Here is a 144179-nt window from a genome sequence, read left to right on the forward strand (position 1 = left end):
TGGTAAACCCAAGTATAAGTCATCGGAGTAGTCCAGTCTGGATAGAATGGAAAACTGGACTACAGTTTTCCTAGCTTCCCAAGGAAGAAAGGTTAAGACTTTTTTAGTGCCTTCAAATTCCAGAAGCAATGTTTCACAACAGAAAGAATTTGAGACCTAAATGAGAGTTGCTCATCAATAATTACTCCATGATTTCTTGCTGCTACGGTGGGTGGAGGGAGGTTGGGGAGGGGATTTGAACTGGGCCATCATTTGGCCAGCATCTGGTCCAGCCTAAGACTGGACTAGGACCACAAAGAAGAATTTCTGTCTTATCAGGATTGCATTGTAAGTGTTTTTTTAAGTCAGCCCAAGACAGCCTTCAAACAGGCAAAGGGTGTTTCCTTAGCAGTATCTAAGACACCATAGTATGAAAACGGTAAGTGAGTATCATCAGCATATGAGGTAATATTGAGGCTGAATGATTTTACCAGGGAGGCGAGCGGGGACATATAAATGTTAACCAGCATGGGGCTCAGTGACGATCCTTGGGGCACTCCACATTTAAGGGTTTCTGAGTTAGAGAAGTGAGGCTTCATTCACACCAACTGCTCTCTAGCCGTTAAGAATTAACTAAGTCAATTCACAGCCAATCCACCCAGCCAGATATCTGACAAACATTGAAGCAGAATATCGTGAGAGAGGGTATTAAATGCTTCCAAGAGATCTAATAGGATAAGGGTGGTGTTTTGACCCTGATCCAAAGTCATCTTGATGGAATGCGTAAGGCAGTTTTAGTGTTGTGATGTGCATGGACACCAGATTGGGATGGACAGATAAGATTGTGAGTTTCAACAAACTGGAAGAGTTGACTATTAACAGCAGAATTCAAGATTTTTGAGTGGGCAGGAAGAAGAGAGTTTGGTCTTAAGTTACACAGGAGTTTACTATCAGCTTTAGGCTTTTTATGTGAGGAATGACGTTGGCCTTTTTCCATGTGTCATGGACAACGGCTGTCTGCAGGAGAGAGCTAAACAAGTTGAGATATACTGGACCAATAGTGTCTACAATTTACCTCAGGATCTGTGTTTTTATGTGAAAAATATAAAATTTATATTTTATGCAGTTCTTGCTACAGCATATTTTAGCATACATTGCCTTATCAGTTAGCTCAGTGCTAACACATTTTAACAGTACACGCTCTAACTTGACTTCCAGGTATATGTCTTTCCACTAAAAACACAGTTCTCTAGGAAATTGACTGTTTCAGATTTTCACACTAAAACTGATATGTTCTCAAGGCTGTAAGGTAGATTGTACGTCCTCAAGATAGGAACTCTCTTGTCTGTGTGCTCTCTCTTTTAGCCTGGTATTAATCCTAATTCAACAGAGTGGATAGAATGAGAAATTATCTGGTCTGAAGTTGTATTCAGGCTGCAGAGATGACGGGAACAATCCCTAGCATGCAAGACAACAGGTGAGCTGAGGCTTCAGAAATCTAACTTGAAGTCCATGGGTCTATCATTTTCTCCCCCAGGGAATAGCACGTTCTGTGAGGGCAAAGGAACTGAGCCAGTAAGCAGTTCTTGCTCTTCTTCTGCTCTCCTCGTACTGCCCAAAGAGCATCCTAGATGCTCTGTATCACTCCCTGATTGTAGCCAATTCTGGCAGAAGTTCTAACTATTTTGAAAGAGGCACGTAAACATATGGCATTATTGTTACCTCTACTGTGTCTTGTGTCGAGTCCTAAGAACAGTAGCAGAAAACTTCATACTGGTCTATCACTATATATGCACACTGCTATGCTCATCTATAGACATATTAAGGGCATCAGCCACTGTTCCAACTACACACAGTTCTGAGCCTACACCTCTTGTAAATTTGGTGGTGGACATCAGGGCCACCCCGTCCTTCATTTCCAGCGCACAACGGCCAGCCAGGTGCATCAGAAGACAGCATCTTTTGATCCGTGCCCACCCAGAAGTCCCAGTCCTCTTCAGAGATTGTAAGGGGAATCTTTTAGACATACCAGCTTCAACCTAGGTTGGGAGTGTGAAGCATACTCTTGTAAACTTGACTAAAGGAACAGTAAGGAAGCCTTATGTGGGCTCTTCAGCCTGACCTAGAAGTACAGCAGAAACTACAAGAAACTAATGTGGTCCTCGACTCCCTTGATGTCGGTGCTTTTCGACCTAACCAACCCTGATACTCAAAAAACACAAAAAATAAATGCAGGCGTCAGGAGGCTTTGAATACCTAATGTCCCAAAAGAGGCTGAGACACTTCTCAAAGACTAGGTGTGCAGGTTTTTGATACAGTGTGAAATTCTGTTTTGAGTAATCCACACCACTGTATTTTGGAAGACTACAGGGATAAATGCTTACAAAACGCCCTTCGCTTTTGGCAGGCCCTTGGAAATAGTTGTGTTCAGGGAAACCTGTTTCCTGGCTAGTTCCAACAGTGCACTTACAGTAATCTTTCTTCCAGAGAAATCCACTTTCCTCAGGTTTTCAACCCCCTCTCGAGTTGTTTAGAACACCGCAAATTACCAGCTCACCATAAAAATGGCACCACATCAGGTACTGGAACTTAAGGATCTTCACTTTCTGATATCTGCAACTTGCTGGCCTCTCTGACTGCTTCACAGACACGCCTCAGTGGAGTGAGTTGAAGATTTGATCTCAAGTGGAGCATACAATTTTTACGGGGGTATATCCCACACCTTTGAACTTTTCTGACATAGATCTCTGCCGACTCAAGAGACCTTCCCTGCTGTGTTATCCCCAGATGTGCCATACCTTGTACTATACTCCTCCACCACACCCCTCACAAAGAACCGTTGGAAGAATATATGCACCAGGAGGAGGGTCAAAGGAATATCAATAGGGTGCACCCACCAAGAAAATACTTAAAAGGGCTCTTCAAAGTCAGACACTCGTTCTTTCTTCTGAAATTGGTTATTCATTCCACCAATCACCCGACTGGACCACAACTCAGGCACCAGTTTTTTAACCCAGATTTTTAAAGGGGCTTGACTGCCTCAACAGATCAGCAATTAATGAACCGGCCTTCGACACAGGCAATCACCCCAACCAGTCTTTGATGGCTACAACAGATTTATTATAGGACAAATGCCTCTCTTCCTCCAGCAAGAAATCTCTGTTAATTCAACAATACTTTCCGAACTAGCAACCCTGCCCTAAGACAGGTGAATGCCAATACAACAGTTGGGCATAGTTTTTTTCATATGTGCAGCAGTATTCTACAAGAGTTCCGTGAAGGGGAATGAAGTAGGTGAGCAGAAACTTCCATTTCTACAGCTCTCGTTGCTATGACAGGTCATCCTAGGACAATCAAAGATTTAGTGTGCCTCAGGCTCACATCAAGAGGATCTGGAAAAAGTTAAGGATTTATATGTTGTAGGTAAAAAAGAGTTTGCTTCATTGCTAGTTAAGAGGTAACCATCAGTGTAGTTTGGCATTGTGATTCCCCAAAATATGGGTATTATTGACCTAAAGCATCACTGCACATCTCTAAATAACAAAATTTCAGCTGTTCCTCATCGTTCCTTAGAACCAGTTTTGGGACAGTAAAAACATGATTCTTCACATCTCTTCGTAATTGCACTATCTTCTTAAGTGGTGGACCCACCCTTTTGACCCAGGCAGTGGCCTGTTGGGCCTCATTGCTAACAGACTTGTCAGTGTCTTGCTAGGGGAAACACTAATGCAGCCTTTCTAACAATGGGAAGAACACAACGTGAAACTCCAGATTAAAGCCCCCAAGCTCAATAGCATATTCCTAGCATTGGCTGCATTCCTCCCCACCCCTAGCGATGCAGGGGAAGGTATTCACGATTCACAAGGATAAAATGAAAGTCTTATTTTCCTTTGTAGAGGCATTGTGGTGCCTATGCGCAATTTTTTTCTGCTAGCAACTGGGAGAGGCCCTTTTCAGAGAACATCTTTATGACCCCAGTTTACAATTGCAAAACAAGGAGCAGTGGAGTGGTCCACACATGTAACCCTCAAATGGAAATGATGGTAATCGGTTGCCCTCGCCTCCATGTTCCAGAGGTTCTTTATTTTGATCAGTCCTTGAAAGGCAGATCCAACTGGCATTGCATCACATGTTGCATGGGTAGGATGATGGACTCTCTAGGTGATGCCTGTTAAATTAAATAGTCTGAAGGTTTCTTCTACGGCTTTTCTTCAACTCTACTACTTTTGCTAGATCTCTGAAAATATATAGCCTGAGTTGTGGTCTAATAATGAAGCAATCACCATAGTCAAGTTGATATTGGGTCTTATGGTGAAGTTAGGACTCTTTTGTTGCATCTCGAGCTGTCTGCCTGAAAGGAGACCAGACTTTTTCCACTCTACCCTTCCTTGTTTCAAACTGACGTTTTAGTAATTTAAGATCTGACCTTCATGCATCTGGATAGGTGTAGGGCAAATATCAGGCTCCTGGGAATACTAGGAAGAATGCGTTGATAACTCACTACAATAAATAATAACTGTGTTTCTTTTGTTGAGTCTTTGTAGTGTTCAGTCATGGTGATACCTTACTGGACATGTGGTTGACAAAGCAGTCAGGTAGAAACTAGTAAGATGTACCTGGCTACCACTGATGTGGAGATTAACAGACTATACAGAAACTCCTTTACATTTGATTCGTAAGATAGAGGAGGATCTTCATGGATCCTCTTAAACATGGAACTATGTATCTGTGTTCTTTCTAGCCTGTGATGCTTCTTCAGCTGAAGAGGCATTACACATTAGGCATATTCTGTGGCGTGCGTCTCACTGTAAATACAATTGTGTTTCATATACACTATAAGAAAAATTTGAACCTCATTTAAAGTAGCGAAGCTGGGTACTTATTCTCCCCAGATGGATTGTTTATTCAATTCGGTGGTGCTATGCAATACACACTTCCAAATCATCGCTCCCCAGCTCCAGGCCGTCATCAACAGTTCCTTCGAGACCGCAACCTTCCGAGATATTTGGAAACACGCCAAAGTCAATGCTCTTCTCAAAAAACCAAAAGCAGACCCTGAAGACCTCACAAACTACAACCCATTTCTCTTCTCCCCTTCCCCACAAGTGTCATGGAGAAGATAGTAAACATACAACTGTCTCGTTTCCTAGAAGACAACAACATACTCAACGTCTCCCAGTCTGGATTCCGCAAAAACCACAGCACCAAGACCGCCCTCATCGCCTGTACAGACGACATCAGGACCAGACTGGACAAGGGCGAAACCATTGCCCTCATCCTCATAGACCTCTCTGCAGCTTTTGACACTGTATGCCACCAAACCCTCCGCACACGCCTCTTCGATGCCGGAATTCACCACAAAGCCCTGGAATGGCTCACCTCCTTCCTTTCCGAAAGAACCCAAAGAGTTGACCTCCCTCCTTTCTGGTCTACAGCCACAAAGACCATCTGTGGGGTCCCCCAAGGATCCTTCCTCAGCCCCACCCTTTTCAATGTCTACATGGGTCCTCTTACCAACATCATATGCCCCCACATCCTCACCATCATTTCTGACGCTGACGACACCCTGCTCATCATCTCCCTCACGAGGAACCCAGGTACCGCCAAGAATAACCTACACACCGGACTCGTCGCCATCGCTAACTGGATGACAGCAAGCCACCTCAAATTGAACTCAGAAAAAACAAAGATCATCATCTCCGGTCCCAACAAGACAGCATGGAATGACTCTTGGTGGCCCACCACCCTTGGACCACCCCCAACACCCACCATACTGGACTCATCCCTCTCCATGACTCAGCAAATCAACACCATATCATCCTCCTGCTTCAACACCCCTTGCATGCTACGCAAGACTTTCAAATGGATTCTTTTAGCAACAAGAAGAACACTCACCCACGCACTCATAAGCAGCAGACAGGACTACGGCAACGCCCTCTACACAGGGACCACACCCAAGCTTCAGAGAAAACTCCAGCAAATCCAGAACGCAGCCGTACGCCTCATCCTCAACCTCCCTCGCCACAAACGCATCTCCGCCCACCTCAGATCCCTACACTGGCTGCCCATCAACAAAAGGATCATTTTCAAAATCCTTGTCCATGCTCACAAAGCTCTCCATGACACCGGACTGGCCTACCTCAACAAATGAATCAACTTCCACAAACCAACCCAACAGCTCCGCTGACCTTGCCCTCGCTATAGTCCCCCGCATCCAACGCACCACCTCCAGCAGCAGATTCTTCTCCCACCTCGCCCCAATACCTGGAACTCCCTCCTCACCAACCTACCCAAGACCCAGGACCTCATAACCTTCAGAAAGCACCTCAAAACATGGCTTTTCGAGCAGTAAGCTCTTCCCTCCCCCAGCACCTTGAGAACCTACCGGGTGAGTAGTGCGCTTAAGAAATTTGTTTGATTGATTGATTGATTTACTTCCTTGCTCCAGAGAGAATGTGAGTGCATCTGTATTATTCTCCAGACATTTGCCAACCAAAAAGAGCAGCAGAGTAGGGCAAGGTGTCCTTTGAAATATATGTTGCTCTAGCATTTAGGCCTCCTTTGAAATATATGTTGTTCTAGCATTTAGGCTGGCCGATGTGACCTACTTCTTCTCTTTTGTTCCTTATGTTTTGTAGACTGCACCAGTGTCTGGGGGTATGAGAGTCTTAGGTATGGATTAGAGAATGTACCTCTTACTCATCTTCTCCCCTTTGAACATCACCATCTGCATCCCCTTATCATCGGCGGACTGGTTCCTTTGTTGAGACCAGTAAAAAAGGGGGCACAATTTCTGAGGGCTGGGGTTGTGTGGCCCAATGGGTCATGCATAAACTGGGCCTTGGTGTTCAAAGCCTTGATTAGCTGCTTTAGGAATATGTTTCTACGCTTGCCACAAAGAGGCCACCCTTCAAGTGAATGTTGCTAGGCAGTGCTTTCAATGTAAATATAGAAGTGCAGGTACTCACTATTTAGAATGCCTGCTTACTCCTGAGAAGTGTTGATACTATTCTATTAAATGTACTGCAGGAGTGCTAAGAAGTGCAGGTACTGTCCCTTTCAAATTAAAGAAGTGCAGGTACTCCATACTGGACAGCCTCTACCCATTTAAAGCACTGATGATAGGAGCAAGATTACGAGATAACTCCAGGTCACCAACAGTGTTGAAATAAATGGGGAACCAGTCGGATCCTCCACCTGCGGGCTATTATTCAGCTGGATGGGGGGGATATGTCTGGCCCCAGTAAAATATTCGAACTGGTCCTGGTGTAATTTGCCAACACGCGGAAATAGTTCAGTAACGCCGACATGTTGTCTGCTCGGAGCAGTAATGTGAAGACCGATGAGGGTACTTGTAATTTTCTCATCCAATATGGGCCCAAAACAAAGTGCAAATTAAAGGGCAAGCAGCAATCTTTTGTTGGAGTAGAATCTTCGCTAGGAGCTATCTGCAGCCTTACACCTAGATGCCAATGCAATGGAGAAACAGAGGCACACCGCTTGTTGTCACTTCACAAGTATTTAGCAGAAACATAAGTACTTAAGAGATTTGGACGCAGGTTTTGGACTTCCTGCAGCCCATATATTTAAGAGATATTGTTAGAAATGGGGTCTTTGGTTGGCAGTCAGGGTGTCCCCTGTTCAAGCAAGGGCCCTCACTCTAGTCAAGGCAAAGGAGGAACATACTCGGTTAACCCCCACTCACCCCCCTTGGTAGCTTGGCACGAGCAGAAAGGCGTAACCCAGAGACAATGTGTTAAGTATTTGTATCAACACACACAGTAATACAGTGAAAATCTACATAATGACTAAACGCCAGGTTAGAAAATAGCCAATATTTATCTAAGCAAAACAAGACCAAAATGACAAAAATCCAACATACACAAGCGGTGTTATGAATTTTTAAGAGATCAAACTTCAAAATAACGCTTAGAAACACAAATGCTTTGATTAGGTGATATGATGGCATTGTGATGGAGTCGTTCCCAACAATCCGACTCCAATGGCACCAGTCACGGAGTCACACGGACCCCGTGCAAATGCAGAAACAAGCCGGTGCATGGAGTCGGTGATCGCGGCGTCAATTCCAGTGCTGCGGAGCGAAGGAGCGGAGGCGTCACGAGGCATCACGAAGAGGTGTCGGGTCATCACTGCAGAGCGGTGGAGGTGAGGCGGCGACTGTGCGAGGCGTTGGATCCGCGCACTTCCGGAGGAGTCAGTATCCAATGGTCACGACGTGGTGCGGCGACTTCCATGGAGTCATGGACTTCAGCGAGGCTGCAGCGGCATCGGGCCTGCGGGGTCATCGCACTCCAGCGAGGACCACGGCATCGGTTCCAGGCGTCGTCATGGGATTCGGCAGCAGTGTCGGTCCGGAGTCGTCTGAATTTTCCATCAGCTTCTCATTTCAAAGGCCCAGGGACTGCATTAGGCACCACTTGGCAGGACAAGAGTCTCAGCAGAGAGTCCAGGTACTGGCAGAGGAAGTCTTTGATAGGCCTGAGACTTCAGAAAAGGGGACAGGCTCAGTCCAAGCCCTTGGTGAATCTTCTGAAGCAGGAATATACCATAAAGTCCAGTCTTTGTCCCCTTTCACAGGCGGAAGCAGCAACTGTAGGATAGCCCAACAAAGCAGAGTCACAGGCAGGGGGAGCACTTCTCCTTAGCTCTACGGCTCCTCTCCTTGGCAGAGGTTTCTCTTGGTTCCAGAAGCAAATCTTGAAGAAATCTAAAATCTGCAGTTTTTGGTCCACTACTTATACCCGTTTCTGCCTTTGATGTTACCCAACTTCAAAGAAAAGTCTCTGTTGTTTACAGGATCCTGCCTTGCCCAGGCCAGGCCCCAGACACACACCAGTGGGTTGGCGGCTGCATTGTGTGAGGGCAGGCACATCCTATTCAGGTGTAAGTGACCACTCCTCCATCCACTCTAGCCCAGATGGCTCATCATGATATGCAGGCAACACCCCAGCTCCTTGTGTGTCACTGTCTAGAGGAGATTCACAAACAGCCCAACTGTCAGTCTGACCCAGACAGGGAATCCACAAACAGGCAGAGTCACAGAATGGTTAAAGCACGAAAATGCCTACTTTCTAAAAGTGGCATTTTCAACCTAACAATCTAAAAACCAACTTCACAAAAAGATGTGTATTTAAATTGTGAGTTCAGAGACCCCAAACTCCATATTTCCATCTGTGTCTTCTCTCAAAGGGAAACAGCACTTTAAGAATATTTAAAGGCAGCCCCCATGTTAACCTATGAGAGAAACAGGCTTTGTTACAGTAAAAACCAAATTTGGCAGTATTTCACTGTTAGGACATGTAAAACACACCAGTACATGTCCCCCTTTAACATACACTGCACCCTGCCAATGGGGCTGCCTAGGGCCTACCTTAGGGGTGCCTTACATGTATATTAAGGGAATGTTTGGGCCTGAAAAGTGGGTACACTTGCCAGGCTGAATTGGCACTTTAAAACTGCATGTACATTCCCTACAGAGGCAGGTGTGAGCCACGTTTACAAGGCTACTTATGTGGGTGGCACAATCAGTACTGCTGGCCCACTAGTGCACTTTACTAGGAACTTACTAGTAAATCAAATATCCAATTAAGGAAAAACCAATTGCACTTAGGGAGTACTTGCATTTTAGCACTGGTCAGCAGAGTTAATGTATCCAGAGTAGCAAAAAGAGTCCAGCACACAGCAACAACCAGGGAAGTAGAGACAAAGATTTAGGGGAGACCACGCCAAGGATGCCAGGTCCAAGGATGCTAGGTCTAACAGAGATGCATTCACTGTAAGAAAGTTGGTTATATCAGTTATGTATGAGTATTAACACAATTAACAATTTAAATAACATTTGCTATTTCTTTAGGTAATACTTTTTTTGTCGCTACTCATCCCACTGTAGGGCGTCAGAGTGATTACATTGCATACACACATTATACATTAACATTAAGGGGGTCATTATGACCCCGGCGGTTGGCGGTAATATGGAGGAAAGTACTGCAAACAGGCTGGCGGTACTTCCCTCCATATTATGACACTGGCAGTTTGGCTGGAGCCAAACCACCAATGTACCACACCGACTGCCACAGCAGTAATGGCCGTCGGGCTGGAGACATCAATCTCCAACCCAGCGGCCGTCACTTGCCCGTCTGTGGGATTATGACCCCGCCTACCGCCATGGTTTTCGTGGCTTCCTTAGTGCCACAAAAACAATGGCTGTAGGCACTATCAGTGACAGGGAATCCCTTCCCTGTAACCAATTGGGGTCTCCCCCACCCCCACCTCCACATGTTCCCCCCCCTTCCTCTCCAGACCCCCCTTCGTGCACGCCCTTCCTTTTGCACACGCACACACACATACACACACCCATTCTCACATTAATCCACGCATGCATACATCCATTCACACACATACTTTCAGACATGCATTCTCATAACTCAACATACAAGCACTCACACCCCCAAACATGCACACACATACAACACGCAACACACACCCTGATACATGCACACACAGACATACACACCCACACACACACAACACCCCACACCCCCTTCCCCTGTCGGAGCACTCACTTACCTGTGTCCAGGGGGTCCTCCGGCAGGAGACAGTACGGGGAACTGTTGCCAGCAGCAGCGTCCGCCAGCAGAACACCACCAGGCTGTATTAATTCTCATAATACAGCCGGCGGCGGACTACTGGCATGGTGCTCCTGCTGGCAGCAGCGCCACCTTACCGCCATCCACCGGCATGGCCACAGCCAGATTTCTGCCATCCTTCTGACGGAAATCCGGCTGTGGTCATAATTTGGCGGATGGCTGGTAGCCGCGGCGACGGTCTTTTGGCGGCCGTCGCCACGGTGGTAGGTGGTTTTTACCTCCATCGTTATATTGAGGGCCTAATTCATAGAACTGCGTAGTGTAAATCAATGTACAGGATATTACAATAGACAAAGAGGGTTTGAAGGTGTAGGAGTTACACATCGTCTATTGTTATGGATTATAGGATAAGTTTGTATGGCTGGGAAAAACACTTAGGGGGTCATTCCGACCCTGGCGGTCAAAGACCGCCAGGGCCGCGAATGACGGAAGCACCGCCAACAGGCTGGCGGTGCTTCCCTGCCCATTCTGACCACGGCGGTAAAGCCGCGGTCAGAAAACCGGGTCCGGCGGTTTCCCGCCGGATATCCCCCGGCTGGGCGAATCCGCCAGGGCAGCGCTGCAAGCAGCGCTGCCCAGGGGATTCTGACCCCCTTCCCGCCAGCCTGTTTCTGGCGGTAACACCGCCAGGAAGAGGCTGGCGGGAACGGGTGTCCTGGGGCCCCTGCACTGCCCATGCCACTGGCATGGGCAGTGCAGGGGCCCCCTAACAGGGCCCCAGCCTGCTTTTCACTGTCTGCCTAGCAGACAGTGAAAAGCGCGATGGGTGCAACTGCACCCGTCGCACACCTGCAACACCGCCGGCTCCATTCGGAGCCGGCTTCAATGTTGCAGGCCCCCTTCCTGCTGGGCCGGCGGGCGCTAACATTGTTAGCGCCCGCTGGCCCAGCGGGAAGGTCGGAATGGCCCCAGCGGCCAAATGGCGGTTCCCGCCTGGCGGTGACCCCCTTAGTCAGGATTTAAAACGTAACGTGTTTGGTGTTATCCTTTATTACTACCCAAAGAACCCTTCTTAGCAGCCTAGAACAGATAGAAAAAAATCGAACGGTTTTTGACCCATATCTTGTAGTTGCATGCTTGTCCTTGATACCAGTTCATAGCTCACTGTGCCATAGTAGGATTGCAATGTACGGACTGCAAGTAATAAAAGGATCTATCAAAGGCAGTGACCCATTTAGCTATCTAGATAGCATAATAATCTGTCATCTGCATGTTACATGATGTGCTTTGCAGAAGACACATTAACCCACTATGCTACTTTGAGTCAAACTTGTGCCTGAACAAAAATAGATCAATCCAGCAAGTGCTTTAACCACCAGAGTAATCTTACTATTAATATTCCCTGGGATTTACCTAGCAGCCAATGCTCTCTGCACATGTGCTTTAACCCCATAAAATATTTTAAAATGCAGCTTTAATGAGGTTAAAATATATATATATATATATATATATATATATATATATATATATATATATATATATATATATTTCTGCTTTTTATGACTTCGCTCCTTGTGACTCCACCCCCTTTGTTTGTTGCCCACTTTGAACTCCAATTTACGGGTTCCCCGAGTAAAGTAGTTCTAATTGCAGCACTGTTCACCAGTGAAACAATCTATGAGCGAGTAGTCCTGTGCTTTCCTTTAAAGGACTTGGAGTCTGCTAGTTTAATCCAATTGCTTTCTTTGATGGGAATTGTTGCTACAAGTACTAGAATGCATCAGGATGTAAGTAAAAGCTCGGGATGGATCACTACTTCTTTGGTGACACCGAGTAATTTCAGAAAGGAGAGCATCAAACCTAGTCATCAAAAGTGCATTTTTTTTTATAACTTCCTCAGTGTTGTTTCCCTCTCTTTCCCTTCGCATAGAGGATACTTCTTTTTTGTTTTTCTCCTCCCTTCCCTGTTCAGTTACAGTCTCTTCTTTCATCTTGCATTCTCACTTCTCTGCAGTTCCTTCGTGCTACGATTCCCCTCACAACAGTTCGTCCATGTTTCTCCTGTGTTTCGCTGTCCTCTGGACGTTCTTCCGCTCTGCTGCTCTGTTTACCTATTTCACTCGCTCCCTTCCCTGTTGTTATTCTCCTATTTCACTCCGCCCCTTTTTATCTTCTACAATTATTCCTCGTTCCTCTCCTATTTCCCTCTCACCCCTCCAGTTCATACTGTCTTCTCAAATTTCTCCACTTTCCTCTGCAGCCCTTCCTCTTTCCTCGGACTTCTGTTTCTCTCTCCCACTTTCCCTTTCGTGCGCTTCACGTTTCTCCACCTCCACCTCCCCCCGTGGTATTCACCCCTCCCATCCCGTGCAGTAGTGTACCTTGCTCTCTTCCTCTCCCCCCCCTCCTGCCCCTGCGGCAGGTTGGTCCACTCACCCTGTGTTACCTTTCCTCTCCTTGCACTGCCCTTGCCCTTGCCCTACATTGCCACCAATGCAGAGGAGGGGGTGTGCTTTCCATTCGACCCTGGTGTGGCTCTTCTTGGCCCGCTTCGTGCCGTGGACCGGAGCCCCCAGTGTAGGGGGGAGGCCGCCGGTGCGGACAGGTGAGTTATTAACCGTGCGTGCTAAACCTGCGGGAGCAGTGCAGGCAGGCCTAGCAGTACCCAGGAAGTACACTCGGCTCTGGCGTTGTGCGCGCGCGCCTGTGCGTTTCCTACCGCGGGAGCTCTTCCCATCAAGAGTCACAGAAGAGCCAAGCGCTGGACTATGTCTCAAGCGTACACGTATGTGCGTGCACGCCTCGGGGCTTCCAGTCAGGAAGCGCAGAGAAGCAGCGCAACTGACTAGTACACCAGTGTGTGTGAATCGACAGCTGAGTCCAGCGGCCGGTTCGTTAGTAAATGTACGAGTGCGGTCTGCGTTATAGAAGTACCGACAGGCGCACTACTGACAGGGAGGAGAGCGCGCAGTGGAGTAGCGTGTGATCTAGCGCACGTGTTGTTTGCATGTGTGCATCTATCGGAGGAAAGTTTATTTAAAAAAAGTACTGAACAGTCGCACCAGTTTACGTGGCAGTCTTTGCTTGTACCCAAAAGAGAGGAGTTACGAACAGGAAGAACAAAAGTCCACTTTACTGGCCTAGTCTGCCTTTGTGAGTATGTTTAAACCTGAGATTATATGTATAACTACAGGAGGGGGTACATACAACCGTACAACGCACAGGTAGCTGGCAGTAGATTAGTACACCTCAGTTTCATAACTAAAAATGATGTCACCCTGCCAACTGTGATGTGGGGCCCTTGAATCTCCCATATCTCGCAGATATTCATTGGCCTTGGAGCTGAAGGATTCGTGGTCCCTTGAAAGGTTGGGGGAGAGGGGCCTACCCCGCGTTACGTCCCTCGTACAGATTTGTCTCTGTGTAGCGACAGGACTATTATAGCTTTGTGTATCAGTATCAATGGGACCTATGGAATTCAAATTCCCGTGTTTAAGTCCAGCCCTGGCTGCGAGTAGGTCTCAGAGGGAGGCCTCCCAATATACTGTTAACACACCTCATTTCTGATAAAGGATCACACTGTGGATACCTTGTGTTCCACGACTCCCAGCAACCCAAAGCACCAACCAGTTAAGCAGACAATCTCATATGAAATACTATAAAGGGACTTGCAGAGCTGTTCAAAACTACCAGTTTACTGAAAACCATAACACTGGGCATCATCCAATACACTGCTAGATGCTGCATACCATTACACGATAACTGCATCTAGTGGCAATCACACGTCAAACTACCTACCATATCTGGCAAAAACACAAACATCATCCTTCCAGCCACAAAACCATGTATGGTGTAGCATGCTACTCATGAAGGCAAGTGCTTCAGTGTCCCATATAGGGGTAGTAAGCACTATATAAATGCTGCAGTACAATACGATGATGGCAATTATGTGTTTGCCTGCACCCTTAAAAGGGGTAACTGAACATAACTGCCATGTCCTAACTCTTAAATATATTTAGAGCTGCTCTTTGACCTAGTCTTGGGACACACGCTATTACTTGTTGGCACTTCTAGGTTTGCACTTGACATTGTATGAGTGCCCACAAAATTTCATGCATGCAAGATCAATTTTAGTTAGCTAGCCAGGACTTGTTAGATGTATTGTACATGACATGTCAGCAGTTGCCAGCTAGATATAATCATTTCTCAAAGTAAAGGGCATGTATGAACATCAATATTTTTTCACAATGTCTTTGATGCTTTTTAATGCATCTTACTAAATTTGGCTCATTTGTTATAATGTTTTTTTTTGTTTCACACGTGGGATTTCTTATAAGAAACAATTAAGATTTGAGATTGTTTTTTTACAGTTATTTTATTAAGCTGCTTTTCCCTGCAGATCTATTTTGACTTGCTTGCTCTAGATATAGTTAGTGTGATAAACTAGAAAGCAACACCAGTGCAAATCTGATTTCTTTATGCTAATTAAAGGGCGTGCCCTCAAGCACCACTAATATTCTTTAGTTTCCTAGCAATATTTATCATTTTATAGACTAACTGTGAGAAAAACTGTTTGTTAATTTGGGAGGTCCGATTATTTCTGTTTGCTCGAGGACTGGCTCTGAATTTAAAGGTTTGAAGAACATTTCTCTTGACAGTCCTTGTTACTAGTAATCCAATTGTCCATAACCACAGAAGCCAGATACTAATCGAGCTCACTGAATTCTCAAGTATTCAGTTGTCAGTTACTAGGGTAATCTTCAACATTGCCTCTTGAAGCACACATATCACTAGCCACAAAAAATACATTGTCCAGGCTGTGTCCTTAATTTATAAAATAATAAAAGAGACAAGAAACTTTGCTTGCATTAACAGCCTGAGAGTAAGTTACTACAGACACTCTGTATCTGACCCCTGTGTGCATGTACAGTTGGGATACATTCCTACTTAGGGGTTTAATAAAAGCACAACATGCGGTTCGAATAGGATCATAAACACTTGCATGTCTGATGTTACTTTGTTTCGTAGATGTGTGAGGAATACACATGGATCATTTGGAGGTTGCAGGCCGGACCATGCTGTTCGGGCACCAGCTGTGCCAAGCAGCAGTGTCTTGCCCTGCTGGCAGACAGGTGGTTCACTCCTTTAGTGTTCGGTTAGTTCTGAGAGACATAGACTCTCGCAATTGAAGTTGTGCATGTTGAAATGGTGAACTGCATGAAGGAACTGGTAGTTCAGAACACTCCCATTTCTCGGGGGCCAGACTCTAGATATGAGCCACACCAACCGAGGTTTGGGAAGGCACCTGTAGGTGTGAAATCTCAGATTTAAAGTTGCTCCCAAAGTACTGGAGAAAGCCAGTCATTTAAAACTGCATCTTCTGGTAAGTGTGCAACCATCTTCTACTGGAGCACTATCGCTCTTAGGTAGAGCAGTCATTGCTAATGTTCAATATATGGTTTCTGCAGGAATGAGGGAAAGGAGAAGACCGCTTGTAGATAGGGCAGGGGATGGGAGACAAAAGCTCTGACTCGTACTAAACCTTATGCAGCACCTTATAACTTCTACAGACATAAAGGGGAACCATTTGTGAACTATTCAGAAACCTTTTACAGTCGAGTGTAACCAGGAGGGATCGGCATTTCACAGTAGTTTGTACAGATTTACACAAGGAGAGTCGACAGGCCGCTTCCACACAAGCATGTAGCTAAAAAGGCCTCACCCCACAACTTGTGATTATTGATCAGGAGCTGTCTCCCCACAGAAGTGGAGTTAAAAGGCCTGTGTCCCACAATTATCAGTCAGCTGTCAGGAACTGTTAGTTGTGGCATGGCCCGGTCAAGAGCAGGGACAGCTCCTCCATAGAGGGCATTAAGGCATCGACCCACCACCTCACTCTGCCGCTGATTGCTTTAACTTTTATTGCTTTTACATGAAAACAAACAACCTCATGATTCATTTATTTCCATGTAAGCGTTGTAGGGCACGTTGGCAGTAGAAGAGTGCTCCACTGGCTGTATTGCACTTGTTCTAGGCACTGGCTGTTACAACCCGGCCTGATACAGAGCAGCACATATCTGACTTGCTGCATGGTGGTCACGCAGTGCAGCGGGTCAAATAATGGAGCTTCAGGGCTCGTCAATCATACTCCTCCTTCCCCTATCAGCAGTCGGAATAGACAAAAAGGGTCTACCTCCAACTCTATCCCAACTTATGATTGGGGGAATTGTGATAAATGCAGTTTTTAGAGCATGCCAGCTCCTATTGAAGGGGACCGACCGGGTAGTTTTATTTTCAGCATTCTCCAACAGTGTGTGTGTTTGTCTGCATGCTGATAATTGTGTGTATCAGCCATACCAAGTTTCCCAGGTCCATGCCTTATGTTCTACTCCAGTCCAGGTTTTTCTGTGAATTCAGAGACTTGTAGCATTGTTTTTCCCCATTATAAAACAGGACTACCAGCCCCAGAATAAAAAATAAAAAATCCTGGACTGGAGCAGCACATCACACGTAGACAAGGGGAAACTTCACAGCTATGGCATATACGTCTTTGTATGCTTGCTTGGGACTGTGTGTGTAAGTAGGTTTGTATGCGTGAGAGCGTGTTTAGTGTATGCTTGTCCTAGAGTCTGCAGCTTGATTTCCTTCTCGGAGCTAGCCGCTACCCGTTCTGGTCTAATTGGTCCCAGATACCACGATTCGTTCCGAAGTTCTTTTTGCCTTTGATCCCATGCCCACTTTTATCATAACATTTCTTTAATATAGTTTCTTTTTACTAGAGTTTTTAAATAATAAAGCTTGTTTGTGTTTGAATACATTTTGTTAGTTTCTTTAACATGTTCAACTTAAGTTTACATTAACTGAATCCATTCATCTCATTATCAGTTCTATGCATTTCGTGGATTTGCTCGCTTTCAGGAGTTTGCCAGTAATAATTCTACGTCTCTTTATTGCATATTATAAAGTCAAGTAAAAAACAATGTACATTTGAGTATGGTAGTTTATATTATCTGTGCAAAACCCCAAATCAGACATTCAGCATTTCATACTACAAACCCAAACCGATGTATTTACTTTTTCAGGTTCCGTATGGTTATGGGGGGCATGTCTGCATTCCTTTTGGGGTAAGAGCAGCAAGAGCCATAGTTAAGCAGGACACAGACACCGGTTCCTTGTCTGGGAACTTATGATTTTTCAAAAGTTCTCTCAGTACTTGATAACAGGTCGCATTTGGCAATTGTTGGTTTCACTCCCTTCCTGTTCAGCTGTACCTTGGTTGCATACTGACATTGGCTACTTCCTAGCCTCCTCAATTTCCTTCTCAGATGTCTGGTAGTCGGATGAAGGCAGCTTTTCCCAGTTGTTTGGGGGTTGGATCCAGGGGTTTGTGTAGTACCTGTGTGTGGTTTTCTAGTAAGTGTGCTGACAACCATTCCCTATCACCTCAGTTTGTTCACCTGTGTATTAGCTACAAGTGCCACTTGTGTACTTTCACACCTCCTCTTTGGACTCGGCTTGCTTGCTGTGTTAGCTAGCGTGTTGTCCTCAAGTCGAGCCATTTGGCCCCACCACTTTAAAATCCACCAGCCAGCCACCACTGTTGAGGAGGACAGTAGTTGGCCATATTAAAAGGAGTATCGCTTTAGCTGAGCCTGTGTTGCCCCACACAGTGCAGTATTCTGTTAAGCAACAGTCAAAAACTTGTACAGCACCTGTCACAAGACTCATCACTTGAGTCTCCGGCACAGGAAAACATGCTGTGTTGGTTAGAAAGAGAAAATGAGAAGCAGGATGGCACATGACTACTGCAAAAGCCTATTTTGTTTATGTTAAACTATAGGAACAGGATTCCAAATCAGGCAGCATGTAAGTTCAGCATCGGATTAGTACACGCACCTAAGCCCACAGGAGTAGTTCTTACCATAAGGGAGTGGTAGAGATTCCCACGTTGAACTGTGTGTGTCCTTACTCATGACTGCGAATACCCACAGGAGTCGTGTGTATGTGCGCCCACACATCCACCAACAGGAGCAAGGCTTACCGTGCTGAAGTAGAGGACAGACCAGCACTGAGATCATACACCCGTCTTTGACTGTCACCATGTATATATGAGAGTTTACATCAGGACTACAGGAGAGTAGTGAACTGAACTAGCACATCTGTGTGGTTGTCCGTCTTTGTGACTGTTTGTCTGAATGGGTAGGTTCAGAAACATGCCTTAGTGCCAAGAAGTACATCAGAGCCCAGCGCTGATCCTCTGTTCATGTGTGTACGTACGTATACGACGTATACGATTAGGACTTACATTTAACAAAGGCACAGAAAAGGCTATCGCCTTTGCATATCAGTGTGTGTGTGTCTATATACATGCATATATATATATATATATATATATATATATATAGATAGATAGATAGATAGATAGATAGATAGATAGATAGACACACACACGTGTGTTCAGCTACGAGAACTGTCGAAATCAGGAAGCACAGAAGCGCCACACATCAGACTTGAACATCTCTGTGTGACTGTGCGTGCATGTGGTTTGTGTGTGTCTCTATCTAGCTATAAGGTTTATTGCAGACTTTTCCAACTTAGAACTTCCTTCTCGTCAATGCAAGCAAATCATAAAATTGAATTTCTCATTTTTTTCCACGGATCTCTCGTATGTGTTCCCAAATGTTGGCACCTACGAGCCAGGGCGCATTTGCTTACAGGAAAAGTGCTAATAGTCAGGAAGCCCAACACAAGACTGGTAACACTGTCTGTATGTGACGGTGCACCTCTAGGGGCATGATTTTCAGGAAGCACTAGCAGTGGTCTAGTGAGTCTAGGTTGAAGGGTGCGCAAGGCTTGCAGCCAGGAAGCTTGGGAGCTGCCTTCACTAGATAAATGCACCTGTATGCTTTAGGTCGGTGCAACCAGTGCAGACGCACCTGGTGCTGAGGGTGGGGGGCAGTGAGTAGAAAACACTCATGGGTTTAAGAGCGCTTGCTGTGGAGTTCTTTGTGTGTCAAGCAGTTTTTAGGCAACAATAAAAATGCCAAGATAGCTCTGGGTATTAATGTTCCGGCCGGAGAGAGATCTTTTGAACAGTGGAAGTTTTGTCTCATCATAAATTAGTGCAGAGGGTTACTATGCCTGCTGCAAAGATCGTGTAACGCGCAGATCGTAGAACTGTATTTAATGTGGTTTGTTCACTGGGTTTGCGCTTTTGTCACAGTGAACCTTTTGCGCCTTGCTCTTCATAAATTACAATTCTAATCTAGCACAGTGACCTATGAACTGCCATCAAAGAGTCGCATGCAGACTGCATGGTATAGGTTTGAAGGTTATGTTTTTCCCAGCTTTTCATAATCACAACGTTGCTAAAAAGGGTTGGTTTGGGTAAAAATAAATTCTTATTATTAAAACCAGCTCCACCCACTGTGGTATGTTTCATATCCTGGGTTTATTCTTCTCCAGACCAAACACTCTTAAAATATACTGCCTATTAGTTTGGATGACGTGGTTTTACACCTTGTAATCCTCTTTGTTTTACGTGACATTTCCAAAAGGCTAATTTACATACTTATGATTCATTGTCTCTGTATAGTGTGTGTGTTATGTAAAGTGCTGTGGCACTCTACACTGGTATTCATCATAGCTGTAGGAAATAGGATTACTGGCTGAGTGGGGTGAAACTTTACTAAAGCAGCAAACACAATTATTTTCAGGGTGAAACACAATCAGACCCCAAATTAACCTGTGCTCAACCCTCTGGTAGCTTGGACCAGAAGCACTCTGGCTTTACTTAGAGGCAATGTGTAAAGTATTTATGCAGCACAAAAACAGAAATAAAGTGAAAACACAGCACAGGAAAAATCCCACACCAATTATAAAAATAGAATAGAATGTAATACATTATTTGACCCAAAATGACAACAAACCCAATTAGTAAAATCTGAGAGGAGCAATTTTAAATGTTTAGGTAAAAATAGTGCTTAAAGGCACAAAGCACCAACTGCGGTTATCTGAAGTCCCAAATTCAAGCTGACTATGATGGAGAGTGTGATAAACATGGGTAGGGGTCCAGCTTCCTGTAAAAACTGCCAGTTCACTAGTAAGGTTAGATAAACGTGGGAGCTTGAAACCGGGGGAAATGGACCCTAATCCCCCATTATAAAGTGAACTTAATTATAAATGGTAAGTTCCCACTTAATTTTCCTGTGATTTGTGGGGCATCCAATTGCGAATTGTACAATAATGTTCCTTAAAAAATTGGAAGGGTTCTCCGAGACATTTAGTCAAACTTGTAGTTTATTAAGCAGTTGTAATTATCTTCATATCGTACAACAGGTAAGTGAAACGTAGAGCATAGAGAGTACTCAGCCAACATGTGTTTCGCCCTATGAGGTGCGTTCACCAGGGCTTTCTCAAGGCCGTTTGATAACTACTATAATAGCAGAACAGAGAAGTTTAATCAGTTGCGTCTCTATGCTCTACGCTCAGACACTAATTTCCTATAGATAAAGGAGATGGTTTTGTTCGTCAGAGGTTCCAACAACAGGCGGTCCTCCAGTGGAGCCGCCAGAGGCAGCTGCTCCCCCTTCACAATGTGGCACCTCAGCACGTGTCCCAGTTGTATATATCGTAACCTCTCACAGTCACCCAATCATGTCAGATTCCGCCTGCAAGGTGTCAAATGCTACATATGCTTGATCTCTCCTTATATTGTCCAGGTGCTCAATATTGATCAGAGCCTACTTTATGAAGCCCGGAAGGCCTTCCCCTCCTTTAACATCCCATAGTGGGGTGAGTTCTGTGAGTTTGCCTTCCCAGCCCAAATACCTGGTGGCCTCCCTCCATGCCCTCACCACCGACCGATTGTGCGGGGACAACGTCGGTTCCTGCCTCTTCTTGTAAAGGACAGTCAGGTAGCCACGAGGGCCCTTGGCCATTCTTTCTACTCAGTAGGCAGACTGTGCCCTGTCAGCACAGGCCCAGCCATCAACCGCCGCCATTTGGGTGGCCCAGTACTACTGTATTATGTTTGGGACCACCAGTCCTCCCTCGTACATTCCCCTCAGCAACTTACGCAAAGCTCTACATGAGATACCTCCGTCCCAGAGTAGTTGGCGTAGTTCCTGGTCGAGTTTATGGAAGAAGTCCAAGGGGATCTTATGTGGTGTATTTTGCAGGATGTAGTACAGCCTCGGAAGGGTCATCATTTTAAAAAGTGTCACACGCCCCATTAGGGTAAGGAGGATCGCCCACCAGTGGGGACACCTCGGGGAAAGCGCTCCAATTTCAGGAGCAGGTTCCTGTCCAAGAAGTCTTCTGGTTCTCTGCTGACATAGATGCACAAATATTTAAAGCTCTGGGTCACCAATGGCAGCGCACATCGTGTCAGCAATTATAGTTTCCCCCCACCACCAGTGGGAAAACCAGAAACTTCTCCCAGTTGATACAGTACCGCGAGTGCTCTCCGAAAATCCCCAAAATTTGCAAGACGCAGTCAGTGGAGAGCTCCAGTCTTGTCCAGGGACTGGATTTGGCACCTCTTAGCAAGTCAGGACTCTCAACAGAAGAGCCCAAGCACTGGCAGATTAAGTCTTTGATGTCCCTGAGACTTCAAAATGGGAGGCAAGCTCAGTTCAAGCCTGTGGAGAACCTTGAAAAGCAGGATATAGAAAGTAATGTCCAGTCCTTTCACTCCCAGGACAGAAGCAGAAAGCAGCAGACCCGCACAGCAAAATGACAGGCAGAGTGGCAGTTCCTCCTACAGCACCCAGCTCTTCTTCCTGCAGTGTCCTCCGTCCAGAAGTGTTCTAAAGTTGTGGGGACAGCAGTCCAATACTTATACTCATTTCTGCCTTTAAAGTAGGCACACTTCAAAGGAAAGTCTTTGATGAACATGTGCCTTTCGGTGTCTTTGCGCTAATGCAGTTGCCAATCAATCAGTTAGGAATAATATTACCCAAAACAGCATGTACCGTCAAGGATTATGGCATAGCTGTCATAAAAATCCAGGTTTTCAAAAGTTTACGAAAACAGAGAAAGTTATCATAAAATTTCAGAGCACAAGGCAATTTATTCCAAAGGACACTTGTAAAGTGTGCAAAACTTCTACCTCCCCATTTTACTGTCTTGAAACGGGGCACAATCATTACACATCATGAAGATGAGTGAAGCACTCTATTTGGCTGGTACCATCTGAAACTTCTTTTGCGAAACTCAGGCCAACCTCCATGTAGAGCCTAATGCACCAGACATAGGGCTTTAAAGGCAATTCCTTTCCTTACTGGCAGCCAGTGGAGCTCTATCAGAGCATTTTTCACCAATTGATGCTTCAGAATATTTTTTAGCAGCATTTTGTAGCATTGTAAGCTTATTTAGAGGCCTCTGTCTCATGCCTACATATATCGCATTGCAATAATCTAACCTGGACAGAACAAGGGCAATCACTACTAACTTCTGCAACTCAGGTGGAATATATTGCGGACCCTTTCTTAACATCTTTATAACAAAAAAGCAAGAAAAGGGTAGTTTGTTAGTCTGCTCTACAAAGCACAGTTTGTAACATTTTCCACTGGAGTAGGTGGAAGTCCCAGAGAGGAGGGCCACCAAGAACATTTAAAAAATGTTTGGTCTCTACCAAAGAGTAGGACTTCCGTTTTCTGTGAGTTAAGCTTTAGACAGTTGTTACCCATCCTGTTCGTAATTGCCTTCATACAGTTATTAAAACGCTCAGCGATCTCATCAAAGTTGCTAGACACTGACACCACTATCTGGGTGTCGTCAGTATATGCTATCGTAGCAAATCCAAAAGAGCTGGTCAATCTGGCTAACGTGTAGTGACAAGACCCTGCCTCTCCCTTTCCTGGCCTTGGGCAGACTCTAGGGGATTGGAGACTGCATTGTGTGAGGGCAGGCACAGCCCTATTCAGGTGCAGGTGTCAGCTTCTCCCACCACTCTAGCCCAGGAAGACTCACCAGGACATGCAGGAAACACCTCAGCTCCCTTTGTGTGACTATCATAAGCAGCCCAACGTTCACTCAGACCCAGCCTGTATTCAGCAGCCAGGCAGAGGCACAGGATGGTTAAGCAAGAAAATGCCCGCTTTCTAAAAGTGGCATTTTCAAACTTACAATCTAAAAACCAACTTTAGCAAAAGATGTCTTTTTAAATTGTGAGTTCAGAGACCCCAAACTCCATATCGGTACCTGCTCCCAGTGGAAAAATTCACATAAAAGATATTTCAAGGCAATTCCCATGTTACCCTATGGGAGAGATAGGCCTTGCAATAGTGAAAAACAAATTTAGCAGTATTTCACTATCAGTACATGTAAAACACCAGTCCATGTCCTACTTTTTAAATACACTGCACCCTGCCCATATGGCTGCCTTGGGCCTACCTTAGGGGTGACTTACTTATAGTAAAAGATAAGGTTTGGGTTTGGTAAGTGGGTACACATGCCAAGTCAAACTGGCAGTTAAAAAACTGCCCACACAGACACTGCAGTGGCAGGTCTGAGACATGTTTACAGGGCTACTCATGTGGGTGGCACAATCAGTGCTGCAGGCCCACTAATAGCATTTGATTTACATGCCCTGGGCACACAAGGTGCACTTTAGTAAGGGTTTACTAGTAAATCAAATGTGCCAATCATGGAGAAACCAATCCCAAATACAATTTACACAGGTTGCACTTTCGCTGTAGTGCTGGTCTGCAGTGGTAAAGTGTCCAGACACCTAAAGCCAGCAAAAACTAAATTCAGCGCAGGATCAAAAACAGGAGGTCAGAAGCAAAATGTACAGGTCAAACCACGCCAAGAGCCAACAGGTCTAACAGTCACAAACAGGTTGCATCTTGACGTATCCTATGGTACGGCTGAATACACCTGTTGCATAGATCTTTGTGTGCCCATTAGTTTTCAGTGGATAATTATAATTGTGATCAACTTGGAGTTATTGGTGACATTATGTTTTGCCAGTTTACAGCTTTAATGCATCATAAAGTAGCATAGAGGGATAATGTGTCTGGTGCAAGGCACAACGTGTAACATGCAGATTACTTGATTTTAATTTTCTGTATATAAATGGGTTACTTTTGTCTCTGAGAGCTTTTTGTTACTTGCAGTTCGTAAGTTGCAAGCTTTCTAATATAGTACAGTGAGCTATGAAGTGATGTCAAGGATGGGTATGCAAACCGCAAGTCATAGATTTAGAATCTTATTTTTCTCTCAAACCTTTATTATTCAGAGGTTTGTAAAAAAAAATATTTTTATCAGCAGTAAAGTCTTATTAGCACAGAAAGCAATAGCCGCTGAATTAGGTCTTAGATCCTGAGTTTGTATATCTGCAGACCAAACATATTAAGTCCACCAGTATGCATGATATGTGGCTCCAGCACCTCATAACCCTCATTGTCGTATGCAACATTTCCTTTACACATTTGTATGATTCATTGTTCCTGTATAATATGTGTGTGTGAGATATAATGTGCTATTACAACCTTCATTGAGACTAAAAGCACTGTAAAAGAAATAAAATAAAAAATATAATAAGTGTTATTTAAATCATCACTAGTGTATTTACTCGTACAGACAGATACATCTGAAATTTTTCATGCGTATGTCTGACATACAGGACTTCAACAAAGTCAAAACCTGTATTTAAATCATAGTTTCTGTTAAGTAATTGTGAAGTGATAACAAGCTGAGTGCCTTTGTTTCCTTTCATTGCTTTGGCATCTAGGTGTTAGGCTTCAGATGGCTCTCAGCAGGATGAGACTCCAACTACATATGTATTGATAACACTGTAAATGAGGCCTTTGTGTTAAGCCCAGCTGGAAGGGAAAATACCCCCCCCCCCCCGTCTCACTCCCTGCAAGTTGCTGCTCTGAAAAGAAATCAAATAACCTACAGGCAGTGCTCAATGTGTCCCGTTGTTGGCAAATTACACTAGGACAAATTCAGCATATTTTACCTGGCCAAGCCGAGGCCCAACTAGATCTCTTCATTTCCTGCACTGCTTACACTAGACAATTTTATACAGCATTGCCTAGTACCCCCTTCACAACACTGTAAATAATGTGGCATGCTAGAAAGAGTCCAAAATTACTGAACAGTTTTTTTTCTGTGGAAAATACAGACTTCTGAGATGCCCTCAAATATTGACCACTTTCCACATTTTCTGGAGGTTTGTGAAATTTTGGAAGTTACCCCCAGAGTTTCTGTCTACTGCCTCAGTATCCGGGAAAACAAAGCATGATGAAACATCACAAAGGAATGAAGAATGACTGGGTCTGAAGAGGTGGACAGAAGTGACCTCTAGTAACATAGACTTGTAAAACTGCAGGCACTGGAAGAGATAAACATTTATTTTCGTAGCAGTACAGCTGTGTTGTAGGCAAGGCTGAGCAGTGTGCACCTTCATAGCAAATGTCTGTAGGGAAGCCCCTAGCAGTTGTCACTTACAACATTTGTGCAAGGTGTACAGAAAGGCAGACCCCTTCCCTTTTTGCTCACCTTTCTCAGGTTCTCCTTTTCATTTTCTCTTGCCCAGCAGGGCTCTGCACTGGGCATTCTTAAGTATTATCTTTCTGCTACTTCTGCTTTTTGCAGTTGCCTGACCAGCCATTCCCATTTAAATAAACCCTGGTGTAAATAGTTTCTTTAAAGTTATGCCCCATTGGGACCTTAATCTTGTCCTTACTTTTCTCAGGTGCGCTCCCTTTGAGCCATTGCACAATTGCCCACTCAGGCTCCTTTTTATCAAGACAGTCTTTCTCGTGGCTATAACATCTGCCTGAAAGGTTAGTGAGCTTCAGGTTTTATCATCCAAGCCTCCCTAGTTGAACATCTATCCAAATTAGTGCTTTTTATGTGAGCTTCCTTTCAACCGAAAGTTATCAATCCCTTTCACATAGGCCAGACCATCAATTTGCCTGCTTTTTACACTCAGTCACATCCCTCTTAAGACGAGTACTGGCTTCTGGACCCAAAAAGAGTGTTGTTGTTTTACCTTAACTGCACACAAGAGTTCCGGGTGGATAACAAACACTCAGTGGGTTAAGTTGGAGCGAAGAAAGGAAGGGGCATGCAGAAGTGGACCATCTCCAGATGGATCGTGCTCTCCATTAAAACTTGAAATGCATTGGCAAAAAAGCGACCCTCTTAGGGCTTGTGTGCTCAATCCACCAGAGCTAATGCTGCACTGACTGCACTCCGAGTTCCATGCCTGGACATCTGCCAGGCAGAAACACAGGCTTCTTTGCATACGTTTACAAAGCACAACTGTCTGAACAGTCAGGTCCGTCATGATGGGCACTTTGCCTGGTCGGCACTGCAGGACTTCCTTGTGTGAAATTGGCCCGCAGACCTACCTTCTGGGATGATATTGCTTGGGTATCTATTCTAAGTTAAGGAATCTGCACTAGATGTCTCTCATTAGTTACTTACCTTTGATAACACTGTAACTGGTAGAGACTGTATCTAACCTCAGATTCCTTGCCGATGCACCCATCCTCCCCACTCTGCAAACTGATTCCTAGGGACAGGGTTGTTCCCCTTAAGGGCCCTAGTTTTTCCACACCAGTGGTCAGTGTATTTCGTGGCTCTGCACTTCTGGTGTGAAGGGTAGTGGAGAGAAACTGGCATTGGCGCAGTGGGTTGGTGCTTGCGTGGGTGCCACGCACATCACTTCCAGTGCAGATGGTGCCACGCGGAGCCAGGTAACGCCGCCTGCTGGCACGTCGGGGTGCTGCTCAAGTATTTCCGGGTTTGGTCTGACGCCTGGGGATGGTCTTGGAGTGGGTAGTCTGCAACTATTTAAAGTCCCTCCCATATAAGGCATTACTGAAGTAAGTAACTTGTTCTTCTTTACCAACAACTCACCAGATTTCTAACTCTGATTGGAGGGACACAGAGAAATACCTGCAGAAGGCACACCAGCAATTTTACCTGCCAGCGTGTGCGCGCACACACACACACACGTGCACACACACAAACACTCTCTCTCACACACACACTCACAATTATGTGCGCTGTGCACCAGAAGGCAGAGTAGCATCACATTTTTATTTTAGAACCATAGTGGAGCATTGCTGAATCAAGCTGTTAAAAGTTCCACATGAGCAGTGTGTGCTTGACACTGTCTACTGCCACCCACATTTTCTACGGCTGGTCGAGGCAAGCAGTAATTTATTTTTGTTTTATCCATGGAGGGTTGGAGGGTCATAAAGTGCCTCACACTCAATATGACAGCCCCAGAGGGCTTGTCAATAGCCACAAGACATCATTGATATAAAAAAAAAATCCTCCTTTAAACCTTTATCCCATCATTCCAATGTCTGACTTATTCCTAACCTCGATCCCGAACAACGAAACATCCTTCTCAAACTTTCCTTTTTTAGCAGTGTCACCCAACAAACAGGCACACACAACCACTGCTTACAAAACCAATGTACTACTTCAGTTTTCAAATCTATTTGACTCAACTAATGCACAAAGAAAAAACTTTTTTACTAATCTATTAACTTCTAATCTTGGGTTCCGGAGCAGCGTGCTACTCACTGCAAAGTGCTTCAACACCTCGTCAAGGGTAGTAAGCACTATATAAATACAGTTTATTATTATGATTATGATTACAAAGGGGTGGTTGTTTTTTTTAGATCCCTGTTCTCCTCCTTCCTTTCCTGAAGAGCTTTTAGTGCAGTATGGTCTTTGTGCCTGTCTCTGCCAGGCAGCAGATGGGCAGTGGGACAGGAATGTTTAGGGTGTGCCAGATCACTAATGTAGACCATTGTTGCGTTTCTGTCCCTTGAGTTCTAAGAGATCATTACACATGCCCTCCTGGCACTCATTAACCCACTCTTCTTGCTTTCAGATCGCACCGCCGCATCCTGCGTTGATGCTGACCGCTTCTACGACCACACAGTCTGGACAGTGCAAGAGCCCATCAACCACCTGTTTTGCCCCCTTGACCTGGAAAGCCTTGACCTCCTGCGGGCTTACCCAGACTTTGACCTGCAGTGGAGCAAGGACTGCCTTCCCTTGGCCCTCGGTGGAGAAGGAGCAAGGCTGAGTGCCGAGCTGCTCGACGATGGCACTGCTTTTCTGACTTTCCAGCACCTGCGCGCTGAGGACGCTGGGAATTACACATGCACACTCCACATGGGCACCCAGCCTCAGGTCTCCTTTACCACGCGGCTCACCATGGCAGGTAGACAGCATCTGGGCAGGAAAGAGCCTCTCACCCATCCTTGGCTGCTAAATATGAATTGTATGCTGTTTGACTGTATGCTGCACCCATACACCCTAAGATGAGGCTGATAGAGCACAGACACATGTCACAGTATTGGGTATTGATTTCATGTAGCGCTTACTACACATGACAAGGCATTGAAGCACTATGCTTCGGGCAGCAGACTGCTCTGGAACCCAGGGTTAGTGGTTAATACAGTGGTTATTGGTTTGTGTTATTTATTGAGATTAGTCTTGTGTTTTTAAAGAAACCATTTCATTTGTTCACTTGAGTTTCTTTGTGCTATATTATTACGTTAATAGGAGTTAGGTGTGATCAGTAGTTGGGAGTAAGTGGATTCATGCCGATGTTTGGTGGCATTTATAAATGAGCTAGAGGTGGCTAGCTGTTGTTAGTTTACAGAAATATGATTTTCAAAGAAGGAGAGGTTGAGATCCTTGAAATGAAGTGTGGGCAATTTGCAGAAAAACAATGATAGAGATTGAGGCAAACATGCATGTGACTTAGAGCAGGCTCTGTTGAGAAAGATGGGGCATGCAGGCATTAGAAAGTAGAGAGAGAGTCATTTGAAAGAGAACAGGAGAAGAAACAATCGTAAGTCTGAGGATGCAGAATTGTAGCAATAAAGAACTTTATTTGCAAGTGAGCTAGTACTACATTAGGCACATTAAAAGACAATAGAATCAGGCAAATAGTCCGCCTGCTGCTAGCCTACCACTAAACCCACGCTTCAACATGGACAACTGATTGGGGTTGAAGCATTAAGTAAGGGCTTTACACCTATACAGAGAAATATGAAAAGCTTTAGACTGCACTTGAAAGAGGTACCCTCATTGAAACATGAGAGAATAAATGATGGGGTAAATAATGCAAACATCAAAAAGGGGATTGTGCAAATGCTAGAGCAGGTGTTTGCGTATGTTCATCCTTAAAGTTTGGCTCACGCTAATGACCAAAGCAAGTAGACTTCATTGTGGATGGCACTGGTTTAGCATGGTACAAGATGGGTAGGTTTCTCAGTCAGTGGAAGTACACGGTCTGTAATGCTTCGGCTGGAGTGTGGAGACATAAACTCTGAAATACGAAGGATGAGACAGAGCTACCTTTAGACACTCATGAAGACTTTGTTAGCAAATGGTTGCTGCTTAGTTCTTCCCGGGCCCTACCATTGGTGGGTGCTGCATGTGAGGTAGAAATGTAGTTTATATTGTTAAAGGTGATGAATTTTGAAGGCCATGTCTGCCCTTTTGTCTTTCCCTAATTGCTGCTGCAGGAATATTGATGACAGCCAGGTTACTTCAATGTAACACGTCAATGTGACAATGTTTTGGGTACTCCTGCTTGGAACTGGCCTCAGTTCTAACTGCTGTGAGCCTTTATAGAAAAGCTGTGCCCAGAGAATACTTAAAAGAGGATCACACCAAAGTGGTACTGTAGCGTAGAACAGTGGAAACACTCCCTCTTGGCGCTGTTTGCAGTATTATTTTTCATACAGCCCACCTCAATTTGCGGACATTTCACTGCGGGACAAACACAGACACACCCTCCACGCAGGTGTATGCCACGCATTGATTGCTGTGTTTTGTTGTTTTTGTTTGGGGGTGTCCCTCTGTGTCCTCGCTGCCTCCAGCCCTCACCCTGCATTTCTCCACCTGCAACTGCAGTACCGTTTAAGCGATGCAGTGCAGGCAGTGAAATGTCCGTCGGCCAAAAAAATGTAACAAAGTATGCTTACCGCCCAGGATTTGCAGACTTTCCAACCAGGGTCAAACAGCGACACACTCAGAAAACACAACCTAAAGATCATAATGTGAATGTGTAGCAGGTAGAGGGCACACAGAGGAGAACAAAATGCTGAGGGTTTCCATTACTAGTTTTCCACTAAATTTTTCTGTTGTCCCCTTGGATTGCCACATAATGTGTCAATTTAACATAAACAAAAACACACTCATATGTATAGAAACCAGGGCTTGCTGCCTTTCAGACCAGAGGAGTCCACTGTCCTCGCTTTCGGCCTTGATAGACTTTCTCCTCCATTTCTGGGCACTCCTGTTAATAATCACATTTGGCTTATAAGTGGACAGGTGGGACTGTCCTGTGCCTTTGTTCAGTGGTGTTGTAGGTAGAGGCAATTGCTTGTCGTTCAGGGATGCCTGTTACGGTACTAGCTCTGCCTGCAAAGCCGACATTCTTTAATACTTTCTCAAAGCACAGAGCTACCCTTTTGATCACCTCAAGTAAACCTGAAATGGTGGCAGCTAGCAGGTAGGCATCATGATGCACAAAGAGTTGGCCACAGCCTGCCAGGTGGTACTTGCAATTGGAAAACAAAGATGTGTATACTTTCCTGCCTGTAATTATGCATCCACCTGTCAAAAACACATAGTAGCCCGCAGAAACCAACTAAAAATATATCGGTACATTGTATACTGCTAGGAATCATCCAAACCAGCCACAGATTCCACACACTTAAATCTGGGCAAACAAATAAGCCAACATATACGCTTTCATACAAACACTCAGCAAAATAGCAGTAGCGATACAAATTCACACCCACTTTCATCGACACAGACAACCACACAGAGTGACAATAGACACAGCTAAAAGCAGGAGGGAAACAGAAAACCAGTTCAACACAAATAAAAAATACACAAACAGCAACAAACAGCCACACACAAATACATTCTCTTTCACAAAGGCACACATACAACCACACACATGTAGAACCCTACCAGCATAATTTCTTGCACACATAGAAAGGCAGATAGCCACAGACCGCTAAATATATACATAGCAACACTAGCCTAAACACAGAGCAACACATAAAACACGCAGTTGTCACAGCGACAAATAGCAGCACATGGACAGAAATACACATGCAGAGACAACCCGATAAGTGCAGACTCTGCAACAAATAATCACATACCAGCAGACATACAGCAAGACCATCCTAGCAAAAAATATAACTGTGTATCAAAAAAGAAACTCACACACTAAAACGTGAGCACCTATGATACCAGCCACATTCACATCAATACAGAGGCAATTTAACACACATGTATGCAGTTGCAAATACTTATACTTGCAGACACAAACTCAAAGCCACGCATACAGGAATAAAAACAGCTTCAGACCTCCCAATGTTATTACAAACATATACACATAAAGCAGCCAGTTTGCAACAGTTGGGTCGCTCTTTCTCGCTCTCTCACCAAGGACACATTTTTCTCAGCCTCCCCTCCTTCTCAGAGAAATACAGATCTCAGCAAACTTCCCAAAACATAATATCTTTAGTACTCTACGGTAAAAAAAAAAGTCAAATCTCCTTGGCGAACCTACCATCAGCTCTGAGTATAGCTTTTTTGTCCACTCTTCCCACACTCTGAAGGGGGGCTTTCTGCTTGGAACTTTCCTCTAACTCCTAGATTTGTTACCACAACTTTTAATCCCATGTCAGATTGTTCTAAATCTGACATGGCAAATCAGATATTGTTCTACATTTTCTAACGTCCATTCAAATTTTGTCCGCAGGAGCTCATTGGAAAACATGTGTTAAGTTATTCCTTCTTATAGCGTGCATGTTCACCGGTGCCTAATTTGAGCTGGTGGTTTCCGGTGCGGGGCACCGGCACTTATTTTCCTGCTTCAGGCATTTACTGCAAGCAAAAGACACATATAGGAGAAGTGGAGGAAAAGAAAAACGAAAAAGCGTGAGAAAGGAGAAAACTGCAAGAGTGAGCTGAAGGGGCAGGGAGTGGCTGTAAATGGATTAAAGAGGCCCGAGGTGGCTTGCATATTAAATGCAGCAGCCGCAGGTTTCAAAAGAGAGCTTTGGGCACTTAAAAAAAAAAAAATTAAGCACTGATGTTGCCCAGCAGTTTATTGACACTTATAAATAACACACCCCTGGATGAGCGATAACCCAGGAGTTACTTACTTTCATAACCTTGTTAAAAAAGCACTGTCTTTACAGATTTGTGAAGTAGCCTAAAATCCATTTCATGACAGATCTTACCTTCAAGGAGTTCCAAATGACAGGGAGCACCTCAGAGAACTCTGTCCACCCAATCTGGGTTTGCGCAACTTTGAGACCATAAGTCATTTTGTTTATGTTGACCTCAAACTGAATATATTTATTAACTTTTTCGGCCCCAAATTTAAGGGGCTTTCTCATTCATGCTTTTAACATATTACAGCACACCTTAAACTATATATGTTCCTTTAATTGGATCAAGTGAAGTTTTTTATTAGAAGTAGCGTGGCATGGTATGTCTAGGGAGAAGAAATGTCAACCTTGCAGACTCATTTTGGATGATTTTATTTTAAGTTTATGCCGGGTGATATTAGGCAACCCTGAGTAAACAGAATTGACATAGTCGAGCCTAGACGTGATAATTGCAGTCACTATCACTTTCTGCACCTTGATGGATAGCAATGGTACGATTTTGCTCAGCATATGTAGCAAAAAAAAAGAAAACTGGAACACAATACAACCTACTTGAGAATGTAAGGTTTCCATCAGTCACGATGCCTAGGATCTTAGCAGTGCTTGTAGGAATCGGCAATGGACTGAGTTCACTCTGTCAGTGTAGGTGGTTCCTTTTACTGGTATGTTTCAGCAAAGCTATATTCATCTTATCTGTGTTCAGTTTCAATTGATTGGCGCTCATCCAACCAGCAATAAATCTCACAGTGTTTTGAAATTTTGTGTACGAAATGGCAGTACCATCTAAATGGAATAGCAACTAAGAATGATAGAATCGTCTGCAAAATTATATATTCTGTAGCCTGTAGATGCCAGTCCCACAACCAGAGGCCTAGTATACAGATTAAAAAGGTGCCTCGATAGCATTGATCCTTGGGGAACCCCACATTCTAGCCTAACTGCTTTAGCTGAGAAATGCCCTAATTTTACTGACTACTCCCCTAAGAAAATTTGATCTAATTTAAAGAGTTGTCTTCTATCCCTGCCTCTTTTACATGGTTGATCAAGCAAGGTCTTATGGCCTAATGTGTCAAAGGCTGCGGACGAATCTAACAGCACCAAGGCGATATCATGGCTCTAGCCATCTTCCCATCTCAATGTATCCAAAACAGACATTATCACATACGCTGTGCTATGTAAATTCTGAAGCTAGATTGGGCAGGATGGAGAAAGGCAGTATTCTGTAGGTGTCTGCACAATTCTTGAGTACCATGGACCCTTAAAAGTTTTGCCCGAAACAGAATCGAGGAAATAGGCTGATCATTTTTCAGGGTCATAGAGTCCTGACCTTGTTTCTTCATTAGAGGGATTATTACTTCCATGTGTTTAAAAGGCATTTGGCACAATACCTTATTGGAGTGATTTATTAATTCAAATTATCAGTGGGTTATTTATCACTGTAAAAAGTTCTTTTAACATGGCGGGCGGGCAATGTAACATGTCTGTTTTGAATTTCCTTCAAAGGGCAAGGCTTTTGTGTATCACAAGCAGTGGTAAATGTGTACAAGACAGAATCCTTCATACTTTTTTTGTTTTGTCTGGAGAGCAGATTGGAGCTAAACTAAACCGCCAAACTCAAAATAATGAGCAGTTTAGGGAAGTAGGCAGATTCCATGCATGAACATTAGAGAAGTGACACGTTCAAACTGCCTGTGCCCTCTCCATTTGCTAAACTGTCCATGACAGAAAGGGCCTTATGTATCAACCCCTTTCCCTATATACACAGAATGGGTAAAACGCTTTAGCACGTAAGGTGCTGTGAGACCCAATTACTTTTAGAGTGCATAATAATAGAGATATGTAAAATGGAAGGTGACAAAAACTGGTTGCAAACTCCTGAAAGGCAGTGGACACTCTTGAAAGCAAACCGCAAAATTAGTGACGCAAAATGGAAAAAGGTACTCTTGGCAGTACCCACTATAGATGGAAAAAGGAATGAATTGACACTGTAAGTAGAGTTGGAGAGGCATGCTGCTGGAATGGGTCAGCAGAGCGCTCTCTCTCTCTCTCTCTCTCTCTCTCTCTTCAAGTATTCTGCTTTTTAAGGGATGTGAAACATTGCTGTAGGAGAAGTTACCCTTTGAGGTGGCTATGCTGTTATGTTATATTGGTTTGTATAGCTCACTAATCACCCGAGAGGGCGAGAAAGGAGATTCAGCTGTCGAACTGAGCATTTCCAGACTTTCGGTGTTGCTGTCTACATTTTTTATGCAATGTTCCCTGTCTTCTGGTTCTCATGTGCACCCGCTCTCTTTCTGCAGCCAATCCCTGCAGTGTTCCCCCGGAGTTCCTCTCCCCCCACTTGGGCAAGCAGAGTTTGGATCCTATAATGGGGGAGCACCTGTCCCTGAACTGCACAGCTAGACAGCAAGTCAGTCGCCAATGTGCTCTGCCCACCTTGCAGTGGTTGAAAGATGGAGTGGCCTTGGACAGCGACAGCCCATACACCAGCCTGGATAACGTGTGGTAAGTAGCGAGGCCTCAGGGGGGATAGAAGCTAGAACTAAGAGCTGTAAGTGTACAGCTACAAAGTAAATTTTCAAAATCTCGATTTCAACAACACTGCTGAAAACGTTTCCCACGACCATGGTTCAGAGGGACTCTCATTCAGAGAGGAAGTGTTATTGTTGACTGCAGGTTTGTATATTCTAAAGTATACTTTCCCTGCTTAGGTATGAGTGCCATTCCAGTCTCATAGTCCTGCAAATCATCCACCCCAGTACAGGTAATCTTGTGTGTAGGAAAGTACGCTTTTTAACGTTTCCCCTTATCATTCTCCGCTACACTCTGCTGGTACTTAGGCTCTGCAGATTTGAGAATTCACTAACTGGGTGTGTTTCCTTTAAAACGTGAATTGAGACTCATCGCATCAGTTGCAGTGTGTTTAGTTGTTTCCGCTGCAGGCACAAAATCGGCCTATCTTTTGCTCTGAAGTTGTATAGTTGAAGCGCTGTACAGAGTGGGTCAAGCCTGTTCTAGTTACAATAATCAGGACTTATAGCTCATATTTTGAGATGTCTGCTGGGTACAGGCAGAGGAGACAGAAAAGATGGGGTAGTAGGCCAGTTTTAAAGGAGACATCAAATAATATGAAAGAATTGGTGAGATGTATACAGTTTAGGCCTGTTTTCCAGGGAGACTGGGATCATGGTTTATCAAACTATTTTAGGTGAGAACAACATTATTTTAACAACGGAGGGACCGACTGAAAAAAAGCCTTTTGAGGAGTAACTCTTTTACCCATTAGAGCTGTGGCATTTTGAAAAGCTTTAAACTGACCACTAACTTTGCTGAGTTTTAGCTGTAAGTGGGTCCTTGTATTAAACAGGGAAGGATTTTGGGGTGGAAATTGAGAACAGGTTTATTGTCCCATCTCCTCTAGAATTGCTATTTCTCGTGGTGTGTGCTGTCAAAGCTTGTAACCTGTCAACCAAACTGAATCAGGCCCTTAGTCTCTGCCCAGCCAAGACTGATAGAAAATTAGAAGATTCTATGTCTCGAAAGGGAATTCACATGGAATCTGCACCCTCTGTAGAGTTTTGCGAGCGCCCACAGATTGTGTAGGCCGGGAGAGAGAACAGACCAGCCCATGAAACTTCGCTGAATTAACTCTGTATGAGTGAGAAGATCGGAACTGATTTCCTGGTGGCCCCCAGGGACTCAAGAAGGGCACCAGAAAGGAGTTTTCTTGTAAAACGGACCTGTTGACCAGTTGTAACTAGTTTTGCCCTGTCCCTGTGACGACTATTTATTGGGGCTAGAAAGTGAGATTTGAAGCCGATTTCCACTCACTGTGGACTGATTTCCTGAAGGAGAACTCTCCTGTGAAAGACTAAGGACTTGGTGGTGTCAGTGTCAAAAACTAAATCTCACATTTTGCAAAGGGGGGCCCTGTCTACTGATTTTTGCAGACACAGAGGGCACTAAAGATTCAGCCTGCCATAAGAACAAGCCAGGGCTACTCTCCACCCCACAAATGTACTTGGTGAAGTTTGGAAGCTGTGAACTGTGCCTGTCTGCGCAAAGTGACTAACTCTCTTCCAACCCCTCTTGCCTGACTGAAGACAGAAGGCAGCCTTTGGGAGGGAGTCATGCTGTGCTCCTGGAATGGCTTGGAGCATCTACTGGTCACTTGTCAGTAGTGCACAGAAGCTTAAGATGACCGTCCATTCAGAACAAAGACATGAGGAGCAGAAGTAATAACTTTTAATTTTCGATAGATTTGTTTGTAAACTTTGAGTGGCGGCTGCAGCCAGGAAGGCTTGGAGGGGCAGCAAGCGGGGATTGCAGGGACAGGTTCAGGGGAAGTTTGGGGGAGGGGGAATATAAAAACAAAATACCTACTTGCTGCTAGCGGCCCTCTGTGTTCCTCTGCTTCCATCACCTCGGTTTTTCTCTTCTTGCTCCCATCCCCACCCAATCCAGACGATTCTCTTAGCTGTTATCCATCATGAGAGAAGCGCCTGGATTGGCTTCAGTGGGCTGAAATGCTGCTCTTAAGGAAAGGGAGCTTGCAGTGGCTCTTCACCCTGCTGTGACAGCTGTTCAAACTGACATGCACACTTAGTGTGCACCTACTACTCCTCCTCTCCCTGCTGATGCAGAGGAAGCTGGCCTGCACGGCCCTTGACTTGGTTTACTGGCAGTGGCTAAGCGATAAAATGAAATGATAATAAAATACTTTCATTATCATTTTATCTTTCTGCTTTCTGCCATCTTTCTACTGTTGGGTGATGCACCTCCACCATAGCGGAGGGGCCTCCCCTGTAAGCTTTACTGGGTGACTTGTTTGATTCGTTTGTCCTTTTGGTACTGTTTGCATTCTTGACACACCATATTCAGCATGAACCTACAGAAAGTCAGACCACGGGATACCTGAGAAAGTCAGTGCTTGTCTGATTAGAAGTTGGTTTATCCTGATTGTGAGAGATTTGTCCCAGCCACAGTGTCCTGGCTTCCTATACTGTCTATAGGGAAAGTGGGAGAATTTGCGTAAAGTTAGTACCACAAAAATGACTTGAAGAGTTGGAGCAGACTGTCAGTCACAAGACAGAAATGTCTCCACCGAATCCAACGTAGCTTTTAGGGTTACATGCCTCTCCAAAATTCCTTCATTTTCTCTTACTGTTGGCTGACTATTGTACATTTGGGTTTCCATTGAAACAAGACCATCAAGGAAATTAGATACTACCTAATTTCTAGTATGCAGCTTTTCTAATACTTAGGTAACAGCTGCACGTGGCATTTTGTTGCCTGCCCTGCAAAAACTCTAAAAACGACACCGCAGTATCTGGGAGCGAAATGTCAGTGGCAGCAATGCCTTTGTGCAGCGGTATGGCCTCCCTTTCGTTAAAGAATGGAGGTATACAAGGACCAACCTACGCAAAGATAACAAGCATTGGCAAAGCCTTTTGGCAATTCTTTTTTTGTTTTGTCTTGGCGCTTGGAAACCTTTATTATTTGGGAAGCTGCTGGATTCTCATCATTCAAAAGAAAAACAATTGCTACAAGAAAAAATGTGGTTTTGGTTTCAAAAAGCACTCATTGCCGTAGTAGTCTCGAGCCCTGAAGGGAACTTCTTTGTGTGTTGATGTGTTCCTTGTGAAATGGCAGCAAGCCTTAACACATAGCGAAGTCAGCCAATGGCTGAAGTGGGCTGACATATTGCCCATTGGTACTTGCTTGAGTGGGGAGAGAATGTGAACGACAGAACCATCGACTAATGGGCAAAGTGTGACTGAAAACCCCCTATAGATAACTTTGATACACCTAGTATTAGTAACATCAAAATATCTTGGCTAACACAGTCTTAAGAAACCCAATCAGTCTGCCATTGGCTGCCAGCCTCTTGTGTTTGGCAAAGGAGGCAAGAAAGAATGAAGGAAAGATAGAACAAAATAAAGACGGACCGAAAAGGACAAATGGATGAATGAGAAAGTAAAGAAAGAAAGAGGAAGACAATAAAGAATGGAAGTAAAAAAAAAAGAGGAAGGCAAGTAAGAAAAGGGAAGAAAGTAGAAAAGGATAAAAGAAAGCTTGAAAGAGGAAGGCACAAGAGAAAGAAAAATCCAAGGAAAAAGGCATGAAGAAAGAAGAAAAGAAAAAGGAAAGAAAAAAGGAGGAAAGAAGAAAATAAAGAGACAAAGAATGAAAGGAATGAAGAAAGAGGAAGGCAAGAAATAAGGAACAAAGAAAATGGGCAAGAAGGGAAGGGGGAATCAAGAAAACGAAAGAAGGAAAAGGGGAAGTAAGTAAGAAAAAGGCAAGAACGAAAGGAATAAGGAAAGAAAGAGGAAATGAAATAGGAAAGAAAGAAAAAAGTAAAGGAAGTCAGGAAGGTAGGAGACAGGGTTGCAAAGATAGAGCACGCTTATGAGTGTATATTCAGAGTTCATGTGAGTTGCTTGTGTTGAGTGAAAAAGAAGCAATCAAATAAAGGTAATTTCAAAAGGTATTTACAAGAGCATTAGCAGGAGACAGGAACTGATAAAGCTGGAATATGCTCTGTGCTCTCATCTGGTAGAAAGGATCCTGCTGTCGCATCAGGCGCTACAGACAATGTCAGCACTAAAGTAAAAAGGAAAACACTGAACAAACAATGCCACTGAAGGGAACTACTACTTTGAATGCGGGTGATCTGCTTGTTAAGGGGCTAAGTGTGGTCACTCAAAGTGAACTTAGCCAGTAGTTGAAATAGGCTGACCCATTCCCCCACGTAGTATGCTGTAGTGAGTGGAAGCAAAATGTGAATGGCACAAGCACAGACCAATGGATGAAGATAGGTGGTTGAAAGCCCTGTTATGTAAGTATATTAAGCATATATTTTTAGTAAAATCAAAAGATCTTGCCTAACGCCAGAGCTAAAAGGGGCACAGGGGGACACCACCTGTAAATAGAACAAAAAAAGCAGACTGCGGAAGCCTGTGACATCATCCAGGTCACGGTCCACCCACAAAAAAAAAAAACTTTAAAGGAAACACAAAAGATCTGGCAGTTAAAACGGTATGAAGGGGAACGTGGAAGGGGAGCAGTAATAATGATGGGGCAAACACTGGCACTAATGCATACCCCGCAGTGAAAAGTCGCCAGATCAGTTCATTGAATAGTCTCCCAGGATGCATCAGTGCTGGCTCCCTTTTTGCATCTTGTTCGTTTGTCACATGTGAATCAGAATTCTCAATGGTGCAGCATGAATGCTATACAAAGAGGTTGTTTGTTGATGACTGTGTTACAATTAGAAAGTACAGAAGCCACAGCATTGACCTTTTCCCTTCCTGTACATTGTCCACTGTACACAGACCTCACTGACCTTTCACATCTGTTTTACTACTGAAAGATCACACACTTACTGATCATTCTTTAACTGTTCAGAGGCGTATGGTGCACACAACTTAACATCTTTCCCTTTCTTTTCCGATGGAGGAGACACACAGTCACTTATCTTTTTTTTTTTTTTAGGATAAAATTGTATAGTAACTGATGTTATCTTCTGTTCTGAGGCTGTGAGCATGCATGCAGTCACCTTTTTAGGGTCGAGCCTGCAAGAGCAGGCGCTAGCGCATGCGTCTTGCTTGCAACACTCTGTTGGAGCTTGCATGAGGCTCACCATTTGTTGGCTTGAGTGGCACTCTTCTTTAAAGCCTTATAATTTGTCACTGTAGGCCAAGCACTATTACGTTCCTGTCTGTGGAGCAGAGACCAAGCACTGATTGATTCAACCTAATCAGTGCACATCTGCTCCTCTCAATGTGATTGAGGTACTTCTGTTTGACTTCTAGGGCCCTGCAAACAGAAGGAGTGTGACTGGCAAAAGCATATCCAGCAGACAAACAAAATTGCAAAGTTTTATTTCCTATAGTTAACTCTTTCATTTTATTTTGCCAAGTCTTCTTTTCTCTCTTTTCACTCATGCTTTGTTTGTTTTTTGCTCGAGGGTGCTATTCTCAAAAGATGACTATTATTTATTTCTCAATATTGAAAAGCGTCATTATTTCTTTCTTATGTGTAATTTCTGAAATTATGCTTTAACACATAGTTGTGCCATACACCCCAAATCACCCTACTCCAATCCAATCTGGTCCACTCCAATCCATGCCAATCCTCCTCACCCCACATCTATCCACCCCATTCAATCCAATCCACCCCATTCAATGCAGTTGACCCCACACCAATCCAATCCACCCCTCTCCAGTCCACCTCTCTCCAAACAAAACCACTCACCCGAAGCCACTCAAACCACCATACGTCACTCCTCCCAACCCAGCCACTCCAATCCAACTGAATCTGCCCACTCCAATCCAAAACGACCTGCCCCAATCCTATCCAAAACAACCTGCCCCACTCCAATCCAGAACAATCTGCCCCACTCCAGTCCAAAGCAATCTGCCCCACTCCAATCCCAAACAATTTGCCCCACTCCAATCCAAAACACTGTGTCCCACTCCAATGTGCCTCACTCCAGTCCAAAGCAATTTGCCCCACTCCAAGATGCTACAATCCAAAACAATCTACCCCACTCCAGTCTGCCCACTACAAACCAAAACAGTCTGCCCCACTCTAATCCAGTGCGATCTGCTTCACTCCAATCTACCCCACACCAATCCAAAACACTCTTCCCCACTCCAGTCTCCCCCACTCCAATCCAAAACAACATGCCCCACTCCATTCTGCCCCATTCCAATCCCAAGCAATCTGCCCCACTCCAATCTGCTCACACCAGTCCAAAACAATCTGCCACGTTCCAGTCTAAAACCGTCTACCACACTCCAAACTGCTCTACTCAAATCTAAAAAAAAATCAGCCTCATTCCCATCTGACCCCCTCCAATCCAAATCAGTCTGCCCCACTCCAATCTAAAACAATCTGCCCCACTAAATCCAAAACAGTCTGCCCCACTCCAATCCTAACAATCATCTCCATTCCAGTCTGCGTCGCTCCGATCCAAAATAATCTGCCCCACGCCAATACACAACACTCCAATTCAAAACAATCTGCCCCACTCCAATCTGTCCCACTCCACTCCAAAACAATCAGCACCTCTCAAATATGTCCCATTCCAGTCTGTCCCTCTCCAATCCAAAACAATCCACCCACTTCAATCCACCCCACTCCAATCTGCCCCTCTCCAATACAATATAATCCACTCCAAACCAAATCAATCTGCCCCACTGCAGTACATCCCACTCCAGTCCTTTCCAATCCAGTCAGCCCCAAATTAATTTATTTCACCTCACCCCAATCCAGTTCACCCCACTCCAATCCAGTCCACCACAATCCAAAAACAATTGCCCCACTCCAGTATTTCCCTCTCCAACCCACTCCAATCTGCCCCACTCCAATCCAAAATAATCCACCCACTTCAATCCACCCCACTCCAATCTGCCCTTCTCCAATACTTTACAATCTGCCCCACTTCAGTCCATCCCACTCCAGTCCTTCCCAATCCAGTTTACCCCAATTTAATTCAATTCACCTCACCCCAATCCAATTCACCCCACTCCAATCCAGTCCACCACAATCCAAAAACAATTGCCCCACTCCAGTCCAAAACAATCTGCCCCACTCCAAACCAAAACAATCTGCCCCACTTCAGTCCAGAAAAATCTGCCCCACTCCAATCCAAAACAATTTGCACCACTCCAATCTGCCCCACTCCAATCCAAAACAATCTGCCCCACCCCAATCCACAACAGTCTGCCCCACTCCAAACCAAAACAATCTGCCCCTTCTCCAATCTACTTCTCTCCAATTGAAAACACCCTGCCTCACTCCAAACTGCCCACTTCAGTCCAAAATAATCTGTCCCAGTCCAATTCGCCCCACTCAAATCAAATCCCTCTCAATCCACTCCACTCCATCCCATTTCCCCCAGTCCAATCCACCACAGTTCACCCACTCAAATCCACCTCACTCAAATCCAGTCCACCTCACACAATCCAATCCACCCCACCCCAATCTACTGCACTTCAATCCAGTACACCACAATCCACCCCACTCCAGTCCAAGCCACCAAACTCCAGTCCACTCCATCCCACTCAACTCCAGTCCAGTTCACCCCACTCCAGTCCACCCCACACCAATCCAACCCACTCCAGCCCAGTCCAACCCAGTCCACGCACTCAAATCTATTCCACAGCACTCCAGTCCAATCTACCACAACCCAATTCACCATAATCCATCCCACTCCAGCCCACCCTAATCCACCCCACTCCAGTCCAATCTAGTCCAATTCACCCCAAATCAATGCAGTCCACCCCACTCCAGTCCATTCCTCCAATCCATTCACTGGACAAATCCACTCAAGTCATAAAAGCCATCTCATTCCAATCCAAATCCACCCTACTCTAATCCAATTCACCAATCCAATAAACTCTACACCAATCCAGTTCACCCCACTCCATTCAAGTCCAATCTAGCTCAATTTATCCCACTCAAATCCAGCCCACTCAAATCCGGTCCACTTCACCCCAGTCCACCCCACTCCACCCTACTCCAATCCACTCCCTCAATCCAATCCACTCCATTCAGTGCAGTTGACCCCACACCAATCCAGTTCACCCCTACAGTCCACCTCTCTCCAAATCCACCCACTCACCCCAAGCCACTCCAGCCCACCACATTCAACTCCAAACCCACCACCCTCCACTCTTCCCGACCCACCCACTCCAGTCTGCCCCATTCCAATCCAAAACAATCTGCCCCAATCCTATCCAAAACAATACACCCCACTCCAGTCCAGAACAATCTGCCCCATTCCCATCTGCCCCCTCCAGTCCAAAACAATCTGGCCCACTCCAATCTAAAACAATCTGCCCCAATCAGTCCAAAACAATCTGCCCCACTCCAATCCTAACAATCTGCTCCACTCCAGTCTGCGTCGCTCTGATCCAGAACAATTTGCCTCACTCCAATATGCCCCACTCCAATTCAGAACAATCTGCCCCTCTCCAATCTATCCCACTCCAATCCAAAACAATCTACCCCTCTCAAATCTGTCCCATTCCAAACTGCCCCACTCCAACCCAAAACAATCTGCCCCACTCCAATCCAAAACAATCCACCCCACTCCAATCTGCCCCTCTCAAATACAATACAATCTGCCCCACTCCGATCCAAAACAATCTGTCCCACTGCAGTCCACTCCACTCCCCGGAGAGATGGAAACACGCCGACGTCGATACCCTGTTGAAGAAACCCAAAGCAGATTCAGACAACCTCATTAACTACCGACCCATCTCCCTCCTCCCCTTCCCAGCGAATGTCATCGAAAAAATCGTGAACAGCCAACTTTCCCGCTACCTGGAAGACAGCAAAGCGCTTGATGCCTCCCAATCCGGATTTTGCAAAAAACACAGCACGGAGACCGCACTCATTGCTGCCACAGATGACATCAGGTCCATGGTCGACAAAGGCGAAACCGCAGCTCTCATCATCTTGGACCTTTCCGCAGCTTTCGACACCGTCTGTCACCACACCCTTCGAACACGCCTCCACAACACCGGGATCCATGGCAAGGCCCTTGACTGGATATCCTCTTTCCTCTCCGGAAGAACCCTGAGAGTCCGCCTTCCGACCTTCCTGTCCGAATCTTCCGAAACCGTCTGTGGCGTCCCTCAAGGATCCTCACCCAGACCAACACTTCAACGTTTACATGGCTCCCCTCGCCAACATCGCACGATCCCACAACATCAACATAGTATCCTACGCAGACGACACCCAGCTGATCATTCCCCTCACGAAAGACCCCACAACAGCAAGAAACAACCTACACAAGGGACTTCATGCTATCGCCGGCTGGATGGAATCAAGCCGCCTCAATCAAACACAGACAAAACAGAGGTTCTCATCCTCGGCAGCAACCTCTCCGCCTGGAACGACTCCTGCTGGCCTACATCCCTCGGAGCCGCCCCCACCACCCAAGTACAGAACCTGGGCATCATCCTTGACTCAGCACTCAGCATGACTCAGCAGGTCAACCCAGTTTCCTCTTCCTGCTACAACACCCTCCGCATGCTCCGCAAGATTTTCAAATGTATTCCCGTCGAAACCAGAAAAACAGTCACCCACGCCCTAGTCAGCAGCCGACTGGACTTCGGCAACGCACTCTATGCAGGAACCACGACCAAACTACAAAAGAAAATGTAACGCATCCAAAACGCCTCCGCCCACTCATCCTTGACGTCCCACGCCGCAACCACATCTCAGCCCATCTCAGAGAACTACACTGGCTACCCGTATCGAAGATGATCACCTTCAAACTACTCACCCACGCACAGAAAGCCCTCCACAACACAGGTCCGGCCTATCTCAACGACAGACTCACCTTCCACACCCCTGCCCGCCAGCTCTGCTCCGCCAGCCTCGCCCTCGCCTCAGTCCCCCGCAGTCACCGCTCCACCACCGGAGGAAGATCTTTCTCTTACCTCAGCGCCAAGACCTGGAACTCCCTACCGTTCCAACTACGCCAGACCCAAGACCTCCTGGCCTTCAGATAACGCCTCAAGACATGGCTCTTCGACCACACCCCAGGGCCTTGAGACCCTAACGGGTGAGTAGCGCGCTTTATAAATTGTTTTATTGATTGACTCCACTCCAGGCCTTTCCAATCCAGTCTAACCCAATTTACCTCAATTCACCTCACCCCAATCCAATTCTACCCACTCCAATCCAGTCAACCACAATCCAAAATCAATTGCCCCATTTCAGTCTGCCCCACTCCAATCCAAAACAATCTGCCCCACTTCATTCCAAAACAATCTGCCCCACTCCAATCCAAAACAACCTGCCCCACTCCAGTCTGCCCCACTCCAATATACCCCACTCCAATCCAAAACACGCTGTCCCTTCTCCAATCTGCCCCACTCCAATATACCCCACTCCAATCCAAAACACGCTGTCCCTTCTCCAATCTGCTTCTCTTCAATCGAAAGTCACTGAACACCCCCCTCCTTCTCAGGGACAAATAAGACATTCAGATTCATTGTTAGAGACATCTTCAAACAAAACAGGATAATGACATACCAAGGACACGTTCTGTGAAGCTCAAAATGTACACACTCCACTGGACTTTTTCCTGTGTTGTGAGGATAAAGTGCACGTAGTCATTGACCCTTCCCTACTTGTTCTGATGGTAGTGGCACACAGGTACACACCTTTCACCTTCTATTCTATTCTCAGATCATTGAGGCCTTACATAGGTTCTCTGACCGTCCCCTAACTGCTCAGAGATGAGTGGGGCGCAATCTCACTGTTGATTTATGTCCTGAACATAAGCCTGACTGTATTCAGGCTTTAATATAGAGTCACTGACCATTCACTTTCTAGTCTCAGACCATAGAGCACACAGCCATTGACTTTCTGTTCTAAGCTATTGGCATTTTTAGTGTTCCTTTAATTGATACCCTCTAATGCACACGGCTGTTGACAGTTAGTTATTCACTGTTCTGGGTTCCTTAGGGATCGGGCTAAACTCTAATATGGAGGGCATTTTAGAGGCTTTTCTGTCATTTACGATGGAAGTATTGTTTGGGAAGATGGAAGGAACAACACTATCGCCCGAGTCCTATCTGCAGATCAGAGCCTTGCTGATCTAAGCCTATGGTGAACACAGCTTTCGACGTTCCTCTTGTTGTATAGAGGCTAAGGGCACACAGACCTCCCTGAGAGAGACTGTAAGACAAACGATGTTGAGTGATTCTAGACAACTGTTTGGATTAAACGTTCCCAGTGAAAGCAGACACAGAAGTATTTCTCAACAGAAAGCAATCATAACCCCATCCCTTGTCTTCCATGCACCGCTCCCTATAGCATGTAGGCACGATTAGAATAGGAGACTGTACAGGGTCTGCATTATGCGGAGCTCTCAAGTGCACCATCCACTGGTGTGAGATTTGATGGGACTCGAAACAAAGGGGATTTTTATGACAAACCCCTGTGGTTCCGAGGTTTGAGACTCATTCTGCTTAAGTCACTGGATCATTCATGAAAAGCCAAGTGTGAGACTCATTTCTAATTAATACCATTGAGGTGTTTGGATAACTGGATATAGCACCACCAGGGAACAGGAACAGAGAACATTGGCCGAGAACTCTGGTTTGCCTCCAGTTTCCATGTGTGTCGCCTGCAAAATCACATCTACTGGCAGATGGGATCCCTCTGTGACTGTTGCTGACCCTATGTTCTTTTATTTTATTTAGTTTATTTTCATTTATTTAATTTAGTTTATTTTATTTTCACCCAGGTTGAATAACGATGCTTCTGAGACGTTCCTTTCAAGTGTTCTGCATGTGAACATAACCAGAGAAGAGGACTTTGGCACATTCACCTGTTTCGTGCAAAATAGTACAGCCTCCTTCACTCTGAACCAAACAGGTAAGGCAGTCTAACTTCACTTCTCACCCTTGAAAGTCTGAGATCGTCCTTTTAGCCCCTTTGACATTCACTTAGGAGAAGGCTGGTCTCCCTTTCCCTATGACACAGACAGAGCCTCCACTATCATCATTTGCTTGCACCGTCCTGCCAATTGAACAGGGTTAAATAGCCCATGATGGATGGACTGGTAACTGATCCGTTTAGGGGCTATAGGGGCAGATGTGTGGGTTTGGGGCTTCCTTTGATCCTGGATCCCTTACGGGGAGGGTCTCCAGTTTAGCAGAGACTTCTGTTGGTTGCTCTTGAAGAACCATTCTGAGTGGGGGCTAGCAGTTGCATGATTGGATTGTGGTCTTTGCTAGTGAGGGTGATGGAACTGAAGGTTTCTTCTTTGACATGGGGGAGCTTCTGATGGAGGGCTATTTTTCTGTCTTGGGCCTCTTGTTTAATCCGCAATGGGCAGACTGCTTGGACAATACAGGCCTTTCACTGTGGTCTTCAGTTCTTAAAATGGAACACCTTGAAAGCATAGACATAGGACAACATTGACAAGCTGTAAGCATAGAAGCCGAACAGTTTTTTTTACCAGAGGCTACAAGTGTGGGACATAGATGAGCTATAATGTGTGTTCTACAGGAATGTCGGGTATCTTTAAGTACACTAAATATGACCACCTGTCCGGAGCACAATACAGTCTCACTCATAATGCATATGGCATGTGTTTTTACTCAGGTCTGTAAGATATTGGCGGTCATTACGACCCTGGCGGTCAGAGACCGCCAGGGGTAATGTGGCATCCATACTGCCAACAGGCTGGCGGTACGGAGACCCGTATTACGACCGCGGCGGTAGCGCCGCGGTCGCACCGCCGGGTCTGGCGGTTTCCCACCGTTTTAGCCCCGGCGGTGATAATCCACCAGGGCAGCGCTGCAAGCAGCGCTGCCCTGGGGATTATGACCCCCCCTACCGCCAGCCTGTTTCTGGCGGTAAGGGGTGTCCTGGGGCCCCTGGGGGCCCCTGCACTGCCCATGCCACAGTGGCATGGGCAGTGCAGGGGCCCCCTAACAGGGCCGCGGGCCAGATTTTCACTGTCTGCATAGCAGACAGTGAAAAGCGCGACGGGTGCTACTGCACCCGTCGCATGGCCGCAACACCGCCGGCTCCATTAGGAGCCGGCTCCTATGTTGCGGCCTCATCCCCGCTGGGCCGGCGGACGTAAACTTGGTTTGCGCCCGCCGGCCCAGCGGGGATGTCGTAATGGGGTCTGCGGGAGTGCAGCCGCATTGTGTTGTTTTGCCTCGATATGAGCTTCTGAGCTGTTGGTTGTCCGGGACCATGCTGTAGCTCCTTTAAGACCCTGTGCTGTGTTACATAGAACGCAGAACTGTGTCTGCATGTCACACGCAGTGCTTTGCATTAGGAACGATCATTATCTAGCCTATTTTTTGAGGATTCTGTCTACAGATGTCACACAGGTCCCTGCAGCAAGTGCATGCAACATCAAAACGTTCTTGCTAGTGTTATACCTTGAGTCCTGCTCCATACAATGATGTGGCAAGGGTAGAGGAAGTTCTAGAGGGGTCACAACGTGTTAGGTAGAAAGACAGGGTGTGGCTGATATTCAGCTGGGTCGAGGAAAAGCGATTTGGGAAGGCTAGGAATAGGTAAAGACAATGAAAATGAACTGCAGTAAGCGCTACGAGGTAGTGAAGGGTCGCCCTGACCATTGCTCCCTCATAAGAAGCTAGGAAGCAGGTCAAGGCCAGATTGTTCCCTTGATAAACCGTTGAGATTGGGTATGAGAAGTGCAGTGATTGTGGATATAGGAAATATAGTGAATGTTGGTGTAGGGCATGTGAATGTAGGAGTGGTCATGATTATGGGTCTGTGAGTATCGGAAATGGTTGTGGGTGTGAGATAAAGTGATGACTTGAGAGGACGTTTGACTGTATATGTGTGGATGAGTGAGTTACAATGTGCGAGGAATGACAGGTGCAAGAAAGATGAGTATGAGTGCATGAGAATGTTTGTGTTAGTGACTGATATAAACATGTGTTCACACGGGGAGGTTCGTGGTGCAAAGTTCTTGTCGCCTTGGTCTTTTCACCATCTGATTTTCAGCCCATCTGACCTACCCAGTTCCCTGACCCAGTGTCAGCATGACGTAGTTCCCTTGGGATTAGTTCTCAGTTAGTCACTGAAACATCAAACTCAACTGGGCTTTCCCAGCTAGCACCAAAGTAAACAACCCCTCAGAAGTGGTAGTCTTCTCCTCCTCTGCATACCTATCCAAACTCTTATGGCATACAGAAGTGTTTCCCAGTGTGCATTCAGCGATTACCTGGCACTGTTAAAAAAGTATGGAGCTGGATTCAGCATAAGCCCCCTGATCAGAGCATCCTTTATGCATTCGTATTTGGTTCTGTCACTGAGACGCAACTGTAGCATAGCCTCATTACCAGGTAACTTAGTGGAGCTGCCTCTTTCTCTGCCTTATTCAGTTGTGTGTAGCCAAAACCATTTTGATCCACTGATCCAAGTGACTGTATCAACCCTAGTGATGTAGTTAGAAAATTAGATCTTTTTGCGTATGAGGGAAACACTACTCTATCGCCTGCTTCTGAGGCGTGTGATTCCTTCACTCTCTATAAGTCTAGCATCCATAAAATTCTAGCTTGGAGCAATTGTAGAGGTATTAAGAATATTTACTTTATTTATAATAATAACAGTCATACCGTTTACAAATCAATAACTTGGACATTAGGGGGCATATTTATACTCCGTTTGCGCCGGATTTGCGTCGTTTTTTTTGGCGCAAATTCGACGCAAAACAAACTCCATATTTATACTCTGGCGTTAGACGCATCTAGCGCCAAAGTCCATGGAGTTTGCGTCATTTTTTAGCGTGGACACCTACTTTGCGTTAATGATATGCAAGGTAGGCGTTCCCGTCTAAAAAAGTGACTCCGCGGCATGTGCGCTGTATTTACACTCCCGGGCAAAAATGACGCCCGGGAGTGGGCAGGTCAAAAAAAATGACGTCCAGCCGCTTTTACGTCGTTTTTTAGCGCCTGGTCAGGGCAGGCGTTAAGGGACCTGTGGGCTCGGAAGGAGCCCAGAGGTGCCCTCCCATGCCCCCAGGGACCCCCCCTGTCACCCTTGCCCACCCCAGGAGGACGCCTAAGGATGGAGGGACCCATCCCAGGGAACATAAGGTAAGTTCAGGTAAGTAATTTTTTTTTTTTTTTGTGGCATAGGGGGGCCTGATTTGTGCCTCCTACATGCCACTATGCCCAATGACCATGCCCAGGGGACAGAAGTCCCCTGGGCATGGCCATTGGGCAAGGGGGCATGACTCCTGTCTTTGCTAAGACAGGAGTAATTTCAATGGGGGTTGGGAGTAAAAAAAAATGGCGCAAATCGGGTTGAGGCGAAAATTTTGCCTCAGCCTGACTTGCCCCATTTTTTGGCGCCCAAGCTCCATATTCCCCTACGCCGGCGCTGCCTGGTGTACGTCATTTTTTTTCACGCACACCAGGCAGCTCCGCCGGCTAAAGCCGGCTAACGTCATTGAATAAATACGGCGCCCGCATGGCGCTGCAGAATGGCGTTAGCCGGCGTTAGGTTTTTTGACGCACAACTGCGTTGGCGCAGTTGTGCGTCGAAAAGTATAAATATGGCCCTATATTTATTGCAAGTAATATGTGTGCTGTCTGAACTAGTAATTCGGGCTACTCTTTCCTCCAAGAGTGAGCCGTGAATAGTGGACTGCGCCTGCCCCGAAAGCTGTGAGTTAAAGTGCAGTACTTGGCAATTTAGTGAGATTGCAGTGTTACTGGTTCCCTTGTCTCCCAGTCCTTGAGGTACAGAGGCCCCTGATACTGGTGGCAAGTGACGAGGGATGTAGACACTAGATCTTGCAGACTACTGTCTACCAAGTGATAAGCTCAATCATCTTATTATCAGTGTTTTGATTAAGATGGCACTGAACCAGTGCATATGTAGGCCCTCATCATGACATTGGCGGTAAATGCCGCCTACCGCCACGCTGACAGCCGCCAACATACTGCCGCGGTGGCAAATATCCATACACCATATTTTGACACACACACACCAATCCGACAGAAAACAGCCACATACACAAATCCTCCAGACCAAAGGTCAGTGCAAAAGTGGCGAACCCAATACCCATACCGTTACGCCAACAGAACAATGCCCACCACATTATAACCCACGGATCACCACGGCAGACATTCAACGGCGCTAAACCATTGGCAGTACATACCGCTGCGCTCAGAATGGACACCCACATACAAAACAACACTACATTGGCCAATACTAAAAACACACACCTGACACTCATACACACACCACACACACCCACCCACAGCACTATAAAACACACACCCACATTACCCACAACCCTTTACGAACATCAATTACTGCTAGGAGATTGACACGAACAGCACAGAGCCAACTAGACAATCACACCACATACACCCATATATCCCTCACGCAGCCCACACCACACACCCCACCACATTACTCAACACATTCTCACCAACACACACCACCCAACACCCATGGCACCACAAAGGCACCCCTGTTTCACTGAGGAGGAGTTAAGGGTCATGGTGGAGGAAACTGTCAGGGTAGAGCCACCGCTATTTTGGAGCAGAGGTACAGCAGATATTCAATGCCAGGAAGATGGAGTTATGGCAGAGAATCTTGGACAGGGTCAACGCCGTGGGACAGCACGTTCCATTGCAGCAAGGCACCAGCTTGCCATACAGAGGACTGGCAGTGGACCCCCACCTCCTTCCCCACAGCTCACAGCATGGGAGGAGCAAGTACTGGCATTACAGCATCCTGAGGGATTCGCTGGAGTAGCTGGACGACTGGACACTGGTAAGTCAACATTTACTACTTATCACCCCCCATACCTGCATGCCATCATACCCCCTCACCCTTACTCCCATCACTCCACTCCATCTCATGCACTGCACCTACACATATGAATAACCACAGTCCAAAGCCATGCATGCTATACCAATGCATGGACACCCCTCCTACCCCTGCATGGACACCAATCACTAAAGCATGCACAGCATAGGGAAACTAACAATCCCTCAATACATCACCATACACAAGCAAAAGGTGGCAGGGCAACACTAACAATAGAGGGAAAGCCAGGGATGTACAAATGTCTCACACATGAGGCATAATACATCACTTACATCCCCACAGGTACCCCTGCCAATGTCAGTGGAGAGGAGGTGCCACGACTATCTAGTCCCGGAACAGAAGATACCCCTAGTGATGACAGTAAGTCTGGACTTCAGGATCTGGATGACCTACCTGGCCCATCAGGGACCACTGGACAGCCGGTCACTCAAGCCCACTCACAGACTACCACAGAGCCTCCCCCATCAGGATCCAACACCACAGCACCCACCCAGCGTACCCACACCTCTGTCCCCAGGACCCGTCAATCAGCAGTGTGCCCACCTGTACAGGGACCCCAGTCCACACCTCGCTCCCAAGACAATCAGGGACCTGGGGTCAGTGGCAGTGGGCACATCGTTCAGGGGACAGGGGCACAGGCCAACAGGGACACTGGGAGGACTGCTGTGTGCCAGGGGGAGGACAGGACCAGGGAACCGACCCTCCAGGAGGCACTTTCCGAGATCCTGGGAGCCTACAAACATTCCCAGGACACTGTGGGCCAGATCCTTGACAACTTGCAGGAGAACAGGCGGCTGCAGGAGGGACAGTATCAGGGGTTCAGGGAGGGCTTGCAGGCCATTAACACCACCCTGATCTCCATAGCAGGGGTGCTGGTAGACATGGCCAGTATCATGAGGGAGACAACAGCACACCAGCGGTCCCCTACCACTAGCCAGCCCATTGACCAGCCCTCCACTTCTGCTGCCGCTAGTGGGCAGGAGGCCCCGCCACAGGACCCACAGGCCACCAGCACCCCTCCCCCTGAAGAAGGTGAACCACCCCGCAAATGTTCCCTGCGACCCAGACAGAAGCCAGAGACACTTGCCAAGACCACCAACAGGAAATGAGACTCTCCTGATTGTCCTCCTTGTATCCTATTCAGTCACCTTGTCCACCTTGAACTACCGTAGCTCCCCTTCCTATGGACACTTGGACCCTGCACCTGGGCTACAAACAGACTGGAAAAATACCCTAGACTTTCCTCTATCTCTCCCCATTCCATTGCACTTTCCCCTCAATTTCTTAGCACTAAAATAAACACCATTGAACACAACTCAAATACTTGTATGTCATGTGTTGAAACAGTGTATTTATGGAAAGAGTTACATACGTTGCAAATGAACTGTACATTGTGAGAGCATAGAAATAATGACCTGTAGCTGGCTGTAGTTAGCACATCAGTACACAGTTGTCATTGCACCAACATCTGTAAAATGATAATCCATAGGTGACAGTAAGTAGAGGTAAAAAGTGATTAATGCCATCATGCCACAGCCACACAGAATACATCAATAGTCATAGAAATGTGAAGTTGCACTGTCTCACCTGTGTGTCATCGGAAGTACTGATGTATAACTGATGTTCTGTTGTCCTCATCCTCATCTTCAGCCTCTTCATCCTCACTTTCATCAGTGTCTACTGCAGCCACAGGGGCATCCCCTGTCTCCTCCTCTTGCAGAAAAGGTACATGGCGTCTGAGGGCCAGGTTGTGCGACACGCAGCATGCCACTACTATCTGGCAGACCTTCTCAGGTGAGTAGCACAGGGATCCACCTGTCAGATGGAGGCACCTGAACCTGGCCTTCAGGAGGCTGAAGGTTCTCTCGATGATCCATCTGGTTCGCCCATGTGCCTCATCATAACATTCTTCAGCCCTTGTCCTGGCATTCCTCACAGGGGTCAGCAGCCACGATAGGTTTGGGTAGCCAAAGTCACCTGCAGGCATTGAGGGACAACATTTAGCCACACACTGTACTATGAGGTTAACACCAGAGAGATACACTAACATACAGTGGGTAGGGACCAAGGCTCACCTATTAGCCACACCCTGTGCCTCTGTAGATGGGCCACCACATTTGGGATGCTGCTATTCCTCAGGACAAAGGCATCATGCACCCACCCAGGATACTTAGCTTTGATGTGGGAGATGTACTGGTCCGCCAAGCACACCATCTGCACATTCATGGAGTGGAAACTCTTACGATTCCTATACACCTGTTCATTATGCCAGGGGGGACAAACGCAATATGTGCCCGTCAAACGCCCCAATAATATTGTGGATATGTCCCATTGCAAAGAATCCGGCCTCACAGTGGCCAAATCTTCCACCTGGGGGAAAGGTATGTAGCTGCACATGTGTTTTACCGGGTTCAGACAACACTCTTGCCAGCACAATTGAGAACATTGGCTGTGAAATTCCTGCTGCCAAGCCCACTGTCATTTGGAAAGAACCTGTTGCCAGGAAATGGAGCACTAATAGCACTTGCACAGTCGGATGACGGATAGATGAGATCAGGTCAGGCTCCAACTGGGCACACAGCTCTGTGATCTGTAGGTGAGTATAATGTGCCTGTCCTCCAGTGTAGCTAAGTCCACCAGGGGTCTCTACACGAGCGTATGTCTCCACCTCCTATTCATCCGCAGCAGTAGGTATCTAAGGGACACAAGAGTGAGTAGGCTATCACAATTGGAACAAGAAAACCACAATAGCAATCCACAAGGTGCACTTATGTATTGGGATAGTGTTAAAGGCGACGTATGTGCTAATCTAGGCTGTGACGCAGTTAATAGCCATGTGCCTGTACCCACCCCCCCCCCCGAAATGGCAACCGCCTGTCCTGTATGTAGGGACAGGTGGAAGTGAAGTAACTCCGCTGACATTGGGCATTGTGGCGGAATGTGGTGTTGCACCGCCGTGCAATTCTTCAATGTATAATATGGGGCTCTATGGAGTACAGTGGCCAATGGGGATCTACGCCGGTGGTGACAGTGTATACGGACGTGACCACCATTTTATAACTCAATCCTCACTTGTCTACTGACCTTCAACAGGAGAAGACCTCCACTGTGTGTGCTGCTGTGACCTGTGTCTGAAACCTACCATGGCCCGTGTGACCGGGGAAAGGGCCCCTGCCTTCACTTCGGAGTAGTTGGAGCGACTGGTGGATGCGGTTCTATCCCAGTACAGACAGCTGTATGGACCTCCAGACCAACAGGTGAGTACACTTTGGCCACGATGCACGTGTCAAGGCTGCACAATGTGTGTGCAAGCATCGTGTAAGGGTGGGTGCGGGTTGGGGGGATTGTCTGTTGGCGGTGTACATTTTGTGTGCTGGGCAATGTGTGCCAATGCTGGTGGAAATGGGTATGGTGTGCAAGCATCGTGTAAGGGTGGGTGCGGGTTGGGGGGATTGTCTAATGGCGGTGTACATTTTGTGTGCTGGGCAATGTGTGCCAATGCTGGTTGAAATGGGTATGGTGGACCATTTGTGTGACAGGCTGGACTGTTTGTTTAATGGTGTTCTGTCTGTATTGCCTCTGCAGGTCAGCGCCCATAAAATGATGGGATTATGGCATGCCATCGCCAAGGACGTGCGGACCCTGGGGGTCTATGGCAGGCGGAGCACCCACTGTTGGAAACGGTGGGAGGACCTGAGACGCTGGGCACGGAAGACCACTGAGGCCCAGCTGGGGATCGCCTCCCAACGAGGAAGGGGTGCCCGTTGGACCGTGGCCCCCCTGATGGCCCACATACTTGCGGTGGCCTACCCTGAGCTGGTTGGGCGCTTGAGGGAATCACAGCAGCCACAAGGGTGTGTGTACAGTGGGTATCAATACATATTTTGGCTGGTGAGATGCTATCCGTGTGATGAATGTGTGTCAGTGGATGCCCCTAAGGCCAGGCCAGACATTGCAGCGTGGGTCATCTGAAGGGTAATAGGTGTATGGCAAATACAGGTAACCATCTTGTTAGCAGTCCATTTCAGGCAGGGCATTTTGGGTCCCAGGAGTGCTGCAGTGCAGTTGGCGGTGTGTTGTCCTCATCTTGCCTTAGTGACTAGTCATATCCCTGGTAGTGCAATGCATAGTGCTTAAGCCTGTTCCCAGTGTGCGACGGTGATGTGTATGCCAACTGTGGTGTTGGTGCAGTCATTGACCCAGTGTATCCTTTGTCTCTCTCTCCCCCTTTCTTGTTTTGTCATCCTGTCCTTGTGTGCATTAGCATCATCTGGCGGAGGAGCAGGGGCACCAGCGACAGAGGAAGCTGCATCCCACATGACCCAGGAGGCAGAATCCAGGGAACCAGTGGGAGGGGAGCACCACGGCGGAGACTAGAGGAGACAACACGGACTCAGATACTGCCTCCGATGGGAGCTCTCGGGTGGTGGCGGACACCTCTGTGACCACCCCAGCTGTAGGTACAGCCGCCACCCCCGTACCAGCAGCCTTTCACCGATTTTCCCGTGCCCGCTCACCCATGAGGGTGGGCATCTCCTTCGCCCCAGGTCCCTCAGGCCCTGCCCCAGTGAGCCCTGCTGCCCTGAGTGAGGAGGCTATTGACGTCCTGAGATCCATCTCTGTAGGGCAGTCAACCATTGTGAATGCCATCCAGGGGCTGGCATCCAAGATGCAGCAATGGAGTGCATTCCTGGAGGGCATCCACAGTGGATTGGCGGCCCAAAAGAGATCGATTCAGGCTCTTGCCTCCTTTCCGATGGCAATTGTCCCTGTTTCTCCGTTCCCCCCTCCGACTCCCACTTCCCAGTCCTGTTCTCCTTAACCCCAACCCATCCCAAGCACACATACAGACGAGCATGCACACAAGACAACACCCAAGAGTGACACAGGCAAGCACACAAGCACCACACTTCATCCCACAAGCACTCACACAAACACCATACAGTTGCAGACACGACAACATCCACTGCCTCCACTGTCTCCCCCTCCTCCTCCCTCCCAGTCATGCCCACACTCACACCTGCATACACTACATCAACATCCACTACCACCATCACCACACCAAGCAGGACACACACCTCACTTGCAGACACCTCCACAACAGCCATGCACACGTTCCCTCTGTCCTCTCCCACCCTGTCTGCCCTACCTCCTAAAGGACACAAACGCAAGCACTCACACACCAAACAGCCATCCACCTCACATCAGCATACAGCCCATGCACCTTCACCCAAGTCCAACAGACATACACCTCCAACAACCACACCCTCAACCTCCACTCCCATTACGCCACCCTCCTCCCACCCCAACATCCCTAAAAGGCTTTTCCTTTCCTAAATTGACCTCTTCCCACCCCTCCCCCTGTCCTGCCCTTATGAGCGGGGTACCGCACACATAGCCCAGCACCTCAGCCACACACTCCACGGCGACAGTGGTAGCACGACCTATTCGTGGTGGTAAGGATACCACTCTTCCATCGAACAAGGGGAAGAAGCCAGCACCACCAGGGAAGAAGGGGAAAGAGCCTGCACCACCAGGAAAGAAGGGGAAGAAGCCTGCACCACCAGGAAAGAAGAGGAAGAGCCCATTCATCCCTGCCAGGGATGTATTGGAGGAGGCAAAGCCCTCTACTGCAGCCGAGGCTGTCAGGGTGACACCTCCACCACCACCAGCTATCACGGGGGCCCGCCGCCAGCTGATAAATTGCAGCCATCAGACAGTGCAGAGGCTGTCCAGGAGGCTCCTCCATCCACCACCACACTGCAGCCATCAGACAGTGCAGAGGCTGCCCAGGAGGCTCCTCCATCCACCACCACACTGCAGCCATCAGACAGTGCAAAGGCTACCCAGGAGGCTCATCCCTCCACCACCACACTGCAGCCATCAGACAGTGCAGAGGCTGCCTAGGAGGCTCCTTCATCCACCACCACACTGCAGCCATCACTCCAAGGGCTGCTGTGTGAGTGAGTTGCCCCCTCCAGAACCAGTGGGAAAGTCATCCACTCCAGAGACTGTGGCCTTGCATTCCCCAGTGAAGAGAAATGGGCATGGAGCCCCCTCCAGAACCAGTGGGCAAGTCACCCACCTGAGAGACTGGGGCCTTGCACTCCGCAGCAAAGAGATATGGGAATGAAGCCCCCTCCAGAACCAGTGGGAAAATCACCCACCTGAGAGTCTTTGGCCTTGTACTCCCCAGGACAGAGCAGTGGGCATGGAGCCCCTTCCAGAACCAGTGTGAAAGTCACCCACCTGAGAGACTGTGGCCTTGTACTCCCCAGCAAAGAGAAATGGGCATGGAGCCCCCTCCAGAACCAGTGGGAAACTCACCCACCTGAGAGACTGTGGCCTTGTACTCCTGAGCAAAGAGAAATGGGCATGGAGCCCCCTCCCGAACCAGTGGGAAACTCACCCACCTGAGAGACTATGGCCTTGCACTTCCCAGGACAGAGAAATGGGCATGGAGCCCCCTCCAGAATGAGTGGGCTTGTTTCCACATCCGGCTGAGGTGCTCCCCTTCCCCCTGAGGTGCATGCCTATTTGCAAACTGATACCTCTGCAGTGTACTATCCGGATGTGGTCAGGATTCGAGTTGGGCCTTAGACTGTGCCCTGTGGCCATGTGGGCCTTTCGAACATTGGAGTGGGCAGTGTCCCTTTGTGTACATGTGTACATATCTGTTTCATTGAGAAATTGAATTATTGATTTTGAATTTGATCTGAATGCAATCAGTTTCGTCCATTCCTGTTGTCCTTGCATTATTCTGCCATTTTTTGGGACAAATTGTTTTTCATATGCAGCTGGTTGTTTATGGTGTGTGTGTGTCAGGTGTATGTCGTGCGTGTGTGTGTCACTCTTGTTTTCCTCCCACCCTCCCTTGTGTGCTAGGCGGCTGTACTCACCGTTGTCATTTTCGTCAGCGTTGGTGTTCCAAGTGGAGCATAACGAAGAAGATCATCGGGAAAACTTGCAGTTTGGGTTCCGTGACGGCGTTGTTCGTCCCTGTGTCTCCGATGGTGAGTCCTTTCTCTTCTGTGATGTGTTTCCACCAGGCTTTTGATGGTGTTGGTACCACCCCTGTAAAAGGTGGTAGATTGTAGTGTCTTAATATGGTGGGCGGTACTTTGTCTTCTGCCCGGCTGTTGTTGGCTACCGCCGTGGTGAGTGTTGTTTCCGCCCTGGCAATTGGTGTGGTACATTGGCTGTCTATGGGAGTTGTCACCACCATGGTCAGCCTGTTGGCAGTATTACCACCACTTTATCACTCACTGCCAGGGTCATAATGAGGGCCATAGTGTTTGAGTGCAAACTTTTTAAATAAAATTGTGTCACTTAAACATAGTGAAATAACATGTATTAAAAAGTTAAACTGAAAACGTGTGTTTTGGGAAAAATGATCATCCTTGTGTCAGCCACAATTTGGTTTGACATAATAAAATAACTGTCTAATGAAAATGTACTATGTGTATTCATAATTAAATGTTCTTAACGATTAATATTAATATGTACTAAAAGAATTGATAGTTTAAATATTAATGAAATGTTTATTCTTCATGATTTAGAAGTGGTGTTAAAAAGGCCTCACGTTTTAGTAATTTTCCAGAAGCAATGTTTTAAAAGTTTTAACGCTGCAAAATAATGTTTCTCCAAGCATCGTGTGATAACTAAATGTATTCTTTAACTATCTGTTATTGTTGTTATTCTGCATGGTTGTTCTTGAATGTTTAATGCTAAATATTTTGTCTAGGTTGAGATTCTTTAGAAGATTTGGTAAGCCTGTGTTATTCTTGTATTTTTCTTATTTGGTCTTACATTTGATTTACATGAGCTTAGCATTGTTAATCTAAAGGGCAATAGATGATTGAACTTTACTAAACTGGTTTGGTGATCCATGGCTACATAGGTCATGGTGCATATAAATTACTGACTCCAGTTTTGGAAGTGATGTTTATTGGTTTGATCTTATTGATGTTGAATGTTAGGGTGGTATCTCACTCCTATCTGAGTCCCAAGATTTATGTTGACCTCTAAGGGTAATTGATGGTTACCCTAGATGTGTCACCTTATACATAAATTATCAAAAGAAATATAAGGCTAGACACAGCCATAATAGCAGTGCTGGCTTGGAGATTAGTTTTTCCTAGATCCACCCGTGACTCACACACATCAGCTATCTCACCCAGTTTGTTATACACAGCGCTTACCACACACATCCAACACCCCCTCTTATATTCTATATTTCACCTGTATCGAACATTCAGCAGCATTTTATATGCAACAATAACACCACATACTATCATTCCAATCTCACTGTACAAACAGTATGGCCCCAAAGCCATATTACTGGCTGAGCTCTGCCAAGTCAACATTACTCTCCCATACAAAACTAACACAAATCCCAGAAACAGGCAGATAAAACTAGCATGAACTTAACTCCATTACACTACCATCCTTGCATCATAAGATACTAATTTGGATTGTAGTGTTTATGTAGAAAACCCTATTCTATTGTTGATCAATAAGCAGCTGGTATCCCAATTGAAAGAAAAAAGCAGATCGGTCCTTCAGCATACCCACTCATATGGAGAAAGCAGCACAAAAAATCACCAAGAAAAAAACACTTAAATTGCACTCTAAAATTCACACAAATAATTTTGACAAACTATCTACTGGATACTGGGTTTTAATAGTCTTTCATTGACAGAGTGCACTGTCAGATATATACTGTTTGAGCAGTGCTTATGTCTGTGTGATGTATTTATTTTTGATGGTGATGGGCCTTCTTCACTTTGAGAAAGATGTTTGTAGCCGAAACACATCAAAACGGATTGAATCTGCTTGAATAAATTTGGCTTACTTTGCACATACCTTGGTGTGCCCATCTTCTTTGACTGCCGGCTGGTACTAAAGTGTTGTGTATATGGATGTGGGGAATTGCACCCGCAGTGGAGCACCAGCACGATAGGTGGTTGTGACTACTTCCCAGCAATACTAGGACGCTACACATATTATTATATATATATATGTATATATATAGATAGATAGATAGATAGATAGATAGATAGATAGATAGATAGATAGATAGATAGATATCCTACTGGCAGTCAGTTATAATTAGGATCTAGTTTCCATAGGAAAAGTGTTTTTTGTTTTGCTAAGAACTTTGGCACCATTTGACAAATCTTCACAAATTATTCAAAACTAGTGTGCCAGTCACTTCAGGTACTGTCTGTAAAGTTTTGGGGTGATCCGCAAACAGAGACTGAGAACAAAGGAGGGCCCCAAACGTATTTTCCCCATGCAATTTTCCATAGAGATTTTAGACACAACTACAGCCCAAACCGCAGACCGGAATTACACTAAATTTGTCAGACAGCTAGATCTCAGTCCAGAAAGCGTGCTTTTTGTAACTTGGTGTAAATCTGTTCAGTAGTTATGGAGATGTTAAAGTGAAAAGATTGATGTAAATTTAGACACACGGATCCTCTGTGGATCCGGGTATATTTGTGGATCATTCGCCAACAGCAGTACCGTGATTGGCTGGCTGCAACCTGAGAGGAAAGTTGTGGCCACCATTTTGTTCTTGGGGACTCCATTTCCAGTAGGAAACTAAAATTTAAACGTGATAGAAGGGTTCAGGGTAGAGGTGCCCTGGGACTGATGGTCAAGAAATTGTCCAAAAATGCTTTTATTTTTGCGTGCAAGGGCCCATGGGTCCTCCCAGATCCTCATAGATTCGGGTGAATCTGCTGATCCAGACCCCAATTAAAAAACACACATACACGCACTCACAGAAGCACACACCTACTCACTCACACACCCACACAACTCACACACCCATACATCCACTCACAAATCTACTCACAGACCCAAAACAAAAACACTCACACCCACTTACAGACCCACTCAGCCACTTACACACCCACTTACACACCCACTCATGCACCTTCTAACACACCCCCACAGCCACTCCCACATCCACTCACAGACCCACACAGCCAGTCACACACGCACGCACACACCCGCTACGCACCCAACCACCCACTGACACACCCAGGTTACAACGACATTCTAGTTAGAAATAGCATTAAAACACTAGAAATTCAGTGAAAAAAACAAAGGTTACAGGGCCGTTATATTTAGGAAATACATTTTCCAAACCTTAGAATTTCACCCGGAAAAAAAGGTTACAGGTATTTTATAGTTAGGTTCAGATTTTACACACAAAAAAACTGAAAATAAGCAGTTATAGTTATCTCAAGTAACTGTAACTCATGCCCAAGGGTAAATATAACTTGCACCGTTGCCATGCAGTGCTAATTACCCCTACACCACTCATGACATCTTCTATGACTTCACTGATAATACCACTGCAACATTTGCAGTGAAATAATTGATGAGAAAACTGTGCATGGTGGGGGCGCGAGTTATAGTTTCTTGAGATAACTATAACTATGACTGCTGAACGTCTGTGGTTTTGTGTGTGTAAAATCTGAAACTAACCGTAACATCCCTGTAACCTTTGTTTTTTTCAGTGAATTTCTAAGGTTTTGTAAATGTTATTTCCTAACTATAACGTCCCTGTAACCTTTGGTTTTTCTGTGAATAAAATAATATATATATATATACACATATATATATATATATATATATATATATATATATATATATATATATATATTCACTGACAAAACAAGGGTTACAAGGTTATTTTAGTTACGAAATAGAATTAAAAAAACATAGAAATTCACTTATAAAAAACAAAGGTTTGAGGGACATTATAGTTAGGCTCACATTCTAAACATAGAAAGCCATAGAAATTCACCTGTTTTAGTTACAGTGGTCTCAAGTAAATATAACTCGTGCCCTAAGGTAACTATAACTCGCACCCCCGCCATGCACAATTTGTTTGTCAAAAATGTTACTGCAAATAATACATTGATATTATCAATTATGTTATCAAACGTGTCATGAGTGCAATAATTTGTGGGTTAATTAGCAATGCATAGGGAGGGTATAGTTACCTTAGGGCACGAGTTATATTTACTGTATAACAGGTGAATTTTTGTGGTTTTGTACATTTAAAATGTGAGTATAATTATAACATCTCTCTAACCTTTGTTTTTTAAGTGAATTTCAATGGTTTAAAAAAAAAATCCTATCTCCTAACTATAAGATCTATGTAACCTTTGTTTTTATCTCAGTGAATTTCTATGGTTTTTGTAACGTATAGTAACTTTCATTACTATACCTTAATGCAACCGTTGCAGCACATGAGGCCAACCCCTAATAAGCACCCAATGTTGCGCTGTGCACAGCAGGGGTTGGCTGCAAGGCCAGGGCTGTGACCAACCCCTCAACAACCCAACCCCATGCTGCCCACGGCCCTTTGGCCATCCACGGCTGGATTTGCCCACTGCCTGTCTCTCCGGGTGTGAGAATAGGTGTGAGGGGGTGTATCTGGGGGTGAGAGTGGCTGTGAGAGTATCTGTGTGTGAGAGTGGGTGCATCAGTGTCTTAGTGGGCGCACCAGTGTCTGTGTGGATCTTTGAGTGGGTGTTTGAGGGTTTCTGTGGGTCTGTGAGTGGGCACCTGAGTGTCTGAGAGGTCAGTGAGTTAGTGTGTAAGGGTCTGAGTGGCTGTGTGAGTGGGAGAAAGAGATTGGAAAAGAGAAATTGAGAGAGAGAGAGAGAAAGAGTGAGAGAGCGCGAGATAGAGAGTTTTTAGGCTTTGGTGAATGATATACTTAGAATGAGATATTTTTGGACAAACTGAAAAGAAAAATGTATTTGCCAAGTAAAAAGAGCTCACCTTTCAGTATGCACCTTTTAAACTTTTGAAGTTATGGGATGGAATAGAGAGAGAGAGAGTGACAGGACTGCGGGAGGAACCTCAAGGCCCCCACGGATCTACCTGGCTCCCCATGTCCTGCAGGAGTCGGCATTGCTCCCACAAGCAGGGAGCTCCTTTAAACAGCAGCTCCCTGCTTTCATCTGTTTGCATGTATGCATATATGCTCCAGCTGTCAAAAAGCAGACTTTGTTTGCTTTTGCTTGGTGGGAGCTATTAGCTAAGGTAAACAGCTATGTCCCAGGGGTGGACACCCTGGGACATAGCAGGAACGGGCCCTGGGGGGGTGGTGGTCCCCAAAGCCATTATTGGCTCCACGAGGGGGGCCGTGCTGCCCCCTGCCAATGACCATTGCCCGAGGGAGGAGGTGGTCCCTGGGGGTCCGAAAGGGACCCCCTTCTTTGTTTTATTGAAGCCCAGAGGAGTGGCGGTCACAGGGCTGCGGGGGGAGGAGGGCTAGGCAGTCCTCTGTGTTTAATTTATTTAAAGCCCCGGGGAGGTGGTGGTCCCTAGGGCTGCGGGGGAGCTGCACAGCCCCCCACATAATATTACTTTAAAGCCCCAGGAGGTGGTGGTCCCCCGGGCTGTGGTGGGGTTACATGGCCCCTGCACTATATTATTTAAAACCCCAGGGAGGTGGCGGTCCCTGAGGCTGCGGGGATGCCATGCGACCACCCCCCCCCGCATTCAGTTTACATTAAGCCCAGGGGAGGTGGCGTCCCCGGGGCTGCGGGGGGGGTGTCCAAAAAGGATCCCCACCGATTATTTCATTTTACCCTGCGGAGGTGGTTGTCCCCAGGGCTGTAAAGGAGGGGGTCGAGCGCCACCCAACATAAAATTTGATTGAAGCCCTGGGGAGGTGACGGTCCCTGGGGCTGTGGCAAGCCCAGGAGGGAGGCCCTGTGCGCCCCCCTCCTAACTTTCTCATGCCTCTGAGACTTGACCACCAGGGGGCTTAACAAAAAGAGCAGGAAGACACCTGTTAATTGTATTTTTTATCGTCGGAACCAATGGCAGAAAAATCTGCAGCTTCTCATGACGTTTTAAAAGAAAATGCCTTTAAAATCTGCTGAGGTCCCTCTGGGACCCCAGCACCAGAACTAAGGGGTGGGTGTTCATCCTTGGCACCGTTTGTTTTGTTTTTTTTACTTTCTTTTCTGGGACTTGGCTGAGGCCGAGTCCCAAGATGACTGCCAACACTTCCTTGTCGAAGTGTTGGCAGCCAATCAGATATCTGCACGGGGACAGTCGGATCCGCTGAGAATCCGCGTCCCTAGATATCTATATTTTTTTACCTTTAATTTCTCCTAAACTACTAAACGGATTTACACCAAATTACAAAAGGTACAACCTGCGCAACAACATATACTTTCCTGCCAAATTTGGTGTAATTCCTTTCAGCAGTTTGTGCTGTAGCTGTGTCTAAAGACCCTATGGAGAAATTAATGGGGAAAATGCGTTTTGGGACGCCCCCTCTTTCTCAGCCCCATCTTGACGGATCACCCAAAATCTTCCAAGACAGCAGCTGACTTGAACAAAGTATATGTTTTGAAAATTTCTTGAAGATTCGTCAATCGGCACCAAAGTTATTGGCAAAACAAAAAAAGTCTATGGAAACTGGGTCCTAACTATAACTACCTACTGGCAAACGCCACTAATATATACATATATTTCTGCTTAAAAAACAATATTCCTTTTGGGAGATCAGCCGCACCAGGTGACTACCATATCATCATCCATAATTTCCATAAAAGATGAGGAAAGTTTACATAGTGCAAAATACTATATTTATTAAAGTAAATATATGTATATTTATATATGACTCAGTGGAAGTTACCACTATGTAGCTACAGTTAGGATCTAGTTACCATAAGAAATTGATTTATTGGTTTGCTAATAACTTTGGCACCGTTTGATGTCTCTTCACAAAATTTCAACGAAAAAACATTCACCACCTCAGCTGCTTCCTGGAAGGGTTTGGGGAGATCCGTCAAGTGGGGGGCGGAGAAAAAGAGGGGTTTGAAAATGCCAAATTCCCCATTGAATTTCCATAGGGAATTTTAACACCGCTACAGCCAAAACGGCTTAGCGGAATTACATCCAATTTGGCAGAAAGCTAGATCTTTACCCAGAAAGTGTGCTTTTTGTAGTTTAGTTTAAATCTATTCAAAAGTTTTTGAGAGAATAGGACTCAAACATTATATATATATATATATATATACATATATCTGGAAAGTTGGGTTCACAGGACTGCTTTCATTGGCTGGGTGCAACATGAAGAGAAATGTTGCAGCCACTATTACAGGGCATGGGGATTCAGTCCCTGTGCACTGAAAATGTAAAAAAATAAGCTATGAGGGGGGAGGGTGGCGTACCCTGACCCCTTGAACTTTGTTGGAGGGGTGAGGTCACAGGGCCCATGGGGGCACAATAAAAAAAATGGGATGCCTCATTCCGGAGAGATTCCTGTGGGAGCCACCTACCTCCATGCTCCTGCAAGAGTCCCATGGAATTGGTAAACCATTGTTAAAAAAGGGTATCTGTGGTGAGTTGGCTGCAAACAGGTGGTTGGCCCTGCCACCGCGCTTGGCTGCCTGCAAGGGTTGGGGCCAGGGTCTGGTGCGATTAGCCCTATGGCCAACCCACACCATGCATGGCCAAAGGCCAGATGGGGTGTTGATGCCCTTGAGGAGTTGGGTGCAGGCCCTGCAGCCAACCCATAAACAAACTTGGCTGAAGGCCAAGCACTGCAGGATTTGGCTGCCTGTTGGGCAACCCCACACTCTGTGCCTTGTCACAAGCCCGGTCCTCTAGCTAACCCCAAAGGCCATTCTCAGGAGGGGTTGGCATAGTTGCATATGGTAATAAACGTTTTCTATATGTTAAAAAATACCCTAGGAATTCAGTGAATAAAACAAAGGTTAAAGTAATGTTATAGTTAGGTATGATAACACTAGGTAACATTTCTTTTTTAAAAACTTTGCATTTCACACAAAAAAACAAACTTTAAAGAGACGTTGGTAGTTAGGTGAAAATGTCAGTTTACACGTAACATTTTAAACTAAAAGGACACTAAAATTCACCAGTTGTAGTTAACTGATGTACCTATGCCGCTCGTTCTCGCATTACATTGCTCCTGACCTCACATATTAATTCAATCATGACATGTTCTGTAACATCATTGACAACATCACTGATGACATCTGAAATTACTTAATTTACGTCAACACTGTGCATGGAAGGGGTTTGGGCTATGGTTTGGGCTACTGGTGAATTTCAGTGTTTTTTTCAAGTTTAAAATGTTACATTTAAACTGACATTTTCACCAAACTATAATGTCACTTTAACTTTTTTAATGTGTGTGTGCGTATACACACATACATACGTATTTATATATTCACATATATTTACCTGATTCACAAACTGCATTTTGTAGGACGCAAAGTAGTACTATTTACTTAATATGAAATGTGCTTTCAAAATCTGAGTGTAAAGTTTCACCTCCACCTATCCTGTCTTTTTTATGGTGAGATCCTCACACATGTATCTTTACTGCTTAGTAGTAAATGTGAGAGGGTGCAAGAGGAGTGGCTGGAGAAAGGGACATATTTGCTACTAAATGGGAGGGGTTTAGAGAGGACTAAGAAGGGGGTTAGGGAGGGGTTTAAACAGTGACACATACACACCCACAAAAGAGCAAACCCATTCATAAACTGCACTTCAAATGTTACTACATCCAAAAAGGACCCAAAACAGTAGTAAATGTACTTTAGCTCCGAGCTAGAGTTAGTCCAGCACCACACCTGACCAACCACTTGTACCGCAGCACCCTCCCATAGCAATTAATGAATGTAAGATTTAAAATAAAACACACAGGAATAATCTTAAATTAAATTATTTAAAATGCTTACAAATAAGATTTAATTTAATGTTTAAAAATAGCTAAAAATAAAACATGTATTTTTTTATTTAGCTAAAATTTATTTTAGAATTGATTTTTTTAATTAAAACATCATTAAATTACTTGTAATGCTATTCATCTCTTTTAATATTTTAATACATAATAACAAATGTATATATATTTTTCTGTAGGTGGAAATTGTTTTAATTTATATCAGAAAAATAGTTTCATTTAATATATTCAAAATAATTAAATTTTAAATTAAAATTAAGTTAATAGTGCTGTAGCATTATTACCTTAAATTATTTAACTTAAAATATTTTTATAATTTTCTGCAAGTTTATAAACTTTTGTTTTTTTTGTATTTTCTCTATAATTTTGCCTGCTGTGATCTTCTCTGCCAAGGTAAGGTATAGGGAAAACTATGTATGAATTGTTTGTGTATGAATTGGTTAGGGATCTTTGCCTCTGCCTTTCCACCTCTCCCTCTCCTCCCACACATAGTGAAAATATGAGACAAACACCCACCTGGATAAGACAACTCTAGAGTTGTCCATCAGTCCCTAGGAGAGTACCGCTCAGACCGAATTTTCTCACACAGAGCCACAACTAGATCAGACACCCAGGCCTTGTGTAGTTCAACCTAATGATCTGGTGCCTCTTAGAATTTGGCTCTGTGCAACAATTCTACAGGTAGGGCACAGGCACACTATATGAGCCTGCTATGCTGCAAATATCTCCAAACAGCTAGACCCCTTGAAACTTGACATCCAGGGCACCATCTGCTATATGATACACCTGCACAATTCAGGCCTTGCTTATACATCAGTGCAGCTACATTTAGCTGCTTGTGTCAGCTATATGCAAAGCATGGAACACATCCCTTTTCAGGATCTCAGTAGTCAAGGCTTTTATGGAGGGTCTTAAGAGGGACATACCTCCCAGAATATCTCCTGTCCATGTGTCAAACCTTAACATAGTCCTCATGAGGTTCATGAGGTCACTCTCTGAGCCTTTACGGTCATGCCTCATCCAGTTAATTTCCTTGAAGATAGTTCCCTTTTGGACATTGCATCCTGAGACACATTAGGAAACTGCAAGCACTCGCTTTAAGAACCCTTTATTCAGGTTCACAAAGATAGAATTGTTCTCAGAAATAATCCTAAATTTCTCAATGTGGTTTTGCCTTCTACTTTAACCAAACAAGCGAGAGCACAGTCTTCTTTCCACAGTCCAGCTTGATGGTGGAAAGAACTTTACACAAGCTATACATCAAAAGAGGTTTCCTACTATGTCAGCATGTATATGTACATATATAATCTACATTCATTTGTCTACTGTGTTTGACAAATGATGGACACTCCCTTTCAAACTGTCCTGGGACTATCCAGAAGTTCCTCAACCTGTCCCCATGTGTCATGAGTTAAACAATACACAGCTGCCCTTAATATTTGAACATTTTGTTGTTCACCTTTCAGCAGTTGACACTGAAACTTTAATTTAACCAAGACAAGTCCCCTCCAGCTGACTATAACATTCATTTTAATATGCTTCTACGTTTTAACACATTGTTTGCACACCTGAACACAACTTCAGATTTAAATGTGAGCCTCCATTTCCTCAATGAACCTGCTCATAACGTAGTACATTTCCTAGCTGGCTGTCTATTGGATGGCCGATGGCCTCCAAAAGGCCAGTAGAGAACGGTGCAGTTGTATGCCTGATGTGGTCAGATTTACCTTAACTCTACCAGTCTTTCAAAAAATAGCAGCCTTTTGCTTAGTTGCCAGATGCCTCTGTTGGCCAGGCCAGTATGCTTTTGTCTTTTATTTCCATAAAATGACTCTGAAATGTCTACAACAAACAGCAGGTCTATTTTCACGTGTCTCACACTCTGGAAGACAGTTCCAGTGGTGGAAAGCCTCAGCAATCTGTCTGGCTTCAATGAAGTTTCACAAATAGTCAAAACTTATTTTCTGTGCCAGGTATCCTTTCTGAGTCAAAACTCAGAAATGTCAGACTGAGAGCTCTTGAGTTACCCAATAGAGCTCCTTCTTCATTTCATAACTTGTGCTACTGGGCAACTCCTACTGACTGAACGTTCACAGTATTAATATGTCTATCTTTGTGCATAGTAGGGCCACATACCTTGTACCAGGAAGTGGCCTAGTGTTGTGACTGGGTGGTACCAGAACTACAAGTCGTGTTTGAATGTGTCTCAGGACCTGGGGTTTTAAGGGCACTTACATATGACTGTTGTTGAATAATCAGCCAAACTCCAAGGTTGTATGTTGTGCCTTCACCAACATGTTTTCTAGCATGTACTTCTGGATATTTACAAAAATCCAGTAATGGTTTAAGCGCTTGGAGTATAATCTCATCTACCTACAACTTTCTAGATCGAGATTCACAGCTGATCTACTGAACTTGGAGAAGTCCTGGATCACACAGAAACTGTTGATTCTCAAGAACCCAAATATCAGATAAATCACTGGGCACACTTCATAAATGACCTTAAGTGTCCCAGAAATGTAAAATAATACACAAGAATCGCTCCGAAATGGACTGAACGTCAGTTTTTGTTTTCCATGCTGCTGATCACTGTCCAAGTTAGGTTATCTTGAACATTAAATAATGCATAAGGCCAAACCCAAGAAACCTGTTAACAATCTCCTGACAAATATAGCTTGGTGCCTACCAATCCCTCTGAAACCCAGGTTCTCCCTTAAGTGCCTTTGCTCCCTCATAACACTGAACGTGAAGCCAAAACGATGGCTTGTTAACTGAAAACCAATGACTATTGAAACTAAATGAATACCATTCGAATCCCAAATTCTGAATGATCAAACTGTATGCTGGCTACACACATTTATTTATCTTAGGAGTATGTCTCGGAAGCCTACCAAACAGTCTGAACAGGATGACCACACTTCTGGGCTTGTCTCAGAAATGTGATCGCTGGAACTATTTTTACAAGATAGATTTTTAAAGTTGCGTGTTATAAAATGGTATTTCTTGCTTGAAAATTTGAATGTTCTGTGGGGAGGCACCAGAAAATAAAATGAAATAGTATGTCATGACATTAATGATGTGATTGGGCCTACTTCTGCACAGTACATCTGGCAAACAATCAACATCACTTACCTGATGCTCTCATGAGAGCTTTTATTGTCTCGGTTCATAGTTTTTGTTGATCACATGACATAGTTTATAAAAAAACAGAAAGGGAGCACCCTGCTCACATGCCAGCACACAGTCAGCCCCAGTGCTTCATGGTAAATGCAGTACAAGTTCGTTTTTTTTCCATGAAGTAAACTAAAGTTTTTCACCTTAGTAGGTGCAGCAAGTGCTGTAAATCTCTGGACACGTGTTTCTGGGTAAGCCCTTCATCAGTAGAGAGCAGCTTTGTCTGTGAGGTTGCTGGAAATGCTGCCAAAAGTCCTCTCAGGTTTGTGTACCACTCACTGGTACGCAGATGCTTCAACCCAAGCTCGTCAGCTCGTTGGCTCACGGGAGCCTTCTTAAACAGAAAGTGTGAGCAGGGTGCTCCCTTTCTGTTTTTTCTGTTTAAGAAGGCTCCCTTGATCAAACTGCATGCTGGCACCACACATTTATGTATTATGGAGTGTGAGCAGGGTGCTCCCTTTCTGTTTATTAAAGTTAGTTTCACGTTTTTTCAAACTTGCCATTTTCATAGTAAACAGAAAAATGTGTAAGAAGTTTCAGAATCAGCAACAACTTAAGACTTATATTGTCATATTTACTGTTAAATAACAGACCTTCCACACTCTAAAACAGTGTACCATGTATGTGCACTGCCTTACAATTTAAAGCCCAAAATCTCTGTTTTAAACATTTTTATTATATATCCTGTTGTTTTTACAAATTTCCTGGCTGATATTTGAACTACATCAAATCTTTGATTAAATGATCATGAGTAAAGTAACACGTCATCAGCACTAAGAACAGAGTTGGCTCCCAGTCATTTCAATAAGATCTAAAAAAAAATCAGTATTATTATTCCAAATTTATATTGCCAAATGTGTGTATATAATGGGTAGAGGAAGAGACTGAGCAAGAATACCTGCTGCGTTCCCTGTTGCATATCAGGTCGTGCAGAGAGAGATCCATTCAGTATAACGTGTGCTCCATCTAATCCCGATTTTTAAGGCAACCAAATCAAAATGACTAACTGTCCAGAGATTATTTGTTTAAACGTCTTAAAAGTGAATGTGTCAGAAATAGAAGTACGTCTCAGAATTGCAAAATTGGATCCTTTTTAAAATCAAAACCACTTGCCTGACTTTATTAGTCCCTGCCCTACCGTTTCTAATACGGTAAATAATCTCAGTAGCTATTTAGATTCTGTATTTACACTTGACGAACTATTTTCCTGACCTTTAACTATTCTTCTTTCTGTGGACTCTAGCCTTCATGTTCGTGTTGTGAATAGCCTAGTCCAGTCAAGTATGAATTATGGCAGTGCCATTTATCTGGCAGCTCCAGCTAAGGTTCTCCAGCATCCTCTGTTAGTGCAACATTAAATGTAGCCACTCATCCGATGGTGGGGTTATTATAGTGCCAAAATAAGCACTTCTAATGTGCGATCTTTGCAGTGGCTGTCTAGTCGTAGTACAATTATTTTCAAATTGATGACAATCACCCGGCAAGGCATTTACCAAAACATCCTCCATTTTAGTCTCCAAATTATTCTTATTGTATCGACTTTTGAGAAGTCTAAGATCTGTAGAATAGTCTGTATTGTCCATTCCTAAATGCAGACGTTCTACTATGGGCAATAAAGAATTCTAGTTTATTTTAGAAGTGTGGAATTATTTGCATCTGGCCCTCCTATTTGAATACTGCCTTATTGTTTCAGGAAAATGCTGAAAACTTGACATTTTAACAACTAAATATATGAAAGAAACGTAGGGTTCTCTCTGCCGATGCCAGGTTACTATTTATTTTAGGTAATGTTATGAAGGTGAGCCCCCAAAACAAGAAAGGCTATCCGCATGCGAGCAAAATAAAAGTACCTTGCATAGTATATAATAACACAGTCTCCTGAGTTGCTGTTTAATACTAGCACTGACTGTCTGAAAGGTCCGAGATAGGCCATTTGTGCCGTTGCTAACATTATGGCTTTCTAATTGGCCTAAAGAAGGTTTTTCTGTGCCTCTAAATATTGTGGGGAGTGGGAATTTGTGCGTTTCTTTTATGCCCATAGCTGCTATTAAATTTACTGTATAGGTGTGTGAGCTTCATTATTGGATATCAGCTGTGTTGTTCTTATGCTATAATCTTATGGAGAACAGCCTTAAAAAGATTAGATTGGATTGCAGTATTCATTTTGGAGTAGTTTATTATGAAATCGATCTGTAAGAGCTTCAGAGTGCTTTGTTTTTGCGTGGGTGTGGGGAAGTCAAGATTTGGTGATTCTGGCGCCTTGTATATAGCTAAAAACCTCAACTAAGAATTGAGAGATAATCTGTATATTTTCCTTTTTCAATTCATTAATTAATCCGGGCCAAGAGGATTGTGATTAACTAGAGTTTAGAAATTATCCGGAGTTTCCTGAAGATAAAGGCCTTTCGTTAACATAATTTTCTTAGATGAGACTACTGACTTTTGTGAAATATGCAGCTAAACAAAGCTTTCCTGGCAGCAAACGGCTGCTAAAGAAGTCAAACACACTTACATAAATATTTCTGTATATTTCTGTTACTGTGGGGAGGCTAAAATGTCCAGTAACCTGAATATCAGGCAAGTTTGCATTAATAGAAGGAACTTCAGTTTATTGGGGCCAGTGCAATGTACTTTGGTTGTTCTTCAAATTACTTACGTATTAAAGTATAATTCACAAAACCCTTATATTTTAACAGTTGCACTGCCAGTTTATTTTCGCTTCTGTGTCCCCTAGTGCCCTAGATAAATTCACTTTTTTTAATGGTGAGATCTGATTCACAAAAGTTTGTGCACACGTAGACGAATCTTAGTTGTGAACAAATGTGATATGCACCACAGATGACCATGGTACTCCTCCATAATAGCGACTAAACATTTTCACACAGCCAAAATATCAAGGCCTAAATAATGATGAAGATGTGCAAATGTAGATAAGGCTAAGTCTACTATGCTTCTCATATGTACCTTGATGATATATATCTCAAAGGTACATAGATATGGAGTTAAGAATAGTCAATCTATGCTTACCTGTGTCCACTTTCACAGTAGTATGGTCCTCGATAAGTAAGCCTCAAACTTTTGACCCCACAATATTTTTGTCCTTGATATTCTGAATACAACCACAGATGACAGTTCACAGGGGCACAGATATGGCATTTAAAATTATGTAAAATCCGCAGAGGGGCTAAATTGTCTACAATCGTAAGTTTAATGACTGGGTGAGAAATTGGAAGTTTTCGGGGCAGGTCAAGACGTAGCTACTGAGACGACTGAAAGCTCATTGTTAAAGTTGTAATTTCATATGTATTCACAAACAATTCTCAGGGCGTTTTCCAACCTAGTGGCACAACTACACTTACTTTTAAAACTACATTTAGAGTGGGGAAGTACCCCAAGGACCCCCATTTGTTCAGGGAGTGTATTGTAAGGGACTGAAGGGATGGGTATATGCAATTGCACATTTCCTCAAACATCAAACTTAAGACTGACTGTAGCCACTGCAGGCCTCCAAATCAGAGATTGTTTTGTGAATGTCAGTAGAAATAGGACTTTGGAGAATCTAAAAAAATAGCAATTCTTTGAAGGTTATAAGTGTAAGCATAAGCTCAAAAATGTACTAACCTTTCCCTGAATCAGACCTAATGTCTTGTGTTTTTGAGCCAACTCAGTGACTTTTTACATATCACCACAAAATCCAGTGAAGTCTGTGCAGAGGCTGAATCCTCTATAGATCCTCCTTATTGCTTTTGGGCCTGACTCTACAATGCACCTGCTCACAAGGCAACCTAGTGTGATCCTCCCGTGCCTTGTCCCAGAGAGATGCTTCTCTATAGCCCATCATTGGTGAGTGAACGGTCTGCCTATTCACCAGTGTTTTCTATTTGCCTTTGCAGAGCCGACTGGGCATGTGGCTGCTATCCTCTTCGCCCTGACAGTTCTGGGCCTGCTGCTCATTGGTGGTCTCTTGTATGTGAAGTGTCGCCTGAACGCCAAGCTGTGGTATAGGAACAAGTATGGAGATGTGGAGATGAATGGTAAGTGACACGTGCTGCTGAATAATCTAAGTACATAGGTAATGGTATGACACACCACCAGGGTTTGCAGCTTAATACTTTATACCTCTTTCAGTATACCTCAGTCATGATCTTCAGTATTCCCCAGTCCTGAACTGCATCACCAACTGCTGTTCCACAACTGGCTGGAGGACCCCCGTCGAAATACCAGCCTGCAGAGCCCTTTCTTTTCCTGCACTGGCGCAAGCACTATGCTTCTCAGTTATGCCCTGCTCCACCTTTTGTAATAGTGGGACCCACACACAGAGCGTGTCTTATCTCAAGTGACTCGTGTGTCATCCCATCTCCCTTCGAACTTTAGACAAGCTGAGAGCTTCAAAGATTCAATCCCAAGCGTGAATGGCCACTCTTGTGGTATATTGTTTGTATCTTTAAAGTGTCCTAGCACACTCAATACCTTTTTACAAATGTGCTGCACACATGGTGAAGAAACACAGACTTAAAGTTGAAATCCATGATCTTCAGATTCCTCATATTCTACTGCATAATTTTGCAGGTGGGTTTATCAGCAGCAATTTATTTACCCGACCTCAGATTCCAAATATAATAGAGAAGTGGTGGCAATAGAGGTGGGCATTTGTATTATTACAGTAATTTCTCCTGTAGCTCATGCATAGAGGGGCCTCAAGAGAACCAACATGGCAGCGATCAAGAGGCGAATTATCACCAAATCTAAATGCGTGTTTCTCTAGCCTAGGAGCCGGAATGTGCAATGTCTCTTTCCACCATGAGTGTGCTGTCCAGTGAAACACTCTCCTTGGCATCCTATTCTGTCTCTTTTTACAGAAATTACACCTGATAATGCCTTATTGCATTGGACAGTGTATCACAAGTTTGAACCAATGCTCCACTGCTCATCCTTTTCTCCTTCTTTTTCCACTCTGTGTTGGGTGTTTCTTCCTGTTTCATCCTGCAGATGGCAAGCTGTATGATGCGTATGTCTCCTATTCCACTGCCTCAGATGACAAAAAATTTGCTAACTTCATCCTGAAGCCCCACCTGGAGAACCGCTATGGATACAAACTCTTCCTGGATGACAAGGACATCTTGCCAGGCTCAGGTAAGCCGCACTCAACGACCTCTGAAATGTTCCAGTTACTGTTTGTGCCTCGTTAGCACTGCTGGCCACTGGACATTGTTAGCCACACACAGATCTCTTGGAAACGCTGCTGTTGATCACACACAGATTTGACAGGTTCTTTTATTGTGTTTGTGTTGTTCATGAATAGATCCCTAGATGGTGTTGATAATTCACAGAACACTAGATTGCAGTTTAGCACTGCTGTTTGTCTAACCCACATATAGATCGTTCGATGATGTTTCCCTTGCACACATCAGTGGATGGTCTTGGTCACACACACAGATCCCTGGATGATGATAGTGTTGGCTACACACAGGTCTGAGAATTGTGTTGCTCACAGATAGATTTCAAAATGGCATTGCTAAATCGCAGATTAGTGAATCAGGAGTGCAATTATATCACAGCACTGTAGCTAAGTTAATACTTTTATATTTAAGAGGAAATGTGATCTAATTGCTAGAGTGGTTGACCTTAAGTTCGAATCCTGGCCTCACCTCAATATTCTGTGATTCTGAACAAATCTCTTAATCTCCCTCTGCCTAAAAAGAAATAAAATATTTAATGTATCTCCTATTCTTAGTGCATAAAATGATTACTGCTCTGCAAAGCCAGTGTGGAGACATTACACCTGAAAACAAAGTTGTTAAATGGAGGAGGGGAAGGAGTATATTTTCTTGTACTACGGAAAACTTAGTAACTTGTCTTTGAAAAAATAGATAATGTAGACTGGCTCACTTGTATAGTGCTCCAGTGCGCTTGGGTCAGTTTTGCACAAAAAAAAACTAGCCACTAGGTAGTTATAGTTGGGAACTAGTTTACATAGGAGGAGCCTTTTTTTGTTTTGCCAATAACTTTGGTGATGCTTGATGAATCTTCACAAAATTTTCAAAACATAAACGTTAGTTAGTTCAGCTGCTGCCTTAAATGTTTTGGGGTGATCCATCAAGCGGGGGCCGAGAAAAAGGGAGGGGTCCCAAAACAGGTTTTCCCCATTCATTTTTCTGTAGCATCTTTAGACACACCTACAGCCCAAACCGCAGAACAGATTTACACCACATTTGTCAGGAAGCTAGATCCTTTTCCTCAGATTGGCTTATTTGATTTGGTGTACATCCGTTCAGCAGTTTTGGAGATATTAAAGGTTAAAAAATATAGATATCTAGTAACGCAGATCCTCCGCGGATCCAACTGTTTCTGTGCTGATATCAGTTTTGCTGCCAACATTTCAACAAGGAAGTGTTGGAAACTATTTTGGAACTCGACTTCAGCTGAGTCCCACAAAAAAGATTTAAAAAAGGAAAAGGGGCCAGGGTAGGAACACCGTGAGCTCCTAGCCTTGGTGAAGGGGTAACCAAGCGTCCCTGCCAGGGCTAAAAAGCATATTTAAAAAAAACAAATCTCTGGAAAATATGCAGATGAATCCACTGATTTTTCAGAGATTTTCTTTGTTTAAAAAGGACGGCCTCCTGCCTTTTTTTTGCCTACAATAGAGGAGGGATCAGGGAGATTACTGGTCCAGTGTACACTCTCCCAAATATAACCTGTAACAATTATAAAGTACACTGTTCCAAAGACAAACTACTAAAGGATCACAAGGCAACTGATAACCAGGAGCTAGAGAGCCCTCACACACCCAATAGGATGTCAAGCTTCATCACTGGGCACGCTCCTCGTCAGACCGGCGCTGCAATGTCTTACAGGCCACCCCTTAGAAAGGTGGTGGTTCTTAGCCGGAGATCTTTTACCAATGGTAGTTAGACCTATGATGAACACAAACTATAGGTGTATGCAGGAGAGAAATAAAAATAAAATTGGCTGTAAACCATGACCATCATATTTAATAATTCAGAAGTTGGTTTAGGCCAAGATTAAAAAATGAAAAGGGGAGTGCTTATGGAGATAATGCTCAGCTGCACTCCTAATCCAAGCCGATAAAGGAAAGTGGGTGATGCTAAGTCCTTTGGTACTAGGAGGACCACCACCTCCCCGTGCGTTTGCCGCCAATTCTGGTAGCGCATTCTTGATGCTGAGGAATATGAGGACATCTCCACAAAACAATACGTCATATCGATAACAGGAAGGACCCTGGTTCGGTGGAGATTTACGTCTTTGTAATCTCCTTGGCCTCTGTATAGGAGGATTCATGTTATCACATATTTCTAGATAAAGATGAACCAGGAACAATTCATATCGCCAAAATGCACACTAGGTCACTGGTGACATTTCCTTGTGCTCCATTAGGCAGCTGTAGTGCAGAATACGTACTGAACATTTACCCAAGAGGCAGAAAGAACTCTTTGTGCAAAACTGTCGACTCTTGTTGGATAAAAGGGTAGGTGAGATTCCTTTGTGGCCGATTCACTCACACAGCTACTGACACACCCACACAGACACTCACACACCCACTCAGACACCTACACACAGACCCACTCAGAGATTCATGCATCCACTCACAGATCCACTCAGACACTCATGCACCCACTCACAGATCCCCTCAGACACTCATGCACCCACTCACAGACCCTCTGAGACAATCATGCACTCACTCACAGACCCACTCAGGCTCAAGCATCCACTCACAGACCCACTCAGAGACTCATGCACTCACTCACAGACCCACTCAGAGACTGACACACCCACTTACAGACCCACTCAGGCATTCACACACCCACTCAGAGACTCATGCACTCACTCACAGACCCACATAGACACTCACACACCCACTCACAGCTCCACATAGACACTCACGCACCCCACTCACAGAGGCACTCTCACACCCACTCTCACACTCTCTGACCTAATTTCACACCCAGACTCTCTCACACCCACATAGACCCTCTCACACCCACTCTCACACCCATACAGACACTCTCACACCCACTGTTACACCCATACAGACACTCTCACACCCACTGTTACACTCAGAGACACCCTCTCACACCTGTTCTCACCCTCAGAGGCCATGTTCGGCGCTGGGTTGGGTGGTTATAGGGGGTTGGCCAAAGGGCCTGGTGTGGCAGGTGTTGTATTAATATATAGTAATTAAAATTACTTGACATTTTAAAAAAACATAGAAATTCACTGAAAAAAACTAAGGTTACAGGGATGTTATACTAAAGAAATAGAATTTTAAAAAACATAGAAATTCACTTAAAAAAACAAAGATTACAGGGACATTATAGTTAGGCTCTGAATTTACTCTCACAAAACTATAGATATTCAACAGTTATAGTTAGAGTTATTTCAAGTAGCTATTGCTCGTGCTGTAAGGTAACTATATCTTGCACCCTCGCAGGCACTGCTACTTAAACCAAATATTACAGTACTCATGACAACTTTTATAACGCCAATAAAAATATGATAGCTGTGAAATTATTGAAGAAAAAACTGTGCATGGCAGGGGTGCGAGTTATAATTACCTTAGGGCGCGAATTACAGTTACTTGAAATAACTTTAACTGTGACTGCTGAATTTCTATGGTTTTGTGCGAGTAAATTTAGAAGCTAACTATAAACGTTCCCTGTGACCTTTAAGTTTTTTAAGTGAATTTATATAGTCCTTCTTCTCAAATGTTTATTTCCATATAAGTCGGCTAAATATTCCTTTGATTAATTCCATTTTACCTTAATTTCTAGTCTTCATTATAATTCAGTTCTATTTTTTAAACTATCTTCTATACTGTATATATATATATATATATATATATATATGTGTATATATATATATATATTTATATATATATATATATATAAATACATACATATATATATATATATATATATATATATATATATATACACACACACACACATAAATGAAATACCTAGTACATTTTGTAATGTCCTATGCAATGTAGTGACTCCTGATATAATTGTAGTAAAACTAACCTGCGATGTAGTGACTATCAGTGATGTGCCTGTGATATCATGACTCCTTTTGCAGAGCCAATATGTAAAAGAGTGCACCAAGCAGACCCATTGATGGCTATACTGTTCTTCACCCACAGTTCCACATAACAAGCATATGTAATGTTGGTCTTGGTCAGGTACAGAGCGCAGTTGCATGGAGGCTACTGAATGGCACATATCAGATCTAGGTGGTCGGGGTTTTTTACCTCATAGAATCATGCCTAGATGTTGTTAATCCCTCTTTACTGTTCCAACAGAACCCTCAGCTGAACTTATAATGAATATCAGCCGCTGCCGCCGACTCATCGTAGTCCTCTCACAAGCATACTTGGAGCAAGAGTGGTGCACCAACAACTTTAGGTAAGTGTGCAAATGTATATATCTATTTAGGATTTTGTTACATTCAGACCATGGTGTAGTATTTCAACAATTACTGATGTCTTGAGTTTCTATTCCCAAATATGGAGATGCGACCTGGCAGTCCACGTGGAACTGTTCCTATTTTTGCGAGACAAAGACTGATTTGCATAAGGTTGATACCTATCTGTAGTGGCACAGAGAGAAAAAAAATGATGGACTGGAGTATAGCCCAGGGAAGTTACCAGTGACTGAGATTAATTCAAGCCTTCCAGTCATTACTTTTGGTTTTTCTCAATGCGACTTCCAAAGTAGAATGGCTATCCAGACGTAGATGCCGAGCCAGTGAAGTCAAATTGCACCTCCATAATAATAATAGTAATAATAATAATAATAATATTATCTTTTTTTTACAGTACACCAATTACACATTTCAGCTATTTTGCCTCTCTAAATATAAAAGAAGTTGCTATTACCCACTATACAGTATACAATTTACACCTCAGAAAGATTGAAATCTGATTGTGTCTTGTTGAGGTTCAAACTCATGACCTTTGGACCACAGTACTGGCAGCAGTGAGTTTTCAGCTCACTAGTACAACATATGATACACAACAAGGGCGAAAATGATCTGCGATTACTTTTGTTCAGAGAGGACATGGCCAGGCTGTTCCAAGTGGAGCAGGACTGAAGCATATATTCAGTAGTAGCACAGTGAGAAACTAAAGAATAGGCAGGAATGCTTAAGATTAAATCAAGTGTCCCACTCACCATTGTTTTTATGTCATTCCTAAATCATATTCCTCTTTCCTAACAATATTCCCCAGCTTTATCCTACTTTCATTCCTTCAATGTTGCATCCACTTGACTTGATTTCCAACCTGACTTCCCTTTATAATCTCTCTTTATTGTTTCTTCATGTCCTCCTATGGCATTGTCCACTCGAGAGACTCTCAGTCGTTGTCCCTTTGAATTGCCTTTGCACTAACATCCACATGACACATCTCCCTTTAGGTTGTCTATTTAGGTTCTGTCTTTTGAGAGTTATAGTGTGCTTTCCATTCTCCTCCACTATGTATTCTCTGAAACACTCTTGACTTGTCTCTTCAGCGGTTCCTCTTCCTCCCTGACATACCACTGGGATACCACTCCCAGTGCACCCTAGCTTCCATTCCTTTTATTTTCATGTGTGCACTTAGCATGGTCATCCTTGACTTCATGCTTCCCTTTCTTTTCTCCCTTTGGTTCATGTCAATTTTGTGTACCCCCACTTTGGCGCACCTCTCGTGGTGAGCCTCTGTTTGGTTTCCTTTGTCATCTCAAAGGGTCCTGGGGCAGATGTCCCTTTGTCACGTTTCTCCTTGGTGTGCCTCTTTTTGTTTTTGTGCCTTGTCGTATCTCCCTTAATGTATCTTTCCTTTGCATGTGTCTCATTGGATTGTTTCCTTGTGGCATATCTCCCCTTGGTGTATCTTCCCTGGATTGTTTTCCCTTGGCACACCTCCCCTTCTCATATTTCCCCTTAAGCTGTCTCACCCATGGCTGTGTTCCCTTGGTGGGCCTTCTTCTGGCATATCACCCCTTGTCATATCTCCCATTGGTGTATCTCTTTCTGGTCTACCTTTATATAGTTTGTCCTATATTGGCTTGCCTCCTCGTGAGATATATCCACTTGTTGTGTCTCATGCACTTTCAAGATTTGACAAGCATTCTCATGGAACTTCAGCCCTTGGTGTATCACCAATTAAACCCTCTCCCATCGATAGGTCTACTCTTAACAAACTTGAGTACGCAAGTCTTCTCTAGGTATATTGCCCCCTTGGACTGGCTCCTATTTGTGTGCCATCCCTCAGTTTGCACCACCTTTGGCTGCCTGCACTTAGATTGCCTGTCCTTCCATTGTCTCTCCTTGGTGTATATTCTTTTAGTAAATCTTTCCTTGGCATGTTTTCCATTTGATAGTCTACCTTTGACATGCTTTCCTTTGGTCAGTCTCCCACTACATAGTTTTTTTTTTTGTAGGGAGTTCCCCTGGGATGTTTTCCCGTACCATGTCTCCCTTTGTTATAGCTCTCTTTCACATATCCTCTTAGGCATGCCATTTACTATAATGTCTCTTCTTTTTTATCTCCCTTTAACTTGTCTGACAGTCTCATGTAACATGCCAACAGTCTGTTGTTGTCAAGTCACAACTTAGCATTTCTCATCTTGGGAAGTGTGCCCTTGTTATGCCTCTTTTGGGTTAATCTTTGCTGTGTGTATATATCATCTGCCTCCCAATATTATCCCTACGCATGACATGCCTTCCATTTGAGTTCTACTTTTAGTGTCTCTTCTTGACATACCTATCTTTACTATGTCTTCCATTGAAATCACTTCTCTTAGATTTTTACCTTCTTAATATTTGTTCTCTTGGCATGTTTCTCCTTTGTATTGTTTCTAATTAAATTATCTCTCTTGATATTTCACCTTGATGTGTCTCCCTTTGGACCACGTTATGTTTGCCTCTTTCCTTTGGCATATCCACCGTTGCCAGATCTCCCTGGGTCTTACTCCCCTTCAGACATCTCCTCTTGGTGTATTCCTCTTGGCATGGCCTCGCTTGGCACGCTTCCTTTTAATGTTACTCTTCTGGACCTCCCCCCCTTTGTTTTGTTTGCTTTGTTTCCTTGTGGCTTATGTCTCCCTGCTGAGTTTCTGCTTTGCATTTCTTCGCTTGGTGTGCACAGTTTCATTAGTGTGTCTTCCCTTTGCACTGATCCCTTTTGTGTATTTGCTGTTGGACTGCATCCATTTGAATTGTTTTTTTTAAACTGTATTTCCTCACCATCTCTCCAATCTGATGGCTTTCCCTTTGGCAAGCCTCATCTATGTGTTTCCCCTTGGCATGCATACCTTTTACATGTCCACTAACAATATATGGTAATTCACAATCCGGAAGAAGCGCTGTCAGAGCTAGACTCTAACATGCTTTCTTGGTCCACTGGACTCAAACAAAGAGGCCCTCTTTGTTAGAAAGAATGCTAATAGTGGATTTAATTTACTTGAAAATGGAATATGGAAACAATACACCCCCTTCATATCCTGTGTAATAATTCAGAGTAGGTGGCAAAAAGTCAAACTCACCTGGTTACAAATTCAGGATTCAACCAGTCAGACACTCCAATGGCCTGGTGCTAGAACATACAATTGAAGGGTACCTGATCCAGAGGTGGCTCAGTAGCTTAGCACATGAAACCCCCACAATCCAACTCAACATAATTGTTTTTATGTTTTAGTCATCAGGCCGTTGGTATCTCCAAGCGGTCATTACCTTGAATTCAAATCTGGTATGTTTGGCAAAAGTCTGTTAAAATATATATATGTTCAGTGGCATGTGTAGCTGCAGATACACATGCTGTGCATTATCCTGCCATCTAGTGTTGGGCTCGGAGTGTTTTTCTTCGAAGAAGTCTTTTCGAGTCACGAGACCGAGTGACTCCTCCCTTTCTGCTCCATTGCGCATGGGCGTCGACTCCATCTTAGATTGTTTTCTTTCCGCCATCGGGTTCGGACGTGTTCCTCTTCGCTCCATATTTTGAATCGGGAAAGTTAGCTAAATTATCGAAAATTCGACGGTATTGTTCTTGTTCGGTACCGGGTTAGTGTTATTGTATCGGCACTGACAGCTAGAGAGCTCTGGAGGCCATTTGGGGCTTCCGTTCTTCACCGGGGCCTGGTCGGCCCGACCACACACATCGTCGAAGACTAATGGATCGGACCCCCTTCCGCTTCTGTCCGAAGTGTCAGTCGAAGTATCCCTATAAAGACCAGCACCTGGTCTGTAATCTGTGTTTATCACCGGAACACAGGGAGGATACTTGCGACGCTAGTCGAGCGTTTCGATCAAAAAAGACCCTACGAGATCGACGAGCAAGAAGACTGCAAATGGCGTCGACACCGAGAGAGCAACTCGACGTCAAAGAGGAGGAAAGCATTTCCATCCCGGGATCGGACTCCGACGACTCCGAAAGTGAATGAACCTCGACGGTGCAGCGAACAGTGAGTAAACCTGCCCCGTCCAAAACTCACACAAAGATCTTTAAGGCCAAGGTGATGCCACCGCCAACTATCCATGGCTTAACCCAATCGAAAAGAAGGTGACCAATCATCGGCACTGAAAAAGGCCAGGGATTTGCCAAAGACTTCCGACTCCGGTCGAGATTCCGGCACCGAACGCTCTCGACACCGAGAGTTCGACTCACCCAAAGTGAGAAAAATATCATCGGAACCGAAAAAGACTATGGGGGTCATTCCGACCCCGGCGGGCGGCGGCGCCGCCCGCCGGGCGGAAACCGCCCAAAGACCGCACCGCGGTCAAATGACCGCGGGGTCATTTTAACTTTCCCGCTGGGCCGGCGGGCAATCTCCAGAAGATCGCCCGCCGGCCCAGCGGGAAAGCCCCTGCAAAGAGGAAGCCGGCTCCGAATGGAGCCGGCGGATTTGCAGGGGTGCGACGGGTGCAGTAGCACCCGTCGCGATTTTCACTGTCTGCTAAGCAGAAAGTGAAAATCTTTGTGGGGCCCTGTTAGGAGTCCCCTGCACTGCCCATGCCAGTGGCATGGGCAGTGCAGGGTCCCCCAGGGGCCCCACGACACCCGTTCCCGCCAGCCTCTTCCTGGCGGTGTAAACCACCAGGAACAGGCTGGGGGAAAGGGGGTCGGAATCCCCATGGCGGCGCTGAAAGCAGCGCCGCCATGGAGGATTCCCTGGGCCAGGGGAAAACCGGCGGGAAACCGCCGGTTCCCCTTTTCTGACCGCGGCTTTACCGCCGCGGTCAGAATAGCCCAGGAAGCACCGCCAGCCTGTTGGCGGTGCTTCCGCTGCCCACCACCCTGGCGGTTTGAAACCGCCAGGGTCGGAATGAGGGCCTATATCTGAAACTTCGGTACTGAAAAAAGCGGCTTCGGAGCCGAAAAGAAGCTCTTACACAGACGAGCAAGAACTTCCAGCCAAATGAAGGAAAGACATAGATTTGAGCAGGAATTAAGTATGGAAGAACCAGACCATACACAAAGGAGGTTGCATATCCAGAAACAGACTGGAAAAATACAAACTCTACCTCCAATCAAGTCTAAAAGGAAACTTACATTTCAGGAGACAGAAATGCAGCCTAAGGCAAAGGTGGTTGGAGACAAATCCCCACCACCAAGGTTTTCACCACAACAGTCCCCACCGCACTCACCACAACTGTCTCCAGTGGGAACACCTCCAATGCAGTCACCCACACATACAGGGATGACACAGGATGATGCTGATGCATGGGACTTATATGATGCACCAGTATCGGATAACAGTCCGGATTGTTATCCAACAAAGCTGTCACCTCCAGAGGACAGTACTGCATATACGCAGGTACTATCTAGGGCAGCTACGTTCCACAACGTAGCAATGCATTCAGAGCCAATAGAGGATGATTTCCTGTTTAACACCTTAGCATCCACCCACGCTTCCTATCAGAGTCTGCCAATGCTCCCGGGTATGCTCAAACACACAAAACAAGTATTCCAGGAGCCAGTTAAACGAAGGGCTATCACGCCTAGGTTTGAGAAGAAGTACAAGCCTCCCCCAACGGATCCTGTGTTTATAACACAACTTACACCGGACTCAGTGGTTGTAGGAGCAGCAAGAAAGAGAGCAAACTCTCAATCGTCGGGAGACGCTCCACCGCCTGACAAAGAGAGCAGAAAGTTTGACGCAGCGGGAAAACGAGTGGCAGCACAAGCAGCCAATCAATGGCCGATTGCTAATTCGCAATCCCTACTTGCTCGCTACAACAGGGCACACTGGGACAAGATGTAACACATCATACAGCACTTGCCCAAAGAACACCAGAAACGTGCCCAACAGGTTGTGGAAGAAGGACAGGGCATATCCAACAACCAGATAAGGTCCGCACTAGACTCGGCAGACACGGCAGCACGAACGGTCAACACGGTGGTAACCATTTGCAAGCATGCGTGGTTACGAAGCTCTGGATTCAAGCCAGAGATCCAACAAGCGGTGTTGAACATGCCATTTAACCAAGAACAATTGTTTGGGCCGGAAGTGGACACAGCAATTGAAAAGTTAAAAAAAGACACGGACACGGCCAAAGCCATGGTCGCGCTCTACTCCCCACAAGTCAGAGTCACCTTTAGGAAACCACAATTCAGAGAAGGTTTTCGACAGCAAACACCAGAGCCTTCCGCCTCTCAAACCAGACCCACCTATCAGGCACAATATCAAAGGGGAGGGTTTTGTGGTTCCTATAGAAGACAATTCCCAAGAGGAAAGGGAATGTTCCAGGCAACCAAACCAAGCCAGACCATACAGTGACTTCAGTGTCACAAAACCCCAACACTTATCACCAGTGGGGGGGAGGCTAACCGCATATTATCAAAACTGGACACATATTATCACAGACGCATGGGTCCTATCAATTATCCAACATGGTTATTGCATAGAATTCACAAATTTCCCGCCAGATGTGCCACCAAGATCACACAATATGTCCAAACAACACTTAGACCTATTACAAATAGAAGTCCAAGCACTATTACAAAAACAAGCAATAGAGCTAGTACCCAATCATCAGAAAGGAACAGGCGTCTACTCACTATATTTCCTAATTCCAAAAAAGGAATAAACGTTATGACCTATCTTAGATCTCAGAACACTGAATCTCTTCATCAAATCAGACCACTTCCACATGGTAACACTTCAAGACGTGGTTCCCTTACTAAAAAAGGAGGACTACATGTCAACATTGGATATCAAGGATGCGTATTTCCACATACCCATCCATCCTTCTCACAGAAAATACTTAAGGTTTGTAATAAAAGGCGTACACTATCAATTCAAAGTGCTACCGTTCGGGATAACAACGGCCCCAAGGGTATTCACAAAATGCCTAGCAGTAGTAACCGCTCACATAAGGAGACAGCACATGCACATATTCCCATATTTGGACGACTGGCTAATAAAAACCAACACTCAACAACAATGTCTTCTTCACATGCAATACGTTATAGAAACTCTACACAAACTAGGGTTCTCTATAAATTACCAGAAATCAAATCTGCAACCATCCCAAATACAACAATACTTGGGAGCAACTCTCAACACACAAAGAGCAATTGCCACTCCAAGTCCACAAATGGTCCAAGCGTTCCAAAATGTAACATAAAGCATACAGTCAAACCAACACTACCCAGTAAGGTTTGTAATGAAACTTCTAGGCATGATGTCTTCATGCATAGTCATTGTCCCAAATGCAAGATTACACGAGGCCCTTACAACAGTGCCTAGCAAAACAATGGACACAAGCACAGGGTCAACTTCAAGATCTAGTGTTGCTAGACCGCCAAACGCACTTCTCGCGTCAATGGTGGAACCCTATAAATTTAAACAGAGGGCGGCCATTCCAAGACCCAGTGCCTCAAGCTGTTATCACAAAAGATGCTTCCATGATGGGGTGGGGAGCACACCTCAACAACCACAGCATACAGGGTCAATGGGACAATCAGCAAAAACAGCTTCACATAAATCATTTGGAACTGCTAGCGGTGTTTCTAGCATTAAAAGCATTTCAACCACTGGTAGCCCACAAACACATCCTTGTCAAAACCGACAATATGACAACAATGTATTATCTCAACAAACAAGGGGCGACACACTTATCACAACTGTGTCTCTTAGCACAAAGGATTTGGCATTGGGCAATTCACAATCACATTTGCCTGATAGCACAATACATACCAGGCATTCAGAATCAGTTAGCCGACAATCTCATTAGAGATCACCAGCAAACTCACGAATGGGAAATTCATCCCCAGATCCTACAGGATCACTTCCTCCGCTGGGGAGCACCAAACATAGACCTATTCACAACAAAAGAAAACACAAAATGCCAAAACTTTGCGTCCAGGTACCCACACCCTCAATCCAAGGGCAATGCACTATGGATGAGTTGGTCAGGGTTATTTGCTTACGCTTTCCCCCCTCTCCCACTCATTCCTTATCTGGTCAACAAACTAAGTCAAAACAAACTCAAACTAATACTCATTGCACCAACCTGGGCTCGCTAACCGTGGTACACAACACTGTTGGACTTATCGGTTGTACCCCACATCAAACTACCAAACATACCAGATCTGATAACACAACACAAACAACAGATCAGACACCCGAATCCAGCATCGCTCAATCTAACGATCTGGCTCCTGAAGTCTTAGAATTCGGACATTTAAATCTTACACAAGAGTGTATGGAAGTCATTAAACAAGCAAGAAAACCAACAACAAGGCATTGTTATGCAAACAAATGGAAAAGATGTGTTTGCTACTGCCACACTAACCATATCCAGCCCCTACATGCCTCCACAAAAGACATTGTAAATTACTTATTACACTTACAAAAGTCTAATCTAGCATTCTCTTCCATTAAAATACATATCACTGCAATATCTGCCTATCTGCAGATTACTCATACAACATCGCTTTTTAGAATCCCAGTCATTAAAGCCTTTACGGAGGGACTAAAAAGAATCATACCCCCAAGGACACCACCAGTACCTTCGTGGAACCTTAATATTGTATTAACACGACTCATGGGCCCACCATTCAAACCCATGCATTCTTGTGAAATGTAATATCTGACTTGGAAAGTAGCCTTTCTAATAGCTATCACATCACTTAGAAGAGTAAGCGAGATACAAGCATTTACTATTCAAGAACCCTTTATACAAATTCATAAACATAAAGTGGTTCTCCGTACAAATCTGAAATTCTTACCAAAAGTCATATCACCATTCCACCTAAGCCAAACTGTAGAACTCCCAGTCTTTTTTCCACAACCAGACTCAGTAGCCGAAAGAGCATTACATACATTAGACATAAAAAGAGCACTAATGTATTACATTGACAGAACAAAACAATTTTGTAAAACAAAACAATTGTTTGTAGCCTTCCAAAAACCTCATGCAGGTAATCCTATATCCAAACAAGGCATCGTCAGATGGATAGTTAAATGTATTCAAACTTGCTATATTAAGGCAAAAAGAGATTTACCTATTACACCAAGAGCACATTCCACAAGGAAAAAAGGCGCCACAATGGCTTTTCTTGGGAATATATCTATGACAGAAATGTGTAAGGCAGCCACATGGTCTACGCCTCATACATTTACTAAGCATTACTGTGTAGATGTGTTAGCAACACAACAAGCCACAGTAGGACAGGCTGTATTAAGAACATTATTTCAGACAACGTCAAATCCTACAGGCTAAACCACCGCTTTTTGGGGAGATTACTGCTTGTTAGTCTATGCACAGCATGTGTATCTGCAGCTACACATGCCACCGAACGGAAAATGTCACTTACCCAGTGTACATCTGTTCGTGGCATGAGACGCTGCAGATTCACATGCGCCCTCCCACCTCCCCGGTAGCCAGTAGCCGTTCTTAGTTGAATGAAAATTGTAAATATGTAAATAAATATTCTTTTGATACACATTAAGTACATACATAACTACTCCATTGCATGGGCACCTCTAGTATACTCACAACTCCTACCTCACCCTCTGCGGGGAAAACAATCTAAGATGGAGTCAACGACCATGCGCAATGGAGCCGAAAGTGAGGAGTCACTCGGCCTCGTGACTCGAAAAGACTTCTTCGAAGAAAAACAACCTGTAACACTCCGAGCCCAAAACTAGATGGCAGGATAATGCACAGCATGTGAATCTGCAGCGTCTCATGCCACGAACAGATGTACACTGGGTAAGTGACATTTTCCTTATTTTGGTATTTTATGTGGTGTCTGTTGTCAGAGATAATTTTCACGCTTGATGTTTTGCACGAGTCTTGGTTCTTATAATTATTATTGGAACCATGTAATGGGAGTTTCCCACATGATCACTAATTTTAATTAGAGATGGCAATTGTCATTCTTCCTTTTATGTTTTTTACATGTCCTTCTTCACTTCCCTCCTCTTGACATGTCTTTTCTTAGTATATTTCTTTGGCTTTACTCCCTCTGGTAAGTCTCCTTTTGTCAAGTCTCCCCATTGCATTTCCGACCATGCTGTCTCTCCATATACCATGTCTCTCTTTGGAGTGAATCGCCTTTGTAAGTGCCTTGCCTTGGCATCTCTCCCTTTGGTATGATTACACATGTCATGATGTCATGTCTCCCTGTGGCAAGTCTCCCTTGAACCATGATCATTTGGAGTAACTCCCATTGGCATCTACTTTACAATGTCTCCCCTTGCTATGTCCTCCTGCGGCACGTCTGCCCTTGGTTTATCTCCACTTGGGCTGCCTTCCATTGTATTGTTTTCCCTTGGTCTATGAGCCCTGGGATTTTTTCCCCTTGATGTATTTCCTTTTGATGCATCTTCCTTTAGTTTGTTTCTTTATTGTGAGTCCCTGTTTGGAATGTTTGTACAGTTTATTATTCAAGCCCGCCTTAGGCTCATCTTTCTTCCTGAGCCTCCCATCAGCATGTTCCCTCTTGGTGTGTTCTGCCTTAATGTTTCTTCCTCTCTTTGGCCTGGCTTCCCTCTAGCGTGTCTCATCTTGCCATGTTTTCCTTCTGCTGCCTTTCCTTTGTTTACCCTTAAGGATTGATTCCCCTTAATGTTCTTCCTCTTGGTGTGATTCCCCTTGGCATGTTTCTCTTTTGCAAATTTCCTGTCCGCATGTCTCCCTTTTATGTCCATTCCTTGAACTGACAAGTCTCATCTTGGTGTCTGCCCATGGCTTAATTTTCCATTGGATAGGTCCCTGTAGCATGGCTAACTTTGGTTATCTCCCCATGACATGTCTCATCTTGCCGTGCCTTTATTTTACTTGTCCTATTCTGCTTGGTACTCACTTATTGAGTCTCTCCATAACTTGTCTTCCCTTGGTGTGTCTCTTAGTAGTTCTCTGGGCCGTATCGCTCACAAGTGAGTTCCCGTGGCATCACTCTTTGGCGCGCTGTCACATGTTGTCTCTTACCAAGGCATATCTCCTTTGAGTGATTTCCCTTGGCATATTTACCCTGGGTCCCCCCGCCCGGGATTGCTTTTCCTCCGATTTCCTTACCTTGGCATGCATCTTTGATGAGTGTTTTGTTGGAATAACACCCCTTAGAATGACTCCCATTTACATGACTCGTCATGGTGGCCACAACTTAATATTTTGTCTTTTGATGATGTTCATTTCACAAATGTGTCTTCCTTTGTGGTGTTTCCCTTTGGCGTGTCTGTTATTTTGCATGTCTCCCCTTGTATATTTTTCCACGTGGCCTGGCTTGCCTTGATGTATATCTGTTTTGGCATTTTCCCTGGGGGGGTATCTTAAATTATAATGCCTACATTTGATGTATCTCCCTTTGGCATATCTTAAATTGGTATTTCTTGACCTGACATATCTACAATTTATTTGTCTTCTTTTAGACCTCACATATCTACCCTTTGTGTCTTCTTTTTGCATCTCTTCTCTTGGCGTGTTTCCCTTTAACATGCTTGCTTCTGACAAGTCTACCTTGCATATTGCATTAGTCTGTACCCCCATGGACTGTCTTCCCTTAGCCACACTCTCAGGGCATTTCAACCCTTCACCTCTCTCCCCGTGGTTGTCTGGAGCATCTCCTCCATTGATTTGTCTCTCTGACATGTCTCCTTTTAACGTTCCTCTTGTCTGCATGTATTCAATTGTGTTTCTGCCCGTAACATGACTCTTCTGTGCTTGGTCTTTCTTTAACGTGTCTTCCTCTGGAGATTCTCCACTTGGGATGATTCTTTTTAGTGTGTATCCATTTGAGTTGCAGTCTCTTGGACTAGCTTCCCTTTCCATGTCTCTCCGTGGGTTTTCTCCCGTTTACATGTCTGCACTGGGTATGCTGCCTGTGACTTTCACTCCTGAGCATGCATCTCCTTAAATATCACCCGCTAGATAGTCACTTGTTTCCTCCTTCTCCCCATTATCCCCTGGAAAGCATCTTCTCCTTGTGTGCCTTTTGAGCATCTCTCCTTTGTGTATTTCATTGGCTTGCCTCACCTCGGGTTGTCTTGCTTTAATTTGCCTCTTACCCATGGCTCTGTCTTCTCTCCAGGGAGGGTCTGTGGCGGCTGATGGAACTCTCCAAGAAGCCTACTTTCATTGTGTTTGAGAGTCAGTACAGGGAGCTGCCATACCCCGCCATACACTTGCTGAAGCAGTACAAGAGGGCACTTTCTTTTCTGGTATGGAGGCCGGGATGCATGGTGAGTACCAGGAAGGACCTCCCACTGCTACAGAAAAGTGCTCTGAACGGTGGGATTATTGTGTTACATGGGCTGCTTCCAAAAGGTTTGAGACACTGACACGGTGCAGAGATGTTCTTACCAGGACCTGTTCTTATGACATGGCTACCTCCATGTTGACCTATACTTCTTTCACCATTTTCATTTCTTATAACCGGGTTGGTTCTGTAATGTGGTGTGTACTTAGGTTGGCATTTGGAAGTTCTAAATGATAGAATGCTATTTACCTTGGAATTGTTGGTGATTATTTCTGTAGTGGATTAAACTTGCTTTACTGCTTGCCTAGTGCATGTGGTGGGTGTCTTTGAGCAACAGGGGATTACGCTTGCCTTTTGCCTTGCCTAGTGCTTGTGGTCGGTGTCACTGGGCAAGCACTGTGTAGGTTTCGTTCTTCTTTGAACACAAACTGAAAAGTGTGAGAATCAAGGACCTCCTTTCTCCATCAACTGCAAATATCAGCGAACACTACAGGCGTTCCCCTTGTCACCCCTACTGTTCAACATCTATAAGAGACCTGCCATGGATTTGCTCTTTGAATACGATGTCCTGTTCTACCACTTCACCGGTGGCACACAGGTTTAGCTGCACGTTGCCGTTCTGTATTATCAGTTTTCCACTGTGCCAAGAGAGTTGTTTGCATTAGGTGGAGGTTTTTTTCTTTGAACTGGTCGCAAAATTAAGATTTTGATTGCAAGCTCTAAACATCTGTTAAACAACTAATTGTGATTTGTGGTGCTCCATGTGGTTTTGCGATCCAGTTATATCTAAATTAATTTGCTTGCATGTTTGTATGAATGCGGATTGCACATCAGTTTGCAGGTTACTTCTTTGGTGAAGACCCTCTGTTTTTGTAACTTGCGTTTATTGTGCAGAAAATCATGCAGCAATAGTTGGAGCTTCAAATAATTCTAGTCATGAGCATGCAAATACAATGTATGCTGGCCTTCTGAGCTACCAAACTGCAAGTATGCAAAAGAGTCATAATGCAATAGAAAGATCCATCTTTGTATCAAAAAAGCGAGAGGCCATGGTACAGTTTTTAAGATTCCTGCATTGGCTGCATGTACGCTACAATATTTCTTGTAAAATCGTATGCTTCCCTCTTCCAGAACTTGATTGACAACGAACAGGTCCCTAAACACCAACAATCGTAACTCTATGGAGCCCGCTCTCTTAGTAGCCGGCCATCCCAAGTTTGTCTGGATAGGAGATTGAATATTTGGATTGTACGACGAAACAACGACTTAAAAAACAACTACTGCCTTAACAACGAGGTCAGAACACCGACCTCGTTGCTACTACTAATGATTTTACCACGAATGCCTTAACAACGATATTTCGTTGTAAAGGCATTCCTGATAAAATCATTAGCAATAGGCAACATTCACCCTACATCCCTCACCCCACTCCCCCAACCCCACCCCAAAACCTAAAACCCCCTGACCCCCCCACCCACTCCTCAAAACCAAAAACGCCCCACCCCCCCAACCCCACCCCAAAACCTAAAACCCCCTGACCCCCCACCCACTCCCCAAAACCCAAAAACGCCCCACCCCCCAACCCCACCCTAAAACCCCCTGACCCCCCACCCACTCCCCAAAACCAAAAACGCCCCACCCCCCAACCCCACCCCAAAACCTAAAACCCCCTGACCCCCCACCCACTACCCAAAACCAAAAACGCCCCACCCCCCCAACCCCACCCTAAAACCCCCTGACCCCCCACCCACTCCCCAAAAACGCCCCAACCCCACCCCAAAACCTAAAACCCCCTGGCCCCCCACCCCCTCCCCAAAACCTAAACCCACCACTTACCTTCGCCAACTCCCTTCTTCGTACCTTAACCACGCATGTTCGTTGTTCAGAACATACGTAGTTAAGGCACAAAAAACCGGAGTCGTGGTTAAAAACAGCGTTGCGCTTTCGTTAACCACGACTTTCGGGAAAAAAAAGGCGTAAAAAAGGATGTTTCCCTGAATATTTGTGCTATTCCAAACCATATCTGAATGGCCAAACTGTTGATAGTGTTCTGCAGAATGCTCAAAAAATGACTTGAAACAGTGAGGCGTTTGCATGGGGTTACTGTGCATGTTTATATTATTTAGAGGTACTTTTAGTGCTGATGTACTTTACTGGAAAAATCTGATCTTTGAGTCTGTGTCGCACTTCGTTTAGAGAAGCTTTTCATTCTGTGCCCGAACTCTTAGCTTGATTTGTGACACTGAGTAGCTTTTCCATTAATATTTGATACTTGAATATGGTAAGAATGCCATTTATGTTCTCTTATTATTAGCTGCTCATTTTCAAATGATACAGATGTTCTTATTGCTATCCAATATGTTTTTTAATTTGTTTGTTCTTTGTTGCAACTCAGTTCTCGTGAATGCTGGGCATAGTGTTTTATCCTGCCTGTGATCTTCCAATTTCTTTTGTAAACTTTTCTATATTATTTGTATATTTCATAGAGACTTCTAGTTGCAGATTCTTTGAATTCCCCCAGGGGTCAGACTGGATCCAGAGAATTTTGTGAGCAGTACCCTTGCATGCTGTCAAGTAGCGTTGATGGGCTCTGCGTCCGTCGTTGGCGTCATCCTCACCAGATATGACATTGCGTTTCCTATATAAGCTCCACCCCGATGTGCTTACATCAGTTATTATCTTTCAGAATCAACAAGCCCTGATTAAAAGACAGCTACCCCTCAGTCGTTTTTCTGACTGGCTTTTTTAGACTTTCTGTTGAAGATTTTTTGAAGTTTTCATCAGGCAGGCTGGATTCAAGCCCTGCAGTTCTTGTCATCGGGCGGTGTCTGTGACGGATCCGCACTTCGTGTGTCTTTAGTGTCTGGAGCATGACCACAACTAGAAGTCGTGCTCTGAGTGTCGGCCATGCATCCAAAAGCTTTGAGGGAGTGGTGCCTGAAGCTGATGGCTGCCTGACGCTCTACTGCACGCAAGTCAAGATCTTGATCGAGAGGAGCATCCCAGAATCGGTCATGTAGTCCTCCATCATCGTCGTCCCACTTTAAGCCCTCGGGGCGAACGGGTTAGTCGAGGCACAAGAGGACGAAGCATTCTTTGACTTCTTTTAATCTGTCGTCCGATGAGACAAGGGGGCATCAACGTTTTAGGCCTCGCTTTGCAGAGCCTGCATCTGGGTCAAATCTGTGCGCCCCTAGCTTCCAGGAGCCGAAGCGATCCCTGCACATCGTAGAGAGTTTTACGAGGCTATGTGCCTCGTTTTTGGGCTGTCTGACACCGCTGGAGCACCTTCAGGCCCCAGAGTCGGAATGGTCCCCTTCCAGTCTTGGAGCTGTACAGACATTGGTCATAACACTCCAACCTTCTGCAATGCCAGTCCCGACGCCAATGCTTCTGATGCCATCTGCGCCCACAGGCCTCGCCATCCCTGTTGTAATCCCCGCCTCCAACGCAGAGCTGGATAGGCGTCTAACTTTGCTAATTTTGACAGCGGCAGGAGCCTTGCCTCCTATGTCGGATACTGAGCCCCTTTCCTGTGGGCTAAGTTATGAGGATGAATGGGAGGGGTCGCTGGATCCTTTAGAATACCAGCTCCAGGAACAACCTATGGACTGGCATACAGACTTGGGTGAAGCCAGCATACTGGATACTTTTCTAGATAGCATGCTTTCTCCCTCTACCATGTCTACTGAGAAGGGAGTTTTCGATTCTGTGATGGTGGGGAGGGCAGCTGAGGTCCTGGACCTTGAGTTGCCTTCATTGGGCATCAGGACTAATCACCTGACAGAGGTGCTACCACTGGAAGCTTCCACCTCAGAACCCATGCTTCTATTTAATGAGGCCCTCACGGATGTCCAAACCCAGTACAGTGGCTCCTGTGAACAACACAATGGTGCACCGCCATTGCCTCGGTCCACGAGACCCACGTTTTCTGGCACAACACCCTGCCTGGAGAGCTTGGTTATCCAAGCCTCTACCTAACAGGACATGTTCCCTTCTGCACCCCCTCATAGGTAATCCAAAAGACTGGACACACGTAGGAAAAACACGTTTTCTTCCACCACCCTTGCATTGCAGGCTGTGAACACCGAATGCCTTTTGGGCCATTATTCCCACACACTGTGGGACACAGTTGTGCAAATGCTACTGCAGGTCCCGGAGGAGGCGTGGGCTGTACTCTCACAGGCTGTTGCAGATGGGAGAGATGCAGTGAAGTTCACAATCCGTTGGCAACTGGACACAACTGTCTCGCTGGGCAGAGCGGTTTCCTCAGCAGTGGCCTTGAGGCACCCACCATGCCCTGCTGAGGACATCTTGTTTTTCAGGTGATGTCCAAGCTACCTTCATGGGCATGCCCTTTGATGGCACCCGTCGCTTCGGAGACAAGGCAGACTCGGCGCTCCAGTGCTTCTGGGATTCGTGAGCTACGGCCAGGCACCTTAGGACTTATGGTGGCCCTTCACCCCCTCAGTCTGCCTTTCACCCCTTTCGTGGCTACAGAAGGGGTCTCCAACCGCACCCATTCTCGGCCTGCCACCGTGCCCTGCATGCTACCCAGCCTCTGTGTGGCCGAGGGTTGCAGAATCCACCATGCTCATGGATTGGGTAGCTAGTGGTCTGGGCAGTCCGCCACCCCATCCCTCTACAGCAGCCTCTAAGCTTTTCTACTCTGAATCTCCCCCACCTAGGTCGAGTCGGAGGCAGGATTCGGCATCACCTCCTTTACTGGCAATCCATCACGTCAGACGGGTGAATTTTGCAGATAGTCCAAAGGGACTACTTCCGCCCCTTGTAGACTACCCCGCATTCATTTCAGTATCCTACATTCAGATGACGGAGAATCACTTGGCTCTTCTCCGTGAGGAAGTTACGGTTGTCTTGGCCAAAGGAAGCATAGAGAGCTTTCCAATGCCAGAAATAGGCCATGGTTACTATTCCCACTACTTTCTGGTCCCCAAAACGGCCAAGGTCTTCTGCCCTATCCTAGATCTGCAGTTTCTCAATCACTTCCACAAGAAGGATAAGTTGAAGATGCTCACTTCAGCTCAGGCTCTATCTGCCCTGGACCCAGGAAACGGGATGGTAGCATTGGGCTCACAGGATGCTTATTTTCACATCCCAGTCCTGCCTGCCCACAGGTGTTACTAGCGGTTCACGGTAGGCCAGAATCACTTTCAATTCAGTAAGCTCCTCTTTGGCCTTACCAGCGCCCTTGGTGTTCACCAAGGTGATGGCGGTGGTTGCAGCCCTTCCATGCAGAACAGGGCTTTCATCCTTCCCCTATCTTGACGACTGGCTGTTGAAGGTGAGCTTGCCCCAGGCTTCCACCTGCAGCTTATCCTCCGAGCTGCGAGTCCAGGATATACAGGCTATGATACTGATGTTTTATCCTCTGTCCTGGATTTTGGTGAGAATGACTCTGAGGCTGCTGGGTCTCATGGCCTACTGCATCCTGCTGGTGGCATATGCCAGATGGCATATGCGGGCTCTGGAGTAGGACCAGAAGTTCCAGTGAGCACAGCATCAGGGGAATCTCTCCAAGGTCCAGATCTCTGAGGGAACTTCACAAGATCTACAGTGGTGGTTGATGAACCACGATTGGGTCAGAGGCAGATCCCTCTCCCTTCCCCAACCAGATCTCACAGTAGTGACAGATGCATCACTCCTGGGATAGAGTGGCCATCTGGGAGAGGTGGAGATCAGAGGCATCTATCTGGTCTGAGGCGGAATCTGGACTTCATACCAACCTTTTGGAGCCCCATGCGATCCGGCTGGCATTGGAGGCATTTCTTCCCTCTATCAAAGGAAAGATGGTGCAGGTGTTCATGGACAACTCCACCACCATGTGGTACTGTAACAAGCATGGCAGGGTGAGGTCGTGGACCCTTTGTCAACAGACTCTATGCCTCTGGACATGGCTGGAACAGCAGGGAATATCCCTAGTGGTTCAACATTTGGTAGGATCTTTTAACACTGGGGCAGACAAACTCAGCCGACAAATGCCTAGCGGATCACGAAAAGAGTCTTCATCCTGAGGTAGCGCAAGGTCTCTTTCAGCAGTGGGGAAAGCTTTGGTTAGACATGTTTTCATCTGTAGAGAACACGCAATGTCAGCAGGTTTACTCGTTGGAGTTTCCAATGCATCAATCACTTGGATACACTTTTCGTCTCGTATGGAACTCAGGCCTCCTGTATGCCTTTCAGCCCATACCACTTTTGCCCAGAGTTCTCAAGCAGATCAAGAATGACCGGGCCCACGTAATCCTTGTGGCTTCAGACTGGGCATGCAGAGTCTGGTATACCAAGCTGCTGAGCATGTCCATCGATCCTCTGATCAGAATGCCCCTTCGGGAGGATCTTCTGTCTCAGTAGAAGGATTGAGTTCTGCACCCAAACCTGTCCACTCTCCACCTTCTTGCGTGGAGATTGGGAGGCAACAGTTGACAGCTTTTGACCTTCCTCCCTAAGTCTGTAACATAATCTTGGCAGCCAGGCGTCCCTCCACAAAAAGGGTATACTCCTGTCATTGGAAGACATTTTGGAATCCCTGCACATGTTTATCAAACACTACTGCTACCTGGGCAGTCAGGTCCGTAGGGACAAGTATTTTGCCTGTTCGGTGCTGCAGAACTTGGTAGTATGATCTTGGTTCACATATCCACCTCCGAGGATGGTATTGATTATGTATCTATTCAAAGTTAAGGAATCTGCAACTAGAAATCACTATCAGATGAACAAGCTACTTACCTTCAGTAGCACCTTATCTGGTAGAGACAATGTCTACTTGCAGATTCCTTACAGACCCACCCATCCTCCCAGCTTTGCGAACTGATTTCTAGGGATATTGACTCCCCTTAAGGGCCTTAGTTTTGAATCACGAGTAGCCGGTTTAATTTTGGCTCTGCACTTCTGGCGGGAACAATTGTGAAAAGAAACTGACTTCACCGCACCAGGGTGGCACCCATATAGGACCCGCAACATCATATCCATTGCTGATGATGATGGACGCAGAGCTGATCAATGCGACCTGATGACGCACAGGGGTACTGTTCACAAAATTCCCTGGATCCAGTCTGAGGTCTGGGGGAAATTCAAAGGTAAGGAATCTACAACTAAATATTGTCTCTACCAGATGAGGTGTTACCGAAGGTAAGTAACTTGTTCTACACTCCATGACATTATCTTAAGGATTGTTTATATGGTTAGGCCCAACAGTAGAGTACATTCCATCATGCAAGCAGTAAGATCACATAACAGTCAAACTTAAGGTGAAAAATAATAGCTTGTTCTCCAGTTTTGGATCTTTCAAAGATTCACATGCTTGAATCATCCCGTTGTCGAGGTGGGAGCCTCACGGCAACTTCAAATATACATAGCAGTAAGTGTAATACACTATGCCCCAATGGCCCAAACAGGAACTCTTATAGCCTATCCATGTTCTTTTATAAAAAATAACCAAACTTGAGCTACAACCAATCAAGCGTCAGCACCCTCTAGAACACTCCCAACACTGGCTGCTTCCCTCAGATTTTCAACTGCATGTCGTGTGAAGGGAGTCTCCCTAAGCTCTGCTCAGTTTATTCTTCTGACAGGAAGATTTTCTCTCAGAGAACCCAGCTTTCCAGTGGACAGGATGTCCCAACAGACCAAAAAAGGACTTTTCAGAGATTGTTGCAGTTGTGGGAGGAAAAGACTTCATATTGATGACCCCCACAAGAAATGCATCTACTGCCTACATCCAGACCCATAAGGTGAGGGACTGTAAGATTTGTCGCACCTTCAGTCATAAAACCCTGAAAGACCGAGTGGATAGACTTTTGTTGTGGCTCCAAAAGCAGAAGGCCATGGAGTATCCTTCTTCTGAGGAAAGTGAAGCCTCATTGCACACTTGTCACTCCCTATAAAGGCCTAGAGGTGAGAGGAAACTGTCTTCAGAACCTCCAAGAAAACTTGCAAACAAATCTAAATACCTTTCTTTGGAGAAGCAGTCTGATTAAAGTCATCCCACAGAATTTTTACCAAGGTGTCAGCGCCAGTAGCAGCTCACCTACGCCAGTTGGGCATACAAGATTTTCCATATCTGGATGACTGGCTCATCAAGGCATTTTTCAGGAGCTCAAGTGGTAGACCATACAGCCACTTGCCTCCTGTTGTTCAAGGATCTAGGTCTGACCATCAATTATCGCAAGTCACACGTTCATCCCACGCAAAAACTGAATTTCTTGGGAGCACTTCTGGATACTATCCAAAGCAAGGCATTCCCATCTCAAGAGAGAAAACAAAAGCTATCCAACTTAGCTCAGAAACTATCGACAAAAAAGTTTGTTTCAGTTCGGACTTACAAATCATTAGTGGGAAGGATCTCATCATGTATTCTACTGCTCCCAAATTGCCAGCTACTCATGCGGCCTCTACAGGAGCAACTGGACGCTCAGTGGCTTCAAGTGCAGGGCTCCTTCGAGGATCGAATTCTCATCACACCAGAGATGCGAACTGCCATGTCTTGGTGGGCGAAGCAGACCAACTTATCCAAGGGTCTTACCTTTCTTCAACAGGTGCCTAAATATATAATAACAACAGATCCGTCCCTCAAGGGTGCCCACCTTCAAGATCTGCAAATAAGTGGCACCTGGACTCAAAAGGACAAGCAGCTTCACATAAACCAGCTGGAGATCAAAGCAATGGATCTGGCGCTGAAGGCTTTCTTACCAAGAATTTGAGACTCAGAAATTCTTATCAGAACAGAAAATACCACAAGTATGTTTTACCTAAACAAGCAGGGCGGCACAAAGTCCTTGCAGCTTTCAAGATAAGCTCAGAGCATTTGGAAATGGGCCATAGTAAACAGAATTTATCTGAAGGTGGAACACTTGCCAGGGCAAACCAACGTCCTAGTAGATAATTTGAGCAGCCAGTCATCCTGAATCACGAGTGGGAACTCGACCAAAAAGTTCTCGACCAACTCTTCTGGATGTGGGGCATGCCGAATCTTGATCTCTTTGCCACATACGAGAACAGGAAATGCTCATATTATGCAAACTGGCATCCCCAAAAAGAGTTGTGGGGAAATGCGTTTTTGATGAGATGGTCAGGGGTCTATGCCTATGCTTTTCCCCTGAATCAGCTCATCCCCAGAGTGATCAACAAGAGGAAGCAGAAGGATGTTGTCTCCTGCTAGTAGCACCCAGGTGGCCCAGGCAGGTTTGGTTCACTGAACTCCTTTTGTATTCAGAACAGCCACATGTTCTACTCAGACAGACTCCAGCCCTGCTGACCATGCACCAGGCATCCAGATCCGTCATCTCTGGACTTATCAGCCGTCTCCTGAATTCAATGAATACTCCACCTTGAACATCTCATCAGAATGTAGAGCAATTTTAGTCAGGGCCAGAGCGGACACCACCAATAAGACCTATAAACTTAAATGGAAGCATTTCTGTTTGTGGTGTTCGGCAGAAGGAGTCCATCCTATCTTGCACTCTGGAACAAGTACTTCCTTATTTATTACACTTGGCAAAATCTGGGCTTTCACACTCCTCCATTCGAGTACATGTGGCAGCAATTTCAAGATACCGCCGATCCCAGCACACCTCCTCGCTATATTCCACTAGGATTGTGAAATCATTTCTCAGGGGTCTTTTTCGCGTTTTTCCACCGGTGCGTAAACCTCCACCGTTATGGTCCATAAACGTAGTGTTGGGACAACTCATGAAACCCCCTTTCGAACCAATCCACAGGTCAGAATTGAAATTCATCTCCTGGAAGATATCACTCTTACTGGCTCTCACTGCAGCAAAAAGGGTGAGTGACATACAGGCCTTCACCATCAAAGGGCCTTTTCTTAAGTTCACCCCTGATGGGGTTATTCTTCGAACAAATCCTAAATATATTCCAAAAGTACCTTCAAACTTCCATTTCAATGAGCCAGTGATTTTGAAAACCTTTTTTCCTAACCCACAAACGGTAGTGGAGGAAGAACTGCACTTGCTGGATGTTAAAAATGTGTTTGAAAATCTATCCTCAAAGAACACAGCGCATCCCGAAATCAGACCAGCTATTCATAGCTTTTGGAGATGCAAGAAGGGGCTCCGCCATATCTAAACAGACCATTGCCAGGTGGATCGGTCTAGCAATACAATTCTGTCGTGCCCAGGCAGAAAATCGCTCCACAATAAGGTTAAAGCCCACTCTACCAGGGCGGTGGCCACGTCAGCTGCGCTCTTCGCTGGAGTGCCCCTGCAACACATTTGCAGGGCAGCGACATGGTCCAGCCAGCATACATTCACAAGGCACTACTGTCTCGATGAGACAAACAAAACTTGGGCAAGCAGTGCTGAGGCACCTATTTCATTAAGGGGAGCCTCACTGGTCATCCCACCTTCCACGTGAAAAGGTATGTGATCTTCGCTTCCCTGATCTGGTCATTGTTAGTATTGTTATCATAATTATTGTTATTATTATTATTGTTGTTATTTGTATTATTATTATTATCATTATTATTAATATTATTATTATTATTATTACTACTGTTGTGGTATTTATGATGATTATTATTATTATTGTTATCTTCCTTGAAGCATTGATATATTGATATCTAATATTAGCTGGGAGTAGCATCATTCCTATTATTATCCCTAGTTTAAACAATATTACTGCTCGCTACTGTAAATCAAGCCAGTGAATCTATGAAAGATCCAATACTGGAGAAGAAAATTGGTTACTTACCTGTAACTGTTGTTCTCCAGTATTGGTATCTTTCATAGATTCACATGCGATCCACCCTCCTCCCCGCAGACGCTCCACTTAAACATAAACTTCCTGCTTCACACTTGTACTAGAAAATCTGACTGAAGCAGCCTCTGTTGGGAGTGATCTAGAGGGTGCTGACGCTTGATTGGTTGTAGCTCCAGTTTGGTTATTTTTTATAAAAGAACACGGATAGGCTGTAACAGTGCCTGTTTGGCCATTGGGGCCTATTGTGTTACACTTACTGCTATATATATTTGAAGTTACTGTGAGGCTCCCACCTCGACGCGGGGATGACTCAAGCATGTGAATCTATGAAAGATACCAATACTGGAGAACCACAGTTACAGGTAAGTAACCAATTTTCTTTTTCATACAGTGCTTCATACTGCACTTCTGCAGTTTCTATGTAATGTAAATAACAAATATACAGATAGCCCAACTGATGGTCCTCAATTTAGTGACCTTTAGGAAGATGAGAGGCTGAGTCTACCAAGCCAGAATCTGAGCCTGTGACCTGCTGGTGATAGAGCGGTCCGTAGTAATAATTTACCTGTGTTCGGACGCTCTTTAGGCCGATGAATCTTTTGACTAAGTGGGAACTCTCTGTACTCTTAATCGATCAATTTCCTGAAATCAATAATCAATAACGAACATAAGCAATACCTTGATCAACATAACACTTAACAATTAATCCAGAATACATTTCGGCGGACCCTGGCCTTTCAGTCAGGAATAACCACACCAGTTTATTGCAAAGTTAGTGAATTTATTTCCATATATTAACAAAGCTAGCACAATATATATGTGTCTCAACACCAAATGATAAACATAAATGAACATTAATAGCTGTCCATAACGGCGAAACAAGTGTAATCTATGTAGCATTTGAATCACAAGGCATTCGATAATGGCAATGCAAAGCACTAATACGATAATCTGTAATGAACTAATTGCATACATTTAGTCAGCATAACAAGATCTCAAATTGCATCGTGCGACATATGGAATCCTCATCTAACCTCAAATTAGCATCGGCATGTGGGACTTCATGCAAAAACAATTTATCAACATAAATTTAGAGAACTCCTAGCTAGGGCTCTTATCAAAATCAGCAGTTGGTTACCTAAAAGAAACACAATGCAATTTTACAATTTCCTTTCATATTTACCAATTGCGATCAGCATACAAGGAAGTCTTCGTCTCACAGGTACCGTTTCTCGATCAGCATGGGACGGGACAAAGGGGCAGGGTGGACGGGACAATTGCCTCACGGCGGCAAGGTAAGACTACTACTTCATGCAAAGGGCATTTCAAAGTTAAAGTCTCTAGGGCAAGAATCATTAAAGTCTCTTTCTCTCGATTAGAGAAAGCATCAAAGTCTCTCAAAATGGCGTCGCAGCAAAGTGGGCCATAATAGCTACGAAGTCTACAAAATGGCGTAGTGTCCGGGTAATGGCCGTAATGATCTCTCGTGCACCTGGTTTTTATAGACAACAGTTCGAATCCAGTAGGGTCTCCATTGGAGGGTTCATAGGTTAGCTTCAAATTGTCCAATCAAAAACGACAGTTCTCAAGCTTTCACTTAAGCATACAATATCCTTGGAGATGGGTACGCAAGTTGCAACATTGTCTACCAATTAGCTCACTTTCAGAGCCTCCATTGTCCGCACCTGCAAGTCGACCTTGAAGTAAAGAGAAAATATGCCAGGCTGGCACGAAACTTTAAGATAAGCATGTGAACAGTTTCTGTGGAAAAGTACAGCTTCAAGCAGAAATACACGTTTAATAGCACATTGGAAAAATACGAGCATCTAAACCGTGAGACCAGGCCACTAGGCCAAAGCCTCCGCTAAAGTAATGCTAAGCTAACGCATTTCAAACAAGCAAATCGTAGCACACGTTTATGGTTATGTCGGATTAGTGCAATTCTAATACACCACGTTACATAGAGCACGCTTATAAATGTTGGCGAACTACTCTAAGGGCACATTTTGTCCCCGTACAATCTTTATTAGTTCGGTTAAAGTCACACATGATTATTTCACACTACGTTTATGCGTTAATAAATCAAAACCTTCATTTTCTGCTTCATCACTGGTCACAGCTTTGCTACAGTGGTAAACATTAAAATCTTAAAGCTATCCCCCAGCTTCCGTCAGACCTTACAGGGACACGTGTGTGCTGAAGAATACCCTGTAATTCAGCAGTCAGATCTTATCCTACACACTTTCTTAGTGTGTTATGCTCCCTTGTAGCAGCTGTTAGATATTATGACAATGACAATTTTATTGTGGGGTACATAGCTTAATGTGAACGATAGGATCTTATAATTGAGATATGGCCATGGTGAGGTCTGCTTGTTTGCATCTACTATCTATTCGTACAACAGAGATAATTCCATGCTGGGCTATGCATTATTTTATTGATTTCAGAACTTATAACAAAAATATTCCCAGGGTACAGTATACTTTCCTGTGTTGACTCTGTATAATTCAGGTACTTCCTTGTTGAGGCCCACCCAAGTATGTTATCTTTCAGTGACGTTTCCACATTGACCATTCTCCCTTCCATCGCCTGTGGGGCACTATAGGGATCCTTTCATGATGGGGGTATGATCCTTAGGATCTTTTCTGGTAGTCAGCTCACTTATGATTCTTGTACTACCTCATACAAGGCTTGTTTCAACAGAGGTCTCCCTTATGCTGAGTGTTGGGTCAAAGAACAGTGATATTGTCATGGTGAGTCACTCTCTCTTATACCAGTTAAAATGTCTTGTCACACTGATATTTCCATAGGGAGCTCTCTTAAGTCAGTTATCTGATCTTGTGACTGTGATGTTTTCTTGGCAGTGCAGACTGCTTTACTTCGACAATAAGAGAGGATTTTGCGGAGGCAAATGTGCATTCTGAGTTGTGTATTTCTTGTGCTCATGCAGACTCCTTCATCAGACTTTTGGAAAGAACTCTGCCTGGCAATGCCACGGAAGCTGTCATACAGGACGGGTCCCCTGGCGGACCCTCAGACTCAGCGACAAGAGGATAAGGACCCCATGCTGATACTGGGAACCAGCTACTTGGAGGGCAGTGTTGATCCCGACCTTGAAGGAGATCTGGGTAAGAAATCCTCTTCCACAACAAAAAGCCATTACTGGGTTCAGTCACTTACAGTCTACATTGAAAGGCCGTAGTTTAAAGGGCAGAGAAGCTGAAATGACCACTCATCAAATCTTACATGATGGAACAAAGACCTTCTGAGGAACTTAAGGTTTTAGGTTGTGCCTCATGTTAGTATTCCCATTTCAAAAAACGTAACAAAACTTCATATGGAACATATCCAGCAATCAAGATGATTTGCAACAAAAATTATATTGAAGAGTGCTTCTGCCAGCTTCACACTCACATTTGGGGACTCCCCTGAGCAGCTATAAAAACCTTGATGTCCTGGATAGATCCTTCCCTCATACCACGAATGTTGGTTTCAGTGGGCTAATGCGAACATAAGACGAGCCATTTGGAAACCAAACCAGTGACCCCACACTGGGAAAACATACGAAAATGTTCCTATTCAGAGAGGCATTTTGTTCAAAGCTCAGCTACTGGCCTCCCATGAAGATCGGTCCTTGGCTTACAAATCATTTTGCTTGTAAAGAACAGGTTCAGTGCAGCATTAAGAACACTGTAAGCAGGCGCCTAATGATACCACAGTCGGAGGCAACAACAAAGTGCCACAATGCGGCAGATAACCTCAAAACGCCTTTTTGTTAGGAGAATGAGAGCACATAAGCATCAAAATTGCTTTTTTGCTTGGGGCTCTGAAAATCCTTGCACTGAAACAGATGAATAATTAAGTTGGCAATCATTACCAGTTGGGTTCGTGGAGAAGAAATACTGCGCAGATCGTGAGGCAGGGAGAGCGTTTAGAAGACAGCAGGCTGAACCACAGTGAGAGCAGTAAGTAGGGTAAGTGATACAGAAGTGGGCAAATAGTGCCTTGACTCAGTAATGAGCTAAAATCGGGCCCTCTGCGAGGGATCCATTTGTCACTGAGCTCTGAATGGGACCTGACCGGTCACCTGCAAGTATAGAAGCTTGTCAGAGGCCTGTACGTATATTTCGTAAAAGTCCTGTAGAAGCTTCTGTCTGGCCTGCCCTAACCCTGACCCGGTGAGTATTCCTTACCCATTCCATACTCTAGTAACCAGTCCTTGCCACCTCTGTCTACACATCCAAACTGCATCTGAATGTGTCTCGGTTCTCTTGTAAATATCTGTCCCATCCTTGCCAGCAGTCCTCATGTTTGCTCTCTGACTCTGTCTACCCTTTGGGCCCTTGCTATGTCGTCTGACCTAACTCTTCTTCATCTCCACCCTCTAGGTGTCCGCGGTGCGACGTTCAGGGAACCAGCTCCCAGGATGGCAGTAGCTCCTAGACCACCTGCTTCAGAGGCTGATCCTGAGAGGTGCGATATTGACATCTCCGATCTGGGCTCGCGCAACTATGGGGTACGAACAGACTTCTACTGCCTTGTGACAGAAGAGGACATCTAAAGCACGGAGGGACTGGGTGGTGCCTCAGCGCGGTGCCACATATCAGTAGACTAGCTCTTCTGCTCAACTGTGCCTTGATTCATCCAAAAATCAGGGTCTTGGAAGGCTGGGCTTGGTATCAAAAGTGTATCTGGTACACACTATATCACACAGCACCTTTATGCACCAAGGACCAGGAGGGGATGCCACTTGGGTGGAAATTTGAGTCACGGTGTCAGCCTACATTCTGTCCGTGCAGGGGAACATGAGAAACGCCTGACAGGGAAGGAACAAAAGGAGTATGACCCCAATGTGCAGCAGTGACTCTTCAGACTGAAAGCAAACTGGCTCCTTGATCCCTGGGTCTGCCAACTTCTTGAAGGGCTGAGGAAATGGTCACAGTTTCAACCGTATGGTATAGGTATGAGTGCTGTGGTATATTGCATCCCCCTTGTGAAGAACAGCCCGTCATTGGCCAGTCATGATTCTTTCACCACAAACCCATATTTCTGGCATGTTCATGGAGGAAACCTGCTTAGATGGGTGCAATGCCTCTGTGCTGCCACCCTGGAGAGGAGGTAATTGTGCTCCACTGCTCACCATCAACAGGGCTCAAAAGCAACTGTGCACGAAGTGAGTCCCATTGACTCAAGAGCTACGTCACTCCATCACAATCATCCAATCAAGCCTTGCAGAAGAACAATGAGCTGCGGCCTTAAAGTTATCAACTTCAAGATTTGAATTCGGAAAAGTTACTATCATCCATTTTACCGGTGCCTTGGTTCCCAGCCATTGATATAATCTGTGGTGCCTGAGAGATCCAGCAGGTGGCATCGTTGATACACGTTCTGAAGTTGGTTTACACAGCACGCAGCTATACAGTCTTGCAGCTCGCAAGGAACGCAGGGTGTGATAATCTGTCGCCAAAACGAGGCTGCACAGTGATCCACACAGAGCTCAGGCTGTGATAGCTGTCGAGTCAGTGTGAACTGTCTACGCCCTAGCTCTCACGCCTCTTCCTACCACCACACTATTAACATAGCTGCGAAGTTTTCAAGGTGCGCATGTGTCACATTTCTAGTTTTCAGGTGTCCTTATGTGTGGCATGTTAAGGCCACGTGTGTTACACATTGACTGAACCTTTATTGTGCACGGAGCAAATCAGTTAAAACCGTGAAGTAGGAGAAGTATCAGACAACACTCACTTTGCACCATGTAATGGTTTAGAAATGGCTTTAAAACAGACTAGAACACAAATTGATCTTGTGTAAGAAGCAAAGACAGAATGAAGGTTTCTGCCACCCAGACACTGGACAAATTGCCAGCTTTATCATGGCTTGCCACTTTCTCGGCATGCGCCCTTTGCACAAGAACATATACATGTCACACAGATGCGCACAACACACGATTTCAAATATTAAAATTGTTAGTTTGCTTTTGCAAAATATAGGGCCAGCAAACAATGTATTACTATTGAAACCACAAAAATGCTTCAATAGGGCTGAACCAAAAATTCAGTTGCCAGAATAAATTTTGTTGTTCTGTCACTCTTCTGGACTGGGCCAGGCATTGCAGAGTAACACCACAAGGCAACTCATTATCAATTGTGGTCCTTCACTTCACCTTAAAAGGTTGAACATGGAGTACTCCCTGCTAGGAACATGTGACCTTATGATTATGAACAGTTTTGGCACTAAAGACTTAAACTACTGATCTGTTATACAATAAATGGACATCATGCCATTAAATACCAAATAGAATTAAATCACCCAAGATCTCAATCAGTGACAGGAATTAAAGATTATTCTTTCAAGCCGGGCGATAATGAGGGTAAGGGGTGCAGACACTCAGGAATAACCATTTTGCTCTCTGAGAAACAACATATACAGTGCAACATTTTCTTTCAATTAAAACTTTACACTTTAAGCATTGCCATGTCCATAAGCAGTATTTGTTTTAATGCATTTATATTTATTGGTTTTGCGTCACACTCCAGCTGCAGAACATCCAACTAAATGCAACAGATAATCTTAAAGACTTTTTCAATTTGCTAAAGAACCGACAGGATCATTTATTTATATTTTTATAAGGAAATTAACCAGGAAAAAACAAGTGCTAAAGCCCAAGAAGCTCAAACAAAATGATCCACGTACCCTTTGCAGGTTTTAGCTAAGTAGACAAATTTGGTGGGACACAGAATGTCATTTTGACACCTGTGGCCGGGTCATAGTTGTCTGTGGTAGCAGTGCTCTTGCAAGAGCACTGGCTCTGTTTTTGCAATTTATCTTTATATCCCACAGTAAGCTCCCTGCTGCGCCTCCTCTCGCTGCTCAGAGCTTATTTAAAGTGTGTGACTAAGCATTTTAGTACAGTGATGCGGACATTAGCACTAAAATGCGTTACTCTAGCCCTTAATGCGTGGTACTTAGCAGGACTGTAGTAAGCATTGTGACCCAAGGCAAGATAAGAGCACCTCTTTGATTACACACGCACTAGACCAAAACACTTCCCACGTGAGCTCCCGACAATACACAAAATTGTTCCAACCACACACGCTGCATAGTGTAGCATGCTGTATTCGTAAGCACTTTAGCATCCCACATAGGGGTAGTAAGTGCTACACAAATGGTACAATAAAGTATGGTACAACACAACATTGCATACAACCTGTCCTTACCTCTGTCTCCAGGCCTACGCTGGAGAGGCTTTGAAAAAAGCAAAGGTCAGGGTATATTTTTATACACCTGTCCTCAGACATGTAGGCAACAGCAGTCAGAATGTGATATCTGACCATACTCTGATCCCAAGGATGCGCAGTCTGTGTCCCCCACCCTCGCCAGCGGAGCTCGGATTGCGAGTATCTGTCCTTGAGGTTGTCTCCAGGATGAGACTATACATTATATGAGCCTTGGCAGAGCGCAGGGTTTTATTATCTACCTTTATTTCTGTCTCTGGATTTAGGCTGTACAGTATGAGTCCCAGCAGAACTGATGGTGTGATCATCTGTTCTTTGCACTGCCTTCATCAGTTTTAAAACCTCAGCAGGGCTGAGTGTGTTACTGTCTGTCTTTCCCCTGTGCCTAGGGGCAAGAATAGAATGCCAGTACTGACCATAGTTCAGGGGCAGAGAAAGGGATCTGTAGTTTCCCTGTACCCAGGAACAAGAAAAGGTGATGCTGAGCAGAATGTAGGGTGAGGGTGATCTGTCTTTTCGAGTGGCTTCACGGCGAGCTCATGGTTAGGTAGAGTCTGAATCCCACAGGATGTAGCTATCTATCCCATTCCTCTCTTGTTTCACGTAGGACCGCTAACTGGTTTACCTTTGCCCTGTCTTTAATTTACAAATCAGGAGATGCTATACATATACCAGTGCTATGTCATTTAAAAATAAATATTGGAAATGTCTATTTCTTTTAGAATAACCATTCATTCTGATGAGCCGTAAGCGGCTGCTGATGTATTAATAACCTTGGGGTCTCAAGAACCCTTCCTGGCTCCAACCAGTCGAGAGAATACACTCAAAATGTACTAAATATTGGCAAGGTAATCTTCATGGGCAAGTATGTCGAAAACTGAGATGTTCTCTGAGACCAATTCTTTTGCTAACCTTGAAATTTGTGCTGTGTCTGGTTGTATCACCAACACTTCATTGTCACCAATATATGATGCCACTGAGATCCTATTAGTAACATTTATTGATTGTGAAGGATTTTGAAAGCTGTGAAATAATATAATGATTTATATTTTTGAACTGGTATCTAACATTTGTTTCTCATTTGAGCTTTTTTGACATTCAGTTTTCGCTTCAGGGCAAAGTCCTGTCAACATGGCTGACAGGATGTGACATAATCACATGAAAATTCTGGGAAAGGGGGGTATGATAAAGCTGAATTAGCACGAGCAATCTTTTACTTTTTTTAAAAACAAATCAAAATCTGTTAAAACGTCCTAAATAATTTTGCAAACAAAAAATTGATGCTAGACAATCTTTGTTTATGTATTAAAAGAGAAAAGTTTGCTTTTAAAAATGACATACTGCTGGCTGCTTCACGGACTTGTGTGAAGAAGTGAGTTTGGAGAAATCAGTGTACCTAAGGTACTGTGAAATGTTTTGTTGTGTGTAAGAAATGCACGCTAACTGTATTTTTTTAACTTCTGTTCAGACTATTTAGACAAAGATGTGAAATCGACACTTATTTCGATTTCAAATAAGTGTTTCTAATCTCGACTTGAATCACTTTTATAAACTGCCTTTGCTCACATACCATACATTACGCGTGTGCACAATTCGGTTGAGTAGCATACCTTCAGGTGCAATGGCCTAACCAGCATGAACAAATTAACTACGTGGACAAACTTCCTTCGGCTCAATCGCAGTAATCCACTTCACGTACGTGGCCTGTACTTATATCATCGGGCAGATGTCAGCAGGGTCAAACCACTGTGGCTGGGTATCTACAGGTGATGCTGCCTCCGACAATAGGTTATCCCTGTTCCCTCAAAAATTCATTGGACACAACACTCATCCCAAAACAGAAAATATAGATGCAATGAAAAACATACCCTATGACAGTTGTTCGCAAACATTTTAGAACCCTGACCCAATTTTTAGGATGACAAACTTTCGCAACCCACCTAGCATTAATAGACATGAGGCAGGCGATTTTTGTAATGTAAGTAAAGCATTGTGCGGTAGCGCACTGTCATTTACAGGCAGCACATATTCCAATGAATTGAACACTAAATTTGCATATGCATATAGTTTTATTGCTGGAACTATATTGCACACAAATGACAATGTGCGGAAAGCGGGTTGCAGTGAATAACATTTGTACATCACCAAGTGAAGTGTATTGATTTGTTTTGATCCTATTAAAATCTTCATTTCCATAATTTAAAAAATGTGCTTAGTTTCTGCTTTCCTAACTGCAAATGTGTACAGTTCATTTACAGGTTGTCGCTTAGGCTCCTATTATCCCAATGAGGCTACTGGATTTGGGTGGCAAAATCACCTGGATTAGGGGGAACTGAGCCCAATCCCACACCATGTGACAGCTGTCGGCCTAATCTGGGTTTTCCGGCTAACTAGCAGCACTGGATCTCTGCCCAAGAGCAAGGATGATAGTGGCAACCGGGTGCATGACAGAAATGACTTCTCAGGGGAATCGTGGTTGATCAGATCTCATCCTTTTCTCTCAGTTACATTAGTCTCACATATGAAAAGACAAACAGAGGCAGAAAATGGTTCAATAAGGTTTATTGAATTAATTACATTTTAGATAATATGGCATGAATTGCAATAACTAGGATGATAAAACACACTAGAACCAAAAGGGTGACAAGAAGAGTGAAACACAGAAAACGTCCCACCATACTGTGAATATGGGTAATATATGTGGTTCCTACCTAAACTATGTTAGAGCACAGTGTGATAAACCCTAATCTGCCCTTTAGGGTTCCCCCCTGAGAAGACATCATCCCCCATACCGGAGCAAGGAAGCCTGTTGTCTAGAAAGACACCGTCCCCATGTAGGCCAGGGATCCAGTAGTCTAAGCAATCAGCTGTAGTGAAGGCAAACAGCAATCAGCATGCAGTCATGGTCATCTGGCTGTAATCTCCCACGTGTACGGGACAGAGAAGTGTTTTTATAATAAAACAGTTGATGTTCTGAGAAAATGTCCCCATTGTAAGAATGTGTATGTTTCTGTTAATGTTGGAGACACAGCGTACCACTTTTCCAGCAACTCTACCCGCTGCAGCATTGAGGAAAGCACAAAGTGAAAAGAATGTCTTGCTAGGAACGTAATGCTTTCCTAGATGAAAGAACAACTGGATAAAGAAAATACAACAGCACCACAAATGTGGCCTGTGCTAAAATATAAATAAAATGTAACTGGGTTAAAGTGCACAACGGCAGGCCTAGTTACTAAAAGAACATGTATAAAAACATGGCTAAAATAGCTATACTGCAAGGTATTTCTATTGTGTTGTGTGTTACAAAAAATGATATCCTCTAGCCTTTCCTTTCACACCCCCTGTACACCAACAAGATAGTTACATAATGTATCATATTTTCTTTCTTTAACTGCAAAGTAAGAGGAGTTTAAACATCAATCCCAATGTTAAAAATATTAGCAGCAACTTGTTAAAAGACATAGGCCCTCATTTTAACCTGGTGGTCTTTTGACCGCCAGGGTTAATGTGGTGGTATTACTGCCAACAGGCTGGCAGTACATGCGCCACATTATGAGTGTGGCGGGTTGCCTGCAGCCAACCTAACACTTCTCTACTCATACCGCCATGGCGGTATGAGCCGCCAGGCCAGAGATGTCAATCTTCGACCCGCCGGCCCACAGAGTACCGCTGGCGGCATCATGAGCTGGGTCATCGCCATGGTTTCCCTGTCACCGGTAGGTGGCTCCCCGCCCCAATAAAACTCACCTGACAGCCCCCACCCCCTCGCCATCCAAACACACCCGATTCAAATCCCCATCCCCTCCGATACACGCATTCACCCCTTACCCCCATTAATGTACACAGACGCACACATCACCCCTCCTCTCCCCACCCACCATTTCAGTCACAGCGCCCCACACACCCCTCCCCGCATACATGCACACATACACCCACACACACTACGCATCCACCCATTCACGCACACTGGCATACACGCATTCACATACGTATTTGTCCAGACATTCTTACACACTGACATGCAGACATGCACTCACTTCACCATTGTTACACGCATTTACTCACACGCAGAGAACACAACACACAGACCCATTCACACGTACTCACACACTCAGACACACACACACCCAACACCCCCCTCCTTTCACCCCTGTCCCATGTCAAACACCTGACTTACCTTGGGCGAGGAGGTCGTCTGGTAGGGAAGGGGCGCTGCTACCGCCAGCAGCACCCCGCCAGCAGAACACCACCAGGCCATATTTCTGCTCAGCATACGTATGAACACTGCCGGATTTCCAACCTTATTGTGACGGAAGTCAGGCAGTGCTCACAATCCGGCTGGTGGATGGTCACCGCCGCAGTGGTATTTTGGAGGCAGTCACCACAGCGGTAGGCGGTTATTACCACCAATGTAATAATGAGGGCCATAGTCTGGCTTTTGACTTCTGTCTTTGAAGCACAGCAAACATGACCAGCTAATTACAGAATTTAAAGGCACCTGTATTTATTGCGTGGACTTTTACAATCAACCAAAAATTGGCTTGCAACTTACAATTTGGAAATCTCTGCCCTAAAGATCGTGCAAAAACACAACATGTCATTATCCAGGAATACCATGTCGGGCCACAAATTCTCAATATCTTGGAGACAGCATAGGTTTTGGCTTGGTGCATAGCAATGCTATTCCTATTGTTACTCTCAGGGGTAAGGAATATAGCAGATTCAGGATTGTCCACCAAGCCCGCATCTCTTTGATATTGTGTCTCTCATGGTTTGGTGACGTTATCATTGACCCTGCAGACAGCCACCGCAAACATGCCAAAGATCATCATCTTCTGTTGCTGGTGTGTTGATCACCAATTATGGACTTTCAAGTCTCTTTAAGAATGATATATTTCTAGTTATGACCAGACTGCCTTGTTTGGCAGATACCATACCTCCTCATACAATCCATAGTCCATACCTCAAATGTGGCTTCCTGTAGTACGATTGTGAAGTAGCACTAAATCTCCCACTACAACCTTTTGTCTTTTGGTCCCCGTTTGTTGCTTAATGTTGTGTTGGCTTTTCTCTGTCTTTCCTGGATGACATCATGTAGGTTGGCATCCCACATTCAGATCAAGCGTTATAGGATGACGTCCTCTGGATAACACCCAAACAAAACAACTGCTGGTGCATTCTTGGTGGCTGCATGTGAAGTGCTCCAATAGTTCTACAGTAACTTGTATGTGTCACAGTCCTCATTGTGATTCTCTGTTTTTGATATGAGGATAATGTTTTTGAGAGTTTACATAAATTGTTTGGTCTCACCATTGGCCTGAGGCAGCCTAAGAATATTTTCTGTGTGTAATGTTGCGCAACATACAGGTAGCAAGCAAACTCTGTCGGACCACTGTCAGATATACTTTCTTTGGGAAGACCATGCTTAGCAATCATCATCATCTTGATCATTGGTATTACTTTTCAGGATATTTACTACAACCAGATGTCACACATCAAGCAGACTCATGAAATGTACATTAGGCACATCCACGGTGTCACTTGTCTCATCTGAATGTATTGGGCATAGAGATTCCAGAGGCCCCGTAGCTTGGCACAGTATATAAATGACCAATACGCTTTTAACCTTTTTGTTAATATCCAGAAAACATACTTTGTGTCAGAGGCACATCTTTGTCTTGACATGCCCTGAAGTCGTTTGTGTGCCAATTTTAGCACCTGTGATACTAGCCAGATGGGTAAGACTAGAAGATGGTTATGACTAGCTTAATCGGTATGCCACAGCAGAATCCCTTCATTAGTCATAGATGATTCATCAGGTATGTTGTTTAGGTCTTGTAGTTGACTTTTTGTCTCAGATGTCCAGTACAATAGCATATCCAACAAGACCCACCAGTAGTTGGTCATTACTGCCTGGTTTGCTAGGTTCAGACATTCATCTGTTTAGTGACTACAGTGATCTTTTCTATTATCAGTGGGCAAGGCCTGGCTTCACTGTTCATTAGTCACACACATTCCTCCCTTTTGATGGTTTGGTTCCCTCCCAAGAGGGCCAGAAAATATAGCCCTCCAGATTCCCTTGTCCAGGGTTGTGTACCACTTCAAACAAATATTTCTGGAGCTGTAACGAAAGGCTTATAATAAGTACACACATGAAAATGACTGCCATAGAAGTCGACAGCCTCATAATATTGCTATTATTTCCTTTTCAATATGTGAATGTGTTTGTTCAGTCTCCTTAAGAGCCCAGTGTTAGTTTGCTTATTGTTGATGTAAAGAAGCAGCTATGCCCGAAGGACTTGCATCGATGGACACATCAGTTGGTTTGTTGGGGTCATAGAATCAATAGGGTATATTTAGTTCTTTTGAAAGCTGATTCTTCTGACTATGCCCACATTATGTCTGCTTTCAGGAGATCTTGCATTGATTTGATGAGAGCTGCAAGTTCTGAATGAACTGCCCATAATAGGTCACCATTCCAAGAATACCAAGAATACTCCAAATCTCAGATGTTCTGTGGAGGTGCTGATGCCTTGATGTCACAACATTTTTGTGCTGGGGCCCAAAGAATTCTTTCTCCGAATTTAGAAACTAAAACCTTTTGTTCAAAAGTACCCAAAGACAGTTTCAGGATACACAAGGATGTCATCATTCATACTGGGCACCCCCTTAAGACCTGATAGTATTTCAATTTTGGGGTGCCGCACATCTTTAATCAAGTGCCACTGATACTTTTATCTGATACTTTTACAGATATGAGATTTTGTAACCATATTGCAGTACTTTACTGATAATGATTTCTAGTCCACCCAAAGGTAGGACAAAAGTTCTTTATTACTAATCACACAGTTTCCAGTGTAAGTGAGGCTATTTGTTCTACTGGTCACCCCTCTGGTCAGTAACACTTTTAGTCTCCATTTTTTAACTTTCCTTCTGGCCATTTTTCTTTTTGTTCTTTCTTTTTTTTCAAGGATTTTGGACCATTTTGCACAGTCATACCTCTTATTTCATGCCTGGTAAACCACCATTATATTTCCTTTCCACTGAACTGGACGCTAGGATCAAGCTTAACTAATACTCACGCAGGGCAACACTGCAAAAACAATCAGCAGTTCTGCATTATATGAATGGGAAAAAATTGTGCAACACCAGATTTAGCAGGAGTCATATGAAGATGTCATGAATATTTTCAATATCAAAATCCATATAATGTTTGCTTGCCCATGAATGTGAATGTGAATAAGAATAAGATACAATTTTAGATGTGGAGCTTTACTTTAAGCACAACAAATTTGAGAGTAAACAGCTACTAATAATATTTTGAGGGTGGATAGTGCATATACTAGATTGGTGATTAAGGGTATCCCGTTTGGAGAAATAACTCGGATTTGTTGGAACTGCAGTGAGGATGAGACATTTAAAAAAGCTGTGAAGAATTTGAAAGATAGATTGAGGTGAAAGGTTATTGCGAGTCTCTGCTGAATAGTGCAGGATACATAATTTTGAGGGCGTATAGGGCCACTATTCTTCATAACAGGACTCCTCGGGAGGGTCATAAGGACTCGCAGTGGTCACTACGTTTAATGCTTAACATGATGCTATTTCTAGAATTTTTGAAGAAACATTGATACCTATTAGTTGGGGTGCCCACCCTTGCTGAATCAAACCATTGATACATATTGAAAGGATGAAACTATTAAACAAAAAGGAACTAGAAACTACATAGAGCATAGTACACAAACAAAAAATTGGCTTCGTTATCCACCTAAAGGATTTTACACATGTTTAGGTTGCAATATATGTAAATATGGTATTAATAAATTGATTACATTCAGTTCCAATTCTTTAGGAAGTTTTCAGGTGCATTGGTTTATTACTTGCAATAGTTCTTATGTTGTGTATCTTATTGTTTGTAACCGTTCCAAAATGTAATTTGGTAGTACAGTAAGGGCACTAATTAAAGGGCCATCAGAAATTCTTATCAAAATTCACCTTTGGTGAAATATATGAAGGAATGTCATCCGGATCATTGGGATTTCATATTTCATGGGTTTCAAAGAATAATGCGAAAGGTGGGGATCAGGAATTGCACCTTAGACAAACCAAAGCCACATGGACTTGTAGGTGACGGGTGGTGGAGAGAGATTTGAATACAGAATGTGAATTCCACAACTTTTTGTAACATTGATAGAACGTTGGGAGACATGACTGTCAAATAAGAATTAAGACTGAATTTGTTCTGTGATGTGCACCTATTGTGTGCGCGATCTACACCTCTTTCACATGGTGATTATGTTGATAACTTTTGATATAAAACTACTTTTTATCAGGATCCTCTGTTTTCTTTTGTCTTTGATTCATTTTTACATAAAGCATGCAATGTTGATTGTAGGACAGTCATAGGGGTAAAAATGGCAGTTTATGTCCCAATTTCGGGTGGTAGCTAAATACATGTATTGGAAAGCTGTGGATGTGAGACGTTTTGTTGACTTAAGACATAATCGATATCATATTATAAATATTGAGTTGGGTGAGCTTGGCCGTTACTGTTAGGGGATGAAATCGAATTGGTCATATGACCACTGCTTTGTGACTAAACAACATTCAGGAAGAATATGTGATAGTGTATTTGTCAACTGCCAAAGGTTCAGATTAACATGTTATGAATGTTGTTGGCAGATAAACTGTCAGTGGTGTGGAAAGACAAATATGTTTACTGAACAAGTTTGGTTTAGATATGTTTTGTTGACTAAAATAAGATGGCAGCCACATTATAAATGTGGTGAACTGGACCACCTATCTTCGGGTATTGGTTAGAATTGGTCACGTGACTACTGCCTTTGGACTATTTAAATGTAGAGAAGAATTGGTAGTTTGTTTCATTTGATATAAATTATTAACTTTTCATTTGATCTGATGTAGTATGAATTGAAAATTAAAATTCATTTGAAGAACACTGGAACATAGCTAACTAGGTTGACTCATTGGATTAAGTTGTTTGTGATTACTGAGTGTATATATTTTGATTCAGCAAGCTTAACATTTATTACATTATTTGTTGGTCAGGTTTCTCTGTAACATTGATGGTGTTAATTGTTTATGTGATGTATGCACGATCACAGGATGAGAAGGAATTTAACCAGGGATTGTAACAAAGAATGGATTTATTATTGAACTAATCCAGTTAATAAGAATGTTAAAGAATATGTATGCGAGATACAGTGTTTATTTTCGATGTACTAATGATGACGCTATTAGATGGAACCATGAATTGAATAATGAGCTGATGGAGGTTAGTGTGTGCAAATGTTGTAGGAAATGGAAAAAAACACCCTGTAGAAAATATGAAACATGAAAATATCGTGCAACATCAAGCCCAAGCAAAAACCACACAGCTCTTCATGGTACACTGAGATGAGCAAGGGTGAAAAGTTCACTTAAGAATGTAGTGGAATTAGAAACTTGAAGGGGTTTTCAGTTAAAGGCCAACTCGTGTCTAACAGACTTAAAAGTATTTATGACATCATCACACAAGCCCTACAGCACACCCTTCGTGCCTTCAAACGGATTGTGGGCTGATGTGACAATGGGTTCATAATCAAATTAACCCACACAGGTGCTTGATTAAACAATGGGTGCACGGAAGAAACTAAGCTCTGAGCCAATGAAGGTCTCAGGCAAACAGTGCTGCCAGCACACACTTTAAGTAAATTGCATCTACCATGAAACACACATGCATTCATAGGCCAAAGAATACCTGGTCGTTAAGCCTTGTGTCTGAAGTATAATTAAGAATGTGTAATGGTTTATCTCAGAAATCCAGAGTTATGATGTCACATGTCTTTGAGTATTTTTCCATCTTAAATCTGTACTTGCAAGTCAACTATTATTTACTGTGTGTAATAAAGTATTGCCGTGGCGGTAGGCGGCACTGACTGCCATTGTCGTAATGAGGGCCTTAATCTGAGAGGAAAATAGGTAAAAGTTAAAATATTAAATACGCCTATTCATGGAGGTCCCCATTAGAGCTTTTACAGAAGGTTTTCCCCAGTGACAAGAAGGAATTACAAAAGCATAGCCTGGAGTGGTTTAACGTGGTTTAAAGCCACCCAAAAGCATACATATTCTTGGCCAAAAGAAGGGAAGTTCAACAGTAGGATAATTGAGCATGTTGTCACATACCTCTAGAGTAATATGCAGGAGCCAAATTAAAGAAAAGGGAAGCCATCATAGCCTTATGGAGAATATCTTGTGCAAATTCAAAAGTCTCCTCACATGGAGATACTCCTAATACCCTGTCTGTTCCCCCACACCAATTTGACCCCATGAACATCGCACCCACAGTGCCTATGTAGGGTTTGAGAACTCTGAAACTGGAACCCCTCCACACTCCCTGACAGTGACTCCCAAGGTGATTCCACAAATACCAAAGCCACAGAGGGCAAGAACTCCTAGGCAGAAAACTTTGGGAGGGGATCCTTCATTCTCTGGGTAATTAGAGGTGCTGTTCGTACTGCATCTAGATATAGCCTTTCCCCAGCAGGATAAGAGGAAAGAACAGAGTTCAGGGGATAATAATGACCAGTCACAAATTTAATCAGCAACATCGCGGTTGCTTCGGAAAACTAGCTAGAGTAATTAGAGAACAAGTATCCACCCCACAACAAGGGGAGGACTATGTGCATAGGACTGTAGATATCACATGACAGCCACTATCTCAGGGAAGGGAACAGCAGCATAGGAGGACTGAAGATAGTCCACCCCTGGGCAGAAGGAGAAAGGGGGCATAGTAGTCTCACTACAGAGTGTTTAGGACTGGCTATCAGGCAGTGCGAGTATGAGAAACACAACTGAAATGAGGAGAGAAGGGTATGAGGATGACTTTACAGGAGAAACTCAGAGACATTTTGGGACGTTAGTGGACAGGATAGAATCCATACACCAGCGTGTGGAGATCATGGGAGAACTGCTTCAAACCAAAGAAGCAAGTCACCCATCTTATGATATCCAAGAGAGAACACTCATTGACTTAGACTATGTAAGGGGCATGTGCAGACTGCCTAAACTAACTGAATCAAGGGAAAGAGAGCGAGATCTGCTCCCTAGAAGTAGGAAACCTTCAGCTACAGAGATTGAGAGGTTACAATTCCAAAGCAACCATGGCCAGCCAGACCCCAGAATGGGATGCAGTGAGGTTAGGGGACAAGTGACACTCCACAATAGACTAGCACAGCAAATAAGGGCCCAATCACATTCATGCAACACACACTTTACTGCCAGTAAGACTATCGCTGAAGGAGAATACAGATGACACAGTGTTGTACCATTGTATAATTTAGCAGACTGGACTGAGTGGTTAGATGCATCCTTTGATCCATATGACATAGCAAATGCTGAAGATTGTATTCAGTATGGTGAGAGTGACCCAGACTCGGACTATCCTTTCATGAGGAAATGTCTGCATATATGGCAGAAGTATGCCAGACAGCGCCATCGCCAGCGTGCCACCACCCATTTACAACAGCTGCCACTTATACATAAGGGACCTGGGTAAGTTTGCGCCCGCCGGCCCAGCGGGAATGAGGCCGCAACATAGGAGCCGGCTCCTAATGGAGCCGGCGGTGTTGCGGCCGTGCGACGGGTGCAGTTGCACCCGTCGCGCTTTTCACTGTCTGCTATGCAGACAGTGAAAAGCTGACCGGGGCCCTGTTAGGGGGCCCCTGCACTGCCCATGCCAGTGGCATGGGCAGTGCAGGGGCTCCAGGACACCCCTTACCGCCAGCCTCTTCCTGGCGGTGCAAACCGCCAGAAACAGGCTGGCGGTAGGGGAGTCATAATCCCCAGGGCAGCGCTGCTTGCAACGCTGCCCTGGCGGATTATCACCGCCGGGGCTAAAACGGCGGGAAACCGCCGGCCCCGGCGGTGTGACCGCGGCTCTACCGCTGCAGTCGTAATAAGGGCCTCCGTACCGCCAGCCTGTTGGAGGTACGGACACCACATTACTCCTGGCGGTCTCTGACCGCCAGGGTCGTAATGACCACCTATGTTCCTTGGCCACAAATGGACAAGGAAAACATCAGAAAGCAGTTGTCAGTGCTTACAGAGGGAGCAGGGAAATGAATGAAGGCATTTCAAAAACACATTTCAGGTATCACCCTGGCAGTAGGGGATGTAAAAAGCCTGCTTAGTTCCCTCATAGGGGATGAAACAGACACAGTATTTAAAAAGGCTGGAGTTAGAAATGATACCTATCACACCTGGTAGTTGGTTGTAAACAAAATGTTTTTAACAGATTTGCTAGAGAAGTGAATATGGCTTTTAAGTGGACAGGTATTCAATAATGTGGCAATGTTGATTGTTAAATAAGAGAAATTGATATAACACTGTTTTTGAGTAAAGGTATATATGGGGAGGTAATATTTTAATGAATGTGTAAGAGAAGGCTGTTGTGAATAATGATGTGTTTAAGAGCATAGAATGCATGTTTTGTGAAAGATTAATAAATCAGTGGAATCGTTATTGGAAACAGAGTGAGAACAAGTTTTTTCAGAGGATGATAACCCTGCATAAGATAAAATTACATGTATTATGAGACGACTTGTAAGTAAATTGTGAGTGTTTTAGTGCCTTCTATTTGAATTTAGACCAAATGTGAACAGGATAAATTTGGTAAGCGATTCTACAGGACGGAATTTATTTGTTTATGGTTATATTGATTTGTAGTCCCACTGAGCAACAGTACAGGAAACACACAATGGCTCTCATTATGACCGCTGTGGCGGTATCACCGCCGCGGGACCAGCAGTGCAGACCACCATATTACAACCGTGGCAGTTTGGCCACTGCCGAACTGCCACATCCTCGCCCGTCTCGCCGCTTTGCTGCGGCCCATCAGGCTGGAGGTTTCCACTTGCAGCCCTGCTGGAGTCGGATAACCACCAAGGTTATTCTGACTCGGGACACAGCCAGCATTTTCCTAGTGGGCTCATCGCCACAAAATGCTGGCGGTAAGGTATCCCAATGACAGGAACTTGCGTTCCTGTCACTGGGATACCCCTAAACATCTCCGCACACATGCGTCCACACACACACAATCACACACAGACACCCCCCCACTCACACACGCACTCACAACATTCACCCCATAGACACACTTACATACCCATACACATTACCCACGCAAGTTATACACTCACCATCCCCCAACCCCTCCCTTCAACTACATCCATACATACACACACCTGCACACACTCACTCACAACCCCCTTACCCTCTACATATCCACCCATGCACACACCCACACCCCCTGTCCACATGCATACACACACGCATCACCATGGCCACATTTACACACAGGCACACGCGTGCACGCATGCACAGATACTCCCCTCCCCACATTTATGACATGCATACAGACAACCCCCGCCTCCCTCCCCTTGCAGACGGTACTTACCTCACCCGATGAGGTGCTCCTCCGTTAGGGGACGGGAACACTCCCACCGCCAGCACTGTCACGCCACCAGAAGACTGCCACATGTAATTACTGTTTGTAATTCTATGTGTGGTCCTTTTCTGGCGTGGCGGTGCCAGCAGCGGAACCGTTTAAGCGCAGCAGACCGCCGTGATGAATGCCGCCAGATATCTGACCTCCGGCCGTGCGGATATCCGGTGGCAGTCATAATACGGTGGTCGGAAGACCGCCAGAACTGGTGGTCTTCAGGCAGCCGCGGCGGTCTTGGCAAAAGACCGCAGCTGTCATAATGAGGGCCTATATCTCTTCCGATCACTCTTGTCCAGAGAGGATACAAAGTGGAGTGGTAGAATATTCATTACTGCCAGGAAGAAGTCGAATATTTAGGACAATTTTACTGTTGGCATCTGGTAGGCATGTAAAACCTGAAAGGGCAGCCTCCATCCTCCAAATGACAGAGCCAGAAACCGTCAAAGGAATGCAGAGGTTTCTGGGTCTCTGTAAGTATGTGAGACAGTGGGTATTCGACTTTAGCACGTCAATAGCCCCCTTGTTAGCTAGAATCAAACAGGCAAGAGACAGAGAGGACAGGATAAACTGGACACTCGAATTGAAGGAAACTTCTCAGAAGTTGAAAAGTGAAATAATAAATGCTCTGGTCTTGGGAATGCCGGATTACTCCTAGGAGTTTTATTTATTCTGCCATTGCAACGATCTGGTGATGACAGTTGTCCTCACACAGAAGTTTCCGCTAGTACACAAACCAATTGCACACTTCAGTGGGCTGCTGGAATCAGTAATAAAAGGGCACCATCCCTGTGAGCAGGCTCTGGCCACTGCAGCCTTTGCAATAGAGAAAAGCACCACCATATTTGTGAGGGCACCCTTGATGCTCTGTGCAGAACATGCAGTGTTTGCTGTTATTCAGAAAGCCAAGACCACTCTGACTACTCACTGAATGTCAGGATATGAGGTGATATTGTTACTACCATCTTTGAAGGTTGTGAAGTGTCATACCGTGAATCCTGCGACATTTTTGCCCACCCAATATTAGACCCTGAGGAGGATGTGCACCGCTTTGTAACAAATAGTCCCAACAAATGCAGTCAAGCCACAGAGGGCCCTATACCAGGTAGCATTGTCTACTTTGTTGATGGTTCCTCCACAGCTGACCAGGAGACAGGAATTAGACACACAGGGTCAACAGCTGTCAAGGCTGAACAGCAGGGTTCCCCTGATACACTGCAGGTCATAGAACAATTTACATTACCTGCACATTTTTCTGCCCAGGAAGCAGAACTAACAGCATTAGTAGCAGACCTTAAGACAGGAGCAGTAGAAGTAATCACCATATACTCAGGTTCAGCATATGTAACACCCACTATGCATTCAAGCATCATAAGATGGAGAGGGTTTCTTATATCAGATGGTAGTCCTGTGATGCATAGAAACCTCTTAGAGGCTCTGATAGAGGCACTTGAATTACCACAGGCAGCGGCGGTTGTGAAATGTGCAGTGCACACAAGTGGCAGGATTTTGTGTCTCAGGGTAATGCACTAGCAGATCAGACAGCTAAGGATGCAGTTGAGTACACACCTCCAAAGGTACCATCAAACCCACAACATGCCCCTGTTCTGGTGGCTCAGACTGCCTTACCAGCGGAGTCTGGATCGAAGACTACCACAGACAAGAACATGCCTTATTACCTTTAAACAGTGAGATTTCACCTGAGCGAACTGCAAGTAGCTGCTCCTTTGCATGAAAAGCAGTTATTGGAAAACATAGGATGCATGCAAGGAGGAGGTGACCTAGTGTATAGACAAATCTATGGGAAAACCAGTAATGCCACAAGCTTTGCTTGCAATTTCCATGGATCAGTTCCATTTGCCAGCCCACACCTCCAGGGACTATATTTGGAAAACACAAATATAACAAGAATGGTTTGTGTCCAATTTGCCTGACATAATTTCAGTTACCATATATCTGTACAGCTGTATGATCTGCCAGTAGTATTCCCCTAATCCTACCTTAAAAGTGATATGTTCCATCATCACAAGGTCCCCTTAAAGCCCTTCATCTGGACTTTGTAGATATGATTGATAGGTGCAGTAACTACAGGTAACCTCATTGTGGTTGTCTCCTCATTTTCACAATGGATCGAAGTAGAACCATACGTCCATTATAATGCCAAGTCAGCAGCCACATTCCTAGTTCAGAAAGTGATTCCACAATGGGGAATCCCAGAAGGGATAAGATCTGACAATAGTACTCATTTTTCCAATACAATATTAGAACATGTTACGACTGTATTGGGATAAAGCACAAATTGTCCTCCGTGTACCACCCCCAAAATAATGGTATTGTTGAGTGCCTGAATAGCCTATTGAAGAGCAAGATCAGCAAGTTATGCACTACGTTAAACAAAAATGGGTATATTGTTTGCCAATAGCACTGCTTTCCCTGAGGAATACACCAAGTACGGACTGTCATTTGGCGCCCCATCCCATAATGACAGGAAGGTCTATCAATGTCCAAGTCCCTGCCACTAGAAGTAAAATTCAGGGGAAAAGTTTGTCACAAGCACTAAATGATGTAATGCATATGTATTTGTGTGGACTGATGAAGTGTGCAAGGATCATCTCCAAACAGGTAACCAAGGGAAAAGAAAAATGTGCCAATGCCTAGGTCAACCCCCAGCTGTGCACGTAAGAGATCAATTATTTATACATGATTGGGTCCTTAAATGGAGGGAGAAACGTTTTGAGGGCCCCTACACGTCACCATGGTCACACCAACCTCTCTCAAGCTGGACAGCAGGAAGCCCTGTATTCATTACAGCCATGTGTGTCTCAACCCTGCTTTGCACCAAGAATAATGAACAAGGCAAATGGAACAAGAGGGAGGACGGAGAATGTCAATTCAAAAGCACAACCCTCCAGCTGTCCGTAGTGTTTTTCTCCCTGTTGCAACAGTTAGTAAATAACAGCTTTGCATTGCCAAGAAGAGTCCATGTGTTAATTCCAGTATTGGAAATTCTTGTTACCCAATCACATATCCAGAAAGAAGTGGCTCTAGTGGCATTAACATTGCCTATGTTAGGGGTTATTATGTAATGTATATACCTATGTATTTGTTTTTAAGAATTTATAATGGAGGTTATATATATTTTTATTATATTTATAGTGTATATTTCTTTTGGTTTTTTTCAGCGCTGATAAAGTTCCATGAAGGAACAAAACTAGTTGGCTGGGCTGTGTGTATTATACTTGCCTATATAAGACCTCAAATAAATGGACAATAAACAATTTGTGTTTCATAGATGAAGATTGTATCCATTCTTCTTTGGATTAAAGTACAATACTTTGTTGTGAATGTCATAAATGACTATCAATAATTGGGAGAATTAGACTAAACAAAGAACTTGTGATGTAATATAAGGGAATTTGGTACTAGGAGATTGTTTCTTCCATAGATTAGTTTAAAATGTGCTTATAGGGGGAACATTTGGTGGTTCGTCCTCTAGGAGTCAAGCAGCCAATATCATAATTTGGGACAAAGAAAGCAGTGCAACACCTTTTTACCTTAACCACTATATTTGTTGTATTGTAATTTATGTGGCAGTTGCATGGGGGAGTATGAAATTGACCAGTGAGTTAGCAACTCTGATAGCAGGATGAAACAAACTAATGAAGAAAGTGATGGAAATGTGGAAGGGCATTTTTGTGCTGTTCTTTAAAGTGTTCAGATGTTGAATTCCAATCAGTTTGAACAATGCTTTTTGGATTCACCTTTTTGCTGACCTATCCCAGGCTAAGTAGGTTCAAATGGGTTAGGTGGAAACACAGCACGAGACACAGGTGTCCTGTCTGTCGTATTTAAGGGCCATTGACACTAAATACACTCAATACAGTGGATGGGACATCTGCCACTTTTTGGCAGACGACCTGTATCAGTCCAATTAATAATAAGGGCCAAAATCATTGATAATGAAAGTTTAAGGATTAGATATGCCCATAGAATATAGCAATTCTGCATCCTGGATGGTGGCCAATTGGTATACAAAATATGTCACAAGTCACAAAGTCACAAACTGAGAGAAACATTAAAATCTATAGAGGACTCAGAGAAGAGGGAAATCAGATAATTCATTCTTATGTTAAGCGTCTTTCTGAAGGGAATGAGGGTGGAAGCCAAGCGAATGTCTGCTGGAAAGTGTGCCAAACTGTTCGTGCCACGTCGCAGGAAGCTTGTTAGAGTGATTGCTTTTGTTACCTTCTCATCTTTTGCTTCTTGTCACACTTGCTACTTCTGCAGGATAAATCTTGTTACTGCTGTAGGATAAAAGTTGCCTACCAGTTAGAAGTATTGATGAAATTTATAGGCCTCATAAGTGATCCAGCAATGTTTAGTTGAAAGCTTGCTTGGAAAGGAAGCCATTGAAGCACTGGGTGATACGTTCAGTATTTCTTGCTCCAAGTGCAACAAGTTCCTTTCACCCTTTTATCCTCCTTCCATCCATCTTTTCATCCGTCCTTTCATCCCTGCAATGTTTTTGTTGGATTATTTGCAATGATGTAACTTTAATCACATGTAAAGCAAGGACCTGCAATCATTTTACAGAAAAAATACTTTGGCACAATTTAAATACAGGGTAATTAATGGTAGAGAAATTAATATTAGTAGCCATTATTCTATTCTGTTTGCTATCCTATCATATTCTAGTTTATATTACTTTTGTTCTATTTTTTTCTATTCTTTGTTAAGATATGCTTTTGTACCATTCAATGTTATTTACTTGGGGAACTCTGAAGTAGCTCAAAGTGGAGAATATTGTGTAGGAAGTGGGGCAAAATTAGCCGTCATACAGTGGGAGAGTTGGATGTATTTTGAAGATTGAGAGAGATATAGACCAAACTCCTTGTGAAGTTCTGTGCAAGATTTCCTGCACCTGTAGTCTTGTGAGTTATTAATAGGATGGATACTGAATTCCAACCAGTCTCTCCAATATAAGTTCTGACGGTCTATCCTCAAACCTGCGTGTGCCATAAAGGTGTGTCTGAATGTATGCTGCACTCAATTTGTAGACATTTATGGACAGTGCACCAGGCAGGTTTGATGGCATGCATAACAGTACTTCAGATTTGAAGTATAAAATGTCTAAATTCCCTTTGGAAAACATAACATGCTTCTCAATCTGTACCCCTGTGGGGTTTTTTATGACTAGTGTGTAACAAGCAAGGAAAGTATGCCAACTGGTGAGCTCATTTGAGGTAGCCACAAGCCCTCCATTTAGAGTTGTTGCTTAGATGATTTGAATCTAGGTCTTGCTATGCCCCAAACAAATTTCTTTATTGTGGAGTCTATTTCTGATAGATTGGAATTTGGGATCTTCAATGCAAGCTTTGTGAAGATGTAATTAGATCTCCATGCCACAGTCTGAGCACTACCCCATAGTGTAAGTCAAAAACTAGACCAGCAGAAGTAGTTTTCAGATGTCCTTTGTAGCAGGGGTAATATGTTATCACTAATCATACCTTTAAGGCTCAGATTGACTAGAATGCCCAGATTATAGGGCTTCCAACGAAAGGGATGATCACTGATGATCAACCAGTCAGTGGAAGCGGACATTGGCTGTGCTTCACCTTTTCCAGTTAGTTTTCTACCCAGACATAGCAAGAATTCATCAATCGACATAATCAAGGCGATCAAAAGAGGTATTTCTGATAGAGTCCAAAAGCAGAATTGTGTGCGTTCATATCCTTCAGTATTGCTGTCTGGTGAATCTCGGCAGCCAATGGTTACAATGCTATTATAAATAACAGGGTCAACAAGGGGCATCCTTGTCACGTACTTTAACTGAGGACTCACCTGAGATGAAGCAGTTACAGGCTATCTGATAGAGACTTCTAGTTGTAGATTCCTCACCTGAGAATTTCTCCCAGGAGTCAGACTGGATCCAGAGATTTTTCTTTGAGCAATACTCTTGTGCACCGTCAGGTGGCATTGGTCGACCTTGGGTGGGTCGTTGGTGTCATGGTCGCCATGATGACATTGCGGTCGCATTTGGGCGCCACTCCAGCATGCTGATTTCAGTTCTTTTCTTTCTGTGCCACGCGCAGATCCAGAGAAGAGCTACCCTTAGTCATGTTTTGACTAGCTTCAACCTTTTTGTCATTATTTTTTACTTTTTGGTTCATCGAGGATGTTACGAAAGACCGGATTCAAACTGTGTGACTCCTGTCACCGAATGATGTCGGTGATGGATCCACACCTCATGTGTTCGTGGTGTCTGGAGCACGACCACGACCTGAAGTCATGCTTTGAGTGCCAGGCCATGAACCCGAAAGCTTTGAGGGAGTGGTCCCTGAAGATCATGGCAGCCCGGCGCTCGAATCTGCATCACTCCCGTTCGAGAGGAAGGTCAAGAGACCGCTGGCGAAGTCATCACCACTCTTCATTGTCCCATTCTAAATCTTGGGAACACTCAGGTCATAAGAAAAAGAAGTCGAGGTAGGCTAAACGTTCTTCGACTTCACCCCGTCGCTTGGCCGATGCGATGCAGCAAGAGTGTTGATGCTCAAGACCTCCGTTCTGGGTCTGCTCTTCACCTCCCCAACTATCCAGGAGCCGGAGCCACCACTGCCCAGCTGAAAGAGTTTTATGATGCCATGCGCCTCATCTTTGGGCAGACCGATCCCCCTGTGGCACCTTTAGGGCCCAGGGGATCGGATAGGGGCCCCTTGGGTTCTCTGCCGGTGGCTTTGGCTCTGCCCACTGAGGGCCCTTCCAGATCAGTTGCCGGATCCGTGCCGACGCTGGTTGTGCCAACACGAACATCACTGGCACCATCAAAGACATTGACGCTCCTGACGCTACTTGGGCCCACAATCAACATTGACCCAATCCTCACCCCTGACGATGTGGAGCCGGAATGGAGTCACTCAATGCTGGATTCAACTTCGATGGGGCTTCTCACCCTAAGTTGGGTTTAGACCCTTTTTATCATGGGTACGAATATGGGGAAGGATTGGTGGGGATGCTGGACCCTTTGGAATACCAGCTAGACAACTGTGACTTGGACTGGGCACAGAAATTGGATGAGGTTAGTGGTCTGGATACTTCTCCAGATGCTGGCATGCTTTCTCCTCCTACCGTTGCACCAGCAGAGGGAGCGTCTTACTCCATGGTGGTCAGTAGGGTGACTGAGCTCCTCGACCTTGAGCTTCCTTCTTTTGCAGTCATGACTAACCTCCTAACAGAGGTGCTTCAGCCTTGGGCTTCCACCCCGGAGCCTCTTTTTCCATTTAATGAAGCCCTCACCAATGTACTTCTGGGTACTTGGTCCAGACCCACCACAGGGACTCCTGTGAATAGAACAATCTCCCGTCCCCATCAACGTGCCCCGAACGACCCTAAATTCCTGTCCCTATATATAACCATCTTCCCTGCTCACAGGCGCTGCTTGCAATTCATGGTAGGTCATGAGCACTTTCAATTTACCACACTCCCCTTCGACCTAACCAGTGCCCCTCGGGTGTTCACAAAAGTGATGGCAGTGGTTGCAGCTCATCTGTGCAGTTTAGGGGTTTCAGTCTTCCCCTATCTCGACGACTGGCTGTTGAAGGCGAACAAGCTCCAGAAAGTCGTCTCTTGCCTTCAGACTATGGAGAACCTTCTGCACTCGCTGGGATTCCATATAAACATGCCAAAGTCACACCTGGCTCCTTCTCAGAGGCTTCCTTTTATCGGTGCTGTTCTGGACACAGTTTCGGGTCTATCCTCCTCTGAAAAGCGAGTCCAGGATATTCAGGCTATGATTCCGACGTTTCAGCCTGTGTCCTGTATTTTGGTGAGAATGCCTCCTGCATCTTGCCGATGACACATGCCAGATGGCAAATGTGGGCTCTGCAGAGGGACCTGAAGTTCCAGTGGGTGCAGCATCAGGGGAATCTCCCAACAAGGTCCAGATCTCAGAGGGGACTGTGAAAGTGCAGTGGTGGCTTTCAAATCATGATTGGGTCAACAGCAGATCCCTCCCCCAACCAGATCTTACAGTAGTGACAGATGCATCACTTCTGGGATGGAGCAGCCATTTCAGCCAGGGGCGGCTCCTTCACTATGGCGAAGGAGCGTCACCTCACTGGCTGTGCCAGAGGCAGAAAAATAAAACAAGTTTTCTATTGTTTTATTTTTCTGCTTCTGGCACAGCAGTGCAGGGAAGGGCGGGCCGGGCCACGGGAGGGGGAGGAGGGGAAAGTGCAGTAAGTGTACATCTGTGTTTGGCCAGCTGTCTGAGGCCGGCCAAACATACATGTGCACTTAGGTTTCTCCAACGCGGCTGCATACACAGCCATGTGGGAGAAACTGCACAGACTGCCGCTCAGACCAATCCTTCCAATTATATGAAACATGATGTAGCTACTTTCTGATAAACAATTACAACTTAAAGTTATATTAACCCCTTCGCTGCCAGGCCTTTTCCCCCTCCTGTGCCAGGCCTTTTTTTGCCTATTTGGGGCAGTTCGCGCTTAGGCCCTCATAACTTTTTGTCCACATAAGCTAACCAAGCCAAATTTGCGTCCTTTTTTTCCAACATCCTAGGGATTCTAGAGGTACCCAGACTTTGTGGGTTCCCCTGAAGGAGGCCAAGAAATTGGCCAAAATACAGTGAAAAATTCATTTTTTTCAAAACATTTGGAAAAAGTGGCTGCAGAAGAAGGCTTGTGGTTTTCCCCCTGAAAATGGCATCAACAAAGGGTTTGCAGTGCTAAACTCAGCAGCTTCCCAGCTTTCAGGAACAGGCAGACTTGAATCAGAAAACCCAATTTCTCAACACAATTTTGGCATTTTACTGGGGCATACCCCATTTTTGCAATTTTTTGTGCTTTCAGCCTCCTTCCAGTCAGTGACAGGAATGGGCATGAAACCAATGCTGGATCCCGGAAACCTAAACATTTCTGAAAAGTAGACAAAATTCTGAATTCAGCAAGGGGTCATTTGTGTAGATCCTACAAGGGTTTCCTACAGAAAATAACAGATGAAAAAGAAAAATATTGAAATTGAGGTGAAAAAACCATCAATTTTTCTCTACGTTTTACTCTGTAACTTTTCCCTGCAATGTCAGATTATCGAAAGCAATATACTGTTACGTCTGCTGGACTCCTCTGGTTGCGGGGATATATAGGGCTTGTAGGTTCATCAAGAACCCGAGGAACCCAGAGCCAATAAATGAGCTGCACCCTGCAGTGCGTTTTCATTCTATACCGGTTATACAGCAATTCATTTGCTGAAATATAAAGAGTAAAAAATTGCTATCAAGAAAACCTTTGCATTTCCTAAAAGGGCACAAGATAAGGTGTTGAGGAGCAGTGGTTATTTGCACATCTCTGAATTCCGGGGTGACCATACTAGCATGTGAATTACATGGAATTTCTCAAATAGATGTCTTTTTTACACACTCTCCTATATTTGGAAGGAAAAAATGTAGAGAAAGACAAGGGGCAATAGCACTTGTTTTCGTAATCTATGTTCCCCCAAGTCTCCCGATAAAAATGATACCTCACTTGTGTGGGTAGGCCTAGCGCCCGCGACAGGAAACGCCCCAAAACGCAACGTGGACACATCGCATTTTTTTAAAAGAAAACAGAGGTGTTTTTTGCAAAGTGCCTACCTGTAGATTTTGGCCTCTAGCTCAGCTGGCACCTAGGGAAACCTACCAAACCTGTGCATTTCTGAAAACTAGAGACCTAGGGGAATCCAAGATGGGGTGACTTGCGGGGCTCGGACCAGGTTCTGTTACCCAGAATCCTTTGCAAACCTCAAAATTTGCCTAAAAAAACACATGTTCCTCACATTTCTGTGGCAGAAAGTTCTGGAATCTGAGAGGAGCAACAAATTTCCTTCCACCCAGCGTTCCCCCAAGTCTCCCGATAAAAATGATACCTCACTTGTGTGGGTAGGCCTAGCGCCCGCAACAGGAAACGCACCAAAGCGCAACGTGGACACATCCAAATTTTTGAAAGAAAACAGAGGTGTTTTTTGCGAAGTGCCTACCTGTAGATTTTGGCCTCTAGCTCAGCCGGCAACTAGGGAAACCTACCAAACCTGTGCATTTCTTAAAACTAGAGACCTAGGGGAATCCAAGATGGGGTGACTTGCGGGGTTCGGACCAGGTTCTGTTACCCAGAATCCTTTGCAAACCTCAAAATTTGGCTAAAAAAACACATGCTCCTCACATTTCTGTGGCAGAAAGTTCTGGAATCTGAGAGGAGCCACACATTTCCTGCCACCCAGCGTTCCCCCAAGTCTCCCGATAAAAATGATTCCTCACTTGTGTGGGTAGGCCTAGCGCCTGCGACAGGAAACGCCCCAAAGCGCAACGTGGACACATCCAAATTTTTGGAAGAAAACAGAGGTGTTTTTTGCGAAGTGCCTACCTGTAGATTTTAGCCTCTAGCTCAGCCGGCACCTAGGGAAACCTACCAAACCTGTGCATTTCTGAAAACTAGAGACCTAGGGGAATGCAAGATGGGGTGACTTGCGGGGCTCGGACCAGGTTCTGTTACCCAGAATCCTTTGCAAACCTCAAAAGTTGGCTAAAAAAAAACATGTTCCTCACATTTCTGTGGCAGAAAGTTCTGGAATCTGAGAGGAGCCACAAATTTCCTTCCACCCAGCGTTCCCCCAAGTCTCCCGATAAAAATGATACCTCACTTGTGTGGGTAGGCCTAGCGCCCGCGACAGGAAATGGCCCAAAGCGCAACGTGGACACATCCAAATTTTTGGAAGAAAACAGGTGTTTTTTGCGAAGTGCCTACCTGTAGATTTTGGCCACTAGCTCAGCCGGCACCTAGGGAAACCTACCAAACCTGTGCATTTCTGAAAACTAGAGACCTAGGGCAATCCAAGGAGGGGTGACTTGCGGGGCTCCGACCAGGTTCTGTTACCCAGAATCCTTTGCAAACCTCAAACTTTGGCTAAAAAAACACATGTTCCTCACATTTCTGTGGCAGAAAGTTCTGGAATCTGAGAGGAGCCACAAATTTCCTTCCACCCAGCGTTCCCCCAAGTCTCCCGATAAAAATGATACCTCACTTGTGTGGGTAGGCCTAGCGCCCGCGACAGGAAACGCCCCAAAGCGGAACGTGGACACATCCAAATTTTTGGAAGAAAACAGAGGTGTTTTTTGCGAAGTGCCTACCTGTAGATTTTGGCCTCTAGCTCAGCCGGCACCTAGGGAAACCTACCAAACCTGTGCATTTCTGAAAACTAGAGACCCAGGGGAATCCAAGGAGGGGTGACTTGCGGGGCTCGGACCAGGTTCTGTTACCCAGAATCCTTTGCAAACCTCAAAATGTGGCTAAAAAAACACATGTTCCTCACATTTCTGTGGCAGAATGTTCTGGAATCTGAGAGGAGCCACAAATTTCCTTCCACCCAGCGTTCCCCCAAGTCTCCCGATAAAAATGATACCTCACTTGTGTGGGTAGGCCTAGCGCCCGCGACAGGAAACGCCCCAAAGCGCAACGTGGACACATCCACATTTTTGGAAGAAAACAGAGGTGTTTTTTGCGAAGTGCCTACCTGTAGATTTTGGCCTCTAGCTCAGCCGGCAACTAGGGAAACCTACCAAACCTGTGCATTTCTGAAAACTAGAGACCTAGGGGAATGCAAGATGGGATGACTTGCGGGGCTCGGACCAGGTTCTGTTACCCAGAATCCTTTGCAAACCTCAAAAGTTGGCTAAAAAAAAACATGTTCCTCACATTTCTGTGGCAGAAAGTTCTGGAATCTGAGAGGAGCCACAAATTTCCTTCCACCCAGCGTTCCCCCAAGTCTCCCGATAAAAATGATACCTCACTTGTGTGGGTAGGCCTAGCGCCCGCGACAGGAAACGCCCCAAAGCGCAACGTGGACACACCCAAATTTTTGGAAGAAAACAGAGGTGTTTTTTGCGAAGTGCCTACCTGTAGATTTTGGCCTCTAGCTCAGCCGGCACCTAGGGAACCCTACCAAACCTGTGCATTTCTGAAAACTAGAGACCTAGGGGAATCCAAGGAGGGGTGACTTGCGGGGCTCGGACCAGGTTCTGTTACCCAGAATCCTTTGCAAACTTCAAAATTTGGCTAAAAAAACACATGTTCCTCATATTTCTGTGGCAGAAAGTTCTGGAATCTGAGAGGAGCCACAAATTTCCTGCCACCCAGCGTTCCCCCAAGTCTCCCGATAAAAATGATACCTCACTTGTGTGGGTAGGCCTAGCGCCCGCGACAGGAAGCGCCCCAAAGCGCAACGTGGACACATCCCATTTTTTGAAAGAAAACAGTGCCTACCTGTGGATTTTGGCCTGTAGCTCAGCCGGCACCTAGGGAAACATACCAACCCTGTGCATGTTTGAAAACTAGAGACCTAGGGGAATCCAAGATGGGGTGACTTGTGGGGCTCGGACCAGGTTCTGTTACCCAGAATCCTTTGCAAACCTCAAAGTTTGGCTAAAAAAACACCCTTTCCTCTCATTTCGGTGACAGAAAGTTCTGGAATCTGAGAGGAGCCACAAATCTCCTTCCACCCTGCGTTCCCCCAAGTCTCCCGATAAAAATTATACCTCACTTGTGTGGGTGGGCCAGGTGCCTGCAACAGAATAAGGCCCCAAACTTGAAGAGATAGAAGGGATAGCACAGCGAGTTTATAAGGGCATATTCTTTTATACATCTTTAGACGGACTCTGCTTTGGGGACCCACATAAGTGAGGTGACATTTTACTTGGGAGACTGAGGGGAAAACTGGGGAGTAGGAATTTTGTGCTGGAGCGGTGATCCTACTAAGAAAAGTCAGGAAAATATACCTTTTTATGCAAATTTTGAGGTTTACAGAGGAGTCTGTGTAAGAAAATGTTGGGGGAGCCACGCAAGCCACACCTCCCTGGACTCCTTGCGGTGTCTAGTTTAAAAAAATGTCTGGGTTTTGTAGGTTTCCCTAGATGAAGGCCGCACCCAGGACCAAAAACATAGGTGGGCCCTCCCCCCCTAAAAACAGGAATTTTTGTAATATATCATATTGATGTGTGCACATACGTCCGTGATGTGCCAAACACTAAAATTGTGAAAAGAAACACACTTAGGTTATGTGAAGAAGACCCCTCACCCACCAACCAAGTTGGTGGCATGCTTCATCATCGGGGTCCCACCCGAGGCACCTAGCGTGTCACAGGTGTGCTGCGACGCCTGATTACAGCGGAGCAGGTTTTGTCATTTTTACCACACATACTGGTTGGATTTGGCACGAGGGTGAGTGATGGTTCAGTGGATCAAATTTTATTAACAAGAGATTTCACAAAAATGAAATGCACTGCTAATAACTGAAAGGCAAAAAACTGAACCAATGACTCACAGCTCGTGAGCTGTAAAGTCGCGACAAGGCACCAACCGCTTTACAGTCCATTCACACACCTTTCATACATGACACGCACAAGACCATTCACACCGCCAGCCACGGGCCCAGCACATTACAACACTCACATCGACAGACCGCGCCACTCAAGGGCCCATCACTTACATACGCCCACATGCCTGATACAAAAATCACACCAGCTGATGGGAGTGTGGACTGCCGTTTGGCTGGCACTGCCAGCCAAGCCCCACCCCACGCACACCGCCAGCCAAGCCCCACCCCACGCACACCGCCAGCCAAGCGCCACCCCAAGCACACCACCAGCCAAGCGCCACCCCACGCACACCGCCAGCCAAGCGCCACCCCAAGCACACCGCCAGCCAAGCGCCACCCCAAGCACACTGCCAGCCAAGCGCCTCCCCAAGCACACCGCCAGCCAAGCGCCACCCCAAGCACACCGCCAGCCAAGCGCCACCCCAAGCACACCGCCAGCCAAGCGCCACCCCACACACACTGCCAGCCAAGCGCCACCCCACGCACACTGCCAGCCAAGCGCCACCCCAAGCACACCACCATCACTTTTTTTGTTTATAAACAACAAAGAAACCACTAATTATAAAATAAGCACAAAACTACAAACACAAAAGCTCTAACTAAATACATGACAGAGATGCCAACTGTGAAACATATGAAAATATAAAACAGACAGCTTACGCTCAAGGTATTTCCCAGAAATTATTTTTGGTATGGTAACTTCTGTAACAGCTGGGCACACACAGCCCAGGCTTTGAAGGGCATTCGGGGCAGTACATCCGGCTCTCCCTCCGGATTAATCTCCGGGCACATACTCTACATTTCTTTGTGGGCATGTCTTTTTTGGGAGTGGGAGGAATGTGATCTGGAAAGTGCCGATCTTTCAATCTAGCCACATCCTCCACCACTTCTACTCTAGGAACTCTTGCCGGTTCCACCACAATAAGGCTTTCTATCACCGACTCCTGAAATTTAACAAATGTCATCCTTGACTCAGGTGAACAATCCTTGTATACAATAAAGGCATTAAAAGTTGCCAAATGAAATAAATAAAGGGCCAACTTTTTATACCACACATAAGACTTACGAAGAGCAGTGTAAGGTTCCAACCTCTGATCTACTCTATCAACACCACCCATGTGCCTATTGTAGTCCAAAATGCACGCAGGTTTGCGCACTTCCGCAACCTGACCCCAAACAGCCACAGGGGAAGTACTCTCATCATGGATGGTCGATAGCATGTACACATCCCTCCTGTCTGAAGATTTCAGAGCTAGCAGCTCATTATTCCGCAAGGCACTGCACTGTCCCCTCGCAAGTTTTTTACAGACAAGCTCCCTTGGATAGCCTTTCCGGTTAGAACGGATTGTGCCACAAGCAACAGTGTCCACCCTAAACAACTCCTTGAACAATTGCACTCCAGTGTAGAAATTATCTACGTACAAATGGTGACCTTTGTTAAACAGCCGTCTAGCAAGTTCCCACACAATTTTTTCGCTAACTCCAAAAGTGGCCGGACAACCAGGAGGGTCAATACTGGAATCCCTACCAGTGTAGACCCGGAAATTATACACATATCCTGTACTGCTTTCTGACAGCAGATACAATTTAATCCCATACCGTGCCCTCTTACTAGGAATGTACTGCTTAAAAACTAAATGCCCCTTGAAAAGGACCAAAGACTCGTCCACACTTATCTCTTTGCCTGGAACATAGACCTCTGAAAACCGATCCACAAAATGATCAAGGACAGGCCTAATCTTAAAAAGGCGGTCACAATCAGGGTGATCTCGTGGCAAGGCTAAAGCATTGTCTACAAAATGCAGCATACGAAGAAGAAGCAAATACCGATTACGTGTCATAGTTGCAGGAAATATAGCAGTTGCCATCAAGGGACTAGTAGACCAATAAGAAGCCAGTGACGGCTTCCTGATCAACCCCATCAAAAAAGACAAACCTAAAAACCTTTTCATCTCTTCCAGATATGTGGGAACCCACTGAGTAGCTCTAGACTGAGGCTTAAGTCTGGCAGCGTTGTCCCGCAAATATTGCTCTGCATACACATTTGTCTGCTCCACAATCTCTTCCAAAAATACATCGTCCATAAACAAGTGAAAGAAATGGACAAGCAAAAAGTTTTCCGTATTAACTCTACACCCTGGGAGACCAGTAAATGCAGGTAACTGTGGCTGCTCCATGTTTGGGGCAATCCAGGTGTCAGGTCTTCCAATGGGAAACCCTTCAGCCCCAGGCTGCTGCACTCTTGGCACATCAATGTCCTCCTCTAACACAGGCCCTTCATCTGCACTGAGAGTAGCTTCCTCATCAGAAAAATACTCTCGGACAGAAAACTCTCTTCCAGAATCTCCTGCTTCCTCCTCTGCCTCAGATGCAGAGTCAGTGTCGTAATCATGGTCTGAAGACGACTCAAAGAGCATGCGAACAACCTGCTGAGCGGTCACTTTGCGGCTAGCCATGATCCTAACAACAAATGGATTGCCAACAACAACTAGCACTAAAATAAGTAATAAACAAAGTGTAGCTTTATCACAAAGAGTTATGTACTACAAAAAACTATACCACTCAGTTGCCTGAAATAGCTACTCACCAAGCAACTACTCTGCACAGACACAGCAATCACCAATGATATCCCACTAAAAAGAAAAAAGAAAATTAGACATATGACAACACAAACATCACTGTGCTCAAATCTAAGGACAATGTCAAACACACAATACTGCATTTAGTACACCACCTACAAACATGTCATTCATGCATGTCAACAATACTCCTTTGGAGTAAATTGCTTTCACTTACCTAAAACATGCAACTATGCAAACCGCAGGACAACTACTGCCAAACCGCAAAGATCCACAGCAAAGGAAGCAAAAGCGTTGAACTAGAAGAAAAAGAAGAAATACATTGTTATAATCACAAATACAAATACTTTGCCAGTTGACAAACACCCCACCACCAAGACACCACCAAGAACTTAGAAATTGTCCCTGGTACCTAAGTGGATCCTGCCCCCCTCGGGGGTAGATGGGCGTAAAAAAATTGGCCAATCTGCCCCCAAGGGGGGCAGAAATGGGCAACACCTCTGTGCCCCCTTTTAGGGGGCGACCCTTCCCAAAGGGGGCACCCCCAGCACAACACAAAACAAAATAAAAAAATCCCTGCCGTATTGGTGGTTCTGCCCTCCTTGGGGGCAGATGGGCCTACAAAATTAGTGGCAGAGATGGCCAATACGAATTTTCCCCACCTTAGGGGGGCGACCGTTGCCCAAGGGGTGCCCCCAAACACACACCACACAATCCCTGGCGCCTAGTGTGCTTCCACCCCCCCGGGGGCCAGATCGTCCAAAAAATGGCTGGTCTGCCATCGGGGGGGCCGAAACAGAAAAAAAATAGCTCCCCAGGGGAGCGACCCTTGCCCAAGGGGTTGCCCCCAAAATAAACAATAAAAACAAAATCCCTGGTGTCTAGTGGATTTCGCCCCCCCCCCCCCCCCCCCCCCCCCACGGCGGCAGATCAGCCCAAAAATTGGCAATCTGCCCCCGGGGGGGGGGGGGGGGCGAAATACTAAAAAAATAGCCCCCCAAAAAAACTTTACAATAAAAATAAATCCCTGGTGTCTAGGTCTTCCCCTTCCATCCCCGCCTGAGGGGGGGAGGGGGGTGCACGGGGGGCGCGCTAGCGCTCCCCCATGTTCCCCTGTGCATAGGACGAGATGATCTAAAGATAGAAGCGGTTAAGGAATTTCCATTGCTGACGTATGATAGGATTAGGCCTCACAGTAATCAAAAATGACTATGGGAGTTTTTCATTACCAGGACACGTAAAATGTAAAAGTACATGTCCTGCCATTTACTTACATAGCACCTTGCCCTATGGGCTACCTAGGGCCTACCTTTCGAGTGACTCATATGTAATAAAAGGGGAGTTTTAAGGATTGGCAAGAGGATTTAAGTGCCAAGTCGAAATGGCAGTGGAACTGCACACACAGGCCCTGCAATGCCAGGCCTGAGACAGGTTTGAAGGGCTACTGGTGTGGGTGGCCCAATCAGTGCTGCAAGCCCACTAGTAACATTTAATTTACAGGTGCTGGGTATATGATATACCACTTTACAAGGGACGTACAAATACATTAAGGCCCATATTTATACTTTTTTAGCTCGCATTTGCGCCACTTTTTGACACAAAATCGGCGCAAACTTACAAAATACAATTGTATTTTGTACGTTTGCGCCAATTTTGCGACAAAAAACTACGCAAATGCGGCACAAAAAAAGTATAAATATGGGCCTAAATATGCCAGTTATTGAGACACCAATGTTAAGGTGAGAAGCACATGCACTTTAGCACTAGTTAGCAGTGGTACAATGCTCAGAGTCCTAAGGCCAACAAAAAGATCCAGGAAAACAGGAGGTAAAAGGCAAATAGTCTGGGGTAAGACTAACCTGAGAATGCCAGGTCAAACAGGTGTCCCCCCAGCTGAAAGTGGGGAAAGCTACCCAACCTATAGGGAGTTCTCATCACTAATGCGGAAAAACCTAGATACAGCTTCAGTTTTGGCGTGGCTTACCCCAGGTCTGTGTTGCACCCTGAAGTCCATAACGTGTAGGGAAATGGACCACCTCATCAGTTTTGGATTTTTACCCCTCATTTGCATGAGCCACCTGAGGGGGCTGTGGTCAGTCTGAATCAGGAAGTAAGTGCCAAACAGGTATGGCCTTAACTTCTTCAGGGCCCAAACCACAGCAAGAGTTTCTCTCAATAGCACTCCACCTCTGTTCCCGGGGAAGTACCCTCCTAGAGATGAAGGCTATAGGTTGGTCCATGCCTTCTTCATTGAGTTGTGATAAAACTGCCCCTATGCCATGCTCTGAGGCATATGTTTGAACAATAAACTCCTTGGAGAAGTCAGGGGCCTTGAGCACAGAGGCTGTGCGCATGGCTTGCTTCAAGGAGTCAATTTGTTCTTGGCGTGCCTCTGTCCAAATCACATTTTTGGTCCACTTCTTAGAAGTCAGCTCAGTCAAGAGGCGACAAAAGTGGCATTATCCCTTGACAAACCTCCCATAGTACCCAGTGAGGCAAAATAATGTTCTGACCTCAGTCTGCGTTTTGGGGGGCTTCCAGGCCATGATAATTTCCATCTTGGTCTGGAGGGGTTGCACCTTACCTCTGCCTACCAGGTGCCCCAAGTACACCACCGAACCCTGCCCTATCTGGCACTTACTGGCCTTGATAGTCAGGCCTGACTTTTGAAGGGCTAGAAGCACTTTCTAGAGGTGAAAGTGGTGGTCCTTCCAGCTGCTGTTGAAGATAGCTATGTCATCAAGATATGTGGCTGAGAGGGCCTCCAATCCAGCAAGGGCCAGATTCATCAACCTCTGGAAGATGGCAAGAGCGTTCTTTAATCCAAAAGGCATCACTCTAAACTGATAGTGACCTTCTGGAGTGGAGAAGGCTGGCCTCTCCTTGGCTCCTTCTGTTAGGGTGATCTGCCAGTACTCTGATGTAAGATCACAGGTACTTAAGTACTTGGTAGGCCCTAACCTGTCAATGAGCTCATCGTGCAGGGAATAGGGTGAGCATCAGTCTTTGTCACAGAGTTTACTCCTCTATAATCCACACATAACCTCAGTTTAGATGTGGTGCCCTGTGGGGCAGCTTTTGGTACCTGAAGCCCCGACTGTACCAGGGGCTACTGGAGGGTTCTATATCCCCCAGCTCTAGCATCTTAGAGACTTCGCTCTTGATGCTGGCCCTCACCTTATCTGTTGCCCTGTAGGATGTATTCTTGGGGAGGTTGTCCCCCATGTCTACATCATGGGTACACAGGTGGGTAATCCCAGGAGTAAGAGAAAAAAGAGAGGAGTACTGTTCCAACACTTGGCAACAGTTCCCTGCTGTTCAGGAGTCATAGTAGAGGAAAGGATTACTTCTTCCACAGACCCATCCTTCTTCTTTAAGAGGTCAGGGAGAGGTTCACTCTTCTCCTCCTTAGCTCCATTAGTCACCAAAAGCATGGTGAGCTCATAACTCTCAAAGTGTGGTTGAGGCGATTGATATGAAGCACCCTGTGGGGTTTCCTGGGGGTCTTTAGGTCCACCACATAGGTAGCCTTACCGTTCTTCTCATTCACATCACAGGGCCCAGACCAGCGGTCCTGGAGGGCCCCAGGTTCAACAGGTTCCATAACCCATTCTTTCTACCCAGGCTGGAATTCCACAGTGGTAGAAAATTGGTTGTACCACACTTTTATCACAGTCTGGCTAGCTTCTAAGTTATCAGAAGCTTGCTTCCACAACTTAGCTATCTGGCTTCTGAAGGCCAGCATGTTGCTGACTACATCCTGGGGAACTTTCTTAGGGTCCTGCTCCCATCCTTCCTTCCCCAAGCTGAAAGGTCCTCTGACAGGCTGTACCCGTACAGAGGCTTAAAGGGGCTGAAGACCACTCCCTTTTGTGGTACCTCCCTGTAGGCGAACAACAGGCCAAGCAAGGGGATATCACA

General features: G+C 44.9%; 1 protein-coding gene across 1 annotated transcript; it reads left to right on the plus strand.

Moving 5' to 3' along the window:
* Positions 1 to 12785: 12785 nt before the first annotated feature.
* Positions 12786 to 109996, plus strand: SIGIRR (single Ig and TIR domain containing). Its single transcript, XM_069223195.1, has 10 exons — positions 12786 to 13191; positions 28459 to 28794; positions 35083 to 35287; positions 47061 to 47191; positions 74984 to 75124; positions 76080 to 76223; positions 80410 to 80512; positions 92629 to 92779; positions 106481 to 106658; positions 107919 to 109996. The coding sequence occupies exons 1-10, from the start codon at positions 13080 to 13082 to the stop codon at positions 108089 to 108091; spliced, it is 1674 nt and encodes a 557-aa protein (XP_069079296.1). The 5' UTR covers positions 12786 to 13079; the 3' UTR covers positions 108092 to 109996.
* Positions 109997 to 144179: the final 34183 nt, after the last annotated feature.

This window comes from Pleurodeles waltl, chromosome 3_1 (genome assembly GCF_031143425.1).
Source record: "Pleurodeles waltl isolate 20211129_DDA chromosome 3_1, aPleWal1.hap1.20221129, whole genome shotgun sequence".
Taxonomy (NCBI): domain Eukaryota; kingdom Metazoa; phylum Chordata; class Amphibia; order Caudata; family Salamandridae; genus Pleurodeles; species Pleurodeles waltl.

Bases quoted from the DNA above. Each gene is read 5' to 3' on its own strand.
- SIGIRR (XM_069223195.1), top strand. From the start codon at position 13,080: ATGCAGAGGAGGGGGTGTGCTTTCCATTCGACCCTGGTGTGGCTCTTC. The intron at 28,795-35,082 runs GTAGACAGCATC...CTCTTTCTGCAG, and splicing joins CACGCGGCTCACCATGGCAG to CCAATCCCTGCAGTGTTCCC. The intron at 75,125-76,079 runs GTAAGTGACACG...TTCATCCTGCAG, and splicing joins TGGAGATGTGGAGATGAATG to ATGGCAAGCTGTATGATGCG.